The sequence below is a fragment of the Anomalospiza imberbis genome, chromosome 2, assembly GCF_031753505.1.
Source record: "Anomalospiza imberbis isolate Cuckoo-Finch-1a 21T00152 chromosome 2, ASM3175350v1, whole genome shotgun sequence".
In the NCBI taxonomy this organism is placed as follows: domain Eukaryota; kingdom Metazoa; phylum Chordata; class Aves; order Passeriformes; family Viduidae; genus Anomalospiza; species Anomalospiza imberbis.
The window spans coordinates 31,044,409-31,187,594 of NC_089682.1; the positions used below are offsets into that span (position 1 = coordinate 31,044,409).

General features: G+C 50.5%; 1 protein-coding gene across 5 annotated transcripts; it reads right to left on the reverse strand.

The window, feature by feature from the left end:
• Nucleotides 1–2,747: 2,747 nt before the first annotated feature.
• Nucleotides 2,748–114,541, reverse strand: TIAM1 (TIAM Rac1 associated GEF 1). 5 transcript variants are annotated; one of them, XM_068180402.1, is made up of 27 exons: nucleotides 114,480–114,541; nucleotides 77,319–77,497; nucleotides 71,455–72,437; nucleotides 59,690–60,137; nucleotides 57,670–57,842; nucleotides 53,717–53,941; nucleotides 52,237–52,422; nucleotides 49,176–49,322; nucleotides 46,761–46,835; nucleotides 46,144–46,314; nucleotides 40,725–40,829; nucleotides 38,626–38,707; nucleotides 34,297–34,383; nucleotides 31,565–31,789; nucleotides 25,230–25,333; nucleotides 16,594–16,773; nucleotides 16,071–16,139; nucleotides 15,719–15,844; nucleotides 13,844–13,952; nucleotides 10,893–11,072; nucleotides 10,657–10,775; nucleotides 9,809–9,917; nucleotides 9,054–9,112; nucleotides 8,194–8,296; nucleotides 7,976–8,063; nucleotides 6,991–7,163; nucleotides 2,748–5,099 (listed from the first exon to the last, which is right to left on the reverse strand). In XM_068180402.1, the coding sequence occupies exons 3-27, from the start codon at nucleotides 72,424–72,426 to the stop codon at nucleotides 4,636–4,638; spliced, it is 4,779 nt and encodes a 1,592-aa protein (XP_068036503.1). In that variant the 5' UTR covers nucleotides 72,427–72,437; nucleotides 77,319–77,497; nucleotides 114,480–114,541; the 3' UTR covers nucleotides 2,748–4,635. The 5 variants fall into 5 exon arrangements, with proteins under 5 accessions (XP_068036503.1, XP_068036505.1, XP_068036504.1 ...); XM_068180404.1 differs by lacking the exon at nucleotides 114,480–114,541 and adding an exon at nucleotides 102,437–102,596; XM_068180403.1 differs by lacking the exon at nucleotides 114,480–114,541 and adding an exon at nucleotides 81,358–81,478.
• Between the last annotated feature and the right edge of the window lie 28,645 nt (nucleotides 114,542–143,186).

Below are 143,186 nucleotides of genomic sequence, written 5' to 3' on the forward strand. Positions count from 1 at the left end.
AAGCCCTTTCCCTCCTGTAAAAGCAACACAGTTAAATGTGGGGACATGAGCCCTTCCTCATCTCTTTTTGATTTCCTTGCCTTCAGGACCAGGCAGCAGGAATCCAAGAGAGAGTTGAATCGATGTACTGTGCTTCCCAAAAAGATCTGCTCCACACTCCAGGTGTAACTGCTGTTAATGGTAGCAGGAGGATGTCTGGCAGCTAAATATTCTAAATAAAACAGCCCACAACTGAATGAAACTGCTATTTTATTTTACCGTAAATGACAGCTCTTTCTCTGCTTTTTTACAGAGGACACAGGCAAAGAAGGGTCATTTAAAAATCTCTTCATTACCAGCTGCTCGTTTTCTCATGTCTCGTGAGGGTTAGAGGGGGCAGAGGATTGGGTTTCTTATCTTTTCAAGTAACTTTCTTTTAATCTCCTTTTCCTGGAGTATTCCAGTGTATAATTCAGCTAATAGTCTGCTATTGCAGTGACCTCGAAGAGAGCTGATGCTCTCTCTCTGCTCGAGTCTTTTAATTTCATATTGGAGATCTGAAGGGCTTTTTCAGTGCCCCCCTAGAACCTGCGGCAGGGGACGGAGCAGATTCTCTTTAAGGGCATTTCTAGCCAGGCTTTTGTTCCACATCCCTGTGCCTCCTCCAGCACTGAGCTCATTCCCAGCCTCACCAGCCTGAAAGAACCACAGAGCTACTCGCCTCTCTAATGCCCCTTGAGGAGCTAATTAAAGGGGTTTAATATCTGCTGAGATGAAGAGAAGCCGAACCCATCCCTGGAAATTACTTTCCCTAATGGAATGACACTCGAGGGATGGCATGGGACGGTTCTGCAGCGCCAGCAAAGCGGGGGATGCTGCTGCCGGCTGCCCGGCGCTCACTCGCTGTCCATGGGCTTCGTTAAGAGCGGAAAGCTCTCGGATTTCCGAGGAGCCGGGCGGGATTTGCGGGGGAAGGGGGACGCCCGCCGGCCGCGGCTGGAACGGAGCGGGAGCGGCGGAGAATCCCGGATTTACCCGGGGGAGAGAGAGAGAGAGAGCGAGCACCGGCACCGAGCGGGAGCGCCCCTCCGGTGCTGGCAGTGGCCACTCCGGCCCTGGCAGTGGCCACTGCACAACACGGACCGCGCCAGCCCAGCAGGAATCAGCGGGATCACTCAGGAATCCCGGGGTGTTGTGCTGTGCTGCGGGTGTCAGCTCTGATGAGCGAGGAAAAGTCTACAGCACGTCTGGGGGGAGCACACAGGGCTGCCTGACCCTAATCCTTACACTAACCCTTACCCTAACCCCAAGCCTGTGCAGCCAAAGGAGCCTGCAGGCTCCTACGGAGGAAACTCAAGGGTAAATGATTCCTGCTGGACCAGCCCAGAAGGCAGCAGGTTTTTCTCCAGGAACTGAAGGAAAAGCTGCTGGAACCACGGCTGGGCAGTTGGGTTTAAAATGCAGCGCCAGAGGCTCCTGTGGCCTGGGCACACCAATCCAGAACTGCCTGTGTCCCTCGCTGGGGTTCCCTCCATCTCCCCAGCATTGAGGCCACGGGCAAAATGCTCTCTCCTGCCACATTCCGAGCACCCCAGGCGTTGATTCAGAGCCTGCCCTCCATCCATGGACAGCCTAGAACATCTTTCAGATTTTATTCACACCTCTCTGCAGCTTTACGGATCCGAGTTTCTGCCTCTGATCTGTTTCCTGCAACATTAATTAATTTCAAGCCCTCTTTATTTTTCAGCGTGATATTTCTAATTGTTTCCTTGAGTTTAGCTGTTTTGTTTCAGTGTTTTTCCCAGAAGCAGATCACTTGGCTGTTGGACCAGGGTGTGATGGCAGAGGGGTCACCAATTAACTGCACCCTGGCAGCTGGGGATCCGGCACAGCTCTCTGCCCCAGGGGACACCCGAGTCTGGCCTGACACAAAAACAAGGTATTGGTGCTCACCTCTCCAAACTGCACAGGGAATTGCAGGAGGAATTCTCCGTCATCCTCTGTTTCTGGCTGGTGGCAGCACAGAGCTTTAAAGCCACAGCATTCCAGCTGTGGAGCTGGCATACCCGTGTCACTTGTCACCATTCGTGTGCTGCTTTCTTCTTGAGGCCCTCACTCTGTCTTCTTCTCACCACTTCCCCGACTTGCTGAGGAGTTTGGATTAGCCTGGTAGCCTTACGAGCCAAAAACAATCCTGCTGAAGCAGCAAACATTGCATTGCTGCAAGGCATGCTGCAGGCAGTGCTGCACACACCCCACTCCATGTTTCCCTCCCATTTGTGCCATTTTTGTCATCCCCCAGAGTGCCGCCCCAGCTCCATGTGTGAGGTGCCTGTGCTCTCCCACTGCTGTGCCAACACCAACCCACAGCACACTCCCCAGGTTTGGGCCAAACCCAGCACCCCAGAGGGACAGGGACTGGCCAAGGAACTGGCCATGGAGAGACTGGGGAGCTCCTCCAATGCACCTGGAATTCTTCTGGAACTTGCTGCTTTTTCTCTCATTCTTTGAAACACTCACTTGAAGGTTCCTTGTGACCAGCCTGGAAAAGCAGCAGGAATGGCTAGTTATGGATGCCATAAGGGAAAGGGGAATTGTCCCCTCACCAAAACACCAGCAGAGCCTTACCTGAGGGCTCCTTCCCGAGCTGCACCAGCTCGGAATGCAGGACCTCCTCCCTGGTATCACCCTTCCCACCTCACAGCCCTCCTGTGCCAGGCACCACATCACATGTGCCCTCCACACACCACGCTCTGCAGTTATATATGTTTTTTTTTCCTCCAGTATTTTATTTCCGACAGGCATTTACAACGTTCCATTCATAGAACTAAAAACATAAAAATAGACCTTCTTTCAGCTTATAAAAGAAATATATAAGAACCTTTGACATAGACATGTCATGACATTATGTACAAGAGCCACGGTACCTTCCCAGTACCTGCCTTCCAGTATTTGAGTGCTGACTGCATCCTCTGGGAGCAGCCCAGGACAGCCAAACCCTCCAGCACGTGGGACACGACCGACAGGTGATGGTACAAAAACAACCATGTGATCATACAAAGGGGGTAGAAACTCTTCTAAAGCTCTTACGAAAAGAAACCAGGAGATAGCAAAAAGTTACTAGAGAAAGCTTTCATAAGTCAAGTATAGTGCACCAGAAACCAGGGGAGGGAGGGGGCGAGGGGAGGATGCCAGCTGGGACACACAGACAGTGATGGATGTTTTGGGGGGAGGAGATAATTTTTGTTATGTTTTAAAATATAGTCAGAGTGGATTTTATAAAATATAATCCTAAGGCTATTATAAAATTTCAGGTTCTCGAAGTCACTACTGATGTGTCAAACATCAATAGATACCAACAAAATGGAACAAAATTTCATATAATCTTCCTTTTTTTTTTTTTCCTATAGGTGAGACTGCAATGGGGAAAGCTATATAAATCCTAAAAAAAAAAAAAAGTGCTATTGTGTGTTTCATATTTGGAAGTCTATTTAAAAATCACGAGATTTTAGTCACATTTTTACCCTGTTTTAGATGTTTAAATAAAAGATTTTAAATGTGAAAGAAGTTTACTTGTGTAGAACTTTTTTCATCCTCTATTGCAGTGGAAAACCTTGTATAAAGGAATTAAAATACACTAGTTTCACCCACGGGAGGAGAGTGGGTGAGGTCAGTTTTTTTGGCCATGAATTCCCTGCCTCTAAGCCCAAACTCTGCCAGAGAGAAAGGAGCAAAGGGATCTGTGTCTCCAGCAAGGGCACACAGCAGATCCCTTTGCTGCACTGCAATTCAGTCATGTAATTTTATTTATTATTCTTTTTAATAGCTAACTAAACTCCAGTCTCAAACATATACAATAAACCTTTTCCTGAAGAAAGTTATACCTAAATAAGAGTTTCCAGTTCATATTTTAATATAAAACCACCATTCCTAACCCTCTGCAAAAAGCTAGCCTTGTATCCTAGACATGGAGCTACCCTAAATCTCTTGCCCCTTTGTGCCCCTGCATCTCAGGTAAAATACAAAAAAATATTTCTTCAAGTGTTAAATTTGGATCTCTTTTAAGAGAGTTTGGCATCTTTACAAGAGTATGTAAAACTAGAGCTTCCAACATTGACATTAAATTAGACCAGCCACAGACCAAGAGGACTGAACACAACATAAATCCCAAACCTTTCCTCACACGTTCCTAAAATACATGAATATTCTCTTACATTTAGAGAGGGAAAGGGAGTCAGAATACTGCGACTGTACAGGTTAAAAAGGCAGTTTCCTTGTGAAGGAGATGAGCCTACCACCGACGGCTTTCACGGCTACCAACCCCTCTGTCCTCACGCTCCTGCTGGAGCCGATTCGCTGCACAGAGCTTAAGACACCCAGAGTAATTGGTTTTCCAGTGATTATGTTCTCCCCATACTCAATTTTTGCCCCTGATTGTTTCAGAATAAATAAAATAGAGTGAAAGCCCTTGGTTAATGTAAGACAGGACCTCAAGCTCGTTTCGTTCCCGGTTTTTGAGCGTTTGACGGTTGCCTAAAGCGTGGCCGCATGGCTTCGGACCAGTCGAGCTGCCGCAACTGTGTGTGCAAGTGTGCAATCCGGGGGGTCACGGGTGGGACGGAGGGGTTCGGGGACATCTACGGCGCCGGGGCCGCTTCAGAGCTCGGTGTTGAGCTTCCTGCCGGGCACAAAATCCTCCCGCCGCACCCAGATGACTTCCTCGCCGTGGCCCTCGGCGGCACCGTTGATGGCGGGCAGGGCCGCCTGCTTCCTCAGCTGGGCCATCCTGGTGGCATGGGTGTCCCCGGGCGGGCAGGGCCGCTCGGGCCGCCGGCCGCCCGCCAGGGACGTGGCCTGCAGCCGCTCCCGCAGCTCGCGCTGCGCCCCGCGCGCCGCCTCGCAGAAGTCGTCGTCGTCGCTCAGGATGTCGGTCTCCTTGATGTCCTCCTGCTCCTCGTACTGCGCCAGGTCGAACTGCTCCTCGACCCAGCGGTCAGTGTCCCCTCCCTGCGCGGGCTCTTTCTCGGGGCTGCTGCCGTGGACGGCCTCTGAGTCAATGGTAAACCTGTTTCGGGCCAGCCGCCGCCTCCTCCTCCCCAGAGACTTGCTCGGGGCTGACACTGCACACACAAAGATAAAACCCCACAGGTGTTTTACACACGGCACAACTCCAGCCTAAAGCTAAGTCCTGTCTGGCACGGCAGGCACCAGGCGGGCAGGGCCCGGTCACTCCCCTCTCCCTGCGGCCTCGGCTCCTCGGCATGAGGCCGCTGTGCGACCGCACGAAGAGTTCCTGCTGCTCAGATCCACTGAGGCACAGATCACAGCCTCTCGATCCACCGAGGCACAGATCACAGCCTCTCGATCCACCGAGGCACAGATCACAGCCTCTGGATCCACCGAGGCACAGATCACGGCCTCTGGATCCACCGTGGCACAGATCACGGCCTCTGGATCCACCGTGGCACAAATCACGGCCTCTGGATCCACCGTGGCACAGATCACGGCCTCTGGATCCACCGAGGCACAGATCACGGCCTCTGGATCCGCCGAGGCACAGATCACGGCCTCATGGCTGCTCCTCCTGAGCGCCAGGCAGCCAGCCAGCACCAAGGGCATCTGCTCAGCTCAGCTTCTCACTCGCAGCCCCTGCTGCCAGCACACCACACAACCCAACAGCTTCACACCTTGCAGAGGGAAATCTGGGCTCAGGGCAGCTTTTCTACAGCTTTCCCAGGGGCTAGCTCAGTGCTGAAGATGCTGCGTCATTTAAAGGGAATTACGTTCCCTGTCCAGGCTCTGCTACTCGCTTCCTTACTTCCTCCCTCCTGGGCAAGGACAAAAACAATCCCCCAACCCAGAAGAGCTGTCAGAAATTCCTTCCTCAGCATCTTCCCAGCAACTGGCCCAATTAGCAAATCCCCATCCTGTGTCAGAACATCTTCCCAAGCAGGGGCAAATCCTGCAGGCACCACGGTGCTTCAGGGGCACACACAGAGCTCTGAGGTTGGAGTTTGTTCCCCTGCACTGAACAGCACGTCAGCACTGCAGGATGAATTTATCCAGCTCTGCCTTGGGCTTGAGGTCACATTTTAATGTCCCTGAGCCTCACAAGGTGCATTAAGTACAATGGCTCAGCAGTTGCAGATTTTATCTGGAGGGAGAGGTCTGTACTCCAAAGTGGGATTTTAATCCCTGCAGAATTCATCACACAAACGCCCCACAGAGCCAATCTGAAAAGAGGTCTGGCATCTCCAGCAGCACCCCGAGTGAGAAGCTGGGCTCAGCTGGTGCTGGTCTGGCCTGCCCTGGTCAGAGGAGGAACAGAAAGCCTGGCTGTCTACAGTGCTGGATCTACTGAGCAGAACAAGAAATAAACAACAGACCAGAACAAAACACGCAGCAGTGCCATGTACTTTGGGGCTGGAAGCAAATGTTTCTTCCCTCCAGCATCTAGAGTTCTTAAAATGAAAACCTGCTTTTCCCTGAAACCAACTGAAAGGGAAAGGACAAGCCATTACAAAAATAAGAGTACCAAATGTGGGAAGGAGGAGCACGTGCCCTTTAGCAGTTGAGCTGGAAAGGCTCAGGTGGAGGACACCCACAGCTGCCCCTTCAAACCAAGCTCAGGGGAGCTTTTTTTCCGTGTGCATTTTAGTTCAAAAGTGCTCAGGTTACCTCAAAATTCTGTTCATGCTTCTAAAGATCACACAGCTTCTGCTCTGTTCAGCTGACCCCCAGCTCAGAGTAAAGTGCACAGCCAATCGGTACTGCCAGGAACCCCATCTGCCTTCCATGCCAGAAGCACTGCTCTGAAGCTGAGCCTCAAGTGCAAAGCAAGGGAAATAGAGGCAATTTAAGGCTCTCAAGGAAGTGAAGCATGGAAAACCAGCAGTTTTTACATACACAGGAGAGAATGCTAATCCTAATATACAAGTGACAGACACCACCGTGTGTCCTACAATGGTGTTGGGGTTACTGGGATCTTGAAAGTCTGTAGCCCTACAGTACCTGCCCTGTTCATGGCTGGCCGTGCACCTTTTAGGGCACACAATCTTTTTCCACCAAAAGGAACATATTGCTGGGAGGAGGGCAAACTTTCAGTTTTAAGGAGCTGTCTTCTGTGTTTGTCCCGCAGGATGGAGTGCACTGCCTTCAGAAAGTCCTTCCTGTGTTCTGGAGAGCTGAAAAAGAGATGGGAATACAAAAGGCAGAGTTACCCTTTGGGAACTGCTAAAAGCTGGCTGTAAATGTGGTAAATAATGGCCAGCTCTGTGATTCAAGACAGTGCAAATCGACTGGCAGGCGCTTCCCCAGAGAAGACTCCACTGAACTCAGTATTTTCAAAGCAAAGCTAAATCCACGGTCACTGCAGTGGGCATCCAAGGAAACCAACACCCAGGTCATTAATAAAACATTCAGCCTTTCAGCCCTCTCGAGGTTTCCTTTGCCTGCAGTGCCACCCACACATGGCTGCGTCAGATACATATCCGGTGACCTGTGGTGCTCAGTCCATCTGTCCCTGCAAACACACTCCACAGCTGCACAGCTCCTGCAACTCTTCCTAGAAGTGGGAATTGGCTTGGCACCAGCTCTTGGATGCTGATGAACTTGTGTTCCAAGCTCTTACTTGAACCCTAAAAACACCATCACCACAACAATGGATGTTTATTTAAGTGCAGAGGTTGGGACCTGGTGCCATGAAAGGAACCAGATGAACACAAGACCTGCTGCAACAATCCAATGCTGCAGTTTAACTGGAAATTTGCAATAAGGCTTTTCCCATAAAGGTGCCAAGTTATCACCCATAAAGGTGATCAAGTTATATGCCTTTATTTTCAGAGGTTGTACAAAGTTCTACCTTGCAGAAGTTATGTTTTAACACCCTCTCCCCACTCTGCCTAACTGGCTGTTCCCAGATTGCCTTGAAGGAAAAACACAGGCGGGCAGGGATGCAGAGATGCAGCTGCCATTGAAAACAGGGAATCCCACTTACCTACAGCAGAGGTGAAATGTCCTTTCTGGCCTGCCCTCAGACTCAGATTTGACATGGACAATCTCACACACAGAATTGGTCTCTGCATCTAAAGGGAAACCAAGCAGAACTTCATGTCCACCTTCACGTTTAACTCCAAAGCATTTACTCCATGGCCAGTGGAGGCCCCCAGGGTACACACACTGAGACCCTTCAGATTCCAGCTAAAGGAACATTACCTGCGCTGGCCAGGGCCCGCACCTGCAGTGCTTCCAAAGGGATCATGTGGCGGAACCGGAACGGATCCCAGTCTTCATAAATTGAGGCTCTGTGTGATCCTCCCTGGAAGAATTTCAAATGCTGTCAGGAAACCAGACACCCTGGGGCAAGCAGACAGTCCTGTGCTCTGTGCTGAGGGCTCCCAGCTACAGACCTGCTGCAATCCTGGTTTTCTCACCCCAACACCTCCCTCAGGGGCCCCTCTGAGGGGGGCCTTGCTGAAATCTGGACTAAAGCAGCCCTAAGGCCCACCAGCTCTCAGCAATGCCCTCCAAAGTCACCCAACCCAGCCCTGGGTGCACACACACCCGGGAATACATCAGAGTTTTGCTTTTCTCTCTGAAGTCACCCCGTGCCAGCCATGGGTAGGGATCACTAGTTTCCCTATATCACTATAGACTGTGCCCCCGTTGTAGCACTGCCAAGCTCAGCTTTAACTTGGAATCCCAAACTCCAGTGGGATCCCTGAGCCACTCCTGATGTAGCTGAGAGCAGCCAGCTCTTGCTTGGTGGCACACAACACCCAGGGCACTGTGTGAGGTGACAGGCATTAATGAGCTCTCAGACACTCACACACACTGACCAAAGACTCTAAGCCAAGAGACACACTCACAGTGACATCTTCATCCAGCAGGGAACAGATGCGGCAAGCATGGCAACAAAGGATAAAGGAATGCTTGCTGTGCCCACCCAGCTCCTCAGACAACAGGGACCACACATGGCAGAGCACATTCCTGCTCTACGACTTTGTGGGAAGCAAAACTCCATCACAGCCCCAGACATGCCCACAGTATCACCCAAACAGTCCCTGCACACTTACGAGTTTCTTCTTCTGTTTGGAACCATCCTTGTACACAAGGACCACGGCAGTTTTGAACACTGGAGGAGAAAGTTAGAGACGAAAGCTATGGAGTCACAGAATTCCAGAATCCCAGGATGGCTGGGGTTGGAAGGGACTTCTGGAGATCAGCCAAACCAACCCCTCTACCAAGGCAGGGTCACCTGGAGCAGGTGACACAGGAATTTAGGATTTTTGGGATGTCTCCAGAGCTGGAGACTCCAGGCCCTTCCTGAGCAGCTGTTCCAGGGCTCTGCCCCCTCCATAGACAGAAGTTCTCCCTCAGGTTGAGGTGGAACTCGTTGTGTTCCAGTTCATGGCCACTGCTCCTCATCCTGTCACTGGCACCACTGAGCAGAGTGTGGCACCATCTGACAGCCCTTGGGGACATTTGTGTGGATTGATGGGACGCTTGTGTGGATTGATGGGATGTTTGTGTGGATTGACGGATCCCCTCTCAGCCTTTCCTTGCCAAGAGTGACCAGGCCCAGCTCTCACAGCCTCTCCTCAAGAGCATCCATAAGGCTTGGAATGGGTGCCCTCCATTCCCAAGCACACAAATCTTTCACCTGAGCCAGGAAAACTACCAGAGAGCACAAGTGAGCACTGCAGCAAAGAGACAAGCCCACATTTAAATTCCAGCCAGCCCTGGGGAAATGCTCAGATACTTTCAACATCTGCTAAGGCATGGCTGCCAGTCTTTAAGGCATGTGAAATAAAAGTCCTGGTATACAAACCGAACGCTGCCAGCTCAGGTTCCTTCTTCCACTTGCCCAGGGAAGCAGGAGGGTTCAGCCATATCACTGTGTTATGCAAGAGCAAGTCCCCCATGGAAAGGTCGGCGACCTGCCAACACCAACACATGCACAAAGGCAAGGGTTTTAATCAGCTCAAGGAATCTGATGTCAGTTTTCAGCTCAAGAAAACTTGCATCAAGTCTAGTCCTGAACAAAATTCCCCCCAGAAAACTTCTGGAGTATTTCATCAGCTGACTGCAAACAGATGCATGTAAACCCTTAATTAATGAGCATAAATTAGGGAAAGTTAAACCCAGAAGTCCAGCTCTTGGAAGTCAGGGTCAAAACCAGATGTTTTCTTTGCCTTTTGTTCCCCTTTGTCCATTTTTCTCCCTACCAGTTTCTTTGTATTTTTTGGAATGTTTAAGCACATATTCAGTTTGGGGTGAGGTTTAGAGACTGCATCAGGTGCAGTGGCCAAAGCAGCCCCTTCCCACAGTTGCTGTGGATCTTGACCTTGCCCAAAGGCTCCTCTTTGGACACCACACTGCTGGGAACACACTAAGAAAGCAGTTCCCAACTGTTGGTAGATGCAGCAACCAGACCTCTGTCCTTATGGTCTCCAGAGTGACAAACTGAGGGCCATCCCCAGTTCAGGGGGATGTCATCCCATCCCTTCACCCTCCCCTCAGTGAAGTCTGAATTCCATTCAGTTCAGGTCTTCAACTGAGCTGGGATTTATCTGTTTGCACCAGGATTTACTTCAGTGGCACAGCAGGAAAGGTAAATACTGGATCCAGATTAACAGGCACCAAAATAACCCTTTCCTCTCTAAAGCTGATTGTTACCTCTTTCTTCTCCCCTGTTTGTTCCGCTATGAGTTGGTCAAACACTGCTCCGTATTCTTCATGGATTTTCTGCATTTCATTAATGTGGCTGGCAACTTTGTTCATTGTTTTGATGGCCACTGGAAGAGAGACAGGGGAGGAGCAAAAAGGAGTTTTAACCCTCTGAGAGGAAGGCATGGGGGGAGGTTCAAGAGCAGAGGTGAACCAGAGGAAAGTGGGGTTGGTTAAATCCTTACCATCAAGGTGATAATGTTCTTCGCTGTCCACGTCAGTGAGAGCAAAGAGCTCCTTGAGCAGGAGGGGGTATTTGAGTATCCTCTGGATGGGTTTGATGAGGTAAGACTCCAGGGTGGAGGAGTGCTGCCGGCGCGGGTTCTGGGCATCCAGGAATGCCTTGAAAGCAGTGTCTGTCTTGGCTGCCAGATGCAAAGGAAACCATTGGATCAATGAAAAATCATGACTGCTGCCCTGAGAAAGCAACTTTTCCAGGTTTAAATTGGTTTATCCGGAGACATTTTGTGAGGCAGTGCAGATTTATTGGGCCTGCAGAATTAGATTTACACCCTCCAGGATTTGAGTCACTGACACTCTCCCCGGATGTGCTATTTAGGATTTCACAGCAGGCATCCACCTCCAGCACTTTGGGCAATTTTTAATTGCACTATCCATGACAGAATTTCCTGAGTGGGAAGGGCCCCACAAGGATCATCCAGTGCAACCCCTGGCCCTGCACAGACACCCCAAATCCCACCCTTTGCAGCCCTGGAGCGCTGTCCAAACGCTCCTGGAGCTCTGTGGGGCTGAGCCCATTCCCTGGGGAGCCTGGGCAGTGCCCAGCACCCTCTGGGGGAAAAAACCTGTCCCTGATCTCCAACCTAAACCCCTCCAGACACAGCTCCAGCCCTTTCCTGGGTCCTGTCACTGTCCCAGGGAGCAGAGCCTGGAGCTGCCTCTCAGGAGGAGCTGCAGACAGCAGTAAATACTTCTGGGCTGGCAGCTATTTTAGAGCAGCACAAACTGTTTTAATCATCTGCTCCCTTTAAGCAAAGTCCCACATTGGACATTTGTGAGAAGTCACTGGTTCTAAGCCACGGTGCACCCACAATATTGGCAAGTCTGGTTCTTGTTACCTCATTAAACCTTAAAATGCAGCACTGAGTCACAACAACCATCAGGAGCTGGTGAGAGGCAGGAGCAGAACCTGAGGCTAATGCACCAGACTTTAGGAGCACAGGCAGACTGGACACCTGATTGCCATCATCTTTTCCACCTGACTGCTATGAATTTATAAAATTGCCATTTCTTCTGTTGCTCCGTCCACTGGAGCATAAGGAGAAAAGGAAGGAGGAGATGGTATTTATAGACATACAAATTATTCAGTGCAGGAGCAATTCCACACAATTGCTTTTATTGGAAGCATGTCCCCTGCTGGGGTTGGGGTTTTTTTGCAAGCAGTCCCTGATTTCCATACAGCAACTTGAGCTTCAAATGCAAAAGCCACCTGCACCTCAGCTGAGGACACCAAGTGACACCTGAAATATACTCCCAGGCTGGTGAAGAGATTTACCTCTGGAATAGAATTCCAGGTTCTGTTTATGCCATAATTCAAGTACAACACTTTCTCATTTATAAATACAGTCAGCAACAGAAAAGAAAAGCAAAATAGCCAGATCTACCTAGTCCACAGCTTTAATATTAGGGTCCAATGAAATGCCAACAGAAAGCATGGATGTGACTAGCAACAAATCGTTTATTTATATATTCCACAAAGCTGCCAAGTATTCTTTGTAGCACAGGGAATAAAAGTTTACAAGCAGACATGAAAAAAGGAAAAATGCACAGAAGAAAACCCAAACCAACCAAGAAACAAAAAAAACCTCAAAATTTTTGACTGTCAGACACACAGATGTTGCTTGAAAACCAAGAGTTCCTCTCTCAATGGCATGGCTGCTACAACTGGAATAATTTGTTTGTTTAATGTCTCGGCCAAAAAGGAATTGCGCGAAGCACTGGTAGCTCCTTGAGATTTATACTTCCACAGGGAAAAACACCCCTGTGAGGCAAAGTGGCCCAGGAGCTAGATCACAGGGCTTTTATCTCCAACCCAGCAAGCCAAGCTCTGCTAGGAATTCTGACATGGAAACTCCTCAGGCAAACTGGAATGAAGGCAAGAGGAAGGAGAGAGGGGAGAGAGGGCTAAAATATTTTGCCAGCTTCCATAAAAAATTCTCCTAGGCTGATCCTCTCCTAGTGTTCCACCACATTGGCTGGGGCTTCCATGGGATTGCCACCAGCAAGGATTCCTGGCACAAACTCCAGGAGGATCCAGAGGTCACTACAGAGGCAGCACTCCTGGTTCCAGAGCACACAGTGAGCCATCAGCACAGAGCCAGAGCCACGATGGGATTCCCGTTCAGGAAACCTTCCCACGCCACTGGAAACAAAGCAAACGCAGCAAGGGACAATAAACAACGTGTGGGGAGAGAAAAACTGCAAACAGGGTGAGCCAGCTCTTGTAATGAGCTGCTCAGGTGTCACCCTGGGGTGGTCCCACAACACAGAGCACCCCGGGAGCCTCTCCAGACTTAACTCCCTACTCCAAAGGCTCCTGGAGAGCAGCCAGGCACCACCCCCATTCCTGCCCTCAGAGGTTTGGGGTGCAGTGACCACAGCCAACACGTGGCTGTGACAGCTTGTTGGGTTATGCTCTTTTCTGACCCAGGGATGGGGCAAATGAGAGGTATTTTAAAAAACTTTTATTCCATTTTCAGTCGCACGTGAAGGGTGAGACAATACAGATGTTATAATTCATGCCATCACAGTCAGAAACCAACTATTTCCTAATTACAATATATTATAAGCATTTCTTGGCCTATCAGCTTTTGCTACACCATGCTGTAGATGCCCTAAAATCAATCATCTAAAACTACCCCTCTTGGGTCCTACGACAATGCACCTTTCATAGTTCTATTTCTCTAAAGTATCTAGTCTTATTTACAAAGTCATCCTTTACAGCTTGTTTCTAGCTCCATTTCCCTCTCAACACTGTCCTGCTCCATGGCATTTCTAAGTCAGCATTTCTTATCTCAAAGTTTGCATACAGATACACACTATGTGAGCCTTCTATCAAGCTTGGAGAATTCTCTACAAATCCATTTCCCACAACAACTCTGAAAGGGGCTCTTACCTTTCACCAGGACTTTGGGGACTTTCGTGTGGCTGGCACAGAAGGCACTGTACAGCTTGAACCTGTCAGCGTAGTACAGGAAGGATCCACCCAGGGAGAACAACACTTTCTGGGATTAAAAGAAAAAAAAAAAGCATTAGTAAAAAGGCATTTAGTTACTTTGCCTTCAGCCAGGTCATCTGAAGCTTCCACCAAGCTCCTGGAGGACAGGACAATGCAGTTTTAGTGTGTCTGCACACCAAGACATCACTGCTGGAGTGAGCCCAGGGGAGGCACCAGGATGATCAGAGGGATGGAGCAGCTCTGCTGGGAGGAAAGGCTGAGAGAATTGGCATTGTTCAGCCTGGAAAAGAGAAGCTTTGGGGTGACCTCGCTGTGGCCTTGAAGTGCCTAAAGGGAGCCTGCAAGGAAGATGGGGAGAGACTCTTTACAAGGGGCTGGAGTGACAGGACAAGGGGCAATGGCTTCAAACTAAATGAAGAGTAGGTTTAGATGGGATTTTGGGAAGGAATTACTCCCTGTGAGGGTAGGCAGGCCCTGGCACAGGTGCCCAGAGAAGCTGTGGCTGCCCCTGGATCCCTGGCAGTGTCCAAGGCCAGGCTGGACAGGGCTTGGATTAACCTGGGACAGTGGAAGGGGTGGAACTGGGGTATCTTGCAGGTTCCTTCCACCCAAACCATTCTGTGACTCCACGATTCATCCACCACCAAACAGGCCCAGCCCTGGTGTGTGGATTCAGCCTCGGTAATCAGCCTCACTGACCTCAGCAATGGCCAGAGCCCACAGAGAGGACTGGATGTGTGACCCTCGGGGCACTGAGGAGCTGCAGGCAACACTCATCCCTCACAAACACACCAAGGGCTTCACCTGCTTGGAAATGAGCTGGTGTTCAGGGTCAAACACAATCCCAAAATGTCTTGGGAACCAGACAGCACCCGGTGAGGGGCTGAGACCACACGTGGGCAGCCTGGGGACAGTGAGTGGGAGAGGGGAAGCAAACTGCAGAACTGAAACCACAGAACCCCACATTTCATTCACACCCAGCTGCTTTCAGACAGGGCAGAACTGAAAGTGAGCTCGGTGCAGGTTTAGGGGAAGAGTTGGAAGCAGCAGCACCCAGGAGAGGGTGTTTTCTCTGGAAGGACCCTTCACTGGCACTCCTCTCCTACAGCTCAGAGCACACAGGGGCCAGAGGAACTATTATTTATTATTATTATTATTGTTATTCCTGTCCTTTACCAAGGGGAGTGGTGCTCAAAGCCAGAGTGGAATTCCCCACAGGAAAAACATTCTATCATCTCCTTGCCATGCCTCCACTACCAGTACCACTGCATTAGACACAAAACAAAAACTGTTTCCACATCTCCCTGGGTTTTAAATCAAGTTTACAGAGCTGCAGTTTACATTTCTACCTGTGAAGATGCACACCTGCTGAAAGCCAGAAGTATTTGCCACCATGGACTGGAAGTGGAAATACAGAATTCCTTGTATTGCTCTGATATGTAGCCCCAGAGAGCTTCTGAACATGAGACTTGTCAGGACAAAGATTTTATATAACTTTCCATTTCTAGCATTTCCTGACAGCTCAAGGCAAGAAATCTGGCAGAAGGGCAAGAATAGAACCAAAAAGCACATGGTTTCTAGTGCTCTATATGGCTAAATGTAGCATAAACTACAATTGCAGCAGGATGATTTTTCAGCAGCACCAGCATCAGTTGAAAGTCAATCTTAAATGGAAGCAAATGCAGGTTTTTACATGAACAGTGGAAACAGCCAGAAAAATATGATGGAGAGTGTTAAACGTTCCCTCAGAATTTAAACAATGAGGTAATGCAAATAACATGCTTTTAATACATAAAAGTAAACAATTATTACCTTAAATTGCTCGACTTTTTCAAGCTTTTCCAGGTCTGGAACCAGCCTTACTCCATCTTCCAGAGTTTTCAAGAACTCTACCTGGAATGCTACCATTTCAGTCAGATTCCCAAAGAGAACATCCAGCTAATAAAAGGAGAAAAAAAAGCAGAATGCTGAAAATATCACGTTGAGGCTAAACTGTGTTTTCTAGAACTGCAGCAATTCTCAGTCCAATTGTAAAACAATGTGATGTCAGGAAAAAACAAGCTGCAGACATTACTGAGCAGCACCTTGATGCTGCACTTAATCCGTTATTTGAAAGAAATGGAATTCAGTGAAATGAATTTCAGATAAACAAGGATCAACATACCTCATCTGGTGTGAGGAAGGTTTCTTTCTGTAGAGGTTTCAAGTATCTCTCCATCAGACAATTTAAGTCCTAAAAATTCAGAGAAAGATTCCCATGTAGGTCCCGCAGACTGCCTCTGGATATTTACTGAGGTGGCTTACCTAATCTGACGATTTTTCCTTTTTACACACAACATGAAATAGCTGGATTTCACAGCATTTAAGACAGGAAAATGAAACAATTCACACATTTCTAGTTCCAAAACAAAGACCAGATCTCAGTGAGCAGTAACTGCACAGCAGCTAAGCCATTTCAGAAGGAAAACAGCCGAACCATTTGGAAAGGCCTTATTTCCGTGCTTTAAGTGATATTTTAGGTGCAGATTGTAGAAGTGAATGCAAGTTCACTTGAGATCCAGTTCCAAGATCACCAGATTCAGATCCAGATCCAAGTTCACCGAGAGATCCAGATGTGAAGCACAGCCTGGAGCGGCAGAGAAGCAAGCAGGAGAGCTTTGCAGGGGAGCTGAGGCTGAAGCCCTCACCTTGACATAGGTGCGCTCGGTCTCCAGAAGCTCACAGATGACCTTCCTTAGCTTGTCTGCGTCCGTGAGCTGCCTCATGGTGCTCAGCTGGGGCCCTGCACAGTCCTGGGGGGGAGCACTGCAGTCAGAGGGGTTCATTTCATGCAGACTGCGACAGAAAGCTGCGACCTGCTCTGTGCTCTTTGGAGAGAAAGGAGAGGAAAGAGCAGTGGTAATATTGGAAGTAAGAACCAGAGGAACAAAGGGGCTGAGGAGGGTTTGCAGCTGAGCAGTTGCAGCTTGGGGACTTCTCAAAAGGCACCACGAGTGTCTATCCTGTCTCTCTGTGACTGGGGATAAAGAAAAAAAAAAAGGAGTTGCAGAATTCAAATTAATTGAAGTGCTGCTCAACTCCATTCCTGGTCTCAGACACACGTGAATTTTAATTAAAACAGGCTCATCCAGCACTTAAGATTGACAAACTCACAGAGAGGCACAAGAATTGGGAACCAAAAATGCCTGTGCAAACAAAACTCACACCCTAGCCCCCTGCCAGTTCCCCTGCAGCAGTGCTGTGAACAGCTCTGCTGACACAGAGGCAGAAACCACTCAGGCAGGGCTGTGGGGAAGCAGAGCCTCCCAGCTAAAGCCCCTCCAGGCTCCAAGCACAAGCTCTTTGGGCAGGCAGCTGTGTTCCCAGGCTGTGTCTGGAAATGCCCCTCGCAGGGTGAACTTCTTCCCCATAAGCGCCGTTTCCCAGAGCTGCTCCATCTCGCTGCTTCCTTCAATATTTAATCAGCTGCCTATATAAAAAGCCAGTTATCCTCACTTCACCCCCTTGTGTTAGATCATTTCCTCCCATCTTTCATTACACCAAGATCTGGGAGCAGGAATAGTCTCTGGTATCAGTGATGACAGCCCCAGACTTCCAGGATTGCCAAGGCGGCCGTGGGCTGGCTCCATCCCTCCCAGAGACCTGGAGGGAAAAGAGCTGCTCCAGGGACCACAGCTGATCTCCTGCCAGAGAACCTCAATCCAGGCTCAGTGATTTCACAGCACTGCCTCTACAGCCCCCCCCCCAGTTCAGCAATTTCTCCATGGAAAGGGTGGCTAGGCACTGGTAGGGGCTCCCAGGGAGGTTTGGAGTGCCCATCCCTGGAGGTGTCCAAGGAATTCCTGGATGTGGCACTCAGTGCTCTGGACTGGGTGACAAGGTGGGGATTGGGCACAACTTGAACTCCATGGTCTCAGAGGTGTTCTCCAACATGGGTAATTCTGTAATTCTGTGGAACAACTGACCCAAAATCAGCCTGTTCAACCAGAGAAATGCAAAGAGAGCAGAGGAGAAAAAAAAACCAACCTAACCAAAAAAAAAAAAAAAGAGAGAGAGAGAGAAAAAAAAGCACATCCTCACCCTGCAGTTTGGAGACAAAGCTCTGCCCCTGGGACATCACTTCACTCCCACCCACTGGTAATTGTGATCTCCATGTTTTTAAGCCATGCAGTCTGCTCACACAGAGCTATTTCCTCTCCATGCACCTACAATCCATGTTAGGACAAGGAAAGATTTCCACCCCTTTCCCTTAGAGGTCTCTTGGGGCTGCAAATGCTCCCTGAGGTCCCGCTGCAGAGCACATGAGCAAAGATGCTCACTACACAAAGGATCATTTTCTTCAGGACACTACTCTAAGCCAGGAACTCATTGTAACTGGCTGTCTACAAAAAAAAGCCTTTTGGACACACTTGATTCCAGGGAAAATATTTGCCTCCAATTTCTGAGGTTTAACTCAGATGTTGAAGAAAGGAAAAATATTGCAAGTTGAAGGCAGGAAGAAGCAGTGAGTTGGACCAGTCCATCTCCAACTCACTCTGCTCCTGGCACATGTCACTGAGATTTAAGATTTATTAATCTTAATCATTCAATAATTCCTGTTATTTCTCAGCAAGAAATGAGAAAGCAATGTGCTTTTAAGTATAAAGCACACCCAAACTTTTGGATTAGATCTGCATCAGATTTCAGCAGGCGTGACCTTGATCCCAACAGCCCCAAATCCACCAAGGGCAGTGGGTGAAAGCCTGGCTCCAGCACAGGTTGAAACACCTTCCCAAGCCCCCTGCTCTGCGGGAGGCACAGAGAGCTGACAGCTCAGATGTAATAAGCTGAGCCTGCAGAGACCCAGGACAGGCAGGGATGTGCTCAGCAACGTTTGGCTTTGCTAGCACTACTTGAGGCAGACGTGTCCAGTGGTGTTATGCTTTAAGATCCAAATGTACAAATAAAACCAGTTCTAATACATAAAGCACAATCTGGAATCAAATCCCAAAATAAACCAAGTGTTTGAAGCAGATCCTCCCATCCTGCGCAGGCTCCTGCAGGCAAAGATGGGTGACCCAGAAAGAGAGAGTGAAAATCCGCTCGGGGCGTGAAACACCAGCTCAGCACTGAAGTTGAAATAACTCACAGAGGCATGTGGTGTGCCCCAGCAGGAGCAGTTACACCCACATGGCAGGAAGGAAGTGTGGAGGACTTCCCAAAGCCTTATCTCCACTTGTGCACACTCAATAAACAGCTTGAGGGCTCAGCCACGGCCAGCGCCGCCCTCCCGCTGCCCTGCCCCACATCTCCGGGGGAACTGCCCACACACCACACACCCCGGACAGAGTCACAGCCACAGACTTGTTCTTGTGCTTGCCCACTGACCAAACAGCTGTGGTGTGTGAGCACACCGGAGCAGGAAGGTCTCCCAAGGTGTCTCCTCAAGGCTGGGGGCTCCTGGCCACCCCACAGCCCTGGGAAGTGATCAGGACTTGCTGAACTTTGTACTCTTAGCCAAGGGATATAAAGCGTTGGCTGTGCATATATAATCCTTCAGACATAAACCACTGACCAAGTCTGGGACTAGAGCAGATCCAGCTGCACCCACACCTCTCTGAATTTAGCAACTCAGAGGGTCCTTTCTGACCCTCATCCCTCAGTGGGGGTTGCAGTAAACAACCAAGTGAGCCTCACCATCAGGCTTTTGTTAAACCACCATCATATTGACCAGCAAACTTGGTTACCTTATCAGTCCATATCGATAGAAATATTGTTGTTTCTCTCCTAGAATTGAAATGCTTGATTCCACCTGCAACAACTGCTGTGCTTCATGCCCAAGCACAATCCTGTCCACCTGGTATTCCCTTTAAAAAATCCATTTCCAGACACAAAGCAGACACACACTGCACACGGGGGCTTCAAGGCACAGCTATTTTGGTGAAAACTCTCAAGCAGATTTCACAAAAAGCTCTCTGTCCCCTTTTTCCCAGAGAAAGTGCATAAGTAGGGACGATCTGGAAGAGAAACAGATCCTTTTATCTCCCTGCAGCAGCTCTGCCAGCAGTGACAATGACAGCACTAAACCAGGATTTCTCATGGGGAATTACGGCATCACACTTCAGGCACAATCCCGCAAGGCAATCCCTTCAAAAAGCTGGAATTGACACCGAGGGCTGCCACAACTGGAAAGTGGAGTTCACGATCATAAACCCCTCCTCGGAAAGGGGCTCAGCAGAGGAGCCGAGCTCACATCCTTCCCTCGGAGGAGGATCAAGGACAGTCACAACCACGGGGCTGCTGCCCGCAGCGGGGAGCTTTGGCTGCCCCGTAGTGTAGAGAGCCATTTCCTCCCATGTTTGCAAAGACATCCAGGGCCTGGTCATCAGGCCGCCTGCCCCTGGAGCAGCCCAGCGCACCTCTGGGCCACACACTTCAAGCAGCAGCGCCCGCCCAAACAAAGCGCATCAAACCGCATCCTTCCAGCACTGCCAGCGCCGCGGCACGGCAACCGAGAGCTCTGCAGGGCAGAGCACTGCAGCTCAGCCCGGGATTCGGAGCCTGCCGGCGAAATCCCCGAAGCGCCGTGCCGAGCCCATCCCCTCGGATCCGCTCACCAGGTACAGCATTCGGAACAGGGAGTCCCCGTCCCTGCCGGCGCTCTCGCTCCGCAGCTTTCGGCTCCCCCTCCAGAGCGCCGACATCGCCGGAGAGGCAGCGCCGCGGGGCTGTCACCGAGCCGGCACCGCGCCCCCGGTGCCGCACATCGCCGGCGGCTCCCAGCGGCTCTCCCGCTCCTCCCGGGCTGCTCCTGCTCCTCCCAGGCACCCCGGGCTGCTCCCACTCCTCCCAGGCACCCCGAGATGCTCCCGCTCCTCCCAGGCACCCCGAGATGCTCCTGCTCCTCCCAGGCACCCCGAGATGCTCCTGCTCCTCCCAGGCTCCCCAGCCTGCTCCCGCTCCTCCCAGGCACCCCGAGATGCTCCCGCTCCTCCCAGGCTCCCCAGCCTGCTCCCGCTCCTCCCAGGCTCCCCGGGCTGCTCCCTGCGGGTGTGAGCGGGGCAGGGCAGCGCCCAGCTCGCCCCTGGCAGCGCAGCCTCCCCTCCCGTGCCATCTGCTCACCGGGGTCCCGAGCTGGGCGAGGCCAGAGCCAGGCGCTGCTGGGGGAGGCAGCTCCGGCAGAGGGGCTGGAATGCGGCGAGCGAGGGCAGCCGAGGAACAGCAGGAACAGCAGGGACAGCAGGAGTATCCGTGTGCGCTGCCTGGGGCTCGGCAGAGCACGCTGGCTGCCAGCGGCACTGCTCGGGAATACCAAGCAGTGGAAGGAACACGACACCGAATGAAAGGAACTTAAAAGAGCCGGTTCTGCCGCTGGGAAACCGACCCCGCAAATCCCCCTTTTAATCCTTTCACGTCTACTGCAACACGCTGAAGGTTTGGAGACTTATGCTGGTCTCGAGTAATGCTGCAGAGAGCAGCCGACCTACTTTTCTTGGAAAAAATCCCTCCAAGTGGCACGGGCGTGCACACACAGCCCATCAGCCACACTCCCCAAGCACCACTGCTGCCAGGTAATTGGCCTTTACTGCCACAGGCGCACTTGCCTGCAAACAGAAACAGGCAGAAACCAGTGTCCTGCAGTAATTCTAACTGGTGACATTTCTTACAGCACATCCCCAATTAAATTCAAAGGACCACGACAGGAAAAGAAAATACACAAAGACTGATTTTGAGACCCAATACAGCACCTATTTTAGCCTTTGGCAACCTGCAACATCAGGAGCTCATATTCTCAGTTTTCTGGGTGCCCCCTTGGAACCTCAATACTGAAAAGGCCAAAATAATCAGGTCACCACAGGGGAAGTAACCACTGAAGAAATTACTCTGGTGTGAAATGTTTCTGATGTTCTTTTGAACAGAGGCTGACACAAACACTGACAGCCTGAAATTTGGTGCTAGATGAAAACAAGCGTGAAAAGGTGGCAGAGAGCAGGCTTTCCTCTCCTCCACTCTTCTCCCTCCCAGCTCTCTCCTCCCCTTGGCTCCTACATGAAATGGGGACAGAAAGGAAAGGCAGAAATCCACCCCAGAGCAAAAACAACTTGTAGAAAACCTCAGGCCAGGGCCAGCTGCATGGCTTAAGGAAAAGGGTTGCACCTGGAAAGCGCCTTGCTTGCCACCCTTCACGGGGATGTCATCCCAAGAGATAAGAGGTGAAATGAGATAGGGAGTGAGTCCAGAGAACAGCAGCTATCACACACCACTGACACCTCAGCCCATCTTGGAGAAGGGTTTCCAGCATTTTACCAGAACAGACACGGACACTTCATCTTCCCTTATACCACATAATGGAATCATTACTTTGGCAACAGCAACAGAGAAGAAAGCTCTGTATTATCAGGCCTTTAGGATATACAGAAAACAAGCTTCTCAGAAAAGAGAGGAATCCTCAGGGCTCCTGCTGCACCTCCAAATCCTTCAGCACCACCACAGCTTGGAGGCTTTTGCAGATTAAGAAGCAAAAGCCCCACTTCGAAGGAAACACACACCCACGTGCACACATGCTGGGCTGGGGGAAGGGACAGAGGCAGGAGGAGGAGGAGGAAGGACACATTCCAGTGCCTCCTGTGTCACACAGCTCCAAGGCACCTGCCTGGCAAAGGTAGAAGGGCCCAAGCCCAGCTTTTGGTGGGATTTCCCCCACTTACCTTCACACAAAGGCTGTGCTACGAGAGCAGATGAACGCGGGCTGTGAGCACCTCGCTCCTCTCCTCTTCCCATGCATCATTAATGTGCCCTAGGATCTCTTTGATAGCTGGAGAACCACGGAGCTTCCTGGGGAAGCTGTCCCTCTCTGCAGTGCTCCCTGGGCATGGATGGAGCCCTGCCCCAGGACTGGCACAAGACACCCCAGAGGCTACTGTGGGATCTCCAGCTCCTAGCGCTGCCTCTGTGCTGGAAGAAGGGGAGCTCGGCATTTAGCTGGGGAGCTCTGATTCTGGTAAAATGGAAACATTCCCCTGCTGACCAGCAGTGAATGGATGGGAGTGCTCCTGCCCTACTGTAGCCAAAAAGGGCAGAAAAATAAAGGAAGTCTCCCCAAGCTCCACCATCCACAGCTGGGAGCAGGACAGGATAAAGGGGAATGTGGCACGAGGACAGAGCCTTCCCCTTGCCATGTACAGAAATAACTAACCCCTGTGAAACAGCCCTGAGGACACCAGCTTAATCTTCTGGGCCATAATCCCAGGAGCATGGAAAGGTGTAGGAGTGCATGGACAGGAAAACACCTTTGTTTTCCTCCTCGCCACCTGTGGCTTCCCATGGAAAAACACACATCGCAAGAATCCTTCCCTCCCATGCACATCAGCTTTCCCAAGCACACAGAAAAGGCAAGAGATTAGGAAAGCCCTCAGCTCAGCTTTTTTTCTTCCCTGCTTCCGTACACTGGAATTTTCTATAGGCATAATAATTTGGGGGTTCCTAGAGTCAGCAAGGAAGGCACTGAGTACAGAGCAGGGACAGCAGCATCCTGAGACTGCCAAACAGAGCACCTTAGATATATTCCATAGGTACTTGTGTCCTTCATTAGTGGGAGAACATTTCAAGCTGTTTGAAACAGAAAAAAAAAAAAAAAAGCCTCACTCCCCTTCACCCCCGACAAATACAAAGACATATTTCTGTATCCCAAAAGAAAGCACTCAGTGATGTCAACATTTCATTGCCAGACAGGCAGAAGCTCCTCCCGTTGGAAACCCGGGCTCCTTAGAGTTGGGAGTTACTCCTCCAGGATGGAATATTGAGCATTAAAGCTGCTGACACCCATTTCTCAGTTTGCCTACATCTGCTGAGCTGCAGAGCTAATCGGGTAATCCTTATGCCTTGTGCAGGCAATTACAGCTCTGAGCACCCAGGGGACAAGGGGCAAAACCCCCCAGCCCGTGGCACAGCAGGAACAGAAAGCCCTGGAAAAGCCACGGAGAGCACCGACTCCCCATCAGGCACTCGCTGCTCTGCCACAGCCTCCTGGGACACAACAGACTCTGCTCAGAGCATATGAAAATCCCACGTGTTTACAGTCAGAAATCCCAAAATAGCAACAAACACCTCCACTTACCGAAGAAGAAATTTACAGTTAAAAAACCCAAACTATCAACAAATATCTGCACTTACAGGAGAAGAAATTTACAGGTACTATCAATAAACATCTCCACTTACCGAAGAAGAAATTTACAGTTTAAAATCACAAACTATCAACAAACACTTCCACTTAAAGGAGAAGAAATTTACAGGTAAAAATCCCAAACTATCAATAAACATCTCCACTTACTAAAGAAGAAATTTACAGGTAAAAATCCCAAACTATTAACAAACATCTCCACTTACTGAAGAAGAAATCTACAGTTAAAAATCCCAAACTATTAAACACGGCCACTGATCGAAGTAGTTATTTGCACTTACAAGAAAAAGTTCCTCAATAAGACCTAGAAACAAACTAACCCCCTTGCCTGGGAGCAGTTCATGTTTTCCTGTATCTGGCTTCCACTGTCTGGCTATCAAGGACACAACTCCAGGCTAGTGACACAAGGGATCAGGAAACAAGAGGCCAAGGTCTTTTCCTTCCTTTCTCTGCAGCAGAGCAGCAAGAGACCAGCCCAGAGCTCACTGCAACACAGCTTGGTTAGAACAGCAGAGAAAACATGCACGGAGGGGAAACACCAACAAACCGAGATCTAATTCTCATTAGACCACTAACTGTGGAGAGAAATAGCTGTAAGCTCTCAGCATCACCTGTATCACAAATACCTCAAAGCAATCCAGATCATCTCGCTGGATTATCAGAAGCCATCAATCATCACCTACTGTCACCACCAACCACTGTGGAACCATCCCTTAATCGATGGCAATTAGCAATCCGTTTGCACAAGCTCTTGGCTATAACTGGAGAGTTTTCCTTCAGTTTGAGGCAGATTGGCAGTGATTAGTTTGCAGTTAGAAACCTGCATGTGAGCGATGCCGTTGCTTTAAGGAAATACAGTTTAATTTACATTTGTCCTAAGCCTAGCAATCAAGAAAGAATAAGAAATTCTAATAATGCACGTGGTTTAGTGGAGCTGCCCTGGGGATGGAGGTGGTGAACCAGCCCATTTACAAACTGTGTGGGGAGCATTATCAAGGGGTACTGGAGATGTGAACCTGGGAAAAGGGCACGGATCTTGCTGAAGAGGCAGCGGGCGACGTGCCACGACCAAAGCCGCAGTTTGTTCCATGTGGGATCATCCATAAACACCTCCACAGTAAAACCAGAGTTTTCCCAGGACAGGTGAAAACTGAACCTCCTCACCTTGCTCATCTTCTCAGCCTCATCGGACGACTCCAGGTCCTGAGCTTCCGCCTCCTCCGGCGCCGCCTCGGCCGAGCTGTCAGGGTCACTGCAGAGGGAGTGCCCTGCCAGAGTGACACGGGTGTGAAAATAAGGCCACAGCTCCCCAGAATCCCCAGGAAAAGCTGCTGCAGCCGTGGAGCTCCCATGGAACACCCACACATTCCAACAAGACCTTGTGCCACAGGCACCCAAGGACCTCCGAGGAGGGCTTGCAGCACAGGTGTAAAAACAAACGGGTTACGGCCAGACATCATTTCCCTGGCAACTGCAGATTCAGAGATAAGGCTAAAATGTCCCATTGAAATCCTGACCTTTCTACCCCAGTGGTTTCACATGGAAACTGTGAGTATGCAGCTCTTGGTGCTGGCCAGCCTGCCCTGGCCCACGTGGGACCTGGTGATTCCACTGCCTGCACTTCTGGCCTGGCACACTCACTTGCTGAGGAAACAAGCCCAGTTTTAGACCTTTTAAGGAGTCAGGACCCAATGTTCAGCTGTTGTTCAGGCAAGCTTTTAGACCCTGTTATTAAAAAAAAAAATTGCATGACTGTGCAAGATTTCCCACTTTGTTATGTCCAGAGATAATCTGGAAAAGCCAGAATTCAGAAATCTGGAAATAACTTCAGAACATAGCACACTGGGATGGAGCCAAGTTGGGCACTGATGAAATGGAAAAGACATAAAAAGTAGCTCAGAGCTCAGGCCCCTCTTCTGCAAAGGGAGGGCTTACCTTGGAAGAAGATGTGCCTGAAGGGGCTGTTTGGCAACACAGAATCTATCTGAAGAAGTGTTTTTTCTGTAAGAGGTTCAGTTTTCTGAGCCTTGCCCAGATTTTATCAAATCTCACTATCAGCTTTCTGCTCTCCCTATTGATGTGTGAAAAAGAATTTTCAAGGTGTCCATTTAAAAAAACAGAGAAAATAAGTGCTATGCGACTTAATTTGTGTGGGGCAGTCTGTGTTTTTTCATTGCAATTTCCTTTCTCTTGCTGTGTGAAATGCACCTTGCAGCTGGTTCCTCACCCCAAACCAAGGTAATAATATTTGTTCATGCTACTTTTAAGCCACCCCTTTTCCTTTTCCTGTGTGCCAAAGCCCCATTTAACTAGTTTCCTGCACTTCCAGCCAGCAGACAGGAATCTTTCACAGGAGCAGACACACAGCACGTGTGCTCAGGCTGTTCCTGATGTCTTTGGCCAGCAGGGACCTGAGCAGGTTTATCTGCTGCTTGTTAAATGCAACCAGAGCAATAAAGCTGCACGTTCCTGCCTGTGAATAGCTCCCAGCTCCCGTCCCACTTCTGTCAGGATCGTTCCATCACCTGCTTTTTGCCCTGTGAACCCTTATTTAGCTCTGCCAGGAGAGTGAGCGTGCTGCTTTCCCTTCTCCTGACCACTGCCATTTGCTGCCTTCAAGGGACATGAAGGAATTAGAAGGGGAAATCCAAAAAAGCAGCAGGAAAAGAGGTCAAACCCCTGTGTATGGCCCCAGCACCCAGGGAGGTCACAGGAGCCCCTCAGCAGGGTCATACCTGTGACAGTGTGACCAATGCCCATTAAATAACTCCACTTGTGGCTACACCCAGAACAAGAGAAGGAAGTTTTCTATCACTGGAACAAACGTGCTGGGGCTTAAAGGCCTGGACAATCATGGAAATCTTCACCTCCAGCCCAACACTTGGCTATAAATTTCCAAAACTGCTGCTTCCAGTTTGCAGGGCTGGTGTAACTCAAGATTTTAATGAAAATTCCACAATGTGTGGGACCTCTCCTAAAGCCTCCTTCTTGCTGCCAGGCCATATATTTATTACTATTTATATATTTATTTCAGTGCCATGGGAATAAATATCCTGAGCCAAGCTCTGCTAGCTGCAGCACAAACCTCCAAGTGTGCACCTTGCTAACACAAAATACAAACCAGGAATCCTGCACCTCAGTGCCTAAGCTTAAAATACCCCAATATCATCTATTTGGGCAGTTTAACAGCAGCTTCCTTAATCCAAATGCTGCCAGAGAATGGCCCTGTTATGACAACAGAGAGCCTGGCTGAAGAGCTCTGTCATTAAATGCACCATTTTTGATAGGAGCTGTTAGGGAATGGTGTCTCGGATTAAATTTTCAATTAATATGGTGTTTTACCAATAAATCTGCAGTAAAACAGGGGAGTGCATCCTTTTGTCTTCCTCACAGAAGAATTCTGGTTAGCTCTGAAACACTGCCCTATGAGGAGCGTGTGCCCTGTGACGCTGGGAATGAGGGATTCATTTCCATGGGGAAATGGGGAACCAGGGATTCATTTCCATGGGGAAATGGGGAACAGCAGCCTTGCCTCCTACAGGTCCAGCCCCGGCAAGGCAGCACCGCAGCAATTTGGGGAATTCGGGATGAAAAATGAAGTCTTATCCCGAAGCCCTCCGGTGGCTGCTGCGGGAAGTGCCCAGGAATTGTTGCATCAAGAACAAGAACAGTGCTACAATAAGGCTGAAATCAGCCCTGTGAAAATAACCCTGAAGAAATTAGGGTCACTGCTGGCCTCAGGTGGTTCTGAAATCCAAATTAGTCAGCCCAAGGGGGGCTGTGATGGACGAGGATGGATAAAAACCAGGGGCTGCTCTTACAGTGCAGCAGAAGTTTGTTTCAGTTTTACAGCACAGATTTAGCCTGTGTGTTAAATGGCTGCTCTCTGAGCCACAAAATAACAAACTCCCTAAAAACTCACCTGTTCCTATCTAGCAGACTGATACACCCATTGCAAGCAGGGGGCACTTTCTTTTTCAGTCTTCATCCATTCTGCATGGTGATTTATGTGCTTGACATTATCCTCCATGCTAAAAGTCTCCAAAATCCAGGAGCAGGCAAAGCCTAAACCTCAGAGACTCTGCCCCACACTGAAAGAAGGGAGTGAATTGTGGGGAGACCACGAACAAATCTGGGTACTACTCCCATTCCCAAATCCCCTTCCAATAGCAGAACACCTTCCTGATGCTCTGGGGAGATCCAAGGCTGTGTTCCCAGCTTTCAGCTCTCATTTCCTGCACCCAGGGGAGCAGAACGGGCAGGCAGAACACTCCTCATGGGGAGGGGAGACAGACCCCACTGATCCTTTTAGGCACTAAGTAAAACCTCCAGACAGAACCAGAGCTAATCCTCCTCTGCCAAATTTATGCAGGCTGTGTCAGCAGGAGAGAACCCAGAGCCAGGAAAAGCAGTAATAGATGAAAGGAACAAAACTTGTGGCTCTGCAAAGGCACAGCTCTTTTGCAGCTCCACGGGGAAAGCATCCGTCGTGCCCAGGATGGCAGTTCTCACATCAGTCAGAACTATAAAACCCAAGGTCACCTCCAGAATCACCTGTTCAGCAAACACAGTGAAGTAACCACGGCCACAGAGCTGATTTGCAGCTCCGGTCCCAAGCTCAGCATGTGCAAGGGAGTTCCAGATGATGGAAGAGCTGTGAGAGATGTCAGATTTAACAGGAGCTCTGGCAGACACTCCAGGGAGGTCCACTACCAAAAACACAGCCCTGGCTTTGCTCCTCTACCCCTCCCACCAAGCAGCAAGGCACCAGGAAAGCTTCCTCAAAAAAAAAAGTAACACCTATCTTTCATATTTTGAAAATACACAGTACCATTTGTCTCATACGAAAAATAAGATCTACCCTTTGCTGCCTTCACAGCTGGAGGAGGATTGCTAGGGAAGAAGAGAATGCTGAGACACCAGCATGACCCTAGCCCCAGATGCTGGATTCCTGGAGAAGGGATGTGCCCACAGGTGCTGTGTGCCCGCTGGCACTGTCACCCTGCCTGGGGGGGCTGAGTGCCTCGGTCACAGACAGAACCTGTGTCCTGTAAAGAAAAATCATTCAGCAGAAATCATGGAGCTGATCTGCCTGGCCAGCCAGACTGCCTGCAATCAACACAAATAAATAGGTCAGTGGGTATTTCATACTTGGCTGCTCTCTGCAAGAAGCTGTGGAGCCAAGAACAAAAATCTAAAAGAACACCACAATATCCCAAATACAAGCACAGACCCCTTTTTAAATGTCACGTGGATTCCACTTCAGGTAACAGGAGCAGAAAATGCAAGGCTTCAGTAAAACACTGTGCTCTACACACACCTAACTGGAGGGAAATGGGTGGGGAACATCACCTGCCTCCCAGTCACACACTTGGGTGCAGAGCCCTGATTTCACTCCCACCTCGGGCTAAGCCATCCCAAAACATTTCATGTGGCAACTACAGAGGCTGCCAGGGACACCTGCACTCCTCCTGCTGGCTGAAAGAAATATTCCCCTTCTTCTGGGGAGGAATAGATCCCAGCCCAACATTCCCTGGGTTCAGAAGGAAATGTGAGTGACGGGAGAGCTCTGTGTGAACACAGAAATCTCTGCTCCCAGGGCAGACACTCGCCTCAGGGAAAAGCTGAGCTAAGAGGGCCCAGCACTCAGGGTTTCAGTGACAAATCACAGGCAAAGACAAGAGGCTTGTGAAAAGCTGCTGCTGAGCAGCAAATGGGGGCATCTTGTGGCCAGCTATGAAAATGTGCAAGACTACTACCGATTTTCCAGCATGAAAGCCTAAGTGGGAAAACTTCCGTGAAAATTTAAAGGGGAAAATTTCATGAAAATGTTGAATTTTAGCTGCCTGGGTAGGTTTAGTCCACATCTCACACGAGGTTGCTTTTAGCAGTCCCCTCAGAAGGATTTGCAGCTTTACTTGCTCCCTGCTTTCCACTTGCTCTGAATATCACACTCCCCAAAGTCAGTCTCAGCTCAGAACAGTTTTGATTGCCTAGAAACTACTTAATTCTGGCAACTCCACTGACTTTTCCTGTATTTTAAATTATTCCAAAAAACTGAAGCAAGAGGCACGACCAGTGCTCTCCTCTGCTGTCAGATCTAGAGGAGCACGTAGAAGTTCAGGAACCAAACTCGTGGCAAACAATTCCCAGCTGCTACATAATAATCTTCTGCCAGCTGGGTTCTCTGAGCAGGGCAGTGTGGTGAGCAGGAGTGCCCCTTCCCATGGCACTGTGCTCTGGGATCACCTGCATATGCCAGGCTGTAATGTCAATCCCTCTCCAGAGGTGTTTTAGAACATCCCTGTGAGTTATTTGTGCATCGCACCAAACACACAGAGCCCCTGTGCTCCTGGCTGACCCTAGAGAGGGTGAATCACAGAGCCACAGAATGTCCTGAGCTGGAAGGGCCCCACCAGGGCCATCCAGCCCAATCCTGCCCTGCACAGACACCCCAACAATCCCACCCTGAGCATCCCTGGCAGCCCAAATGCTCCTGGAGCTCTGTGGGGCTGTGGGCAGCCTGGGCAGTGCCCAGCACCCTCTAATATCCAACACAAACCTCCCTGGCACAGCTCCAGCCCTTCCCTGCCACTGTCCCAGGGAGCAGAGATCAGAGCTGCCCCTCTGGAGGAAGCTGCAGAGCCCAGTGAGATTCCCCTCGGTCTCCTCTCCTCCAGCTGAACATTCCAGGTGCCCTCAGCTGCTCCTTGTGTGGCTCCTCCAGACCCTTCACCATCCTCGTGTCCCTCCTTTGGACACTCTCACACAGCTTGAGACCTGTCTGATGTAGTGGTGCCCCAAAGAATTAAAGAGTTAAATAATGCTTTAACTCTTCCTCCCCTTGCCACACATAGGGCCATCCTGTGGGCAAATCCAGAGGAAAAAGCACCTCCCGAGCTGCCCAGAAGGGAGCACTTGGTTCTGTGACTGTCCTGGGCCCAGCCCGAGGATGTGAGGTGCCTGTGGTGGTGACACAGGTGTCACAGGCTGACAGTGGGCACAGCCATCCCCCCCCTCACTCCTGCCCTGTCCCTGCACTCACTCATGCCTGGTTGCAGCTGCCAGGAAGGAAATAAGGTGAGTGGATGCAGGCAAACAGAGAGAAGCTAAAGACAGGAAAGGTAGCACCCTGGAGACAGTCACAATGACAATAATGGCCAACAAACACAGACTCACATTACTCTGCTGTCTCCTGCTTGACCCACAGTCAGGACTTTAGTCCAGCACACCAGTTAGAGATCAGACACTGAACCTGGGACCTGTTTCTCTGAGAAGGACAAGTGAGACAGCCTGACCAAGAGCTGGCAGCCTGAAAACTTCTACACACTGCCAGCAGGCCCAGCTTTGTGCTGGTATTTTAAAGATCTTTGCTAGGGAAAAGGGCACCCTGTGACACCTCCCATCCTGCAGAGCCCCGGGAGCACCCGGCCAACCCAGGCTGACTGCCCTCCCTCCCAGCAGGGAATGATGGCTTGCTTGTGAGCTGAGCCCAGTACCTTGGCTGCCCCCGGGGAAGGGCAGGGCGCTGTCCCCGGGCTCTGGGGGGTTCTCTGGGCGCCGTGGCGGGGGCTGGCCCAGCCTCTGGGCCTCCTCTGGCTCGGGGTGGGTGCGCACGGTGAGGCACAGCGAGGGCTGCACCAGGGCGTCCTTCAGCAGCACCGAGTCCAGCTCCTCAGCAGCTCTCTGGTTGATCTCCAGAACCTCATCCCCAGCTTTCAGGCCTGTGACATGGAGGAACGGGTCAGACTGGCACAGCACCGCTCCCCACAGACGTCAAGGAGTTCATCAAGGACGGTGTTTGTGTCTAGACATAATCATTGATGACTGCAATGACACTGAGATTTGATGGACCTTGTGAGATCTGCTGTCTAGCTGCTCCTCCAGTGCCACCCTAAGAGCAGAGTCCCCAAGAAGTCCCTCCAACATGCCCCCAACAACTGATCCCCTTTTTCCTCACGGCATAGCCGCTGTGCACGCTGCACCCTACAGCACAGTGACCCTTCCTGGAGGCCATGGCAGCACATGGAGCCTCAGAAGGCAGATCTGAGCCCTCGCTTAGCTAGCCATGGCTTTCCTGCCAGCCTGATTCCAGCAGTTATTTATAGCAGCAGCGCCCCAGGGAGAAGGGGATGTGCAGGGAAGCAGCTGACTGCCCGGGATGCTGAGGACAGCGTGCAGCCCTGTCAGGTGCCATGGCAATCCTGACCTTCCCCACGGCCAGCCGGGCCCTCCCTGAGCAGCGGCAGCGAGCTGGAGCGGGGTTTAATCCCAAAGAACCCCGGGGCAGGCAGGCAGCAGCACCCAGGGAACAGCACTGCCAGAGCCCCGGCTGCTGGACCATCCCCAGCTCCACCCTTGCCTTTACAGGGGTTAACAGCTGGAATTTACAGCGGCCACAGCACAGGGGTGACCGTCCCTGCCATGTGTTGGCACCCTGAAAGCCTGGATGAACCCTCCAGGAGACAGAGTGCTGGCCCACACTGCAGGAAGAAATGTGGAAGGGAGCTTCCTTAGGAAAATGGAGATCTCCCTAAATGCACATCATTGTGCCCAGAAACTCTAGTGTGGCGTGCAGTTTCAGGGAGAATAAAATGAACTAGATAGAGCAGCCACAAAGTAAATGGACTGTAAAATCATAGCTGAAAGAAGGACAAAACAAGGCAAGTCAAGCATCTCGCATTATTTAACTTATTCTGCTTAGTGATTCTGTGGCATAATAGTAGCACACTAATAGGCCTGCAACCATACACATTGGATCTGGGGCTTCATTTACTCTTTGCAGTCTTTGTTTTAGATCGTTTGGGATAAAGCCTCATGTCTATCTCAGTGCAGTCAAGGAGCTCCCATTCCAATAAGGAATGCCTGCCTTGCTAAGGCAGGCCAACAGAAGAAACAAAAAGGATAAATCACAAAAATTACCAGGAGAAAATAAAAGTCTTCTAATTGGAGGAAAGGTTGGAAATGAAATGTGGCATCTCATCTGATGGAGGGCAGTCAAATGCAGACAAGGCATGTAAATAATGGGAGGCACAGAGAGTTTGCCTCCCTTCCTGCTGCTAGCCCAGGGAATCTTGTCCCAGTGTCCTGCTGACTGCTGTTCATACAGAAGTGCCTTTCCAGGTCAGCTCTGAGCAGCTCCACGTCCCTGAGCTGTTATCAGTGCCTGTGCCTGCACTGCAGCCCTGCAGGAGGCACTCTGTGCTCACACATCCACCCACACTGCTCTCCCAGCAGCAACCAAAAGCAAACGGCGGAAGCCCTGACGAAACCCCCACCCCCCTCTCCTAACACTCACTCTGCTCCACACAGGAACCCACAGGGTGTCATCTCCCTGTGGCAGCCTGGCACGGAGCCCCCACCAGCCTCTGGCCAGGGCTTTTGGCAGGATATCCCTCCTGTTAAACAGGGAATGCTGCAGGGCTGAGGGACAGGAAGGAGCAAGACGGGCTTTTCATGTTTAACACACACCTACGTGGGTTTCTGAAGCTGGGGTGCACCTCCAGGCTGTCCCCCATTCCCTGACCACTGATCCTTCCTTCCCGTTTCTGCCTCCACCGTGCCCCTTTGGCCACCCGTTCCCGACCACAGTGGCCAGCTCCACCAGCCCAGGTCCCAGGAACTGCCAGGGCAGTTTTCCATCAGCTGGACTGGCTCAGCAGAGTGCCAGAGTCAGCACCAGGCCCGGGGGTGCAGCAGCCTGGGGAACAGCAGCCTTTGGGCAGCTTCTGGCAAGGGCCAGCTGCTGAATAAGCTCTGCAAGGCCGTGTAAGCCCTTGCCAGGAGAACTCTGAGGGTGCTTCTGAGGGCTCTGCACACACCAATGGGTTATGAAGAGATGAGGATCTTCTCAGCCCTCATGGTCCCCATGTTCTAGTTCAGAATGTGGGTGGGTTTCAGCTGCCCAGCTCCCGGCCCTGTGCAGCAGGGGAGGCAGAGGATGGGAGTGCAGTGCCATGCTTGGCCTCAGCTTGGAATGGAATGGAGTGGCATGAAATGCCATGCTTGGCCTCAGCTTGGATAAGCTGTACTGAAGCAGACCCTGCCCTGCCTTGGCACCAGCTGGCAGCCTGCCTATCCCTGCTGGCTTCTGCCCCAGGCGCTGCCACGCTTCCTGCAAAGGCTGGCAGCAGAACCAGAGGCAGCAATCCGAGCTACGGGGAGCACTGAGACACTTCCATGGTATTTCTGTGGCAGTGACTGACCTGGGAGGGCTCTGGGGGTGTTTTACCTTTCCTGAAAGCCAGGCCCGTCTCCTTGACGCCGTTCACGTACAGCCGGCGAATCCCCTCCTCTTCCACGGAGGACAGAGAGAAACCTGGGGAGACACTCAGGAGAGGTCAGAGGTAGGCAGCCCCTTCCAGGGGTCCCAGCCACCTGCCCTGCAGCCAAGGCTGTGCTGTCCCTGCCGTGAGCAGGCGGGAATCCCTCCCCTCTCCCTCCCCTCAAACCTTTACAAACACAACAGGCAAGTTCAGCAATCCAAGTGGCTCTGATAAAAACCTGAGCTGAATTCCTGAGTGCATGTACCAATTATCTACAGACATATCTGAGGACACCACAGCTGCAAAGCCTTGGAACAGACTCCCAGTTCTCTTGCCATCAAAGGTCACTCCGGGAGGTTTTGCTGTTTGCAGACCAAAGCTGCACAGAGCCGTGGTTTGGGACAAAAGCTGGGGATCCAAGAGCCACGGCTGATGTGCCACCCCAAACTCAGGCAAAACACAACACCTCCTGCCAGAACAGTGTGCTGACCTCTGCTTTTTGAGACTCCTGGGCTGGGCATGTTTGCAAAAATGCCCCTTCCCCTTTGCAGCTGCTGCTGGCACACCCTGTCATTAGCCAAGTCTCTGGGCACACTTTTCACCCTCACCAGAGACCTGCAGAGCACTCTTGGAGTGAAGTGCTGACACAGCCTCATTCTAAACACTGCAAATGGGACTGGGAGCTTTGGGCTGGGGGATTTTCCTGCCACTTGTGGGTGACACAGTGAGATAACTACTGCAAAGGAAATACAACTGCCAAGTTAAATGCAGGTTGTTTATTTACTGTGGAGAGTTATCTAAAGAAGAACATTTGCCTTTCTAAAACTTCATTACTTCCTAAATGAGTGCAGGCAACCATTTGCTCTCTCTTTTTCTAGAGACTAGAAAAACATTTACAAACCTCTGGGGGGAGTCGTTTGTTTTGACACGGAATCAGCCACCAGCCAAGCACTGCAGATGTGCTGGGAGCCTATCCTGACTTTAGGACTCCTTTCAAGCTGATCCTTATGGCTGAGAGTTATTTTTTCATCCATGATTTAAAAATAAAATAAAAAAAAAAAGAAGAAGAAAAGGGGGGGAAGAACGTGGCAGCTCAGAAGTGAGAAGCATATGGCCTTTCATGACTTACTGAGCTACTTGGAAGCTGCATGTGAGCTACTCGGGCTGAATCAAATGAAATTTGTGAAGCTCACTCAACACACCAGCTTTGGCAGAGAGAAGAACCCTCGACTAAAAGAGCAGCTGTAAAATATAGTAGTTATTGGCTGTCATCACCACAAAGCCTACCTGGAAAATCCTGGAAAAACAGCAGAGTGTGCCCAAGGCTGCAGTTTGAGTCAGCACAAAGCACCAGTTCCCTAAGAGTCCTTTTCAACTGAAATGCTGTCTTAGGCCAAACACCACACATTAAAACCAGGCTGAGGGGCAGCTCAGGCTCTCACTGGGAGGAGATCAGCGTGCCCAAGCAGCCCCAGGCTCCATCTCTCCTACAAGGAAAGGCTGAGAAAACTGGGACTGTTCAGCCTGGGGAAGAAAAGCTTTGGGGTGACCTCACTGCAGCTTTCCTGAAGGAAGCCCACAGGAAGGATGGACAGAGACTCATGACAAGGAGTGACAGGACGAGGGGAATGCCTTCAAACTGAAAGAGAACAGGCTTAGATGGGATTTTGGGGAGCAATTCTCTGTGAGGGTGGGCAGGCCCTGGCACAGGGTGCCCAGAGCAGCTGTGGCTGCCCCTGGATCCCTGGCAATGCCCAAGGCCAGGCTGGACAGGGCTTGGAGCAGCCTGGGATATGGGAAGGTGTCCCTGCCCATGGAAGGGGGTGGGGTGGGATGAGCTTTAAGGTCCCTTCCAACCCAACCCACAGAATTCTGGGATTCTAGGATTCCTCCATGAGAAGGCCTCTGCCTCCTTCAATCCATCAGGCCTAAATGCACACGTAGTTGCTTCTTAATTCATTTTTCAGCCATAGTCATAAATCCTGCAGTTATTCCTGGCAGAAAGGGCATAAGGAGCAATTACACAGGTTGTCATCAGCTTTAAGAGATGAGAGATGGGCAGCTGGCAACAGCCTGAAAGTGGCAATGTCACACTCACAGTTAACCCCTCCACAGACAGAATGTGACCCTGCCCTGCTGTATTTCCACAGCTGTGACAGTGGCTGGATCTCCTACCACTTGCAGCAGGAGTGCCAGTGCTTTCCCTGCCATGCACTCAGGTGGGAAACACCTCACCCCATGGGTGTGCAGTCAGTGCACACATGGGGACAGCAGGAATGCACAGCTCCCATCAGGCCGGCTTCCACAGGGGCTCCACGCAAACATCGCGGGAGAGGAAGGGCATGAGTGGGAGGCAGCCACAGTGATTGCATAAGCTGCCATTCCTGCCAAAAACATTATCATCAAACTGTGCACGGACTCTGAAACACAGGTGGGAAGAGACAGGTGGTGACCCAGGCAGAGCCTTCTCTTCACTGCAAAGTTCTGACGACAGGAGAACAAAAATCTGCACCTCTGAGTGTGTGGTCTTGAACAAATCCACCTCCAGATAATCCCCTCAGCCCCCTGGCATAACCAGCTACTGCTGAACATGCCAGCACCTTCCTGATACATCCACCAGCTGGAGTGCAAGGATTCTTACTGATTTCTGCCCTCACAGCCCTGGCAAAGAGAAAAGAGTACCAGCCAAAGAGGGGAGAACATTTGTGCTCAGGTGTCAGCAAAGCATCCTGTGAGAGATCCAACACTGGCCAGACTCTCCAGGAGTTCCTCTTACTACCACAGACACACTGCTGGGAGGAGAAACACCACAGAACGCTCCCAGGTGAGCTCTCCTTGAGATGTGGTGTTGGAATGAGGTGATCTTTAAGGCCCTGTCCAGCCCAAACTGCTCCAGGGGTGTGTGATTTCAGCACACACTTGTCACTGGATGAACATGCAAGGAGACATACAGACCACAGAAATCCTTCTGCCAATTAGAGGCAAACCACATTTGGCTATTTTCCCTCAATGAGAGAAAAGTCAGCTTTTTTGGGGTGCTTCTAGCATTCCCTGCTGCAGGGTCAGAGCACTGCACAGCTATACCCCAACCTCACACACAGCTGATCTCATCTCACAGGACACCACAGTGTATTTCACTTTTTTTTTTTTCCATTTATCACTTAGAAAAAAAGAAGAAAAAGAAATAAACGGGAAATGCTATGAGAGCCCCAACTCTTGCAATGCTTTCAGGCATAAATATGAATCCTAAACCATCACTGGGCTGGTGAACATTTCTTTCTTAGGCCTTCAATATTCAAGCCCCAGTCAGTCAGCTTTGTAGCAGAGCTCAATATTCCAATGGCCTGCAGCTGTATAATAAGCAGTTTGGGGATTCAGAATTATTCTAGCCATTAAAACAGAATATTTAGATAAACAGCAAAAAGATGCAGATTGGCTTTCTGCGGGGGAGGGTGCACAGGTAACTCTAAAATACACTCCAGAATTGTAATTGCCAGGCCAAAGGGCAAACTCACCAGGCTGGAGGGCTGCAACCTGAAATACCTGAAAGCTGAGAAGTATGAATGACACAGAGGTGAGAGATTCTGCTGAAATGACACAGGGAGACCCTCCCCTACTTTCTGTTTCACACAGCTCTGCCATGGGTCAGATCTGGCTCCAAGTGTCCATGGGACGTCCTCGAGGGATGGAGCACCTTTGAGCCCTGGAGCCAGGCATCCCCCAGCCTCAGAAATGATGGGGCCAGGCAGGAACCCACCTTGGGTGCCCCTGGCAGGCGAGAAGGAGCCAAAGAGCCTCTCTGGAGCTGCCTGGCCACAGAACTCAGATGCCTCGCACCCCCAGCCACGCTCCCAAGGAGGGGGGCGAGGAGGAGGCAGCGAGGAGTGGGATGAGGAGGAAGAGTGGAGCTGCAGGGCCCTGCAGGCTGTGGGCAGCGTGGCAGCCCCAGCACAGCCCCCAGCAGGGCCCTGAAGGCTCCGTGTGAGATGTGACTGCTGGCAGAGGATGCTGCTGCCACCCACACCCTCCGTGGGTGGTGCTGGGAGCAACCACAGCAACAAGCAAACATTTATCCTCCTGCACATCCTGCAGCTCCAGGAGAGCCATGTTCAGAGCACTCCAAACAAAGCTGCCTTCCTCCAGGGCAGGTGAATGTTGCTGTGGGTGGCTCAGGAATCAGAAATGCTTTTCTCACTGTGCTCAAGAGACCTTTCAGGTACATCAGTAAACAGCAAACAAGAACCTGCTAGAACTGACTGGGGAGAAACAGCAAAACAAAGCAGGGAGTATCTCACCATAAATATCAGAGGATGCATCAGACTTCTCCATCTGAATGTGCTGGGTAATTTTCTGACAGATTTCTATTTCCTTGTACAGCTGAATAGAGGGAAAAAAAAAAACAAACACAAAAATATGTTACTGTGGGAGGACACATCAATTGTAATCATTTGGAACAGATTTTTGGTTTTTAATTACAGGCAGAAGAGAGGGACTGTGGTCATTATTTATCAAACAGTTTCTCTCCACCTGTGTGAGAGGCATTAGCAGTGTCACTCAGCTCTGCTGTTACAACACAGTTAGAGAGGAGGAAGCAGTGTTTTCCCACCCCCACCACAAAACAGAGCAAGCATCTATTTCCCTCAGCAATACCATCTTGAGTGCAGGAGAAACAGAGCTTCTGTTCCTGTTTTCCTAATTTACAGGTAGCAATTGCTTAATGTTTTATATTGTTTTAATGAAGATATTGCAGGAATTCAATTATTCAACAGCATTAAAATCACAAGGAGTGATTTTGTTTCTTAAATACATTTCTTCGTGATCAGACTATCATATTTGCTATACCTCAGCCTGACATTTCACCTTTAACACCTTGATGTTTATTTGTACCAAGGAAAGCCCCCAAGTCTTTGAAATGGTCATTAACATCCTTCCTGGGAGACCAGGACAAATTCACACCTAGGCAACAGCCCAGAAGTCCCTCCTTCCAGCTGCAAATCCCTCTGCCTTTCAGCACTGAAGTAAAAAACCAGCCCTCTGTCTTCGGAAAAAATCATAGCCCCAAGTGAACGAAAGCCCACAGGTGAATATTAATTCTGTTTAAATGCTGCTGTGAGCCTGTGAAAATGCAATTTGCAATAATTAACATTTTGAAACCCAGTGTTTGGACTGCAGTACTAAACTATTCCTCTAGAAAAGAAGAGGAACTCGTGTGGAAAAGGTTTCCCTAATAAAAATAAAATTTTCTCTCCTGCTTCTATCAGCACTGCAAAAACCAGTATTACAGAACAGTTCCAGCCCCATGGAAGTAAGTCCATGTTCTCCCCAAACAAGCCCACACAGAGAAGCAACCCTACAAAGTGTGTTGGTTTCATATCCCCACATCAGACATCATCCTGCAGCACCCATCTCTATCATTCTCTGCACAGTCCCACTGACAGAGTTTTGGGTTAATTACAGCTTTTCACAATAAACATTAAGTGATGACTCTGTCAATCCTACACCCTCTCCACACAAGACAAGTCCCCAGAGTCCTTCCAGACAACGACAGCTAAAAGCTGTCTCCTCTGAGTTTTAATTTTCCTCAACTGTATCACACTTCCCAGTCCTAGCACTCCTCTAGCACCTTCTCACTATTTTTTGTTGTTGTTGTTGTTGACAGCATTAATGGAAAATCCCAGAAGTCATTTGCTAAACGAGCATAGCTAGCTCCATAGCTAGCAAAGTTTTACTTTTTGTAAGTAAACCAGCTACCAGTGAAAAGGACTTTAAAAAGGTTTACAGTGTGCCTGTGTAAAATCACAGAGTTAAAGCATGACACTAATCTTGTTTGGTCTTTTTTTTTTTTCATGTCTCATGGCAAAATTCCTTTGAAGTCTGCTTTGGAGATGAACGAGATGAAAACAGCCAGCTGAGGCAATTAAGGAAGTATATTCTCACATATAACTCCAGACCTTTTTGACCTCAATCTTTACCTCATCATCAGGGAAAAAAACCCAAGAAATACCCAACAACTTGTGTATTTCCCCCCTCTTTAAAACTCAGTGTGCTGAGGCCTCACACCTTGTCTTTAAAACCTCCATGGGCAACACGAACAACAGGAAAAGACAACTTGGATGGAAGTTAAGTTTAAATGTACCTTAGAGTGACTTTCACACGTTGCCTGTGGCTGTCCCTCCTCTCTCCCCAGACACATCCACACAAAAATATGAGCTAAACACCAACACAGGATGAAACGTTTGGAGATCCCTTTGCTGAAGGCCAATTTGCTATGGTCTGCAAAGCACCATAATTGCAAGCTAAAAAGCCGAAGTCTGTGTGCTCCAGAAGGTCAGATAAACACTAATTAACAGCGTCCTGCCCAGTGTCATTTCATTACCCCAGTGGGCAGCATTACCAGCTCATAGATCTCCTCCTCTGGCTTTGGCACGTAGAACTGGATCTGGTTCTCCAGGAGGAACTTCAGGCGCAGGTAGTGAGCAGAGTAGTCCAGCTGGTGTGTCTGCAAGAGACAGAGAACCTTTAGACAGAAAAGCAGTCTTCCCCCCATCTCTGACCCTCACAACTGCCCCAGCAGCACCTTCCTCCACCATCTCCTGCCCTGAAACCTGAACAAACCTGGCCTTCCTGCTCTCCCCCAGGAATAAGATCCAGGTGCCCACCGAGGGCACTCTGCTGACCTGTCATTCTGCTCCCTCCCAGGCCATTCCAGGAATCAGCCTATGCTGGAACAGAAAACTCAGAGCATGCCTCTGGATAAAAGCATATCTAAGTAAATGTTCTGCTAACAGAACCAAATAGAGCAGGAGAGGTGTTTTCTGTTTGGTTTGGGTTTTTTTTAGCATCTTCATAATTTAGCACGTAAATATGATGTGGCAGATTTCAAGCAAGGTTAATGCACACAAAAAAATCTGTCTGTCCTCTAAATTCAAAGCAGCTCAGGATGCACTGGCTAGAAGAAGCCAAGAGTTGCATCCTGGATTGCATCCCAGTGGAAACAGGTCACACCATTTTAATGAATTAGTTATAATTAGCTGAGGATACAGCATTTGGTCTGGGAGATGTTAACAACCTTTTCTCAGCATGATTAATAAGGTTGATTTAAGCAGAGGTTAATGCAGTGTGTAATTAAAACACATTACAAGTATGATAAACACAAAGGATATCATCCAGAAGTTACTTTCAAAGTTCCTAAAGTAAATCTAATGAGAAACCCCAAAGTGATTCACAGATACAGGAGGTAAATTCTCCTTACTGTCACTTCTGGAATCCCACTATTAAAGGCCTTTATACCTCAGCCTTTTCATTTTACACCAGCAAATTACCAAGGTTTCTCAGGCTGTGCTGGAAACAATGGCTTATCTGAAAACTCATGCAAAAGCATCATTATTGCCTGTTTGTCCTGTTTTTTAAAGCCTGGCTTTTCCAGTTCCAGCCGTGATCCAACAGCACTGAGGTGATGAGCAATGTACCTGTGGAGAACATCCCACCCTGACCCTGCAGCAGACACACAAAGAGCAGGAAACATTTTGGAAAGCCTGGATTAGCCCAGAATTAAAAAGAAAGCTACCAATAATAAGAAGGAAAACCAAAAGAGATTTATTGCTGCACTCTGCACAGTGCTCTGTTCAAATATGTCCAACCCAAAGATCAAATTATCCTTGGATGAAATGGAGTACCTGAAATGGAGCAACCTCCATAATCCAGGCAAATTCCTAGTTAATGAAATAATGACTGAAACCTATCAAGGGTCGAAAGAAAAACAGCTGAATGTAGGAGATATCCTCGCTCCCTCACTTTTCTTTTTTGGACAGTTTCTTGCTTGCTTTTCTCACTGATTACTGCTGTTTTCAGTAGTCTTCTCTTTACAGACACACACATACAAACAACTCAGAAAGTAAAGGGAAGCAGAATTGGCATTAAAGGTTCAGAAATTACACAGAGGAGTCCTGGGTTACTTTCTGGTCAGCTTAGTTAACTGTGCCTGGACACAGAAGTGTCTTAAACAAAAACACAGAGAGGAGACCTAAACCCACTGAGTGCATCTCCCACGTCTGGGGCTGTCCAGGGAAGGGAACAGAGCTGGGGATGGGGCTGGAGCCCCAGGAGAAGCTGAGGGAGCTGGAAAGGGGCTCAGCCTGGAGAAAAGGAGGCTCAGGGGGGACCTTGTGGCTCTGCACAACTCCTGACAGGAGGGGACAGCCAGGGGAGGCGGGCTCTGCTCCTAGGGAACAGGGACAGGAAGAAGGAGAGGGAACGGCCTCAGGCTGGGCCAGGTTGGACATCAGGAGGAACTTCTCCGTGGAAAAGGGTTTTAAACAGTGGAAGGGAGGTTTGGAGTGCCCATCCCTGGAGGTGTCCAGGGAAGGCTGGTATGTGGCAATCAGTGCTCTGGGCTGGGGACAAGGTGGGCACCGGGCACAGCTGGGACTCCATGGACTCACAGGTCTTTTCCAACCTGAAGCATTCTGTGATTCTGTGAAAAAGGAGCCAGACACCCAGGCAGCCTCCTCCTCCTGCTCCCACAGGATCTCCTCCCTATGCCCAAGCTGTTGTGCTCATGCTGCACCTCAGTGTGCCTGATGGTCAGTGCCAGCTGTGCTGCCCAACCCCACGCCACTGCCCAAAGCCCAGGGCTGGCACAGAGACCCCCATCCACACCCCACCAATGTCCTTCCCTTGTGGAAGTGACCCAAGGGATGCTTTCCCGCCTGCTCATGCAGGCAGAAATCACCACATGTGATGAATTCATCTAGTCTGGGGCCTCCAGGCACTGGGCAGAGCATCATCTGAAGACAAAACTGGGTAAAACACTCATCATTTACAGCCACACAGTTCTTCCAACAAACCCCATCAGCCCAAGTGGATGCCATCAATCCAGTACACTGTGATCCCATCCAGGTCAGGAATGAGAGTCCTGACCACAGAGCAGCCCATGGGCCACCCCATTTAGCTAATTAATGTCCTACAGTTGCCCCAGGGATGTGTCTACTTCAAAATCTGACACTGGTTAAAGTGTTTCAAATAGGGCCATGATGTTCTGCTGTAGTGAAAGGGAAAGGTCCCTTGAATGTGAACACAGCCAGGCTGCCCTAAAAGCCAAACCATTAACCCACTTTTTGTTGCTGGGAGCTGCATCCATATGTGGGGAGGTGGGAGCAGAAACAGGGCAGCCTTAATGATATGAATATCCTTTCAAGACCACCCAAAATACCTTTCAGCCGTCCAAATCAGCTTCTTGGTTTATTTATTTCTCTCCTAATAACTCTGGCTAGGTCTGGACTAAATTAAGCAGCTAACCCTGTTTAAAGCACAACCCAACAGCTCAAGCGAGGTGCTCCAGAAGAAGAATTTACAGCAGGGCTGGAATTCTGACTCAAGAGTCTCCAAGTGTCACGGTGGGCTGGCACACAAGCCCAGCTCTTCACCCAGCCTGGCTCCTTCCTGGCCAAGGAGAGGGCCTGGCACGTTCTCCCAGCTTGGTGGGGGAGACCTTTGTGGCAGCACCACAGGATCGTGGCCATCCCACGGCTCCAGTGTGGCCGCAGCTCTCCCAGCAGGAAAACACCAGCCCAAAAGCAAAGTAAGCCCCCAGAGCATCAGGCTTAGCTTCTCAGAGGCTCTGAGCACAGACCCAGAGACCTTGAGGTACCTGCTTCTTGCCCCTCATGCAGGTCCCTTTGAAAAATGTAAATGGTGAGGGGAAAAAAAACCCCAAACCTTTCTTGCCTCATTTTTTATGCAGTCAAAAGACAAAATGCCATGTAGTCATCTAGGCTTGTTTTTTACTGCTATTATCTCCATATTGGGTTTTGGTGTTATTATCTCCACACTGGCTCTGCCTAAATCCGTAGACAGAGTGTGATTTCCTCCTCTGTCTTAAGACATACCATTATGCAAATGTTAGTAATGCATATACATTCGTTCACACTGAGCAGTGTCATCACAGAATCACAGGATGGTTGAGATTGGAAGGGACCAACTATTTCCTATCAGCCACAGAAAGCAATTTAATGCATATACACCGAGTTTTCCTGCCTTCCAAGTGATGTTGCTAGTTACATCTTAGGAGAGATCTTTGAGAAACCACTTTAAAAATGCGTTAAACACTCCTCCCACCAATCTTGAATCATAAAAGTGTCACAAAGCACCCTCCAAAGCCTAACTCGCTGTATAATAACAAGCAGCAATGTTAGCATAAGAACACATTTTCCACAATGACTTTAGTGCATTTAATGTTCTCCAACAGAAGAACCAAGCTCAGTTTAGCAGCACAGATTTAACCACATCTACAAACATGAGGAGGTTTATATGAAATGTAGAGCTTGAAATGTTTACTGTACCAGAACTTGACTGGTTCTCAGATGGCAGATGGCAAACTGATGTGAAATGATGTGGATCGGGTATTAAAGGGGGGAAAATGAGCTGAATGCAAGAGACAGAAGAAAGAGATTGATTATTAAATGCTACAGGAAAAAAAAGGCATCTTGACAGTGTTTTTCAGGCTGAAAGCTCTTACAGAAAGGAAAGAAACAGATAGTAGCTCTTGAAAAAACACTCACCAACCTCCCCTTCTCCTTAAACACCCCCACCCACCGCAACAAAAGCACAGAGAGAGACCAGACCCTCAGCAGGCACCTGCTGAAGCCACGGAGCTCCACCAGCTTACTCCAGCCAAGGATTCAGTCCACTGAGTTAACATAAATCCTAAAAATAAATCATTACTAATAATGTGTCATCCAGCTTCCCTGTTATGCCTCTCTCCAAAAATGTCATCTTTTGCTGAAGACAAAGCAGAACTTTCACAAGCTGCAGTGCACCTGGCAGAGAGACGAGCGCACCATACAATTACTGGAAACAAACGCTTTTCTCTCACCTTCCCTCTCTTCAGAAGCACATGCAACACCTTCTTAAAGTCCCCAAAGTTAAGCTCTCAAGAGTAATAAATGTTTTCTTTTCTCCTGCTGTTGTTGTTGTACAAAGCAGACTCACTTTTCAGAGCGGCACGTGACAGGAGTTGGGTCTCGCTCGCTCCGAAAACACACATTATGCAGCTGCCAGAGCTGAAAGCCTGTGTTTAATTTGTCAAAGTTTCCAACTCTTTAGACATGCAACTCTTTTCAATGGCCCAACGTCTCTGATACTTCATCAGGCAAAGAAATCCAGGTGGTTTTTCTTCCCCCCCCACTCCAATGTCGATAAAAGCTTTCCCCTGTCCCCTCCTGCCACCCATGCGAGGTTGGATCTGGTCCTGCACTGCAGGCAGCAAACACAGGCACCTTCTCCCATCCTGGTGCTGCTGCTCTGCCCGTGCCAGCCCGAGGGCAGGGAAGGAGGGATGGCTCCTGGAAACAGGTCCCCTGGCTCCTGGGAAGGGGTGAGGCCAGCTCACCTGCCTGGCAGAGGGGGGAAGGGGCTGTGGGAGGGATGCAGGGCTGGGGGCACCAGCGTGGCTGCACCACCGCAGTGTGGGGCACGGACAGGGGTCCCACACTCAGCTCGGTGCCACTGCAGGGACAGGGGACGGCTGGCTCTGGGAAAGGCAGCAGCAGAGGCAGAGCCAGCGTGTGAAGGCGCTTCCAGGCTCGTGCACAGCAGCCAGAGTGGGGAAGGCAAAGCCCAGCCTGCTGCCTGTGCCTGCACCCACGCCAAGTTAGCTCCAGCTGCAGGGAATTCTCTGCTGCGCTTCTGGCCTCAACACTGTGGTGTCATCTGTGTTTTTCACCTTAGATAGAACTGGAGTTCCAGTGCAGAGCAGCCCAAGCACTGGCACAGGAGGCTGCACTGATTTCCCAGCCGCCCCAGGACACGTTTACCTTGCAGATCATTTCCAGCACGTCCCGGGAGGTGTCCCCAGGCCGGATGACTGTCAGGGCAGGCTGGTTGTTGGGCAGGCAGAACCATGAGGGCGTGAAGTACTCGTGGACCCAAATATCACAGTCGGGGTTGTGCTGGTGGACGCTGCTCAGGGCCACTTCTTTCTCCCTCTAAAGAGAAAATCCATCATGACAATCCCAGCCCAACACAGCTCCCTCTTTATCAATGACTAGAGCATTATGTGCTGTACCAGAGCTCTCTTAGAGAGAAGATATTTTGCTCCTAAGCCCAGTTTGAAGGCTTGTCTGGACAGGAATCTGCAGTTTTCCCTGTGCCACCCACACAGCTACACTGCTGCAGTGTGCTTCTCCAGGGATTTCACCCTATGGCTACTGGGAATGCTAGGAATGCAGCAAAAAAATAGTAGGGATGAAAGCAGATTTGAATTAAAAATTGAAATGTGCAGTGTTTCTGGGCAAACCAATGCCAACAAGACTGTTGTGGGTACTGCAGCTCCAATGCTTCAAAATGGCAAAATAGCAAGTCTTAGTATTTATTCTGAATTTACTGGCTGCAACCGTGGGGAAAGGAGGCAGCTGGAGAGCTGGGGTTTTACCTTGCCATCCGGGACTGTGTCATCAAAGATCCCTTCAAGAGATTTCTTCACTGAATCCACTCCTTCTCCAAACACCTGAGGAACAAGAGATGGAATCTACTTTAAAACACGAAGGTGACTCCCTGTGCACAGCACGTGCCACGGGCAGAAAAGTCTAACATCCAGCACGGAATTCAAAGTGAGCCATCTCCAAACATGCTGCTTGCAGAAATGTTTCACTCTTGTAGAAATCTGGGATGGGGAAAACCTTCTTCAGGGTGGGTAAGTCACATCCAGCAGCCCCTCTAACCTCTTTTTGCTTGAGCCCGCCATCCAAAAAGAAACAACACAAGAACAAAGAGGTGTTTTCAGCAGAGAGGGGATCCCAAACACCAGGTCAGTTCACTCCAAGTGCCATTCCTTAAATACAGGGAAGTGCTGTCCTGTGTCCTCCACTCCCAGTTCCTCACTAGGACCACTCCTCCTGAGCACAAGTGTGGCTATACTGACACGGGCACACCTCTGCACCAGTCTCTGTCCGGAGCTGGGCTCTCCAAGGTTTGCAGGGCAGTGAACTGGGGGACCTCTCCAACAGTCCCTGCCTCTCTGCTGCAGATGCACTGGAGAAAAGGAAAACAGCAGCTTGATGGAAGAGAAGGCGAGGTGAAAAACAAGCTGGTGATGGGGTGGTACAGGAATATAAGAGGCCACTTCTGCTTGGAGGGCTGTCCTGACTTCCTTGGCAGAGCCAGACTAGTTTTATCTCTCTTTGTGCTGGGTTTCTCCACCAGTAAAAGTGGGAAATGAACACTTCCCCACCTCTGCCAACGCTGAGAACTCAGAAGGGCTCTGCTTCTGGCTGGCTTTGTAATGACCCAGCTGCCAAAATGTACTCAGCAAACATTCAAGCACAAGGCAGTGTAACCCTTCTCTAATGAAACAGGAGCTGGTAACCCAAGCACGAGCCAGAGAGCCAAAACCAACAGGATCCCGTGCAGGAGGAATGACCAAACAGGAATATTTCCAGCATCCACCCCACATCAGCACAGGGCTGCATCAGAAAGGCAAGCAGGGTTGGTGCTGCAGCAGAATCCAATAATGAGAACTGAAAAGCTCAGTTTTATAGCTCCACATCAGCACAGCCCTAGGATCAAGTTGCTGGGCTGTTAATTATTCCCTGGCTAAAATGAAGCAGGGACCAGGCAGGATGGGAAAAGGTCTCTGCCTTTTGGTTGCTTCCAATGGGCAACACTTTGCACAAGCAAGGGAAATGTGTTCAGGCACTGCATTTAGACACTGCTACTTTCTCAAAACTTCACATTTTTTACAACTCTCTCCACAATGACTTTCCTGTAACCTGGAACAGAATCCCTCTCCATGCCTGTGCTGTGGAGGTGTGAGGGGGGCAGAAGCAGGGGAGGCAGCATGAAGAATGCAATTATCTCCACTGAAAGGAAAAACAAAAGGGGGAAGCTCGGGGGGGGGGGGGGGGGGGGGGAGGGAAATACAGCTTTGAAAACACAGCATGGGCAGGATCCCAGCTCAGGATGAGAGATTTGGGGCAAGTAAATACAAAGCAACGGGGATGCTGCAGCATCAGCACAAGGAACTGGGAATGTGCTCATTCCAGCCAAGCCCTGGGCTTTTGCTCAACCTCTAAATATCAGGTGAACTTTCAGTGTCTCGCTCCAAACAAGCTGATCATCCTCTGCTGAACAAAACAAACACCCACTGACAGCACAAGAAATCACAGGGCACAGAACAGCGTGTGTCCCCAGCCTTTCTCCCCTCAAGATGTGAGAGAAGAGAAGGAAAGGCAGAGCCTACATTTCCTGCAATTAGATGATGTATGGCTCTCAAAAAGTGAAAGCTGTAATTAGGGATTGTTTGGAAAGAATAACAGGGAAGCACTTCCCTACCACACTGGAACATGTTTGCTAGAGGAAGATCTGGGCAGTGACTGGGTGGAAACAGCACAACTTCTGCTTTTTTATAAATCTGAAGCAAAACAGGGAGTGTCCCAAACTAAATGCAAAGCTTGTTGTCACTTTAGGAAGTTTTCACCAAACTCAGCTACATTTAAAGCATTGTGCAAACTCATAATTTTAAATTCAAAATAACCAAACAAGTCTGGATTGTTTTGGGGTTTTTCCTCTCCAAAGTTATATCTGTTTTACACTGCTGCTTCCTTGCTCCTGAAGTTAGGGAAGGCACCTCCAGGAAAAGCAGAAGGAGCAGAAATGCAGCAACAGAATTCAGCTAAAGAAAAGGGCAAATTCCAAACCTTTGGAATCTGTACCCCGATCTGCAGCTCCAGTCCCTGATTTTGGAAGGGGATGAGGAATGCCATGACTCTGTGCTAGTGACTCTTTGTGCAAGCTGCATTCTGCCTGCTAACAAACCACCCCTGCAAACAACAACACCCCAGACTCTTACCTGGTTAATGCTCGGCCTCCCCTGCTTTTTCTTCGAGGTAGTGTCCAGCCCCCAGAGAGAAGAAAACCTGCTCCTCCTCTTGCTGGCAGACCTGGACATGGCCTGTGTCCTTCTCCTCACTCCCGACTCCCCCGTGCGAGCCGCCACCTGTCAATGCCACATGGCTTCAGCATCAGAGCTGCAGCAGCCCCAGCACACAGCCCCACCAAACTGGGGGCTGGGGGGGAAAAGGCAAATCCTATGGCAACACAGGGTTCTCACTGCTGGCACAGTGAGGATGCTGCCAGGCCACTGCCTTCTCCCTGCAAATGAACTCACTTCTCCCAGCATCCAATACCAAATATTGAAATGGACAGTACACAGCACCTCCATCAGCTTTTGGCATTTAATGTGAGATATATTTTAAAGGAGCCTAATTATCATAGAGCAAAACCTCAGCACCAGTGAAGGGTTTGGGTTTTTTCTTTTATTTTTCTTGTCCTAGCATGGTCTCAAAGCTGGACATGTGAAATCTGAGATTTCCAAACTTATCTGTTGCTTCCCAAAAACTCGGTCTTCCTCTTTGCTCTTTCCTGTGGAAACACTCTGGGCATCCTGGTGCTGACTCAGAAGTGCAGCAGGGCCAGATAAAGGCTTGCAGGGAGCTCATGGCATTTAAGCCTGCACTTCCTTAAAGACAAGTGACATCTGAAGGATAGAGCAAGGCACGGGAAGAGGAAAAGTGAGCTGAAACGACCCTTCCCATCAGAGCAGTGCCAGCTGCTCTGCAAAATGCCCTGTGGCAACAAGAGCTGCTGCCTTTAGTGAGCCCAGCTATCTGGGGAGCTCTGGAGCAAATCAGAGGGACATCATTCAGAGCTGAAGTGCTCCGGCCCAGTGTCAAAGCAGATTTCCCAGACAGACAGACAGACAGACTGATCCACCCTGTCGACTGCACTTCCTGGAACACCTCAGTGCTGCATCCCCACAGCCCAGAGCAGCAGAATGGCACTGCCACACGTTTGGCAGTGCCTGCAGGAACACCCCTGTCCCCGAGGGATGCCCCCAGCTGAGGAACTGGCTGGCTGGATGCAGCACATCCCAAACCACAGCTGGCATGGACAAAGGTCTGGCTGCTGCACCAGGGAACTGTGTGAGGAATGGGGGCTCTCCCTGGGAAACGTGGGGAACTCCAGGAAAAGGAGAACTTGACCAACACAGCAAAATCTCCATTTCCACAGCCCGGACTGTGAGAGGCTCCACAGCTGTGCCTGGGACGTTTATGCAGAGCCACCTGGGGTAACTTAGCACAGCACCATTTGGGATGGAGGGGACCTTAAAGCCCATCCCATTCCCCACCCTGCCATAGGCAGGGACACCTTCTACTATCCCAGGCTGCTCCAAGGCCCGTCCATCCTGGACTCAGACACTTCTAGGGATCCAGGGGCAGCCACGGCTGCTCTGGGTAAATTCCCTTCCTGAAAATTGAGTTAGGGCTCCTAACATGAGCTTGCATTTCCCCACATTCCTGGGGGCAAAGGAGGACATGAGAGTTTGCTGAGAGGAGAAGAAAACACGTGTCTCTTCCAACACAACATTTTCCAAACATATTTTTTCCCTTGGCTCTCCAGAGACACCAGCATGAAGAGGCAGACTGTTTTTCAGGCTAACGCTCAGTGCTTTTCTCGATGCGAAAAAAAAAATAAGCATAAATGCAAATTACAGCCCGCCACTTAAAAAATATAATAAATCCACCAGCAATTAGCAGGATGATGACGCTAATCTTTTCATATAGGAAAGAATAAAAACGCCCCTGACTGAATTACAGCTCTGCATTCAATTGAAGGGTACAGCTGACATCTACAAGACAACAGTGGAACTCAGCTATTTCTGTGAACCTTCAGGAGTCCAAGCCAAAATGACAAGAACTTGATATAAATTCATTAAAACCCCACCACTTTTCAAAACATTTCCCTGTACATTTAAGAGATGGCTTGTTACAGTACTTAAATTTAAACAGCCATTATTTGCCACACCACAGGTAGCAGAGAAGAACATTTCCCCTCCTGTGTGGAGCATCAGGTGTTGATGACCAGAGACCCGGCATTGGAATAGCTGGTTGGTAGTTTCATCCATATGGAAAAAAGTCAGATATGCCCAAGAAGGTCTCAGCCAGCACATGCTGAGAGCCTCAGAAGGCTCCCACTGACTTCATGGGACATGTGGATCATGCCCAAGTCTGCGGACACTTGAGATGACCCTGCTTCTCTTAACAGGAAAATCTGTTTGTGGTGGAAATTCAAAACCACACGTCTAGGGCAAAGAAGGCTCTTCCCCAAGGCCATGGCAGCAAGCAGCTGCTCCTTCAGCCACAGCCAGGCCCCTCTGGGAGCAGCACCTCCTGCAGGCCCAGCTCTCGGAGCCCCACCGTGCCCAGCCCGCCCGTGCCCACTCACTGTCGGAGTCCAGGACATCCCTCTGGCTGCCCTGGCTGTCTCGAGACCCTGGCAGGGGTCTCGAGGACCTTGGCATGAAGTCAAAAGCATCTGTGGCTTTGATTTTAGCCTGTGGAAAAAGCTGCCAATTTTGTATGAGGAGTTACAAGTGACAAGGGTTTGAGTAGTGTGATATTTTAATTAACACAGGGTGGAAAAGTAGAATTTTGGGATTTTTAGAATGGGGTTCAAGGGGGTACAAGATGGAGGAATTTGGGCATGTCTTAGCCGCCTTCTCCTTTTTTGCTGCTCTCCATGTCTTGGTGTGGTGGTGACACTTTTCTTTTGGTTTAGGATAGGGACCCACTGTCCAACATAGATGTTAGATATTGGTGCATTGTTATAAACAGACTACATGTAACTTTTGACATAAAAGGTAATCACCACCCGAGGGGGCACGGCAGGATGTTATGGCCTCCTTGCTAGGCAGAGCTCGGCAGGACAGAGAAAGAATGTTTAGAGAAGAAGAAATAAGCAACCTTGAAAACTCAACTTCACGCATTCCAGACCTCCCCTTCGGTTGCCGGGCTAGGGGAACAAGGACTTTCACACTGCTGGGGTCTCACCAGCTGACCCTGACAACTCACCAGCGCGTGGAAGGACGACACGGAGAAGATGCCCAGGCGGCCCATGGCCACCTTGGTGGGGCGGCTGGCGAAAGCCAGCAGGCGCTTGGGGTTGGGCAGCTCCCCGCCCTGCAGGCTGGCCAGGTAACAGCGGTACCGGAACAGGTCCATCTGGAACTGCTCCAGGTTCTGCTCCCACACGAAGATCTGCGCCCGGGAGCGAGGGGAGAGAAGGGGAGAAGAGGCTGGTAAATGCCTTGAAAAAATTCCCAGTGACACACCCTTTTCACCAGCGCTCACTCAACAAACCCTGATTGCTGATTTTCCCACATTCCCCTGCCCTCCCAACTCCCCAGAGGAAGCAAATAGTAAAGGAGTTTTGATTAGATGGAAAACAACTTTTTCTACATTCCTGGCAAAAGTCTCCTCCTGGGACAACTGCTCCTTTGATACAATGCTAATTAACAGGATTAAATTTTCATTTTTCATTTTCTTTGTATTTCCAGGATTCTCTGCTCAGCAGTCCCTTAAGAGGCTTCTTTCATGCATCAAGAGCATCTGAGGAACCAGAAGAGCAAACCCCACCAAACTGCAGGCACAGGGCATCCCAAATCAGCAGCCACAGCAGCAGCTTTGCTGTGAGCAACAACAGAGCTTGAAAAAGTGCCATACACTGGGGATAATTAATCTGATCAGTAGAAGAGTGCTGTAATCAGCCCATGGAAGGACTTATTTAAATAATTCAAACAGCTTATAGGAAACAGTTTCAAAGCATCCAGACAAACTCAGTTACATAAAGAGAGAGACTGCTGTGCCCTCTCACTGTGACTGACAGCTTTGAGTGGAGCTCTTTAGCCTCTCCCTCCCCTTTCTCCCCCATTTCCCCTTCTCACAGGCTTGCAGGGGGTACAAATCCCTTTAGCTCAGCCCCAGCCACTTCCCATGCTTTGCTTTACAGGCACACTTGGCAGCCGTGGTAGGAGAGCTCCAAATGAGGGAAGCAGCAGCCATATGTTAAGTTTCCCAAAATAAGGTGCTGCTGCAGCAGCAGGAGAGACATCTGCTCGAGGCTCTCTGCTTCTGAAACCCAGCCACGCTGTCCACTTGAAGGCAGCAGGAGCGGGCCCAGGGGAACCAGGGATGCTGCCACAAGGTCAAGGCAGGCCCTTGTGACAAGCAGAAGCCAGGCATGGCTTCTTCAGCCCAGCTGCCAGCAGAAGCAGCAGCCTCTGGCACACTTAAAGCAGCAGCAGTGTTTGTCGGTGTGTGAACAACTGCTCCCCAAGGCATCCTCCAGCCATGGCCTGGCAGCCTCCTGCTGTCCAAATCTCCTGGAGGCCAGCAGAAAACAGCCCATGCTGGACCTCAGCGGAGAAATGGTGCAGCTAAGGCAGCCAGCAGCACAGCTCTCCTGCTCTCACCTGCTCCACGGAGCTCCCAACAACCTCTAAAAGGCCTTAAAGCCTCGCTAGGGACTTGTTTCACATGAGCAAGAGTTCACCTGGTCCAGTATGGTCTTCTTCTTCTTGGAGTCTGTTACGGAGGACAGCTGCATTTCACCCATTTTCTTCATCTTCTCGTCCATGTCGATCTTCTGCTCCAGCTTTTTGATCTCCGTTTTGAGCAGCTTGACCGTGTCCTCCTTGTGGTGCTGCCGCGCCACGGCGGTGGCACAGGCCGAGTGGATCGCTGTGATCCAGTTCTCCAGCTCCGTCTGGCTGCACGTCTGCAGCGGGGAAAGGGGGACAAGGAGTCAGGATCCTCCTCAACACGGACTGCAGACTAACAAACGCAATTCCAAGGAGTTTCCTTTCCCTCTGATCTCGAGATTCAAAGCCTTAAATCCGCTGACGCCTGTCGAAGCAATAACCCCCCCATCATCCCTAAGCAGGCCGTTTGTAACTCAGCACCAGGCACTTGGCTCTTGGAATTACACCTCTATCTGTGCTTTGCAGCTGGGGGTGCTTCCCTGCAAGGCCTCAGCAATTACCTCCCTGGCTCAGTGCAGTGAATTTCTAGCTTGGCATTTAACCATGGTTTCTAAACTCCAGCTCCTTAAGGCAGGGAACGCACCACTGCTGTGCTCTTCCCAGGATGGAGAGCTTTTCTGGCATGCAGAAGTTAACAATAAATGAATGGCAGAAAACGTGACCATGAGAAGTACGAGTAGATTTATGGTGGTGCACAGACAAACGAGCTTTCTGTTTCTGAAGGGCCCAAAGCAGTCTGAAGATACCCCTGTTACCATTAAAGGCAAACTCAGCCTCATTTTCACAGCTCTGGCACTGTCCCTTCCCAAGCATGGATGTGGCAGTTTGGGAAAAGGGAACATTTCTCCTTGCTGGAAGTATCCCAGGCCAGGTTGGACAGGCCTTGGAGCAACCCGGAATAGTGGAAGGTGTCCCTGCCCATGGGCAGGGCGTGGAACTGGATAATCTTTAATGTCCCTTCCTGCCCAAACCACTCCATGAGACACCAGGCTGGAGCATGGGACACCAGTACTTTTTTTCTGGAAGAGAACTATTCTGATTAGAGGCTTTTGACACACAGAGAAGAATCTTTCCAGATTCTCCAAATAAAAAGTCAATCTTCTTAGGCCTTTTACTGAACTCCATTCTGTTTTACAGGTCATGAAACAAACTTCCCAGCCAGCTCAGGGTTGCAGAGGACTTTCTGTGAGTGTAAGCCTGTGGCAATAATCACACTGGTATTTGGCTGGAAAAGCAGCAAGGTGCCAAACCACCTTGTTCTAATTAAACTTTCTGATGATGCCTGATCTATTAATAGACAGCCCAGCATGACTCCTCCATTTGCTGGAGAAGATGAGGAAGGTCATCCTCGCTGAGGTCACAACCAACAGCCAAGGATGAAGCTCAGGAGAGCTTCCCAGAGAGGCCCAGCTGGGCTTCACACTGATGCTCCCCAAACTTTTGTGGCACAAGGAGGACACGTGTCCCAGAATGACACCACTTTCCTCACTCAGGCTGTAAGCCCTAAGCAGAAACAGGATCTACTGCAGGTCTTACCTCCTCCTTCCCAATTCCCCTGCCTTCAGCTGCCACTGCACACAGGGTGTGGCTGGAACTGGCCAGGCTCTCTGCCTAGGCAGTACCACTAGCAAGCTCTCACTCCACTGCTGAGGGCACTGGGAACCCCCCTTGCTGAGGAATGGCTGCTGGAAACAAAGGAATTATTGGCCACAATGGGAGACACTTTGTCCACAGTCAGGTGGTGAAACCTCATCCCCAGCAGAGAAGAGATCAGCCCTGGACTTAGAATGAGACAGTGTGTTTGTTAATTCCCAGCAAAAGCCCGACAGCGTTTGTTATCTTATTCAACTTCAATGTATTAGCTGCACACCATTAGATTCATCTTTCTTTCTAGGGAGAGGGAGGGAAATTTGGAGTGGATTTTAGGAGCTGAAGACACCCCTGGAGATGAGCAGGGATGGGAATTGCTGCCCTTCCTGAGGGGAAGGACCATACCACCAAGCTGCAAACACCTCGTGGTGTCACAAGCTGCTGGCACACACCATGTGTGCCACGTGCCAGGATTTGTGTGGGCACAGCCAGAGCTGTCTGAGCCGTGTGGGAAGGATGGGATGTCTCTGGGTGCAGTGCAGTGGGCAGGCTCCTTACAACGTGTCCAGGATGTGTGGGATCACCACCAGCCCTATTTTCCCTTGCACAGCACAGAAACAGCCTCCTGCAGAGTTGTGTCTCTCCTTGCCAGCCCCTACTACAGCTCTATGCTGGCACAGGCAGCCACAGGCCACTGCTCTGAGGGCATCCCCTCCTTCTCCTCTGCTTCCATGGCAGAAGGGACACATCACAGAACATTTCTGGCAATAGCAATGATTAGGTTTTGCTTGAAAAGGCTCAGTTTTGCTTCCTCCCTGCACAAAATCCTATCTGTGGCATAATGACACCGGGCCCTTGGGGAACAAGCCTTGGGGTGAGTCAGGGAAGCCCACAAGAAAAATAGAGAGGGATCCTTTGCAAGGACATGGAGGGACAGGACACAGGGAATGGCTTCCCACTGCCAAAGCACAGGGAAGGAATTGTTCCCTGTGAGGGAGCTGAGGCCCTGGCACAGAGTGCCCAGAGCAGCTGTGGCTGCCCCTGGATCCCTGGCAGTGCCCAAGGCCTGGCTGGACAGGGCTGGGAGCAGCCTGGGACAATGGAAGGCCCATGGCAGAGGCTGTAACAAGATGACCTTTAAGGTGCCCTCCAAACAGGCCACTCTGTGGCTCTGTGATCCCCTCTCACTGGGAGGAAGGTCTCCAGGTGCCAAAATTCTCATCCCCTTCCCAGGGAAAACATGAAGGAAAGAGGGACAGGCCAGTACTAGAGAAGGAGCTGAGGAAAAATCCCATTGAGGTGGCAGGGAAGTTAGTCCACAAAAAAAGACAGGTTTTTTCAGTCAGACACTCAGTCCCTCCAGGAATCAGAAAGGCTTTTCTTTCTGCACCAGTTTGAGAATCCAGCCCTTTGCAAGGACAGCTGCAACGACCTACAACTAAGTGTGATTTTAGTTTTTTTTTGCTCTGGAATACAGGGGAGTGATGATGTGGGGACACATCCTACCCCAGAGTAGCTTCTGGTTTAAAAAGGCAAGAAACTCCATTGTTACTGGAAAGAGAAATAAAGGGATTCCTCCAGTGAAGAAAACTGAATCAAAAGTGGAGGAAATGCACTCACTTCAGCACGTGCTGCCAATTGCAAATAACAGAATGTCACACCCTGCTTAGTGCCAACTTGACATAGGAAAGGAGATGACAACCTAAAAATCACTCAGGGAAGCAGTGGTTATCAAATGACAGAAATCTTTTCAAGTGAAGCATGTCAACTAATCTATGGTCTTTGATGTAAAGTCCTGAGATGTTTTTTCAAATGCACCCAGTGAATGGAGACATTTCTATTTCCTGATTAAAGACCAAACCCTGCCCTTCCAGCCTCCTCCTGGGCAGCAGCAAGATGTGTGAACAAGGGGCAGCTGGATTCTGCAGCTCCTCTGGGAGAGCACCTGTAGATCCAGACATCCCCTTGCACTTCCACGTGCTCCTGCTCTTGTCAGCCCCTCGAGCCTCCCTGCAAGGCCCTCCTTTGACACAGGTCTCTTACAGAGAGTGGCACAGCCCATTTAGTGCCCAGCTGGATGTCCTGTGTGGTGACTGGCTCGGTCTGTGTGTTCTAAGCATGCTGCCCAACCAGTTTTTACAGTGATGCAAGAGCATTTCTTCATCCTTTGCTCCAGCCATCTCCACAAGGAGGGTCCAGCCAGTTATTAAAAAAGCAGATATGACACTGATCGTGTTCAGCTCATGTCCTTCCTCTAGAGCTGCCAAAGGAAAACCCCAAACCTACTGCAGCCAGCAGGATTTTCCACGGATCTCAACCAGAGCTAGATGTCCCCCTTGCTGGGAAGACAGAAAAAAACTTTGCCAAAACCAACCTGGAAGAGGAAAGCGTCGCCCAGGGAGTTGCTGAGGCAGAAGACAAAGTCCTTCTTGGGGTGCTCGGGCACAGCCTGCACGATGCTGTTCTCCACCCAGACGGCGTGCTTGGGGATGCTGTTGTGGTCAATGCCAGACCTGCCGTCCGTCTCGTAGAAGAACAACGTGCAGCCTGCAGGAGACAACAAGAAGCACGTTCAAATGCTCTGCTGGTGCTAATGCCAGGCAGGCACACAATGAGCTGTCCCTGAGCCCTGACCCCGGGCTGCTTCGTTCGTCCTGAGCTTAGTTCTCCCTAGGACTGCCAAAACAGAAAATCATGGGCAGTAAAACACATTTCCCAAGTGAGAGGCAGCATAAGAAATCACAAATTTGGGGTTGTCCATGGCCACACCACCACAGGGAAGAGGCAGGCATGAGATCCTGGTCCCCTGAGGGTGACAACCAGCTGTGAGCCAGCCCTGGGAGCAGACAGGCCCCCAGGCATGGCCCAGCCTCTGCAGCTGCTGCTGCAGCCCCTGCAAGGCAAAGACCAAGCCATTTAATTACTGGATGAAGACAGTAATTGGAATTAAGTAGCTGGGATGAGCTGGGATAAGCCTGCTGAAAGACTGATGGACCAAAAAACTTTGCTGGGGACAGCAAGCAACCTGCTCGGTGTTACAAAATAATCTTAACAATCCTCCCGGGGAAGGAAAACAAAGTCCAGAGTAAGGACGCAATTTGGGAGATTCCAAAAAGAAAAGGGTCTCCCCCTCTGCCACCTTCCTACACTATTTCCAGTTGTTTCCAGGCTGGCACATAGTTGCCGTGTCACTGGAAAGGGATGCTCTGGTACCCAGCCTCCCAGAAAACAATTTGCAGCCTAACAATGGCAGCTGTTCACTTCAAAGCCCCGGTTAAACACTGCCAGTATCAAGGCACAGCAATCCAAGGAGTTAACACTCCACTTGAGCCAAAGCACTTCAAAACAACATCACTCCCCTGCTCATCCTTCCCCTTTCTTCTCCCAGATGGCCCTTTGTTTGCCCGCTCCTCACAGCAAGACCTTCCTGCCCCCTCCCAGGAGATCGGGGCTGCCCCTCGCCTCCCTTCTCCTCTCCCACTTCCCCAGCTCCCCAGCCACCCCAAGGAAGAGCTGGCTCCGAACTTTGCTGTCGGCTTTACAACAGCGCTGCAAATTAAAAATAAACAAGTGCTCTTGGAAGAGCTCTCCGTGGGGAGGGCAGGGTCTGGCCACACTGAGCCTTCCGGGTGCCACCCCTAGAGCAGGAGACACGGCTCTGCCTCTGCTGGCTCTGGCCACAGCAGAGGAGAGGGAGGCCAGTCCCAAGCCTGTGGCTTCCCATTTCCCTGCTGATGAAGCACATGAAGATGAGTTTATGAGCGTGTGCCTAGCAGGAACTGCAACAATCCAGAGAGAAGAGGGTCTGTGGGCTGGGCAGCTGAGGAGGGAACAGGGCAGCGGGTGCCGAGGGCTGCCCACCACGGGGTGAGTGACACAGCCAGAGCCACATGCCAGCCTTGATGAGCAACCACAGCTTCCTGACCACCCTGCAAATGTGCTGCAACCCTGAGCATTTATACTCATGAAGCTCCTCTTGGGGAAGGAGAGGTACAGGAGAGAGGCAGAGTGTGGCAGAGCCCCTGCATGAACACCAGCCACTGGCACCACCAGCAGCCTCCCACCATCACGTGCCTGCAGGGGCACACGGCTACTCACTCAGCTGCCAGCAAGCCATGGACACCTTCTCCAAGGGAACACCCAGTGCCCAGGGAAACCTCCCTGGGCGGGGCCAGCAGGGCTCCAAGCAATGAACCCCAATGCTGTGCCTTGGGGTGCCCACCCCCGTGCCACCACCGAAGCACATCAGCAACCACCACGTGAAACCTCCAGAAAAAAGCAGGGCCACTTCCCCACGCCTCATGCCAAATGAAGCTCACAGCAGCTTCTCTTCCAAGTCCAGGCCCCTGGTTTGGCCACCCCACAGGACACACCCGTGCCCGCTTTCCCCGTACCTTTCAGTGACACCCAGTAGTGCTTCCACTTCCTGCGCGTGGCCGACTCCACCTTCTTGTTCTTCTTGTGCACCAGGAAGTTTTTGACGGCCAGGGCACCGGCCTTGCGCACAGTGCCCTGCGCGGCCGTCAGCAGGATGTCGGACTGCCCGGGCGAGCTGAGGGTGCCACTGCTCTGCTCGTCGCTCAGGGCCGAGCCCGCCTCCTCCAGGTGCTCGCTGTTGGCGGTGCTCATCTCCAGCTCGCGGCGGAAGTTCTCGTAGACGCCCTGGCGCAGCCCGTCGCCCGCCGAGCTGCTGCCGCTGTCGCTGCCGACGAAGGCACGGCCGGCGGGTGGCGAGTAGCTGGCCGTGGTGGCATTGGAGCGCCGCGACAGCAGCTCAGTGTCCGTGGCTGCGCCCTCGATGCCACTGTCCGTGAACTCGCTGCCCTCGCCTGCGTTGACGTCCTGCTCGGGAGAGAGACAGGGCTAAGGGGAGAGCTTGGCCAAGACCCTGCATGCCAGGGGGCACCACGGTTTTTCACGCCTCCATTTTTTCTAGCGATAGAAATCCATCATCTCTCCTCCCTAAGGTAAATGACTGGAGGAAAAGGTGGAGTGGTGACAAACAGGCAGCTGTCCCAAAGCTGTGAAGAGCTCTCCACCTTGGAGAGAAGGGTGAAGCTGCCCCATGCATTTCCCTGCAGCTTCATGGGGACAGCTGCGTTTTCAACATTTAACATCTCACAGCTCCGGGGCTGTACCTTCCCAGCTGCTGCAGGAGTCCCTGTGGGTCCATACTTTGCCTTTGGGGCATCTAAGGCAAGATTCCTTCCTTCTGGAGGCAAACAACTGGAGGAGAAGGTGGGGTGAGGCAGAGCTTCCAGCACAGGTAAGGAAAGACCAGTCACACATGCACCACTCCAGGTGGTGCCTCCACGGCCTTGGCAATTTGGAATATAAGATGCAGCATCATCTGTTTACATTAAGCCAAGTTAACAGTGCTAAAGGTTTTGCAAAAGGAGAACATATGGCAGCAAAAACTGGCAGTGTCGAGAAAAGCAGCGCCCAACCTACGCGTTTTGAGGAGAAAACATTGATATTGTGCATTCACACCTACAGCTGAAGATACATTTCAGACACTCCAAGGCCGACCTTTGAAAATTATGTAACCAAAAAGGCTCTTATTTTTTTTCCTCCTGACAGGTTAATGTGGTTGAGATTATTTCTGTTCTCATCACAAACTGTAATGATGGGCCATGTGATATTCCCCACCAAATCCCACAGACCCTTCCTGGTCGCCAAGAACTTGCAGTGCAAGGATCAGAAGAGACAAGAATACAGCCAATTTGAGCAAGACAGGAGAAAACACCACTGAATTGGGGTTTTGAAGGCTGTGACTCAGCCTTCAAAACAAGGCTAATCCCCCCAGGGGGATACCCACCACCACCTCAGTATCTACAGGCCTCTGTGGCAGATTTTAGAGGACAAACAAAGGCCAAACTCTGCAAACAGAAACAAATATTTTAGGTACTTGAGCAAAGAGGATGCAAAGAAGTGAGAAATACAGCCAAAAACAACAGGAATTTCAACCTCTACTTCTCCTGTTCTCCTGCAAGAGCAACTAGTTCTTGATTCACAAGTTAAAAAGAAAAAAAAAAAGAGAGAGAAGAGGTAGCAGAATGGAGTATTTATTTTGAGAGAAAACAAGCTTCCAGATGTTGGTTCAAGCACTAGTTTTCTTTGTATCCAAGAGCAGCTCTGTGGAAACAAAGAAACCCTCCATCAGCTCAGTGTGAAACCATCCTCCTGTGGAGCAAGGGCTGGACGGGGAGAGCTTAGGGGCAGGGCAAGGGCTGACTAACTTTTCAGGCATTAATTTGCAATGGATGGGCCCGTTCTTTATAAACACTGCTTCCCAAGGGACACTTGGAGTCCAGCTGGAAGAATAAGCACTTCCTTCCCCGCTCAGTGAGCACAGTCCTGCTGGTCCATCTGGTTATTTAATGCAGCACACAGCAACAGACAGGCTGCCCTGGCCAGGCCAGCATTGCTCTGCTCCTCCACGTGTGAAGGAGCTGAGAAGGGTTTCCTGGAAGTACAGCCCTGTCCCCACCCAGAGCAGCTTTCACAGCCGCACGTGGATACTGCTGCTCCAATGCCCTCTTTTTGGGAAGCCAATCACCTTCTCATCCCCTGCAAAGGAGGGGTATCTGGCCAGGGGAAGCAGTGCTGCTCAGAGAGCTGTGTTTACAAAGCACTGCCACAAGCAAGGTTTTGCACTGTGAAAGGATGGATGGGGCAGCCTCCTCTGCCAGCACTGCCTCCTGGGGAGCCCCGTGTGCCAGGGCTGCTCTACGCAGCTCACACGCCCAGGGCACTGCCCCTCTGCCAGCACAGCCACAGACACCTGCAAGCGGGACTGAACCCAAACCCTGCCAGCACTGGGGTCAGCATTCCCATGGAATCACTGCTTCCTGGGCCCCACTTCATCCCTAACTTCACACTGACGGACAACAGGTTTAGATGGGATATCGGGAAGGAATTGCTCCCTGTGAGGGAGCTGAGGCCCTGGCACAGGGTGTCCAGAGGAGGATCCTCCTGGATCCCTGGCAGTGTCCAAGGCCAGGCTGGACGGGGCTTAGAGCAGCCTGGGATAGTGGAAGGTGTCCCTGCCCATGGCAGGAGGTGGAACAGGATGAACTTTAAGGTCCCTTCCACCCAAACAATCCTGTGATTCCATGATTCTACACTCTACAAAAAGTACACAGTTAGCTCCAAAATCTTAGCCAATGTAACTTTTAGGAAGCACATCTCATGCTCTAATTAAAATGACTTGATTTAAGAAGACAACTACTAGAACAGACCACCATCTTGAGGGAGATAGGATTTATAAGGCTACAGCCTTTTCATATGACATTGGTGAGACATTGTTTTAACTACCTCAGTTTCCCTGTGAATAAATGGGGCTTATACTTGTAACTAGTGTATGAGCATATCAGCTTATTAAAAAAAGTAATTTACAAAAAAACCTCAAGGATGGAGAACTCAGGGTAAATATAATTGTTATAGTTGCTCATAAGGTTAAACTGTAGCACATTTTGCAAAGATCTCTACAATCTTTACCACAATGCAAGTGATAGGCTGGACTGCTCAAAAGATCTTTTCAGTGTAATGCTACAGCCCTGCTCCTAATCTCCCTCTGCTCCCTGCACTCTCTTTTGGCAGGAGGAGGGTCTGGGCAGACAGAGATGGGAGCAGTTCAGAGCCCAGAGCTGGCAGCACCGCTCTGTCCCGAGTCACCAAACGAAATGCGGCGCGGAGGAAGCCTCGTGTGCCCCGAGCCTGGCTCAGAGGAGATCAGGGCTGGGGTTAGCAGGGTTCAGGGCACTCATAGCACAGCTCTCTGTTTCGAGGTCCTGCTGCAGGGGCAGCTTGTTCCCATCCGCGGGGAGGGAAGGTCCGGGACCCTCGCAGCGCTGAGTGAACACACTCAGCTCAGGGTTCTGCACAAAGCACAGAGTTTTAATGCTCTGATCCCACACAAATCTGCTGGGGCCGAGGGGGAAACAGTCCCAGGCCAGGAACAAACCATAGCAGGGGCTGGTGAACACAGGGCTTTCATGGCTCGACTGAAGATCACCCTGTGGAGAGCAGGGAAAAAGGCACGTGCAGAGCAGGGGCCGAGGAAGGGAACTGAACGGGCTCTGGGACTGTGCCGGGGTGGGGACGTGGGAAGCAGCAGCAAAGCTTCCACTGGGATCTGGGAGCAGGGCTTCCACTGGCATCTGGCTTGAAGGAACAGCACCATTATGTCCCTGAGGTGCCATGGGGCTGTGAAAGGAGGCTCAGCACACAGTCCTGAAGGGAAAGAGGAGGGAGAGGTGGCATGCCCAGTGCCACAGAGATCAGCCCTGGAATGAGGACCACAGTGGGACTGAATGGTGCCACTGTCACCAACAAGGCCTGTGCCAGGGCAGCCCTAGGAGCATGCCAGTGCAATGAAGTGGAATGAGTTATCACAGCCCCATCAAGTGCAGAGAGCAACTGAGCTGCTGAACCAACTGGGTAAAGTGCTACTGCAAGCATTAGCTACCCACTTAAATACAGGGTTATTTCTTCACATCAACACTGGGTTTCAGGCAAAACAAGCAAAACAAGGCAGTGGGGAATAAAACTGTAATGCAAAAGCTACATCAGGCTAATGTACCTGGTGCTGTAGCTTTTGCATATGCTCACGTGGTACTCATATCTCTGCATGTCTCCTGCAGCCATATCTGTTAAATAATTTTAGATAAATTTAAAAGATAAACAGAAAAAAACTCTTTTGTTTTAGGAAAAATGTCTACATTCAGCCAGCAAAAATCAGGGCAGAAGATTTGGGACAGGTTCCAAGTGTCCCCACGTTGAACATACCTGGTACTGGCCTCTGCTGGAAGAAACCACAGAATGGGACAAGCCTTGCCCAACTCTGGTTCATGACTGGGCACACTCTGAGTGCCTGCAGGAGCTGCACTTCCCACACTTCCCACCACCAGCTCTGCCACAGACACTGTGACAGGCCTTGATGAATCACCTTCTCCTGCCCCACCAACAGCACTGATTCATGGGCACTTGGGGCTGGTTTAGTAGGAAAAATCTTACTTCCATAAATATAAACAGTTCCTCATGGTTAAAACTCCTTTCTAAATGAACCATTAAATTAAAAGTACAGCTGAGTGGGGGTTTTCCTTGGAAGGGGCTCCCTCCAATCCAATGCATATCCTTTGTTCCCTGTCCTGTTGAGCAAGAGAGCAATCAGATGCTCACACTCAGCAAGAGTGATTGCACACAACCTGTCTGCCTGCTCCTGAGGCAAGCGCCACAGAATACATTTCAAATGGGCAGCCTGATGGTTTGCATGCTTTTATCTGACTGGTGTCCCTTTGAAGCTCCTACATGGAAAAAGATTGGCCTGATAAGTGTTTTTCCTTTCTTTTCAGTACTGACTCTGCTATCATTTCATGGTCAAGGTATGGCTTGCTGCAAATCCAAATTGAATCCTTTCTCCACAGTCACGTCGAGAAGCAAAGATAAATCATAAACTGCAACTGAAACCTGAGTGGGAGAAATGGTTTGATTCCTACTTCTGTGCACTTGCTGCACTGGGGCAGCAGCTCTTGAGAAGTCTGAAAGAGTAAAAATTTTAAAAAAATTTAGAAAAAACAAAATAAACAAACCCTTCCATGTGCCATTAAAAGCTGCTCCGGGTAGTTTAATAAGCAAGCAGATTTAAGTTATGGTTCTCTGAAATCAAATTTGCCCCTGACAAAGAGGGACTAGCCCAGACCCTCAGATACTTCTCCTGGCAATAAACTTCAGCCTTATGATGAAAGGATGAATCACAGTCACAGGTGTCTGGGCAATAATCCCTGGGAAAATCTCAGGGCTAAGCTGTCACCTCAGCTCTAGGCACGAGGCTTGGCAGCAGTTTTGGTTCACTGATTCCCCGATGTTTTCCAGCCAATATGTGGGCCCTTGCAGAAAGATCATCCCTGTGCTTCCCCAAGAACCTGCCTTTCTTACCTCGGGTGCCCCAAAGGCAAATCATGGACACACAGGGACTCCTGCAGCAGTCAGGAGAGTACAGCCCTGCAGCTGTCAGACATAAAATGTGGAAATTTAAATCGTCCCCACCAGCTCCTCCCTGGCTTTTGAGGGGTGCTATATCCATAATTCCATGAAGGAGAATCCAGCCCTAATCCCCTTCCTGCAGTGTGGTCCTTGCCTGCAGCTCCTGACACCGGCACAGATCTGAGGCGAGTTCCCACTTTCCATCCCAGCAGTTCTTGGGTGCTGCAGTGTTCCCAAAAGATACACTGTTTCCCAATGCTTCTGTTCCCAAAGGATACACTGAGGAACCCCCAAATTCACCCTGCTTTCATCCCAGGACCACCCAGCTGAAGAAGTTTCTAGAGGAGCTTAGGTAACCAGGAACTAATAAAACCAGTCAAACTGTGCTCGAGTTAAACCAAGGGCAACGTGCCATCAAAATCCTCCCAGTTAAATTAAAATGAAGGGTTGGGTTACTTTTTGTTTGCTGAAGCCAAGAAGAGGCAATTCTTCCTGAGAAATGCAATAGAGAGGGTAGAAATGGGGGACAGCTGCTAGAACAGCAGCTTGAAACCCAAACACATCATCTGGGAGGAGCTCACCTGAACAAGCACCCAGCTGAAGGAAGCAGGGAAATGCCTGTCATCAGGGATGATAACCAGGCACAGCATCACACTGAAGCGCTCTGAAAAGGAACACTTCAAGGGAGCACTTCACCGGAAAGGAGCACTCCTGCAAATTGCATCCATGTAAGTGAGCACAGCCCAGCAAACAAGCAGCTGGGGCAACCTGTCTGTGATTTTTAAGTGCAAAATACTTGGAACCAAAACCATGCAGTGTGTAGAGCTTCCCAGAGAATACAACTATTGCCAATGTTGTTATATACACTTCAGATGTATAAATGACAAAGTCCTCCTGTTTAAAAAAGCATGCCTGAGTGGAGCTAGATCAAATATCAGGGCTGGTGATTTGATTTCCCTTGGCCTCCGGCCGAGAGCGAAGGAAGAAAAACAAATTAAGGTCTTTGAAAGAGTATCAAAATATTTGCCAGTGAAGACCAAAACATCAATTTTCACATGCTCCTTTCCCTGACAACACTGGGGCAGAGCTGTGTGCTCTGAAGGGAGTGACTGCTTGCTTTAAACTATCCCGACTAGGAAATACCTGATCTAATCTCCTCCATCTGGGTGACAGGGCAGGAAAGACCTCTGAGTCTGGCTCTGGAGCTCTCTGTTCCAGCCTTCCTCACTGAATCCACTTCCAGTCAGCCAGGCCAGAAACAGCTCCTTTGGTCCAGACATTCAAGGGGTCTGCTCATCCTGAGCTGCCACACCAGGACCCAAGATGCAGACTCCTGAGCAGTTTGCCCTGGTGCAAGCCTGGGCTGCCCCAAAAACGAGGGGTTTCTGTTTGCCCAGCCTGTTCCCAGCCCTTCCTTGCCCTGTGGCCGGGGGCTGAAGGCAGAGATATTTGGTTTTTCAGGGTGGTTTGCCTGGAGGCTCAGCAGGGTGACCAGTTGACCACTGCTCCTCAGTGGGATCCAGCCAAGCCAAACAGTCCCATTCCCAGCTTTTGGGGGTTGGGAACGTGGCTCAGGGTACATCTGAGACCTCGGGAACAACCTCTGTCTGAAAGGGACTGGGTGAACAGGGGCTGTAATCAGTGAGCCCCAGAGTGCAGCTGCCAAGCACTGCACCCTGTTTTTAGCTACTCACTGACCTGTGTGCCAGGAATTATCACTGAACGTTGGCAACTCTATTTCCTTCCTTGATTCCATCTGGAGTCAAACAGCTCAGATGAAAGGTCCGTGTCCATCTGATTAGGAATCCCACCTGGGTTGGAAATAGCCTGTTTTCCGGGCTACAGGCAGCATTCCTTTAGGGGAGCAGAGCTCCAGCTGCTGAAGATGCTCTGCCTGGAAAAGCCATGGCGGAGGAGGGCTGGAAGAGCAAGCTGGAAGGCCACAAGTGCTCTGCAGAGAGTGAACAGGATGCAGTGGAAGCCAGAAGCAGAAAATTATTTCAGAGAAGAGAATCCATGGGGGACAGGTCAACCCGAGAGCCTTGGATGCATTCCTCACACCGGAAGGCTCCAATCTCTAACCTGCTGGCTTTGGGCAAAATGCCCTGAGAGAAAATTCACCCCACACTCTCTCTCTTTTCCTGAGTGGTTAGTATTTGGGGAACAAGGTACTGGGCTGGATAGTGCTTCCATGGGACTGACCCAGTGTAGTCCTCTTCCATTTTGGGGTTATAGCCTCTAAGCCACAAAACGATTTTGTGGAAAAGTTTTACACAACTTAAAAGCAAGTGTCAGCTCTCTGGAGTTTAGCCATCCTACAGAACATAATGGAACACTGTAACCAGTTACAAAATTCCCTGAGATAGTAAAAAAATAATATCAACTGGAAAGATTGTCTCATTTTAGACTGGTTTCTCTGTACGTCCTGATCTAATTCCCACAAACCCCTTTGGTTTCATCTCCTGCATATTCTGCAAAAATTTTTATGGAGGAATTTTTTTTTTTAAAGGTTTGAGATCCCAAATTCCTGCAGGCTACCTAGAGAGGCCTAAAAATAGTAATAAAATTGAAAATTGGACAAAAGGGGATTTAACACGCCAAGGACATGGCCTGGGGCTGGCGCTGAAGCCAGCAGAGCTTCCAAGTGAGTCAGGCAGGAAGTTTGTTCCTTCCCCCCCACTCAGCTTCACAAGGAATATGGAATAAGGAGGTGGCTTGGAAGGGGCACAAAACCACACCTCAAGGTTTTCATCACAGAAGGGCTGGGTTGGGAGGGGCCTTAAATCCCATCTCATTCCACTCCCTGCCATGGGTAGGGACACCTTGCACAGTCCCAGGTTGCTCCAAGCCCTAGTGTCCAGCCTGGCCTTGGACACTTGCAGGGATGAAACAGCCACAGCTTGTCTGGTAAATTCCCTCCTTGAAATGTCAATTAGGGCTCATAACAGCAGGTGAGCATGGGGTACATTTGTCCCTGAACATCTACCAGGAGAAGGAGGAGGAGGAGGAGGAGGAGGAGGGAATCTCCTGCAGGCAGATGTTTAGCTGCCACGAGACACAACAGGGCCGCTAAACAAAACCTGGATCCCACAAAACAGGCTGCAGGATCCTGGGGATCTCACAACCCACAGTCAGAACAAGCTGTATCCAAGCGGTGTTTTCTCCCTTCCAGGAAAAATGGGTGCAAATGGCAGCCAATTAAGCCCTTTCCACCTACACCACATCAGCTCCAAAAGCCAAACACGATCCCAGCAGAGCTCTCTGGGAAGTCTCGCTCGGCAGAGCTGAGCCCTTAATGGCACAACGTTGGGAAGAGCAGAACTACTGCGTGGGTGCCCCAGAGCCACCCCAGGAGCACTAATCACTTGTGCATATTGAACACAATTGTCTCTCCATGGGAAAAAGCTCTCTTCAATTAGTGGAGAGTGACTCCCACCGTTCAATTTAAGGTTTAAATTTGGACAGGGAGAGATTTTCTTCCCTGTTTTTGGTGTGTTGATGGTTTTCCCTTTAATGTAAACGATGTACTTGCAAAGAGCCCATGGATAAGGCATTAGAACAAAACATGTGCAGCCATAATTCCAGCACTTTCTTTCTGGGATGCATTTTTCCAGGAGCAGTGGGTCAGCACAGCTCAAATAGTACAGCTAGTGATAAAACCTGCAGGAAATTTAACTTACAGAAACCATGATGGTGTTCATGAATGCAGCTGAGCATGCAATGGAAGGGTGGCTGGATTTGGGAACCAAGCACTAGGGCACAAGACCGTGGCTGTGGTCTCAGACTCGCCCTTCTGGCAGTGACCTCTTTAGGAACTAAACTAGTCAGGAGTCACCCACCAGTGATCATCAGGCCCTTCCAGCACTTCCAGCACCCGGGCAGCTGAGACTAAAGAAAGGCACATATCCCAGCTACAGCTTTTCAAAAAGTGGAAAAAACCCCCAAACCACTGGCAAACAAAACCCCAAATCTTGTGAGGACTGACAACAAGGATCTGAGCGAAGATTTCACTCCTGGCTAGGAGAATCCATTGGGTGACTCCATGGAGCAGTGACACCTCACTGGCCCGGAGGCCAAGAGGGAAAACTGTGACCGACACCCCATATTACACTTGGCCCTGGGTCACCTCTGTGTGGTGGCCTCATGGCCCTGAGATGTGACAATTATTGTGTGGGATTGGGATGGGGGAAGTAGTTTAAAAGGCTGGTCAAAACACATATTTATAGCAGGAAGTGTTTTCCAGCACCAGGACACACATGGCAGGCTCCAGGGCAACAGGGTCACCGAGGGTGTAAAGATAAAAGTGCTGAAAGACTGGGAGGGCAGAGGGAAACAAAACTGCCCAAAAGGTGCCCATTACCAGCTGGCATAAGCCAGCACAGTGCCAAGGAGCACAGTAAGAGCAGGGCAGTGCCACAGCCTCAGCCCCACACCTCAGCTCCCAGCACACTCCACACCAGCAGTGTCAAGGAAAGAGGAGCAAAGCGTGAGACTCTGCTGACTGGGAACTTCGTGCAGACACAGATTGGTCACTTCCCTCCCCTCACCCCAGCCAAAGCCAGCTCATCAGGCTCACCAAGAACTCCTTTCACTTTGTGTGCAAATTTGCACTTCATTTCTGCCTTTTCAAACACATAATGGCAGTCATTTCCCTAAGCTTGCTCAGGCTAGGCTGGGGCTGACACGACTTCATTTCTGACAACTATCTTATACTTACAGGATGCTGCTGGGATTAAAGACTTGGCAGGAGGAATTTTGACCTTTGCAAAGCTTTAATTTTGTTGATTTTATCCATGGTAATAATCACTGCTAAGACTCCTTACAGCCATCATCTCCCGTCTCGGGAGATCCATCTACTGAAACCAGCCCCACGAAATAATTTCCCTGGGTATGGCTCAGGCCTCACAAAATACTACTTAAATTCCAGACTTTCACTACATGCCTCAGAGGAATCTTCTGAATGCCAGCATAGGCACCAAGAAGAAAAACGAATGCTTGGCTGTTCATCACCGACTCTATTCTCTTTTTCCTTAAATACCCTCGAAAGCAGCCTGCAGGCAGCAGTTGCACCCAACAATCTTCAGGAAAGCTGTTAGGGCCAAGGCTGCCAAAACCCATCTATTTTTTTTTCTTCTTCTTCTTATTCTCTAGGTTTTTATCCTGCACTGGCACACCAAAGGCTTTTCACCTCTGAGAGCAAAGAGCTGATTTTGAAGAACAAAGCTGCTGTTGCGGGATGCTGCAGCATCTGTTTCAGCATGTCAGTTTTATATTTAGCAGCAGCCCATCTCCACAGATCAAGCATGGCCAGGGAGTCCCTGAGCAGCCCCATCCCAGCAGCTCCGACGAGTTTGGGCAGGGTTTGGAACTCCTTTCTGCCCCTCTCTACAAGTCATCTGCCACTGAACTGCCAGCAGAACTACCGCCTGCAGCCTGAGGCAGGAACTCCATCAGGCAGGACATGGAAAAGCAGGGCACCATGTAGGAAAGCCCCAGGATCACAGGGCTGGTGTCTGGAGTGCAGGAGGGGCACCTGACAGCAAAGCTTCTCTTGACTCTGCGCTGTCCCTGGCTCAGAGAAGCAGCATCTTCTCCTTACAACTCCATGCCCCAGCATCTCTCAGTTTACAGCAGGCCTGGCAGTGCCAGTGCTGTTTTGGGGAGATGCTTTGCACAGACACTAACATCAGCTAATTAGAAAAGTGAAATTTCAGCCCAGTGAGTGTTTAGCACGGAGGGGAAGCACTGACAGGTTATTTTTTTTGCCTCCAGCCATGAGTGCAGGCAGGGGGAGGGCGACAAGGCGGGGAGGGCAGAAGCGGGGACACAACTCTGCAGAGGAGTGATCAGTTTTGGCAGCTACCCTGGAAAAAAAGGACCAGTCAGCACTGCAAAACACACAGAGAAATCTTCTGCTGGCAAATGCAGATTTCCCCTTCTCAGAGGCAGTGAAGAGTGCAAAAGGTCCAAGGAGAGCTGCAGATAAAGAAGGGACAGCACAGTGATGGAATTGAGCCAGCTCTGGAGACTGGCTAGTTCAGCTCTCCCCTGGGAACAGCTCTCTGCTCGGAAAGGGGGCGTTGAAGGAAAACACAGCCTGGGAAAACCCGGAAAACCTTCATCTACAGACCCAGCCCAGCAAATGCCAAACCACAGAAGAAAACTGCCTTACCTGGGTGGTTTTCGCCCTTCTGCCTTGCATGCTGCTGCTATGGCTCATCTGAGGGTTGGAGGCCCCTTCGGAGAGGCAGTGGGACTTCCTGCAGGGGAGCGTGTTGTAGTTGCTGTAGGAGGAAGGCGCGTCCTCAGCGGTCACCGAAGCCATCTTATGGCTCCCGAGCTCCGGGATGTCGGATACCAGGTTCCGGCAGTACCCTCCAAAGGCGTTTCGGGGGCCCCCATTGGTGGCGGCACTGGGGGTTTTGGGGGAATACAAGTCACTCATGGAGTTGGCCCGCTGACAGGCGACCAGGGGCTGGGGGCTGCCGTCCGCCTCCAGGCCCTGTGCGGCCTCGGCGTCCTTCTCCTCGGCCAGGCCCAGGATCTCCTCGTTGCTGGTCAGGTGCTCCTGGCTGAGGTCGGACAGCGAGAACTCCAGGCTGTCCTCGCGCCAGATGTCGGCCGACTTGGAGCGCTTCTTCTTGAAGCCAGCCGTGTCCACGAAGGCGGTGCCGTTGGCCGCGTAGCGCAGCGCTCGCCCGTCGCCCTCAGCCAGGAAAGGCGGCTCGTCCCCGTAGAGCCGGCTCTCCTCCGAGTCGGGCATGCTGTGCACGGAGGCGGCCGTCAGCACCGTGCTGCTGTCCACACTGGGCGTCACCGACGAATCTGTGTGGTAGGACACGGGCCGCAGCCCCATGTCCACGCGCTCCACCCACATGGCGCTGCCGAAGTCCTCCAGGTTGGCCTCGGGGGCGAAGGGCTCCAGGCCGTTCTCGGCCAGCGACTGCGGGATGCTGGGGGTGCTGCTGGAGCGCGTGCTCACCTCGGAGTTGCGGTGGATGATCTTGCCCGAGGAGGCGTGGCGCGTGCGGCGCGAGGCCTTGCCAGAGAGGCGCAGCGAGCGCGATGTGTGCTTGCGGCCCAGCCCCGGCTGCTTGTCCCCGTAGAAGGCGTGCTCCACGCTCTGGCTCTCCGCGTTGCCCATGGCGTCACGGTCTGCGAGGGACACAGCGGGCACCGTTAGGAGAGGGACACCGCGATGCACCAAGAGCTGCTTTTTCATTTCCTTAATTACCGAGCCCGTCCCAAAGCCTACACCACGGATTCTCGCAGGGACTGCCCTAACTGCAGCAATAATCCCACGGATTAATTAATGACGGGAGCCAGCAGCCCTACCGGCAAACCTCGAAATACAGTTAAATCAGAATGTAGCAAACAGCCAGACAGCTCTGCTGGTGCAAACCAAGAGTGCAGAAGAGCGAAGGACTGAACCCTGGAGCTCTGGGGTGTGAACTGGAACCAGTTTAGCACCATAGTGCCATCTCAGCTCTGTGCACATTCACCTGACCCTCAGCATCAGCGTCATCATTCCAGCTGACAAACTCAAAAAATCAACAGCTCTTGTTTATCTGCAGGGAACAGATGCTGTAAAGTAGAGGGATGTACACCTTTAGCTGAGATTTCACCCTTTTTTCAGCTAGGAACTGCAAAGTGAAGCACCAAACAGCAAAGTACAAATCCACCCGTTTGGCAGAGAGCTAATGACAGGTTTGATTCTGGAACAAAAAAACTGTGCAACATTAAGCAGGTACGGAGAGTCCCCCACAAGAAAGCCATATTATGAAAAATAAATTAGCATGAGTGACTCAGACTACACAAAAATAACCTCTCCTTCCCACTCCCTCTGAAGCAGATAAGCAGATCTGAGCTCTTTGATCTGAGCTGGAACGCAGGGACGGGGCTGGTGTCCCCAGCCCCAGCCTCCTGCATTATTCAGCTGTGCACATCCCGCTGTGGAGCAGGTTTCCCATCCAGGAGGTGGGAGTGATGATCTGATTCAACCTTGGAAAACACTTTGAGGTCTGCAATCTCACTCAACAAATGTCAGAAATATTTTATCAGTAGTATTGGGTCCTTCCCCTCTGGCCTGACAGCAAGAAGAAGAAGAAGAAGAAAAGTAAATGCCAAAGTTCAAAATTAAACAGGAGATCCTGAATTACACATTACAACTATGTAGAGAAAAACAGTCCATCAGTCTTGAAAAGAAATTCCAAGACAAAACTTCTTTGTTTTGAGGCCTTTCCATAAGTTTTGGTTGAAAATAAAAAAGCTGCCCTGACAGTAAAATAATCTGGAGTTTTTAATTTCTTGGGCAATTTCCTCTCCTTTGCCAGGATGCTGGTAGGCACTGAACCAGATGCTGGCAGAATGAATGCAACCACGTGTTTTCCCTCACCATCTATATACACACAATTGCTGCTGCACAGAACTGAGTTAGCCCTGCATAAACACATGGAAAGTGAGGAACTGATGGCACTAAACAATGGGACAGCACGGCAGAACTGAACCCTGCACTGACACTTCTGACCACAGCAAGAGGACTGTGCCTCTGCTCCTCTACCCAGCAAAGCTGCTCATGGCTGAGGCTAGAAGTCTGTTCAGTGCTGGAGCAACAAACACCAAAAATACCTGGGCATTTCTGCATTGAACATAAATACAGTGGCACGTGCAGTAAACTACAGCAAGAAATGCCCTGCATCTACTGAAATGAATGGCAGAACTCCCTTTGGCTGCCATGACTTGTTTAGATAAATAGAAGCACTGAATAAAGGGCAGGTATAAATCTTAAAACAAAAAAAGAAAAAGACAGCTTTATCAATCCCTAGACAAGGGTTCATTATCTCCTAAGAGCTACAGCTCTTTGATACAGACTGAAAAACAATCAGCCAGCTTTTGCCTATAGAACATTTTAAAACACAAAACCTGCATCTTTTCTTCTGCAGTCATCTAAAAGCAGACCTCAATGCTTCCATCCTGCAGAAGAAACCCTCTCAGGGCAATGCTTTCCCTGCTTTGGTTCCTGCTGACCGCACTTCCATCCAGGGGGATTTCCACAGGCTGCACAGCCTGGCAGAGCCTGCACCATGTATCCCCAGCCTCCAGCCATCCATCCCATCTCCAGCCATCCCTTTTCACCTTAAGGAGAATAAGCGGTTTCAAAAGTCCTCTTGAAACCTGCAATGGTTCTTTACCTTCCGACCACACCAGGCAAGACTTCCCCAAGAAAAGCAACAGAACCACAAATGTGCTTGGTGAGGAAAGGAGCAGCAGCTTAGGCTGCATCCCCTGAGGAAATAACACTCTCCTGGAAGGAGGGAAGTCTTCTCTCCACAGAAGGAATGTTCAGGGAGTGATTTCACACAATGAAGTATCTGCTAGAGACTGGCAAGAAGTGTCAGACTTCAAAGTAAAGAGCTGACCTTTTTTAATTCCATGGATTGGCGCTTTGGATGAGGAGTTTGCAAATCCACAAGTGGCTGTCAGTGAGCCCATACTTCACCTCTGCACCCTGGAAAGGCCCTGCCTAATCCCACTGAATTCCTGGCTGCAAGGCTGCAGGAACGCTGCCCAGTGGCTGCAAGAGGGCTGCAGGCAGTGCAGCTGGTCCAGCTGCAGCCATGCAAGACAGTGCCATCCCCCAAGTTTGTCACCATCCCCTGGAAGAGCCCATCTCCTCCGGGAGATGCAGGACACAGCTTGGGTGGGACAGTTGACCCCACCAGGTCAAGCTGAGGGGGTTCCTCTGAAAGGGACCCCCCAGTCCTACCCTCTCACCCCATTTCTGCCTCCCTTCTGCATTGCTGGCTGAGCATTTCCACCAGTTACCCTGAGCCAAATCAAGTGCTCGTGCAGCAGAGTCCACTAAAACAGCAGAAAATAAATCTGGGGGGAAAAGAAAAAACAACAAAAAGAAAAGCTTATTAGTTAGGTTTTTCTGAGCTAACGAGTTGGCCTGGCACCTGCCAGAGGCAGCACAAGGGTGCCTGTCTAGGGACACAGTGGGCACAGGAGGGGACAATGCATCTACAGAGTGACACCTCCTCGTTTTTTGGCAGCAGGGAGCTGAGAGGTGAGCTCAGGCAGATGGGGAGAGGCAGCCCTGAGAGGGGAATTGGCACTGCTATAGACACGGCATCCTCAGCGAGCAGGAGCTGGGCAGGGGAGGGGAGCCCCAGCCTCCCCCTCCCACAGGCCACAGCAGACACCCTGGGGCAACAGCGTCTCAAACTGCTCAGCTACGACTGCCAGATGCTGCCTGTCTGTGGCTTAACTGCATTTAGCACACTCAATGACAAAAAATCTGTATCAAATTAGGAAAATGAGTAATGTTAATGGGAGCTGCACGCAAGTGCTGCTAGGACAAAGGCTCCCCTTGTTAGCTCGGCTGCCAAACGCAAAGGCCACCATTAAAGACCCATCAAGGTACCACCAAGATATGACACAGATCAAGTGTGACACATCTCCATGCTTTAGGCAGGTCTGTGGTGGTGTCAGGAATCTGCTGTGAACTACCCTGAACCTCGCAGAGATCAGCACAGGGCCACGCGCTGCTGCGAGCACAACTGGCTGGACCTTTTTCAGCAGAAAATGTTGATTCATCAGAACCCAAACTTTTTGTGGGAACAGAGGGCCTCTGACGAAATCTCTCTCTCTCTGGGAGGGAGAGGCTTGAAAAGCAAAGCAGGGAGACAGACACGTCTCCTGGAAGAGACACCAGCGCCCTGACTCAGGCGCTCGCCAAAGGCACACGCGGAAGATCCAGATTCGTATCTGCAGCCCAAGCCAGGCAAATGAGGGGTGGCAACTTCTGCCTCCACATCCCCAGAGAGGAGGCCTGACCATCCATGCTAGGAAAGGGCTCTCTGTCCCAGAAAACCTGCCCCTCCCTGGTTCAGCACAGGGAAAATATCAGAAATGTGGAGACTTCAGGAAAGTCACCTTTAAGCCAGCTTGCACATCAAGAGACGGGACAGGGGGTTGAGATACACTTTTTGAAAGCTCGAACTTCAGACTGACATCAAGACTAGGGTGCCAGCAGGGAGAAGACAAATTTTGCAGGAAAAACAGTGTTCCCTACACTGGGTATGTGGGAAAAGCAGACTGACCTCCAGCTGAACTGCTGAGGTTTTGCTGGATGACCCTTACATGAAACAGTTACACATAAATTATATCACATTCTAGATGACCACTGATGATGGCCCACTCAGAGAACATAATTTCCTTTAAAACCAGTAATTTTCCTTCCTCTTCCCCTACCCCAATATTAAATTATTTCTTAAAATAATTACAAAACCAGAATACTCATTTCAATTAAACCTATGTTAGTAACTCTTGAACCCGCAAAAGGTTGGAACACCAGATTCCAGAAGCATTATCTGAAAAATACTAAATTTCCAACCAAATTTGAAGCACCTCACAAGACAACAGATTGCCAATTTAAAATTAGATTCTAGTGGGAGGCCCTGGTGACAAATCTGTATTTTTCTCCTGAAGCGTAGCTCGAAGGCTGTGAGAACCAGAACAATGATCAAATCCACAGCGGGCAGTGAGCCTACAGAAATAAACTTCTGCTAAAATCTGCCAGCCAACTACAAAGATTTTCACTTAACTCACCAGAACCACAGAGAAAAATGTACAAGACTAATAACCAAGTGTGAACACACACATTTTATTGTAATTAAGATGTGCTTTTTCAAAAGGGCAATAGAGAGGCTGAAATTCCACAGAAAGCCTTTGAGTTTCTCAGAAACTCCAGCACTGTATTTCATTGTTTTCACATCAGAACCTCTTAACCAGCCACTTCTTTTTTGTGAGCCGCTCTCACCTGTGTTAAAGCAGGGATGGACTCCAGAAAGACCATGCAGACAACTGGAGTAAGAGGAGGAGGGAGAGAGGAAGGGATGTCACCAGGAGCTGCCTGAAAAGCCCCTGTGCTGCCAAGCCCGGGTACCCAGCACATGCAGCTCGTGCCCTTGTCCTCCCCAGCACCCCAGAGCACAGCAAAGCCCTAGAGAAACACAAGGGACGCACATGTACCTTCCGAGGCAGTCCCGGTATCCAGCGCAACCTTCCCCCAGAGAGCTGTGGCATTTAGAGGTACAGAATTGCAAATGACCCCAAAATGAGCAGTTACTGGGACTGCAGAAGCTGTCAGCACCTGCCACTCAGCGACTCCATTACTCCCGCGTCAGAGTCTATGACTACATGCCAAAAACCTGGGGAGAAAGGGGAGAAAAACAAATCAGACAAAGCAGGGTTAGCAGGGAGAGCTGTACAGGAGCATCTTCTGCCGGGGCCTGGCATCAGCACTTACCTAAGGTGCACTGGGCAGCACAGCACGGAATGCTGTGCTCAGATTCGGATGCTGAAAGCTAATGGTGGCAGAATAAATGAAAAACCCAGTCAAGTACCGCCAGCCCCAACCACAGGATGTGGAGAGTTCCTCTTCCCAACCAAAATCCCCCCAGACTTTAACATTCCCTCGCTGAGGCCGGTTTGTCTCAGCTCAGGGCCAAAACCACACCTGCATCTGAGGACGACCACCAAGAGAGGCACCTTCAAACACAGCAGGGCTGAATTTCTGGCAGCAAGGGGAACCCAACCACCCAGGAGATGCTGGAAGGCCTTGCAGGAGATTTCTCTGCACACTGTCTCATTTATGGAAAGGGCAGTTTTCCAGGCAGGGATTTCATTACTGTTTTCCAAGGGCGAATCACACATTGGGGCAGAGCATTTACATCTGGTTTTGTGAGCAAAGAAAGGGTTCTCAGGTTAATTGTGCTCACAAAGGCGCAGATACAAGAGACCAGTCTGTGCCTACCGAGACCTGAGACCAGTCCTTAGGGCAGTCCTCAAGTCAGACACTGAGCTCATGCAGACACCAAATCCCAGCCCTTTCCAGGCTTGGTACCACTGGTGAGCTCCCCTGCAAGGAGCCCAGCTCTAGTCCAGGCCTGGGAGAGGCTGAATGTGCTCCCAATCCAGTTCTCACCCAGCTCCCACTTCTCCCAGCCAAGCACCAGCACTAAAACATCACCTCAACTCTGCACACCAACATATATAACTGGGAGAGTTATAAACTTCTCCACAGGTCCCAGAGAACAAAAACCTGGGGAGGGATCATTGCTGCCTTTCATGTTCTCGGAGGTGCTTGGTGCAGAAAGTGTGATCCTCACTCTTGGCTGGATTCTCAAAAGAGATGAGAGTCACTGGCTCTTTTTAAAACTAAAAATTTTCTTTCTCTTCCTTCATGTTCCCTTCTTTGCTCCCCACCTCCCTCTCTTCCCCCAAGCTGTTGGTTGAGATCTGAAAAGCAGTTCATGAATTGCTCAGGAGCTGGCAGAAATTAATAAAATGAAGCTCATTTATATTGAAATGGACTCATTATCATGCCAGCTGCCAATAATTTCCAAGAGGGGAATCTTGCTGACAAAAAAGGTCCTACAGGCAAGAGGCTCCCCACCTGCACCCACCACACAGGGAACAACCCTGCCACGAGCATTCCTCACCTCCCAGGAAAGGGAAGGAACTGTGACCATCTCTGTTCAGATCTGCCTGCTACTGCCTCAAAAAAACCTGACCAAAAGAAGAGCAAAACAGACACAGCCCAGCATTCTGTCAGATCTTCCACCCTGACATGGCTTTTGAGAAGTTTGTAACTCAGTAAAATCTGCTCTAGGGTGACACAAACTCTGGTTACCCCCCAGAGAAACCAGCTCCAAGGCAGCCCGTTCCACACACCACCTGTGCTCCTCCAGCAAAACCCCTTCTCTCCTGGCAGTGCTTTGTTGAAAAGGGGATGTTTACACCTGGATCCTGCATTATCCAAATCCTCACGCTGCTCCAGTACATCTGAAGGGCTGGCAATGAGTACAGATGAGTACTGGGCACCACAGCTCCTCCAGAAGAGAAGGATTTATCGTTACCCATCTTCCCTGAAAAGTTTTGCTCCCATTAACTTTTACAACTCGGACATCTTTCCTAAATCAAACCGATTTATGCTTTTCAAGAAGAACATCCGTTTTTCATACTTTGACATCAATATGCACTGGAATACTCCTCAGTGTCCTGGCTCATTCCAACAGCCTAGGCTCTGCAGCAGCAGAATTTCTGGAGATCTGAAGCAGCCTCCAGCAAAGCCTTCCTTCCAGCAAGGTCTTGGAAGGGCAAAAAGTGATGCCCACGCTCCTCGTTCAGGAGGAAGGGCTGAAGCAAACACGAGCACAGCTCCATCACTTCCATTCCAGCACAGAGCCCTTTTTGGTCACGTTTGCTCCCATGGATGCTCCCATGGAGACTGGCCAAGGGAGAAGCTGACCAGTGACCCACCAGTCTGTTCTCAGGGGAGACGGACAGTTGTAAACATCAACATGTGGAACAACTGATCTAATTAAAAAAAAAAAAAAGTCAAATAAAGATTTCCAAACTTCTATACTCGAGACAGAACATCCCCTGTCAGTGCCGACTGCTCCCGCCACATCCCGACACTCAGACACGTCCCTGGTGTGTGTGAGCCAACGCCTGCACACGTCAGTGCAGCTTCCCGTCCTCTGAAGGGCTGCAGGCAGCACAGCTGTATTTACTGCACAGCCACACAACAGTGCCTCCAAAAACCAGGCCAAGGAGTTCCCACAGGGCCCATCGTGCCGCCAATCCTGGCCGGGGGAGCGCAGGAAACCTCCACGCATGGATTAAACGCAGAGCTGGGAATTAAGATTAAAGGAGCACCTTGTTATTCTTCACATCTGCTACCTGCGATTCCAGGTACAGCAAAGAGCTCTGACTTCCACATGCTCCGGCAGTTTGAAACGCCAAGAGTCTGGAGAAAAATCCAGCACACCTGTTTTCTGTTTGCTTATGGACACTTGACAGGAACATTAATGGATGTAAACTATGGAAACTGTAGCTTTCTAAAAGCCTCCTTTCCAAAGTACAACCCTTCCTTCCAGAATGAAAAAAATCAGTATGCAAATACATCCCCTTGTCCAGCAAACAGGAAAAGTTGGCGAGAAGGATGACAGCTCTCTTTCAATTCTATTTTTAATTTTTCATATTATGAGGCATTGTATTTGTCATATTTCAAATGCAATCAGTTGGTTGTTAAGTAAATCTTCATGCAGATTGGAGAGGCCCTCAGTAACTCTACCATCAAGCAGGATGCACATACAGAGACAGGAAGTAGAAGGTATTCCATACAGAAACCATTCAATATCCATCAGCAGCTTTGGGCTGGATTCCCCACCCACGATCCCAGTTCCATGCCACTGTAACTCCAGTGTTCAATCCCATCTCCTGAAATGGAGAATCAGGCCCTTGGTTTGTGACCGGAGGCCACATTTTGTTATTAATAAGTTAGTTAGCTAATGTGAATTGCTGCTGAGCTCAGCCCAGCCAATGCTGTGCCCAGAGACCAAGGTAAATGCTCTGCTGTGCTCCAGGGTTCTGCTGGCCTGACAGCTCTGGCTCTCCCCTTCCCATATCCCTGGGCTGCCCTCTGCAAAACAAAACCCACAGGAGAGGGAGCATAAAATATCCTGAGCTGGAAGGGACCCACAGGGATCAGAGCCCAGCTCCTGGCCCTGCACAGACACCCCAAGAAGCCTCCAGACCCCTTCAGCAGCCTCGTGTCCCTCCTTTGGATGCTCTTCAATAGCTTTAGATCCTTCTCAAACTGTGGTGCCCAAAGCTGCCCCCACACCTCGAGGTGAGGCTGCACCAGTGATGGATGGATGGATGGATGGATGGATGGATGGATGGATGGATGGATGGATGGATGGATGGATGGAGAAGAGACTGCTCTGTGCCCAGTTCTTTGTTCAGAAATGCCATTCAGAAATGCCCCAAGCTTCTCTTATCTTGATCTAGACACTGAACCCCAAGACCAACTTTAGAGGACTGCGGAAGCTGGTTGACTTTAAAAGCACTGAAAATAAATTACAAACGTGCTCCTCTCTGTGTTTTCTTTCTATGACATTTAAAATGCCATAGAAGCCTTTTGTTTGTGAGAAAAATTAATTTCAAACAGAGCACTGCTTGTGAGAAAAATTAATTTCAAACCAACCACGGCTTATCCTACCTGTTGAGGAGAATGGCTGCTCCTGAAGCTGGAGTCTGCCAACAGTGACCACCCAGGAAGGCCGGGGATCCATCCATCCCCAGGAATGGGCTGGTGAAGCTTCAATTGCAAAACCTCTCTGTGCTAGCACGCAACCTCCATGTCTGTCACGGCTGTGAGAACAATGCTGGTGATCCTCCAGATGAAGAGGAGGGCAAAGAAAAATAAACCCACATTCCCTTTGAGAAGAACTCCAGAAGGGGAAGGTGTGGGAAGCCCTGCTCCTCCAGCTGCAGCACCACCCCTGCGACAATTCCCAAGGGAGGGAAGAAAAGGCAAAAAGAGAGGGAGGGAGGGAGGTTTGTCGAGAGACCTTAAATCTCCACAGAGGCAACAGTCAGCCATCCCCAAATCCCAGCTAAAGGAAACAAAACCGGGAGCACAGCACTGAGAAAGCACCGTGGGGCCTTGGCAATAAATTAATGAAAGAGCAGAGAAGGTAGCCCAAGGGAAAGCCCCCTCTCCAGGGTTTCTCTATTTATAGAGGGGATGTGAATAATTGACACAGTTGTGGGTTTGTTTGTTTTTCAATCATTTTTACAACTATCTGAGCATGTTTTAACTCTTTCTCCTTCCCTTCCCTTTTATTTTTAATGGTGGGAAAATCCCCCTTTCCACCCTGGGGGGAATCTGCAAGGTTTTACATGTTTCCAGCAAAGGGCAGAGCAGGGGAAGGATTCTAATTTCGGATCATCAGACATAAGCAAATCTATGGGAAGCCACGAGGGCAACTCCCTGGAACCTGTGGGGCAGACTAAGCCCAGCCACGAGGGAACTGCAGGGAAGGAGGAGCCCACTTGGACTCCATGGAGGCTGTGAGGATTGTGTGTACATTTATATGATACTTGAAAAAGTAAAAGAATTCCCAAAATGCAGCTGAAATAAAAATAGGGTGCGGCTTGTTTATTTACCTCTAGGTTCTATGTTATTGTTATTACACTTTGCTTAAAAAGGGCTTTCTGCTTGTGCCAAATGAGCCGAGAACTGCTGATACACAGCAAGGGTGGGACACGCCAAATGCACTCAAAAGATTGAGAAGTAACAAGGAAACGTTTAGGCCAGGAGACAGAGCTCCAAATGGATCTGTGGGAGGCTCTCACTGTACAGCCAAGAAGTGGGACCTTGCCTGCACAGAAGAACCACTCAGCACCACAGGCTCCAGCAATAAAAATTGAAACCCTTGGCTTGAGTGACCGACGAGACAGGATGTGAAGGATTAAAAATGGTGTGGAAAAAAATTAAGGGCAATAATTGTGGTAGGGGGAATTGGAGAGGAAGTGCTTGGTGTATCTCCTCATTGAAGCACTGAGGTAAGTAATCTGATTTTCAAGCAATGACAAAGACCTCACACAGATAATTAAGATGGTGCCTGAGATATGAAGTATCTAATTTTAGATACCCTGACTTAAGTACTAGGGAGGGATTCCAGAGGTCTGCGGAATAACCGGTGTGAAATACAACTCAGGCAGATCAGCAGAGCTTTCCCTTTCTGGTCCCTCTCTCTGAGGGAGCGTGAGGAACCTCGCTGAGCGCCAGAGCTGTGTAAGGCTCCTCAATTAATGTTTTAGAGTCGGGAGAAAGGACCGCAAAATAACCTCCATAATAAGAAAAAAGATTGGAGCAAAGGATGTCCTTTGCAGATGACAGCATGCCTTGCGCAAGTCTTGGCACCAGGATCCGTCTGTGAGCGTGTGCTTTGAAATAAGCACCCGTCCTTCACTGAAACTGCACTGGGGTGGGATGGAGAGACCGGCAGCTGCAGCACTGCAGGGAGGGCTGGATTCCTGCTGCCAGGCTCCCCAGAGCTCCCTTCTCTCTGGGAACACAGTGCAGAAACAGCCAGCACAGCCACATCCCATGGCAAAGGGTACAGGGTGACTAAGGAGGAAAGCCCTGTCCAACCAGCAGAAAGCATGCACTGAACATCCCAACCTTCCCAAAACCACTGGTGTTTTTATTGCCTGGCACGTCACTGGCAGCACGGACAGGGTTCTCTGGTGGGGCAGGGACAAGGCAAGATGCTGACACAGCCACTCACCCAGGCCCAAAGCCAGGACTCCCCCCAGAACCCCCACCCTCCTCCTGCTCCCAGCGCTCCTGTCATGGCTGCTGGAGACCACGGGAGCAACAAAAAGCAGCCCAAGCTCCCCAAAACCCGACTGAGAATCCTGAGTGCTGTTTAAGCAGGGCCTGGAGGAGGCAGGCAAGCAGTGCCCGAGTGGCTGCCATGCTCAGCCCCTGCTGCCAGCCCCAGCAGAGCAGCTCTCCCCGGCAGGCGCTGCCATGGCACAGCCCCGTCCCTCCACAACCACGGACGCAAAGCTCGGCTGGTGGGGAGCAGCCTGGCACTGCCCAAGGTGAACGAGGCGCTCGGGTTTTATCTTGCACGTCCTGGCAGGACCTGATGGCTTGCCTTTATCTGGGCTGACCGGTTCCAGTCATGACTCGTCCATCACATCTCCTGACACGGCTCTGCCCCGGGGGAGGAACACACAACTCCGGGCCACGTGCTTGGGTGTTGCTGCTTTAATTAAGAGGGGATAGAACCCACGAGGGATGGAAATCCCAGGAGAAGACACCCTCAGGGCTCAGGGGGTGAGCCCCCGCCCTGGGAAGAGGTGGGAAGGGAGCAGAGCCGGAAAATTGATGGATCAGCAAATGCTCTGGAGAGGAAAAGCCAGAACTACCAAAAGCCAGGCTAAGGCAGCTCAGGGTGGAAAGCTGATACCCATCAGCTCTCAGTGTGGCCTCCAACTAAAACGAAGGCTTTGCCTCCTTTTCCAGGGAGCGCATGGAGGGGAGGGGCATGTGAATCACCACATCTGAGGTTATCAGGAGCAAAATCCAGAGTTTAAAATGTGCCAGTCAGCAGCTGCTTTCAATCTTCATCCCAAAATTATGTGAGAAGCAACCACAGGGATATGGGAAAGAATTTTTATATTAAAACCTGCAGATCAGGATCCTGCCTGGGACTGCAGAACAAGTGATCCCGGCAGTGATGTATCCATCTGTCTGTCAACGGGATGCAAGGCTGGAGAGCACAGCTGAGAGATAGAACCGGGAATGACACGGGAAAAAATGGGAAACAGAATTAATTTCTGCCTGCTACTTTTGATCACTCCCTGCAAGAAGATGACCCATTTTTCCAGAGGAGGAAAGGCAGAAGACACCTTTCCAGGAAACTGCTAGTGCAGCTGAAGATGACAAAAACTGGCACAGGAATTATGATCTGCAGAAGAAACTTTGCACAGAGGTTGTGCTGAGGAGAGAATTACCTCACCCAAGCCTTTTCATGTTTTCAATGCAGACACATAAAAATGAAATGTGCTGGTGACTTGTGCTGAGGATACAGAGCTGGGAAAAGTCAGAGCACAGAACAGACCTTTTGTCTCATACTGATCCCAGAGGGCCATGAGCTCCCAGTGTGACAGAAATGCCAAGGAAAGCAAATGTAAATCAAAGGATGCACCAAGCAGGACTTGCCCAGCAGAAACAGCAGTGACTGATGCTGCGGAAGACACTGACCTCATCTGGAACACCATGTGCAATCCTCATCGTGGCCAAGGTTAGCACAGACCTGACACCTTCAGCAAAGGCAAGGCCAAAGTGAAGCTTCACTCTGAGAGGAGCTCAGAACAACAAAGCTGCTGTCAAATGGAACACAAGCAGAGAGGCAGCTGAGCAGCCCCAGTGCATCCAGCTGGGGGTTCAGGGGCTGAACACTGCCCTGGACCCCTGACCAGCCTCAGTGAGACCCACAGATCACAGCTGCACGGAGGGACAGAGCTCATCTTTCTAAACTCAAGCTGTTCCTGAGCAATAGGAAAAAAACAACAACAAATCCTCCACAGTTTGGCAGCACCACAGTTGGTCCAGGTCCTCCTCTGGCTTTGCAATCTGTGGTCAATAGGAGGAGAATGTTGTTGCTGGCACACGGGAGCTGCCTGTGAGGGGTGCCAGGTGACCAGCTGCAGGGCTTGTACCTGTGAGCTCCTAACATCCTGCACAGCACACTGCCAAAACCAGCTTCAGCTTAGTCCTCCCTTGAAAATGACTCAAAAAGTAGTGCCAAAGAAGGAGCAAGGAGAGCTGTTCCAAACCCTAGTGGGAATATTTCAGCTCCAGGCTCTCGCTGCCTTTTCGTGCAGTTACTGCCAGCTACAGTCACAGAAACAAAACATTGAGCTGAAGTATGAAGAAGGGGGAATTTTTTTTTTAGACATCCTAAAATATGTGTCAGGAATGCAAACCCCTCATAAAACAACAGCTATGCCTCCTCCAAATGCCAGGTTGGTGAGGTACCAGCCACACCACCAAACAAAAGCACAGTAAATCTACCCAGCACTTTAATGAGTGGACATGGCACTCAGTGCTCTGGGCTGGTGACATCAGGCACAGGTTGGACCCCATGACCTTAAGAGGTCTTTTCCAACCTGTGACTGATACTTTCAGCAGCAGCAGCAAGTGCCATTCCATCATTTCAGCGCTTCACGTTGGCCCAGAACAGCCCTGGAAGAAAAGAACCAATTTCCTCTTTACATTTAAAGAGCAGTAGATTATTTTAGTGGCTGTGAAAGCCACTGGTGTTTTCTGTGGCACCATTCCCAGGCCAAATGAAAGCAAACCTTGCAGGAGATGCACACTCAGTCTATCTGTGCACACACTGACCTGAATCACCTTGCCTGTGCTGCAAGGGAATTACTCAGCCCACCTGAGCTCACAACAGCTCCTGAATTCACCTGAATGGCTTCTGTCCCCCAACAGAGCCACCTCCAAGCTGCAGGGACATCCAGCCTTTCCCAGCACTGGTTTTGTCTGCATGCACACACCCCCCTCTGTGTTACTGCTTAAATCAACTTTTAGTCAAAAGGGTGTTAAAAATAACATCAGGGACCAGGAATTTCCACCCTCCTGAGCCAAAGCCACCAGGAGAGGTGACTCTCCTGTGCCTCCCACTCCACCAGCAGCCACAGCCACGTCTCCTACAGACCCAGGCTAGAAGCAGTAACTATTTCTGCAGTGAGTGGATGCACCTCAGACACGAAGTGACTGCTGCCATTTTCTAGGGAAGCCCTTTAAAGAGGGGACAAAATAGAGAAGCAAAGGACACATTTACAACAGAGCTAAACAAAGACTCCATGATTCTGCACCAGCCCTTGTATCTCTTTTTGGGAGGCAATAATCTTTGTGCCAGTTCAGGGGGGTTTTACCTTGAACTTTTCTGCTCTCTACTACAGAGTCTGCCCTACAGGTGCTCTGGAGACCTCTGGATGTTCTGCCATCACAGACAGTATTGGTCTGAAAAGATCTCCTTATCACACATCACTGATGGGCTGTATATCCTTTCAAGTCACCCATGAGCAATAGCAAAATATTTCAAATGCAATTCCCTTCTTTATTTGTTTTCTCAGGTTTTTTCCACCACTTTTTAGAGCTGAGGGACCTACACGAAAAGAGGGGGGAGAGGTAAAAAACCCCGTACTTTGCACTTCATTATTTACAGTTTTCAATCAACTCCTACAAAACCTTTCTCAAGATGTTACTGCCTGCACATTAAAGGAGGAAAGACAGCTCTGTGCAGTGCAGGAATCAAAGCAGAGCCTCCACACTGGGGCCAGATCTACATTACAAATATTTGCCAGCACAGCTGTATATTCACTGCTGTGCTGGGACGTGACCTCTGACTGCGCCTGCAGAGGCCACTGGAATATGGTTACAGCAGCAAAATCATGATGTGACTTACACTAACACATCTTTCTTTAAGTCCCAAAGAAAGCCAAGCTCAAGAAAAGCTCCCCCAGCAGCAGCACAGCTTCGCTGGCCTGACACAGCAACACAAACGCTCCCAGAGGAGTTTTTCCCATGGCTCCCCGTCTGCAGGGCTGCAGCAGGGATGGGCAGAGGGGAAGGAGAAGTGTCTCCCTGCCTGCAGAGTGCTGACTGCAGCCTTTTCTTGCCCGGGGAGCTGCCAGGCCCCTGCATATCGGGCAGCTGGGAACAAGCCGCCGCACGAGCGGCGCGGCGAGCTTCCACCCGCGCAGAGCGGCTCCCGGACACCCTGCCCGCCAGCCACGCTGGCATCAGGGCAGAACTCACTCCCTGGGCTCTGCAGCAGGCCCCCGAAGGAGTCAAGAGGTTTGGAGAGTGGCACATGGAAGAAAAAAGCTCAGCCCAGCTTCTGACGTCGCAGAGGGAAATCTAGCCCTGCCTCATGCACAAAGCGGTCACAGCGAGAAGGAAAAGGCCAAAGGGAGCAAAGAACAGAGAGGGGAAATCTGAGAGAAACAAGATGTTACTTCTCTGGCTTTTCCACAAACCATTTCCTCAGGGGTCATTTTAGGAGCTTTTCTTTGACTCACAGCCCCCTCAGCAGCCGGGCCAGCTCCACTCGCCCCTCTCAGGCTGCAGGGAAGGCTCCTTCTCCTCTTCCTCCTCCTTCCCTTCTCCCTGCTGTGCCCCAGGAGACCCAGCAGAGCCAGTGACGAGGAGGGGGTGGAGAAGGAGGAGAAAGCACAGGCAGTTCTCTGCCATCTCCTAGCACCACCCCAGGTCACAATGCCCATCTCATTTTCCCATTAAAACAAAAAAGTGCCCTTCAAAAGAAACTCACAGTAAGTTCTGAAAACAACCTTGTTAACAACTTAGGTATAATTTTTTTAAATACCTGAAATTCTCCCAGCAGAGCACCCTGAAAGCAGCCAGATACTCTCCTCCCTCTGCAAAAAGTGTTCATTGCCCTCAACTGCAGGGAGCCAAAGGAAGGCAGCACAGGCTGGAGAAATCCATCCCTCCTGGTGCCATCTGTAAGGCTGCAATTAGCTACCAGTATTTCTGTAACCCTATATGGTGCTGCAAACAGAAAATCCATTAACTGGGACATTTTTGTGGGATTTCTGTCGGTTTGATTGTTCCAGAGGCTTGTATTTATAAAGGATACAAAAATCTGATGGGCTTCCTTTGTTCAGTGTTTCACAAAGATCCACCAACTTTCAGGGTTCAATTCCACTATAATTATTAGATTAGTAATTAGGTAAACAGGCAGTAAACCCCCTTTTAAAACAATAAAAATATTTGTAGAGTAGCTTAACGTTCAGAAGCAGAGCGAAGCTCCTCCAAGCACCACCTGAAATCCCACGGCAGCAATTAATATCAGGATATTGTTTAGCCTGACCATTTACCAGCACAACAGGTCACGAGGGAGGAGTAATTTAAACCAACCGTGGAATGGTTTTGAAATGAGACAAATAAACTACCACAGTGGTGGCTGGAAATGTGGTTTGAGGCCCATTTCCCCCCACCCCCATCCCCCGAGAGCTCTGCTTTACCTGAGGAGTCAGGATGACCTCACAGGACAGGGGAAAAAGGGGGCACTCAGCACAGAGCTCATTCCCTGGATGAGCTGGTGGGATGGGAAAGGGGACAACAGCAAGCACCAGGGTGAGGAGGGCACAGGGGCGTGGGTGCCACAGGGGAAGAGAAGAGCCCCCCCGAGCACCTCAGCCTTCTCCATGTCCCACCAGCCCCCACGGTACAGGGCTGTGAGCACAAGGAGCCAGGCACTGAGGTTTGGCACATCCTCCCTACGCCCAGCTGTGGGAAAGGAGAGAAGCACTCCATTATCGCTCCCCACACAGGCTCTAACATGCCTCAACTTATTCTCTGCCACTTAAAAAAACCCAAACAAGCCATGAAAAGGCATGTAAAATCACCTGGCAGGGCACCTCTCTGCTCCAGCTTGCAGGCTCTGCCCCACCACGTTCTTTTCCCAGCCCAATGTGACTTGTGAAATATTTTACACAATGGGCACCTCCAACTTTACAAGGGAAACAACTTCCCAGCCCCACTGACAGAACAGGCTGTGAGGGCTCCTGACATGGAGGAAACACGCCCTGATGTGATCTGGACACGGAGGTGAAATTGGGAAGAACAAGTGTTTGTTTCCGCAGCAGATGCAGCAAACTCTGGCCAACGAGTGCACCCCAGGCTCTGGAGGAACCCTTTCAGCACCACAAACCCCACCTGGGCGGCTGTGCCCAGCACTGCAGCACGGTGTGCAGGTGCCAGGGGGGAAAGCCCTCCCAGGAGCAGCTCAGCTGTGGGCAGGCAGAAGCTGTGCCAACGCTGCTGACTCAAACAACCGCGCCTCGCGGAGCCGCTCGCAAAAACTGCAGCTGAACCTGGGGCACGAAACAGTGACAAAAACCCAGCCCAGGAGGCAGCCAAGATCTGCAGCATGGGAATCACAGAACCATGGAATGGTTTGGTTTGGAAGGGCCCTTAAAGCTCACCCAGTGCCACCCCCTATCAGGGGCAATGACACATTCCACTATCCCGGGTGGCTCCTACCCTGTCCAGCCTGGCCTTGGACAATTCCAGGGATCCAGGGGCAGCCTCAGGGAGGGCAAAGAGACTGCAGTTCCTCCTCCCAACAAACAAAAAGGCTGGAGAACTCTACTCTGGGAAGGTTCAGTGTGAGGATGTGCCTCTGCTCCCAGGGTTAATACCCTGCTCCTCTCACAGCCCCAAATGCAAATACACAATTCTGGGGCACAGGGCCGTCGCTCTGAGTTCATGCTCCATAGTTCCATTTTAGTTTTCCTCCTTAAGGCCTGACTTCCAACTGCGTTCTGAAAAGGAAACAAGTCCTGGACTTGTTTGAACAAGTGGGCAACACCTGCTCCAAGCTTTTGGCTTTACTGCATTGTCTGGGGTTTGAGGTTTGTTCTTTAAAGCCCAACCTAACTGGCTTAGGAAAAAAAAAAAAGAAAAGCCTATAACCAGTTTCAGGAGTAAGAGAGAAAAATACTTCATTCATTCACTCCTTTGTTTTCAGGAAACTCACCCTGACATTTCTTTGCCAATACATGAGGAAAACTGCAGAAAATGCAAACACAGGCAGGATGGTGCTTCAAAGGGAGAACGTACAGCCCTGCTTTGGCTCCAGTTTCCCCTGACCCAGCCTCTCTTCTGGGATATTTCTGTATCAGAGAGCCCGTTTTACTGGAACTCTTAACAAGCAGGGAAGAGCACGGCAGCATCCCGCCTGCCAAGTGCAATTTGTCTATGCAACATTTCCAGAATCCATCTTCTTCTCTGACACAGAAACATGCTCTACACTCAGAAGGAAGATGCTGAAGTGTGCTGATGTGAGATCTGGGCAGAGCTGAGTGCAGCTGGAGTGGGAAGTGGCTCCCAGCAGAGTTCAGGGATGGTTCCATCCCAGCACTGCCATGATGGAGCTCTGCACTGTCCCCAGGGATGGTTCCATCCCAGCAATCCCATGATGGAGCTCTGCACTGTCCCCAGGGATGGTTCCATCCCAACAAATCCATGACTGGAGCTCTGCACTGTCCCCAGGGATGGTTCCATCCCAGCACTGCCATGATGGAGGCTCTGCACTGTCCCCAGGGATGGTTCCATCCCAACAAATCCATGACTGGAGCTCTGCACTGTCCCCAGGGATGGTTCCATCCCAGCACTGCCATGATGGAGGCTCTGCACTGTCCCCAGGGATGGTTCCATCCCAGCAATCCCATGATGGAGCTCTGCACTGTCCCCAGGGATGGTTCCATCCCAGCAATCCCATGATGGAGCTCTGCACTGTCCCCAGGGATGGTTCCATCCCAGCAATCCCATGATGGAGCTCTGCACTGTCCCCAGGGATGGTTCCATCCCAGCAATCCCATGATGGAGCTCTGCACTGTCCCCAGGGATGGTTCCATCCCAACAAATCCATGACTGGAGCTCTGCACTGTCCCCAGGGATGGTTCCATCCCAACAAATCCATGACTGGAGCTCTGCACTGTCCCCAGGGATGGTTCCATCCCAACAAATCCACGACTGGAGCTCTGCACTGTCCCCAGGGATGGTTCCATCCCAACAAATCCACGACTGGAGCTCTGCACTGTCCCCAGGGCCAGGCTGAGCTCCTTGCTTCCAACACCACCCCACAGGCAGCTCCACCGAACTGGCCAAGGTAGAGTTAGCCCCTGGCTGCAGCTGGGAGCAGGGAGGGATGTGAAGAAAGGGTTGTTAGTTCTCCTATTCCCAGTGACCATCCCCAGCTCGTGCTTTTCCAGAGACCTTCCAGGTGGAGATCCATGGTGACAGGAGGACAGCTCCCAGTCCAGCCTGCCAGCCAGTGACTTCAGCCTAAATTGAGCAAGGAACTGGGAATCCCACAGGAACACTGCTTGGAGGTTTTCTCTGCTTCAACACCATCCACCCACGTGAAACAGAAAAGAATTCTTTATCTGTCGGGGGTGATTTTGCCCAGTTAATTCATTAAGGAGTTTGGGGGGAATGTTTTGGAGAATGCCACATGCTGTGAGCAGATAAATAACATGTCCCACTGTACATGTTTCCTAACTTAGCCTGTATTTAAGGCAAGTAATAAATAACAGCACTGAGCATGGTTCTTAACACCAACAGAAAATTAAAAAACCAAAAGCTGTCTCATTTTGTTGATTCCTTTCCTGTGCCAGTTGTAACAGGTTGATAAATTCCCACAGAAAGGATATAATTCATAAGGACCTTGCATGCCTCTGTTGGGACACTTTTTAGGGATGTACTCAGTAAAAGATGATGCACAACAGGTTATGTACACCACAATGGGTTGGAATTTGCACACAGAGAAGAATAAATCAAAATAAACCCCATTTACTATCATGACAGCCAACTATAAAATTTAATTTAGCTGAAGGGAAACCAAATATTGACATCCTGGACTAGACTGACCATGAAGTTTGACTGATGTTACACAAAGCTAACCTGATTCAACAACAACAATTAATAAGCTGTTAGCTCCACCAGCCTTAAAATGTGAAAATTCTACCAATATTTTCCCAATCTACTCAGGTGAAGACATATATCAAAGCAAGAGTCATCCAGCTTTTTGAAAATTACAGTGCCTTTCATGAAAGAAACCAGGAGCAATGCTACCTGCCAAGTTAGTAAATAAAATTAGAACTAGAAGAGTAATAAATTCCATTCTTAATCAGAGAAAATGCCAGAAATAATTAAAAACTAATACCCCTTACGGAAGCCCAGCTGAAATATTTGCTGATTTAAAATTAAAATGCTCTTGCATTGGACTAACAAACAGTTATATTTAGAATATTTTCAACATTCTCTTACTAAAAGCAGCACAGTGACTTGCATCCGCCTCCCTGGTTCCAGAGGGAGCCACAGAACACACCGGGCTGCAGGAAGCTGAGGCACAAATGGTCATTTACCCCAAACCCCCGCTCAGTTTCTGTCAGAAACCCTGATAACCCAGCCCTGCCCACGATTCAAAAGCCTCCCACTCCCAGGGATCAAGCTCCTCACATCCATCTCCCCGCAATCCTCTGAGTGCTACTGCAGCGTCACAATGGAAGTGGAATAACAGCTATGGAGATAATCGCACGCAGCCCGGGAAGGAAGCAGCAAGCCCCTGGTGGCCCTGCCAGCCCAACCCCCGGTGAAACAGCTCGGTGCCAACAGGTGGCATTTCAGAGCCCACTCCGCTCCGTGCTGCTGAACAAAGCAGGCCCTGGGGAAGCCCATTTCATGGCATTATTCTGATGGAACAACCTGCAGTACTCACACGGGGTGGGCTCGCATCCCCTGTGCTTCCCTGCACACCGCTCATTTCCACCTATTCAACCTCCCCAGAGAACACTCAGCCCGGGTGTGGGGGATGTTTAGCGCAGAAGGGCAGGGGTATTAAATGCTGAGGAACCTTTTTTCCCCCCAAGTTTTTAAATTCCAGAGGATTCCGTTCAATTGCGAGGCAAAGATTTCAGCGTGCAGCATCCCGGCTGCCTGACAGCTTCAGTGGTGAAGCTTAACCAAAATCTGTGTCTGAGAGAGAAGGTGCTGGATTAGGGCTCTGCTCCTCAACCCAATTCCAGGGATTCACAGGCAAGAGCCTGAAACCTCCCTGCGTCTCAAAGCCCCTTTTACAGCCTGAGAAGCTCCTTTCCTGTATCACTGAAAGAAAGCCAGAATAAATCACAGAATGGTTTGGGACTTTCAAGATCATCCCTCCAGCCAGGTGAGGTGCCCGTGCAGGCGACGTGGCGGTGACAAATATCTCCTTAGACAGCAGGGGCTGTGCTCAGCACTGTGCCACTTCATCAGAGTGCCACTAAGCTCAAACTCAGTTTGCTCCACAGAAAAGGCCTCTAAAATCAAGTGAAAGGAGTCACATGCACCTCCAGAATTTGGCTGCTACACAGACTTTGTGGGACCCACTCAATTACTTTGGGATAATGTTGCCATAAATTGTAGGTCAGGCATAGTGGAATATGAATCCCTGGCCTCTGGCATTCCTCCACTAGGTTTAAAAAGAGAGGTTGAACAAAGATAATCCTCTTATTGCTCTGTCAATTTTACTAGCAGAGATTCTAAGTGTGAAATTTTGTCCAGCTTGAGCAATAAAATAAGATTTCCATTTCCAGGTTCCTGAGAGCTGAGGCTGGGAGACTCACTGAGCTCCAGCAGTTTGAGAACTCGGGGCTTTTGAAAGCCCTTTGAGTGAGGAGCTGAGAAAGAGCCTGGAGAGGCCTCCACACAAATGGATTGAATTTCTGAGACCTCGGGAGGATTCTGCTCCGAACCTCATGGCAACACGTGGTGGTGCCGTCTGCTGCCAGCACGCTTGTGAGAAGCAGGAGCTGCCAGGGAGGCGTCAAGTCTGTCCCTTCTGTCCCCAGCTCTGAGCTACGTGGGGACGTGACTCACATCTCACTGCAGGCTGAGCCAGGCAAGACATTTCATTGCCATTTAGACCATGAATCAGGAGCTCTGCGAGCAATGCAACGCCTGCGAGGCTTTATCTCCCTGTATTCGAAACCAGATCTTATTTTTAAGAAGAATTTGATAAAAGGGTAATTTTATAGACCTGCTGAAGATGTTCTGGCCCTTGATTCCTTCTCAGCAGTATTACATGCTGCCATGACCTCGAACCACAGATCCACAGAATATCCTGAACTGGAAAGGACCCACAGGAATCGAGTCCATCTCCTGATGCTGCACAGGACACTCCAACAATTCCATCACATTCCTGAGAAACACCTGGCCTCTCCTGGATGTGTTTTACTTTTTCCATGAATAATTGAGGCCCAAAGCAGGTGACAGAAAAGTCAGTGGAAGCAACAGGTAGGCAGAGATTTTGAAAAACTGCTGCTGCTCCCTTAAGTGACTCATTTTGGGGTTCAACGAGCAAAAAGTGCATTAAAATTTCAAAGGATTCCTGTACAAAAATAGCTCTGCACAGCTGGAGTGGCTTCAAGTGAGATGCACACTCTGATGAGCAGGTTCAAGATTGCTCTGAAAGAGCTAAGTATCTGCAATCTTGTGTGAGTGCCAGGTGAGCTGTGCTCCTCCTGAAGCTGCTGAGGGAACGTGGGCTGGGCAGCCATTTCAAAGACAGGATGATCAAACCAAACCTTGGGATAAGCACAGCACAGCCTGAGCAGGTTCTGGGGACCAGCAGGACAAGCCCCTCGACCTGGGAAACCCTGGAGCTCGCACTAGGACCCCGTCTCAGTGCAAGGGAGAATGTGCTCACAGGGACGGCAGGTCTATGTCCTAGAAATGAGGCTTGCTGGACCCCAGATTAACTCCAAAGGCACCCCCTCAGACTTCTTGTTCCCCTTGTGGGCAACAGCTCTCGGCAAAATGCACCGGAAACGTGCAGACTTCAGGGAAGGCTCAGGCTGGAAGAATTTCTTCATGGAAAGGGTGATTAAGCATTGGCAGGGCGTGCCCAGGGAGGTCTGGAATTCCCATCCCTGAAGGTGCCCAAGGACTGCCTGGATGTGGCACTCAGTGCTCTGGGCTGGTGACAAGGTGGGCACTGGGCACAGCTCCAACCTGATGATCTCCGAGTTCTTTTCCAGCCTCAGTGATCCTGGGATTCTGTGATTCTGAGCCTCAGGAAAGCCCCCATGGGATACCACGGCAACTCCTGCCCCAATGCTGGAGCCCCACACGAGCAGGGAGCCAGCTCTGCCTCCAGCCAAAAGCACCCACAGGAAAAGCCTGGAATGCCAGACTGCTCGTGCTGTCCCTACAGCCCTGCACAGCTTGGTCTGCAGGGGTTATTTTCCTCTTAATAGATTGATTTGCAATTTTGCCTGCCTAACCATGTGCTGTCCAGGAGCTGTGGGTCTTACCGAGTTCCTTCAAAGACTTCAGACTTTTTTGCCCTGCACATTTGTCCTCAGCACCAAACAAACATTTGCTACAGCACTTTTCGCCGAGGCTCTGCACTGCTGAATTATGCAAAAAGAGCACATTCCACAGACACACTTCCTACAGTTTGCAGGATGTATCTGTGCTTTACACACAGGAGAGCCATGTCGTCTGCAGGAGTCTTCCTTGTGGGACATCATCCACCTTGGGAGCTGTTCAGGGGCCCTGCTGGATTCATCCTGCAGTAGCACCCCAGAGCTCTGGTGTGGGCTGAAACCATAGTTTCACAGTCACATGAGGATATGTGATCCTGGGTCCAGGGGCTCACGCAAAGCTGGAGCTGTTTTTCCTGTCATCACAGACTTGGGACTGGCAATTATTTCATTTCCATCTATCTGGTGCTGACGGGGGAATCACCATCATGCCTCAGGCAGCAGAACAGCCCCAGCTCCCATTTCCCATGGCACCTAATAGAATCACAGAACCATGGAATATCCTGGGCTGGAAGGGACTCACAGGGATCACCCAGTCCAACTCCTGGCCCTGCACAGACACCCCAACAATCCCACCCTGTCCCTGAGATCCTTGTCCAAAGGCTCCTGGAGCTCTGGCAGCCTCGGGGACGTGCCCGTTCCCTGGGGAGCCTGGGCAGTGCCCAGCACCCTCTGGGGAAGAAACTTTCCCTAAATCCAACCTAAACCTGCCCTGGCACAGCTGTTCCCTGGGTCCTGCCACTGGCCACCAGAACAGAGATCAGTGCTAGCCAACAGTGGAGCCAGGTTTTTGGCAGGCACTAAGTGGGTCAGCCTCCTGTTCTCCAGCAGCACTAACCAATGCATACCTGATGAGATCCCAGCCCCTGCAGCAGATTCAGAGAGACCAGGCCCTCTGTCTGACCTCCATCCTGGCCAAATCTTTACCCTGCTCAGTGCCAGCCTCTCTGTGCTCCCTACCCAAACCTCTGCCTGGAAAAAGAGTTCCCAAGGAGGACAGCTGTAAGGTACTGGGAAACACGAGGTTTCTCCCTTGGCTGTGAAGCCCCATGAGGCTGCCAGCACACCTTCCTTGCAAAGCCTCTATTTCCAAATAACCCAGCCCCTTTTCCCCAAAGATGCAGCTCCATCAGGCCGAGCCCTGCAGGTGGATCTACTCTCAAAGCCACAGTCCCAAAAGAGCCTTGGTTTCTCTCTGTCTTGCTTGCCCAGAAGCACAAACCAAGGGCACTGCGATTTCCTCATGGCCCCAGACAGTCCCTGCCTATTCCCTGCATTGCTTCACCACGTTTGGAAATACAGACTCAGCTCTTGGAGCACCTCCACAGATGTGCAACTTTGCCCTTGCCTTGCCTCAGCCCCTGCTGCACCAAGGCTGGAGGGCACATTTCAGGAGAGAGGCACTGCCTGAGCCAGGTGGGAATGGACAGCCCATGACCAGGGGCTCCCAGGGATATTCCCAGGCTCTCACTCTTCATGGAGCTCTGGACATTTGTATGAATTCCCCAACTTCAGGTGCCTCGAAACAAGTGACTGCATCTTACTCCTCCTCAAAAATCCCTTATTTCTTTTAAATTCCCTTTTAAAAAACTCTCCATAAACTCCAAACTTAAAGGTACACTCAGGTAACCATGTCAAGCATAAAGACCTGTTTGAAGCAGTAAACAGGAACTGAAATGTCATGGATTCATTCAGATGCCTCCAGGAATGACAGCTCGAAGGAACACATCACACAGTATGACTTTCCAAATTTTTAAAAACCAGGCTGGAAAATTACAGTGATTTATCACTCCACAACAAAGTACACACACACACACAAAAGCACTTCCCAGAAAAAGATTACCAAGCAATCATCCAGATGTTATTAAAGCATTAAGATTAATTTGAAAAAAAAAAATCAGCAAGGAACTGACTCCCACTGTTTTTTTATTTTTCTAAATTTTATCCTGCAACTTCCAAGGGAACAGAGCTCTGGACTGTGCCTCAAGTCTCACTGGCTGTGTGTGTTTCTGGCGCCTCTGCTGCCCACCTCACACCTCTTAAAGCAGCACTCTCTAACTCACCATGGGGGATCATGAGAGTCAACAAAAACACAACTTTCCTCCCACTTCAGAGAAAAAAAACCCCACCAGATTTTCATTGTTGCAAAGGAAGAAAGAAAAGGCTCTTTGTTACTGCTAAAAAAAGCACATCAGTCATTTTTCACCAGAACAACCTGTGGCATGTGTTACACATCACCAGCAGCGAGAGGCATGGGATGCCTGATCAGGGCTCTCAGCCACTGCTTTAATTCCTGCACAGACATCACCCAGCCATCACACACACCTCCAGAAACCTGGAGCACTCCAGTTCCTGCCCAGGGGCCTCTCTCCCGGGATCCCCCCACCAGCAGAGGGGGGAAACCCTGGCAAAGGAAAGGAGCAGCCGGTGCCCAGCTGGGGAAAGCTGGCAGGATCAGGCACAGCCTCGGGGCTGGGTCTCCCAGGCTGTGTCAGTGTTCCTGAGCTAGGGGAGTCCCCATCCCTGGAGGTGGCCGAGGGAACACCTGGATGTGGCACGCAGGGCTCTGGGCTGGTGACAAGGTGGGCATCAGGACCAGCTTGGACTGGTTGACCCCAAAGATCTTTTCCAACCTAAAAGATTCTGTGAGGTGGCTGCACCCAGCAGCTTCCCAGCTCCCTTCCCGGGTGGCCTTGCGCAATGGGGAGTCTTTGTCTCTGTTTCAGTGTCTGAGGGCCTGGGGCAGCTCTAAATACACCCTCCCCACCCAGGCTACTGCAAATGAACAGCAAAGCAATTCCCAGCTGGGACAGCAGAAGTTCTCCCTGTTAGGGGCACTGGACTGGGGGCACAGAGGGCTGTGTGCTCACCTGGGAAAGCCAGGACACCGGGGTTTCTGAGTGTTACAGCAATAAATGAAGCCAATCTGCTGTGAGGGTATTTCAGTACTGCCACTGGGCAGTGTAAGGGGTGGAGGGAGATCCTGGCATCTCCCAGAACCAGGGGAAGAAGGTATTCGTGCAAAACCTACATACTTCCCTTCTTCTGTCCAACTTCTGCTATTTCAGAGACCCCAAAACCACTTTCTGGCTTTGGACAAAATGCTACAGGAAAGGTCTGGCAACTTCCCCAGCTCCTGCAGCTGCAGCGCTGCCTTGCTGGTGCCCTGCACTGCCCAACTTCAGGGAGCTTCATCTTTGGAGGGGTCACCCTTGGTGCCCAACAGCTCCAGCACGAGCTCAAAGGGACATTTCCCTACACACACAGGAAAAACAGCTCTTTCATAAAGACACTGCTATTCCAGAGCTGGTTCTGCACTTATTATCCAGTATCACATCCCCTCAACAAGTGGCTCCTTCTTCTGCACCTCATAGGAAAAACTGAGCCCATCAGCTTCCAAATTGTTTGGAAGGGAAAACAGAAATAGAAATGCACAGCAGCTTTCAGAAGAAAATAACTGTATCTTCAGAAGTAAACACAACTGCTCCCAAGCCTGTGGCACCCCTCTTGCCCTTGCACCCACAGAAGTCACCCCATTGTGACTTCCACATGGCTGATTTTTGGGCAATGTCCCTGGCTGCAGACACTCGCGCCCTTCCAGCAGGATGTACGTGTGCAGGGTGATTTGTGGTCAGCCCCAGAGCTGCTGCTCCCTCCCTGTAACTCAGGGGCACCTCTGGCAATGTGAGGTGACGCAATTTACCCCGGACCAGTCTTCCTGAAGTGGCAACATGGCACATTTTCCATGCTCCTCCTAACAACAGGCACACAGCTCCTGCAGCCCAGCCAATGCTTGGCCACTGGTTAAACTCTGTTAACATCTCCAGGAGCCTGAGCTCCTAACTACCCCTAGAACCATAGAATCACACAGTTGTTATGGCTGGAAAAGACCTCTGAGACCATCGAGTCCCACCATGGGACATCTGTCTAGACACTCCTAGAAAGTGCCAGAGTTGAACCACTGCTGGTTTCCCAATCTCCAGCCTGCCAGCCCAGAGCTCACTGCTGGGAAGACCAAAGGCAGAAAGCAGAGTGGGAACTGCTGTGGGTGCTGGAAGTAACGAGACCACGGAGATTCCTGAGGCAAACCAGGAGCAGAGATCTCCCTGGGCTCAGCCGGCAGGTCCTGCCTGATGGGCACCCCCTTCCCCTGCCCAGATCATTCCTCTGCTTGGCTTTGTGAGGGCCTTTCAAGCTGCCTGTAAACATCACATCCCAACTCTCATGGAAAGCCTAATTGGAAGCCTCAAGAAGCAATTACACTAAAAGCACTCTGCAGTGAATCAAGTGCCTGTCTGGCAGCCACGGTGCCGGCTCACGGGGCCGTGCCTCTGGGACACGGGCACGCAGAAAGGCTTCACACGTGGAACAACACCACAGCTTCCTTCCCCTGGAAGGAAGGAGGGGCTGGCAGCTCTCACAAACGCTCCCCCTTCCTCAAGTCCTGTGCCTGCATCCCACCGGGAACACAAACACGCTGCCGGGAGCGAGTCTGCTGAACCAGGGAAAAGGATGTCCGTGTCTGTTTCCAGCTCACTTAGAATTTGAGATGTCACAACCAATAAAAACTACACTCTGGTTCTAGAAACCCCTAACTCTTTTGTGACCTATGCCTTGTGAGGCGCAATAAAAACATAAACGTCGACGTGGTAACTTCCCCCTTCGCCCCCTGCCTCTGCACTGCTTGTGGCACAGCTGGGCTAATCCCATTTCCACTGCTCTGCATTCTGACCTCCTTAAACAACCCCGTGTGAGGACGTTAAAACACTCTGATCTATAAATAATGTATTCCCCTCATCCAGCAATGGATTACTGGGCCATAAAACTCCCTGGAACGCTCTGCACAGTCGCCAGTTTAACAAAATAATACCCAGGAAGACACATCAGTAGTGTCTCATCCTCCTTCTTGATGAATCCTCGCAAAGGTTCCATGCCACCGTTACTTTTGCACTGGATTTTTCTTAACAATTAATTATTTAGAAGCTGGTATTTTATTCTAGCGGCCTTTTTTTTTTGCCCCCCATCAAAGACCCTTTAATTTTTTGAGCTAATAACCCTCACAGCTGAGAGAAGACCAGCGCTGGGGAACTCATCAGGGCCAAAGGGAAGCAGTGAGGTCTCGCTGCTTGACGCACACAGTGAGGTCACAGTTTAGACCCAAGCCAACCTGTTGGGAGCTCCCATTGCTGCCCCCTCATCCTCCCGCCCCAGCTTTGGGCAGGAGGATTCCCAGGCATTCCCTGCAGCAGTGCAGGTCACTGATCCTGCAGGGAAGTGGCTGTGTTTTCCTGGGGGTTCGTTTCCAAACAGCCATTACCTACAAGTCAAACCACAGCATGTAACTTCATTAGAGACAAACGAATCTGCTCTAAACACGGATGCCTAATAGACTCACTGCCACTGCAAAATCAATGCTTCTTCTCAGCACCAATTCCAGCAGGAGTCCTGCCGCTGATTTCCCAGAGCAAAAGCATTAAGCTCTAGAAAACGCTTCAATGATGCAAATTTGCTGTTTGGCAGATCTTTTTCTGTCAGGCATTTTGGAAAAATAAAGCATTTCTGCCTCAAAACAAGTTAGAAACCAGACAGGCACCCTTTAAAGAGCAAGTTCCCCAGGAAGCAGAACCAGGCCCGCCACATTTGGGCACCTGATCCCTCAGCTCCGTGTGCCGTGCTGAGCACAGCAATTTTCCACACCTTTTCCATAATGCACGGATCACTTTAAACTCTGAAAAGATGGGGGAAAACAGGCAAGCCAGTGACACCCACCAAACCTGCTTGCTTCGTTCCACAGCACTGATCACGTGTGGAAATGTAAATCCCTCCTGCAGTATTAAAACACCATCCAAGAACTAACAGCCAGCTCAGCAGTAGGGCTCTGGTATATGCAACAAAACTATAAAAGCGTGTTTCCAGCAGCTCCGGAGCGACTTAATTCCCAGGAAAAGGTATGCTTTACCCTTTGCCTCTGCCCCGGAGGATTACTCACAGCCGATGGGTTGCACAGCTCTGAGTCAACCCTGCCTGTGGGAAGCAGGAGCCATCCCCGAGCCTGCCACAGCAGCCCTGGGGACAGCAGGTCGGGCTGGGGAGCCGGGACAGGACGGGAGCCCGTCCCCCAGAGCGCAGGGCCAGCGCACAGCGCTGCCGCTCAGCCCCGGCGCTTCGTCACAGCGATTGCAGAGGCACGGCTCTGTGCTCGCATTTCCTGTCACCAACCCAAGAGTTAGGCAATTTAGATTCGGAGATAGCGCCCGGGATATTAAATCACCTGATAAGCCATCGCTGGAGGAACCAGGAGGAAAATGAGCAGCTCGACGGGGACGAGGTTCCCCCAGTCCCGGCTGCGCAGCGTTCCCAAATCTTTGGGATGTGTGAGCCCCCCCAAGGCAGCGTTCCCCCCTCAGGGAGCAACACCTCTCCCCACCTCGCAGAGACACCCGACAGAGCTGGAGTCAAGTTGAAACCTTTCACGGGGCTCATTTTCAACAATTAAAGAGCATGGCAACCTGTAATTATGGAAAATAAAGCCAGACAGCTGGAGAAGGGAACATCTCTAGTCAGTAACACGATACCACATTTTCTCTCATAGGGAATTCAGCTGTGAACTCCCCAGCTCCCATTCAATCAGCTCGGTGTCTGGGCGAGCAAACAGCACCTGACAACCCAACTAAACACAACTCACAGAAAGCAACACCTCTATCCACACCGGGGAAAGACGGGAACTGGGAGAGGAAAGCCCTCCTGAACACCCAGCGTCAGACAGCCCGACGGTGCTACACCCCCAACTCGTTTCCCCGGCTCCATGCGAGCCCCAGCACTCCAGCAGGCAGAGCTCCTGCCGCCCGCAGGAGCCCGGCGCTTACCGCCCATCATCAGCAGCACAAACATCTTCTCTTGCGCTTCCCGAGCCCCGGCTGCCGCTAGCAGAAAGGAGGAAGCGCCAGCATTTCATTCCCCTTCTGCTCCGGAGTGGGTGTAACTTGCGAAGTTTCACGCTGAGATGAGACGGGTCAGCTGGGTGTGTTTGAAGGTTTGGGGTTTTGCCATCCCTCCCTTCCTCCCTCCCTCCGTCTCTTCCTCCCTCCCTCTCCTGATTAATTCCTCCCGTCACAGGCTTCAGACGAGCTGCCACTCAACCCCGCTGGCTCCTGAAATCTGAATTCCTAAGGACATCCCTCCGGGGTGACTTTAACTCACCAGCGCTGCGAGAGGAGCCAAGAACTAAATCCCCAGCGAGGCCGGAGAGGCGGCTGGCTCCCGCATCCCGAGTGCACCAGCTCCACAGCCCTCGGGATTCTGCCGTGTTCGCAGGCAGCAGCTCACCAGCAAGACAGAAAATAAAACATTCTGCCCCAGCCTGTGCCTTTTGCCTCTGCCCTTGACTCCCCCACGACCCCGAGGGTTTCTCCGGGTCTGTATCAGATGATGCTTCTGGAGGGGACTCGTTAAAAACACACCAGCAGCTGCTCCCAGTGAGCTGCTCACAGGTGCAGAAGGGTTTCCAGGATTGGGAACTGCAGGGAATTAGAAATTACATAGATCTGGTTTTACTTAATTCCTACTTCCACATAACTATCTCTGGATTAGGATTTGAGCAGCAGCATCCTCCAGACCAGGGCTGGCTAATGGTTGCTATAAATAAGAAATACCAACACAAAACCCAACCCATCTGTGTTTATCCCCCACCTTGCCTCTGCACCACGTATACGGGACAAGAAAAACAGGTATGAAACTGCTCTGAAAAAAAAGCAGACAACACGGTAAATATTCTTTACAAGCAGAAATCAAATTAATTAACAAATTAACATTTACAACTCTGAACGATGCTTCACCACATACGGACTATTGAGCAATGCCCCTACCCTTGCAATCCAGCAGTGACCACAAGCTGGGAAAAGGACAGAACCACGAGGGAAAGAACAAAATAAAATGGCAAAAGGTACATGCCCAGCTCTGACCCAGGGCTGGACACGCTGCTGTGGCACTGAAAGGATTTGCCAGCTGGAGTGAGGCTCTGGGGTTCCACACGCCTGGGTGCTGCGGGTGCAGAGTAAGGGAGGAGATGATTCTATTTTGGGGCAGGGACCAGATATCAGAGAAGCAATTTGACATGGCACAGCCATCCTTTACAGCCCCTGTGACCAGGAACAGGAGCGAGCAGTGAGTCTGACCCACTTCAAACAGCACCTTGGCTTTAATTTCTCATCTCAGATATTTCCGACAGATCCACCCACGTCCAGCACGAAGTCCCCCGTGACCACAGGCACACCCCAGAAGCACCACAGTGCTCCACCACGGCTGCAGCAAATGGCTGAAGGAGGGATAGGAACAAACACTGTTTGGTCAGGGGAGCACTCAACAATCCCCAACATTATGGTGAATTTAAACCCTGAACGAGCAAACCAGCAGCTCCCGTTGCAGCACAAACAAACGGGAGAGCAGCTCTCAGCGCTGGGAACTTGCAAACCCCGAGCAGACTAGCAGGTTTGGCGAGCCACCAGTGACTCACAGAGCCACGGGGGCTGCTGCTGCCTGCCTTCGGGTCCACTAGGGCTCGGCCACCTGGAACAGGGCAGAGCTCCCACACCGCCCAGCCGGGATCGCTGCAGTCGGAGCGGGATCGTTCTCATCAGAGCGGGATCGCTGTGGGGCGGACACGGCCTGTACCCACACACAGGTGTGCACACGCCAGCTCCCACAGACACTGCAAGCACGTTGCCACACTCCAGAGGAGGGACAGGTGCTTACTGCCACAGATCAGCAGCGATTCTCACATTCGGAGGGCAAAAGGCAGCACTGCCCTTCTGCTGCCAGTGCCATCTGCATCCTGCCACAGCAGCGTGGGACATCTCTTCCTGCTACCCAGAGCAAACTCTGGGCACAGCCAGAACTCCCAGGAAAACACGAGCTGCTGTAAGAGCAGCTTGCAGAAAGCTTCAGACATTGGTGTAACCACTGGTGGGTTTTAAATCACAGAATCATTTTGTTGGAAAAGACCTCCAAGGCCATCAAATCCAACCTGTGCCTGATGCCTATGTTATGACCAGCCCAGAGCACTGAGTGCCACATCCAGGAATTCCTTGGACACCTCCAGGGATGGGCACTCCAAACCTCCCTGGGCAGATCCAAGGCCTAACCACGTGTTCCATGGAGAAATTCCTCCTGGTGTCCAGCCTGACCCTCCCCTGGCCCAGCCTGAGGCCGTTCCCTCTCCTCCTGTCTCTGCTCCCTGGAGCACAGTCCGACCCTGCCCCCCCCCGTCCCCCTGCCTGTCCCCTCCTGTCAGGGAGTCGTGCATAGCCAGAAGGTTCAGTGCAGATCTGCAAAAGAAAAGCAGTGACTTCCCCTTCAGTCATGACCCAGAGCAGTGGAGCAAAAACCGGCGAGCCATAAACAGCAATCCTAACGAATGGAGAGAGATCCATGGAGGGAGAGGCAAGGGATGCCTCCTCCTGTGCCGTGCAGGATCCGACCCACCCTGCTCCTGAGAAATGAGGTGCTTCCTCCAGGGAAGCGTGGCTGGGTGAGCAGCCCGGGATGGTGGGAGCAGTGCAGGGAAGGTGTGGAGCAGGAGTCTCGCCCGGCGGCCAGTGCCTCGGCGGGCAGTGCCAGGGAGAACAGGCACTTCCAGGCCTGGTGCTGGCTCCTGGCCCCGCTGACGCACTGGGATACTCCCTTTTGATGTGGGCTTCCTCTGAGGGCCCGAGCCAGCTTGTGTAAACAGCTGTGCTCCCCTGTGCCAGCCAGGAACCACCAAAACCTGTTCAGAGACAGCCCGGCATGCTCTGCCTGACACGGCACACAGACAGCCAGGCCAGCTCCGAGGGGGATGGCTGCAGGGAATGGCACCTCCAGCAGCTTCAAGTAGCAGCCATGAGCTCAGCCCTGTAGCAGGGCACAAAATGACCCTCCCCTCCTCAGCTGAGTAATGGTACCACTGGGAAAAGTCTCTTTTCCTTCCATCCTTCTGTCGGGATGAATCCCACCGGTCTGGAGAAGACTTAGGTCAGACCTCAATGGGGGATGCAGCTCCTCCTGAGGGGCAGCTCTGATCTCTGCTCCCTATGACAGGGACAGGACCCAGGGAACAGCTGTGTCAGGGGAGAGTTAGGCTGGATATCAGGAAAAGGTTCTTCCACTGCCCAGGCTCCCCAGGGCATGGGCACAGCCCCGAGGCTGCCAGAGCTCCAAGAGCCTTCAGACAGCGCTGCAGGGATGCCTAGGCTGGGACTGTTGGGGTGTCTGTGCAGGGCCAGGAGTGGGACTGGACGATCCTTGTTGGGCCCTTCCAACTCAAGACATTCTGTGATTCTGTGAACCTTCCAGGGAATATCGAGCTGAGACATGGAGATCCCACCACAGAGCCCAGAGGAGAAAGGTCCCCCAACACAGCACTTCTCTGTGGTGAAAGGAAGAGACACAACCCACACCTGTATCCTGCATAAAGGTGTGTTTATCAACCCTAATTAACATCCTGGGCCTCTCACACCCTGGCACACCTGCTAATTAGCACGCATGAGTTAATATCATTTTAACAATGGATTAGCACTTGGGGCAGGAAAAAGGGAGTCACTTCAGCACAGTGACTCACCCTGAGCACAGCAGGAAGGTGAGATACGAGGAGCATCTGCTGTGCTCACACAGGGCTCTGCAGACCGTATCTCCTTAACTAAGGCTTACTTTACAAAGCCGAGGTGCTTCAAAAATTCATGATTGTATCTGGCTTCTTTTTCACCTGCACACACAGGTGGCCTTGGAGGAGCTTCTGTCTCCACCATCCAGACGACCAGAGCCACTCGGGTCCTTCTGCGAGTCACAGTGGAGTTCCTGAGGTGATCATCACCCACTGTGATCAAGCATCTTTCAGGACACGACCTGGGGCCTGCCAGCCACTAATCACCCATCAGGAACATCCCCAGGGCAACACTGAGGAGCTGATGTCCAGGCCAGTTTTGGTGCCTCTCCGAACATCCCACAAGCACAGATGATCCTGGTGGTACTCGCGGGCACCGGGCACACGTCACTGGGACACTGGTGCCCTTTTCCAGGGAATCCTGGAAAAACTGCAGCTCTACACACATAACCTGACCTTCAAAGTTCCCTGTAGATGATGTGGCCAAGCCATGCACTGGCTTTCACCCTGGAATCCCACTCTTTGTGCCTGTGTAGCCACCTGGCAGGAGCAAAGGGTTGTCTCTGTGTAGCAGGGGACAGTTTGACTCGAGCCATCTTGTATTCAGTCATAAACTGAAGAAGAAAGTTGATTTAGCTTGCATTTTTTTTTTTTTGAAACCACAGCTTTCAAACTGGTTATCTGTGAAGCAGCACCTCACAAGAGGGCACTGATGGAAAACCATCACACCACCATCAGAATCGCTTCTACCCCCTCAAATTGATGTTTAACACTGCCTGCCTTCACTTTGTCCAACAAAAATCTGCAAACCAACCCCTGGCAATTACAGAACATTAACGCCATGAAAAATTATACTGGGTTGAATGTATCCACACTCCCTGCTATCAGAAAGATTTTCTCAGCCTCATGTTTCTATTTGGGATTAGGAAGGCAGTTGTGAAAGGCAAGTATTGTTCAGTCACAGATAGTTCCCTTTCAGCCTCTACAGAAGTCAGGTAATGAATTACAGGAGGTTTTTTTCCCTTTGGAGAAGTCAGCAGATATATCAGCTCCTGGGAAAGCTGATCCCTGTTGTTTGGCTACAAGGGGAGCTGAAAAAGGCTCCTAATGAGCTCCAGGGAGTGGATGGTGGCAGCGAGCCAGCACCTTTGCCTGTAAAACCAAGACAAGTGACAAGAGGCAGGAACCACCTCTGGCCCAAGCACAAGTTAAAATTTAAGGTTTGCATTTCGTGGCGCTGCTTGTGGCTGGCAGCTCTCACAGAAACGTGGGCACTCTGCTTGCAGACACCCTAAGAACCTCCTGAGCTGGAAGGGACCCACAAGGGCCATCCAGCCCTGCACAGACACCCTCCAATCCCACCCTGTGCATCCCTGGGAGTGTTATCCAAAGGCTCCTGGAGCTCTGGCAGCCTCGGGGCTGTCTCCTCACGGGCAAAGGCAGGGCTGCTGCTCTGCCCTGGCCCTGTGCAGGTGTGTGCAGGTACAACACACCCCTCTGTGTATGCAGGATCAGCTCCTAGAGAAATCCCTTCTCCCTCTCCTGCACTGGGGCAGTTCTTCGGGACACACACGCTGGCCCAAAGCCACCGCGAGCTCTGCGCTGCCCAGCACCAGGGGGTTTTTTTGGGGTGCCCAACCCCACCTGGTGGGCCCCCCTGAGGGGACAGGGCTGTGGCTGTCACATGCCACTGCAATCAAGCCCCGGGGCAGCAGCACCACCCAGCACAGAACGGCCGCGCCGTGCAAGGACCAGCCAGAGCTTAACAGAACAGGGACTGCTTCCTTTTTCCATGGGAATGCTCAAGGAGGAACATTTTATTCAAGACCTCTAATGCAAACACCTCCTCTCTTTTTTTTAACTATGCAGTAGCTGCTGTCATTTTCATGCTGCGTTCTGACACACTTCCACCACATCCCTGCCAATAGTTTTAATTTCATTGGAAAAATCAGCTCTGAGCGAGAGTGACAAGCTGCACGCTGGTGACGAGGCTGTCAAGTGATGGATAATGTAGGTTTACTTTATCTGTCAAAACTTTTCAACGCTAAAAATAGGTATCACAAGCTTCTGGACTCACTGCACAGAAGCATTAAACACACAGGATATTGACACTCTCAGAAACGCCCTAAGCCCCTCACAGCTGAGTAAAACCAGCAATGTGTGATGGACAGCAAAGGTCTCCGAGTTTTACTTATTTGGAGAAGAGGAAAACAACACACTACAGGATGAAAGCTCATATCCACACTGGTCAAAGCAAAGACAAGATGCTGCACACACACCTTGAAACAGAACAGCACAATATGGGATGCAAACCTGGGCAACAACAGACAGAAAGAAAGAGAAAAACTGAGAGAAAATCTTGTGCCCTGTTATCCCAGCTCTTGGTCCAGGCCCCACAGAAAGGGAGGGCAGAGATCGTCCCATGGCAGCTCCTTCTGTCCTGCCCATCCCTCACCTGGCCCTGCCCAGCAAGAAAGGGCACAGAGCTGTGAGGCTGGGAAGGATGGGAAAGCAGGAAAGAGCAAGGGGTTTTGCCAGAGGGATGAGATTTCCATGGAAGGGGTGAGTCCTCCCCAAGCAGTGGCCCATCGATGGACACCAGCCCAGCAGCAGCTCACCAAAGGGGTCAGTGGTTTTTGGGTCAGATGGGATAGGAGGAGGGGGATAAAGAGGCACCATTTACAAACTAAATCCAGCTTTTTTTATTCCCTCTGAGGCACTGGGATGACAAGCACAGGCAGGGCTGTCCCTACATTAGGCCAATATTTATGGCAGAAAGAAAATGAAGTGTCATAAGGAATTACTAATTAGATGTTATCATAACCCTGTGTATAACTGAAGCAGCACTCTGATGTGTTTTGTAAATAATTAGCAAATTAACTTTCACAATGCTCTGCAAGGTAAGTACTATCCCCATCTCCTGCACAGCCCTGATGGAATAAAAAATACAGTTTGGGAAGATTGTTCCCTTGCCCTGGACAACTGCAGAGCTGCCCAAACACAGGGAGGGGACATCAGAGAGGAAGGGAGAAAAGGAGGCTCAGGGGGGACCTTGTGGCTCTGCACAACTCCCTGACAGGAGGGGACAGCCAGGCTGTGCCCCCAGGAACAGGGACAGGAGGAGAGGGAATGGCCTCAGTCTGGGCCAGGGGAGGATCAGGTTGGAAGCACTGTCAGGGGCTGCCCAGGGAGGTATGGAGTGCCCATCCCTGGAGGTGTCCAAGGAATTCCTGGACATGGCACTCAGTGCTCTGGGCTGGGGACAAGGTGGGCATTGGGCACAGCTGGGACTCCATGGGCTCAGAGGTGTTTTCCAACCTAAATGATTCTGTGATTCCATGATTCCTCATGTGCAGGAGGCAGGAACTGAGAGGGGAAATGCTCTCCACTCCCAGCAGACCCAAAGGAAACAACTGTGAGCAACTGCTCCTTCCCTGTCCATCCAACCCTACCTTCCACCTGAGCAGGAGGGCTGCCACAAGTGTCCTTGCTCCCTCCTTCTCCCACACAGAGGTTCCTAAGGAGCAGGGACCAGAGCAGCACCTCAGCCACCCGCCCACACCCTCCTGGTGTCACTGCCACCTTCCCCCGCCGTGTGGGGCTGGCTGGCACATCCAAACCCGAGTCACTCCCTCAGCAGCTCCCTGCCAAGTGGTGGGAGCAGGGAAGTGAGGGGAGGGAGCAGAGGAAGAGGGCAGGAGCACCAACGCTGCTGTGACTTCGTGCCGGATGCACGCTGAGAAAGAGGCAGACCCGCGTCTATTTTAGATGTGCTGCATAAAAATAAAAGATGCTGGTTGACTGCACATGTTCTCATTTTTAGAAAACAAGCTCCAATTTATTTCTTCTATTACAGCCAGATGGTTTAAAAAAAATAAAACAAAAAATAAAACAAAAAAAAAAAACCACCACATCTCCCCTCAATGTCACCTCAATGAAAAGAAGCCCTGGCCTGGTTTCAACCTCCCTGGACCAGAGCACGGCACAGGAGCCACACTGTTAACACCTCTCTCAGGGGGCCCTGACCCCACTCACAGCCTGACCCAAAGCCCTCCACGGGGGGCAGAGATCTGGACCTCAGGTCCTGCCCAGAGGGCCACCAGCACTGAGTGTCACAGGCTGACTCAGGGTTATAAACATTACAGCAGGCACACAGGGCTGGCACAACTGGACTGACCACACGTCTCTGCTCTGTGTCTCGCTGCCTCCCCTGCTCCTCCTTTCCTATTGACTTGTTCTAAGCTGCCTTGAGGGGTCTTTTTTCCTTTTAAAACTCCCATCAAGTTATTTAATTGAAAGAGCAACACAAGTTTCTATGAAAGTAAATGCTGATTTTCAACTTTCCCTATTTATCCTCTCCTCATTCAAAGCCATGCCACACCATCCCATATAATTCCATTTCCCTAGATCTGTTTGCCACTGCTGTGGTGCTCAGGAGGAACAAACCTTTCATTTCAAAGCACAGTCTGTAGACATCTGTGGCCTCTGTCAGGCACCCTCAGTGGTGCACCCAATATTTCAGTGGGACACAGGGCAGAGCAGTTGGCATACACCAAGATCTCCACCATGAAGACACTCCTGGCAAAAAGGGAGGTGGGGTCAGGTTCTCAGGAGAGGTTGTGCCTGCTCCATCCTTGGGAGGTTTTCAAGCCCTGCCTGGAGAGGAGCCTGGTTTGGTTCCAGAGCTGATCCTGCTTTGGGAGGACCCCACACATCCCTTTCCACCTGACTGACACAGTGATCCCAAGCTCAGGGGAACAGTCCAAACAATTCCCAAACACCCAGGACCACGCATGCCCGGCAGAAAGGACATAAGGCAGAGATCTCCACACCAAGGGGAGATGAGCACTGCCTTGAAACCTCCTCACAGTTCATGGAATGGCAGGAGCTGAGAAGCACGACCAGGGAACACCTTTAAACAATGACTCTTCTCCATGGCCAGCAGGGCAAGGAGAGGAGAGTAGAACAAGTGCAAAGAAAAGCATGGAGCAGCTGGAGGCATCTTCTCTGAACTGCAGTCAGAAGTCTTTGGCTATCTTTTGGTACCAGCACATTTAAAAGAAAATAAAGAGCCTCTTAAATCTTGTTCCAAACTACTTTTTGGAGGAAGGCCACAGCTTATTATGGACACAGCAGGCAAAGAATACCTGATTTGTGGTACTGCAACACCTGCCCTGCTCTGTGAGCCCATTCCTGAATGTCTGCACAGCAGCAGCAACCCTGACAGACAACAGCCAGAGCCATGGGCTACACGCTCACCTCTGCAAGGTTCTTTAGGGTCTCACCTGGGCCTCCAGCTTCTAGTGCCACTGCTCTGTGAGCATGCCTGCTTACTTGTACAAATGTGAGGCTGAAGGCTCAGAGAGCCATCACTGCTCTGAGTGATCCCTAAGACTGAGAGTTCATACACAGATTAACTTCTTAAGCAAGCTCAAGGGCAGAGACCTGGTCCCTGTTACTGGCAAAACCCTTGCATTCTGAAAATCATAATAGTCCCAGAACTGCTGATTAAAAAAAAAAAAAAAAAAAAAGTACAAATGAGGAAAAGTCCTGCCTGTTCCTCCTACTTCTTATGAGGCTTTTCAGTATTTGTCTGTTGCTTGAAGGCTAAAGCCTGATTTAGGATTAAACACAACATTTGGGAGGTGGACTCCAATGCTGCCTGCTGTCACTGTTCCAACTCTAAGAAGCTCGGAGAGATATCAGGGCAGATCCTGCTCCGTGTAAGTCTGTGTGACCAAAGCTGTTTTCCCTTTATTCTATTCCCCACAGACACGCACACAACCGCGATCCATACACAGGGAGGGGATGGGTAGTGCTGGAGAGGCATCAAGGTTGCAATAAATAGGCAGGGAGAACAAAAACATGCTGCAGAGAAACAAACCAACTCAGTTTAACGGCTGCACTGATTGCCCAAAAGCAGAAGTGAGCTGAAGCACGTCAAGAAGCGAAATGGCTTTGATAACTGTGGCCCACTTCCCCCAGTGCAGCCACACTGGGGCAGGGGAGGGAACTCCCAAACATAAATAACCACGTTCTGCATTTTGGGGCCCTGCAGAAGCCGCCTGAGCTCCCCCGAGCTGAGGCCAGGTCAGCACACAGGGCATGAGCATCCATCTCCCCTCCCATTTCAGTAACACACCAAGCTCAGAGCATCCTGCATCAGTCCTGGAGAGACCCCTGAGGAAGCAGAATAAGCACAGAAAAGCTCAGGAGGTCTCCTGCAGCTCCCCATTGGGGGATCCCACAGCACGGATGAGCCAGAGCCTCTCCAGGAGGAGGAGCCTCCTCTTCCTCCCTCTCCCCCCTGGTCCTTACAGCAGGTGTCCCCTGGGACATCAGCTTGCAGGACACAAGTCGAGAAGCTCTAAAAGCCACGGCAAAGCAGCACAGCCCCACAGCTGGCAAGGAAAGGTTAAACCAAGGGTTTACTATTACTGGGCTTTGGAGTGAAGTGTTCTGATGACACTACTGGGACTACAAGAGAGCCAAACAGGCTTCCTCCCCAGACCTCTCCAAAAACAACCACATCAGGGCTGTCACATCCTGCATCCTCTTCCAGCAACCTGGCTCCCAAAACACAGCTGGCCAAAACACCACAGTTTTATTTTCTGACTGTTTTGGCTCCCTGAACTTGCTCACTGTGCACTGAGCAAGGCCCCGGTGCTGCTGCAAGGAGGGGAGAGAGAACACATGGCCCTGATTAAAAGGCCAGCTCAGGCTCAGAACCACATCTCCACCACTGGGCAGGGAAGCACAGGAGGGAATTGGGGCTGAAGTAGGGTGAACCAGGTGCACAACACATGGGTTACACTCTGGATCAGTACCTTGGGCTGATCCACAACCACTGGCCCCTGCAGGTGTTTCAAGCTAGAAGTGCTCAAGACTTGCTCTTACAAAACCTACACAAGCACAAAACCATCACAAATGGTATGTCCCTCCCAAAACTGAGAAAAAAAAAAAAACAAACAAAGGACTAACTTTGCCATGGAAGAAGCACCAGGCTTCAGGACAGCAGCCCCTCTGGCACGAGTCAGTATTGATACAACAGAGTGGGAGAGAAAGGAAGAGAAGTGGAAACCTCTCCCATCTTTCTCTTATTTTGCCTTAAATGCACTGTAGTTTATGTCCTCAATAAAAGCCTTTGCATATCTTTCCAACTTAAATGTGGATTGGAACCTCGGGATTACTGCCCGGCAGAATTAACGTATTAGACATAAAAACCATAACATTTCATTATCCATTGTAAACCACATGTGCTTTCCCCCTGGGGAGACTGGAAATATCACCCTGTTTCACTATCATTTTCTGTTAACTGGCTGCCCTGCCACATGTTCACACACTGGCACGCTCACTTGGATGATATAGCAGCCCTCTGGTTTCATTCCTCTTTCTTTATGATGCTGACATTTTTTTAAAAAAATGTCTTTTTCTGTTCTGTTTTTGTCTCTGTGAAGGCACCGCACTACAAAACCACTGGTCTGGAAAAAAAAAACTTACCCTGGAACAAAAAAACCACTCATATTTGTCTAGCTGGAAACATACCATAGCCTGATGTCTGGAGCAAGGGTAGAAGGCAACACAGAGGCAAGAAAACCCCAAACACAACAGGCAAGAAGACTCAGACTCATTTATGGGCACATTGGGGTCTGCGGTCAATAGTGAGGCACTGAGGGACAGAATCTCCTCTCTCTGCTGTTTAAACTCCCTGTATTCCTCCCTCTCACTGTTAGGCTGGCTGCAAATTCCAAGATCTGCACAGGCCACAGATTTTGCCTGTCTCTCTGAAAGGTCAGAACCGAGGAGCAGCACAAACCCCCCCCCCCCAGGACAAATGGGCCAGCTGGCAGCAATTTGGAGTGAACACACAGAGGAAGTGTGGGGAGGAGCAGGGGCCAGAGGGGAGCCTTTAAGAAGCCTGGGTCACCCTTGTATTGCAACTTGGAGGCTGCCGCAGGGAATCTTTTTATTTAATCAGTTTTGTATCTTTGCAAAGATTAGTGAGCAACTGCCCCGATTTAGTGCTGCCATGTTTCTGTAAACATTCCTGGACTGGCTTGCTTGGCTACAACATGCAGCGGCTGACACGGTCTCTCATATAAACATTGCACTCTGCATCTCCAAGAAGCCTGAACATTTTTATTCCCAAGAGACCACTGGTCATGCTCTGCCCCAGGACAGAGAGGGGAAGAGGAGGTGAGCAGAGCAGGAGGAGGGTGGGCAGGAGCTGCAAACACACACACCTTCACCAAACCCACCCCAGGCTTACTCACATGAGGCTGTCACAGCAGTCAACAGGCCCAAAGGGAAACATTGGTGTCCCACGTAGCTCCTGGAATGAAAAAGGAAGATTAAAAGGTCGCTTTGGATTTGAAGCATCCACGCACACAGAGCTGCTGTTCTGCTGCCTGACCCCCTGAAACACACCTCGGCCAAACTCCAGCAGCCAGGCTTTTATCACTGACACCACCTCGACCTATTAGTGCAGGGGGTGGGAATAATTCAAATCCAAATTGCTTCTCACTGTTTGCTGCATTTGCCAGAGCCACAAAAGCCAATTAAGGCGGTTTCCCTTGGCTCTGCGGCCGGTCAGCTCCAGACACTGAGGGCTGCAGGCAGCATTTCCTTGCTCTAAAGCATCTCTTTCCACAGGCCTTGGGTTCAGCTAGCTGTACCACTGCTGTTGAGCTGGAGGTTTACAGGAACCTTGGCTCCCAGTCGAATGCTCTCAGCATTCAGGGTTAGCGTGGATCTCACAAACAAACACCTGGAAGCACTGGCAGAGGTCTCAGGTAGCAAAACAGAATGTATTTAAACAGAAATCCCTAGAATGCCTGCACAACGAAAGCAGTAAAAGGTCACTTATCCCCAGCAAATATCATCCCCACACGCTGCTGAGAGATTGGAAACATGAGTGCATTGATAACTCCCATCCAGCAGAGATTTCCTGTGGCTCTTCTCCCTGACCAGTGCTTCCCATCACCTCGAGACACAGATTTGAGGGAGGCAGAGCTTGCTGATGGCTCCTTATGGAAAATTCTTGTTCTGCCACACCAGGGAAGTGGGAAGAACAGGGCATGCCATGGCAAAGCCACCACAAGACACTGAGCCCTCCAAAGCCCTCGCAGCTCCGAGGGCTGGGGATGATGTAACAGCATCAGACATCTGCCAAAGAAATCAGCCAGCTCCATCGTGCCTTGCTCCAAACCCGCACAGCAATTTCCATTCCAGAGCAGGAACCTGTACCGGGGTTTAATACCCTCTCCAATACATCCCTTTCCACAAAGAAAATCTGTGCCCACTGCTCCAGGAACACACATAATCCTTGCAAGCAGATGTCAGCCCCCAAAGCTGAGAAAATGACTTTGTTCTTGGGGGTGAGGGAATTTAAAATGCAAGAAGTTGGAATGTCCAGATGAGTTTGGTAACTTGAAGCCCGTGAGGAAACACCTGCTCTCTGAACAGCCACGGCTGTTTTATCCACCCATAATTCCATGGGAATGGCCTTTTGCTCGTTGACAATCCAGCAGCCATGGCCAGAGAGCTGGGAAAGAGAGGAGGGAGCTGCCAGGAGCCAGCAGCCCCATCCCACAGCACTGCCCCACACAGCAGCTCTCACACAAGATCCACCAAATCCAACATGAGTTCCTCCACCCAAACCCCCTGGAGGGACACCACAGCAGGGATTGGGGTCACAGCCACACCTCCCCTCTGCCAGCAAATAGCAACATTTCCCAGGTTTTTACAGCAGGTAAAGTACGGCTCCGGGATCTCACAGGGGAGAAGAGGCACAGCCAGAGAAAAGGGATTTTCATCAAAAACTCAACAACAATTGGATGTAGTCATTACCCAAGAGATCTTCTTGGTAGAGTCCCACAGAATGAAGCCCTGGATGGACGAAGGGCCCGTGAAACCTGGTTAATACTCAACGATCACCTCCTCCAAGCAGGAAGGCAGGTAAGAATTCCAGGAGACGTCCTGGAAAAACTGAAACACAAAAAGGAGGCTTACAGAGGGTGAAAGCAGAGACAGGAAGGCTAGGAAAGAGATTGTGCCAGCAGCCAGGTTGGACAGGGCTTGGTGCTAGTGTGTGGAAGGTGTCCCTGCCTGTGGCAGGGGGCTGGAATGGGATGGGATTTAAGGTGCAGCTAAACACAGGGTGTCCTACACACCTTGTGGAGCCAGGAGGGCTTGGCACCAGAGGGACTGTGTCTGTAGGGAGATCAGGACAGGCAGTAGCAGATTAGTAACACTTCTGGGAAATTTTATCCTGGGAAGGATATGGAGCTAAGCCTGGAAGTCTTAATTCCTGCTGGCCTGAGTCCTAATGACGGGAGAGAGAGCTGTCGCTGTGCCACGATTAAATCTGAGCTGATTCCCGGGGCTGGGCCAGACACTTCCTCTTCCCAGCACCCCTGGAGGGGTGTGGAGAGCCCCGAGGAGAGGCTGTGCATCAGAGCTGGGCTCAGGATGCAGCAGCTCCACAGAGCCTCCACCACCACCTGTGCTCAGCACAGACGGGCTCTGCCAATGCCAGTGGCTGCCATGGGTGCGCAAAAAATCCTCCTCCCAGCCCAAAAAATCCTTCTCCCAGCCCCTGTCCCATCACAAACGTCTGCCCCCAAGCAACTCCCTGGGACATGAGGCACTTCCCTCCCTTGCCTGGCTGGGGCTGAAGAGCACAAGCGATGGACACACGGCTCACGAGCAAGTCCCCAGGAGAAGCAGATGCCAGGCTCCCCAAACAGAGAGCAACAAATATCTTTGCCCATCCTCGAGTCCCTCTTGGGACAAAACCAGGGTGAGGGCAGGCCACTGCCACCAGCAGTGCCAGGAGTCACCCCTGCTGCGGGTGAGGCAGGAGCTGTCCTGTAATTAACACTGCATCAGAGCCCTCACAGGGAAAGGGACCAAGCCCAGATTAGGCAGACAAGCTCGGCTCTGACAGCCCCTAAGCTTAGCTTAAAGATGTATTGCAATAATATGTGTTTAACTCAGCGCTCGGGATGTGCAGAGTTTTTAATGCATCTCTTGAAAGGTGAGCAGAAAAACAAATGAAAGTGTTGCTAAAAAAACCCGTTTTCCCATATAAAGTAATGGAAGTTCAGCTCGAAGATCTACAAAGTGTTTTTCTTTAGTGTAAGAAAAGCCTGTGATACCCGACTACCCTCAGGTCAGAGCACTGATGTTTTCTCCCCCCAGGAGCTCCAGCCTTCTCAAGGATCTGTTTTGTCTTATCTACAAAAGCCCTTTCTTCCCTTTTGCTGTTCTGGAAGCTCGCAGGGAAACCCCAGCATCCCCAACAACTGCTGTAAATCCCCAGTTCTCTTCCTGATTTAAGCATGGCTACAAGAGCCCGGTATCATCAGCCAGCATTTATCCTGGAAAACATGTAACTCCAATTCCACAATCCTATTACATGTGCTCCCAGCATTTCTACAGCAGAGATTTAGCTCTTAGCTCTCCATTGCTTTATCTCTTTCTGCGTTTGCCGGGGCAGAAATCAGCTCGGGCTATAAAGGGGTCATTTCCAAATGCTTCTCCTGTCTTTGCTGCAAATCTGGGGAAAAAAAGCTCACATAGCTGCTGTGCACTCTCCCAGGAGTGGGGAAGCCCTGTCCTCCCCAAGGATCACGGTGGTTTCAGAGGTCTGACCACCTGGAGGGCAAAGAGCCCATCCAGAGCAGAGATGGCAAAACATGAAATCAAATCCCAAAGGGATCCCCCAAACTCCACATGCCCCTGGCCCTCCCTGTGCCCTACTATATCTCCCTACTTTTGTCAGCAAACTGAGCCACCACAGAGCCATCCCTGTGTCTCAGCAACACACCCACCTCTTGCATAAAAAAATAAAACAAATTAGAACCAAACCACAGGAGCACTGTTCCCACAGGCCTCTGTGCACAGATACGTGTGCAGCTCCTGAATCACCATCTCCTCCATCTAACACTGACACCCAGTTTTAAGGCTGTTTTCCCATCCACCTGCCTGCTACCTCTTCCCCGTGGTACCTGCCCTGTGCTCTTGCCCAACACCTGTCTCTTACCTCACATCACACCTCCAACACGTTCTTGTCAACTCATGGTTTAGTCACTGTTAGCAAGTCCAAACCCCAGCTGGCTTTGCCAGCGAGACACTTCTATCTCCATGAGAACATCAGCCCGGCCTCCTGGATCCCTGCTCCCACAAAGGCTGGGACAGCCCAGGGAGCAGGCAGTGCTCTCCAGAAACGACTCTCAGGGCAGCAGTGGCACTTCCAGAGGCTTTGGGCTCCTCCTGGAGCAGCTCCACTCGAGGAGCACCGACTGGGATGGACGTGGAGAGGAAAGGAAGGATTAAGACAAATGGCTGTGCAGACGTGTCAGAAAAATCAAGCTGCCCAAACTCACAGCAACTCAGTTCTGGAGCATTAAAAATTCATAAAAAAAATTAAAATCACCCTGATACTGGAGGATGCAATTTTCTTTTCTTTCCTGGAAAACACGCCAAGGGAAACAAACAGAGAGGAGGTCACAGGCAGCCCCGCTAAAGCTGCTCACAAGGGTTTATCCTCTTTTCCCTCTAAGGCCAATTGCTGCTTTGACTTCCAAGGGGAACAGCCCACCTCACCTTGGGAGCAGCCCCACAGGAGCCATTGCCAGTAACATTCACGGTTTCACTCACAACATGGCCCTACAGGGAAATAAATCCCTACAATATGCCTGGGAATGATGCCAGCTCTTTCCTCTGCAAAAGATCTTCTCCCCACCCTGCAGCACCCTGAACTCCTCTGGCTGTGCTGTTTGGCTATGCCCCCACGGTCAGAGCCCGAGGTGGGGCTGCTGCAGCCCCTCACCCCTGACCCACCACTTCCAACATCCCTTCCTCCTCCTCCCTCTTCCATGTGGCCCTTTCCCAGCAGCCAACAAGCCCAGCCTTTGTCCTCCCCTCCAGGCACCTCTGATCCCTGTGCCCTCTCCCCACCCTGCTCCCCACTGCATTGTGGAATCCAAGCACTGCAAAGTTGAGGAACATGTAAGAGTTCCTGGAGGGAAAAAACTTACAAAATAGCCCTTGAGTGTGTGCTGAGTGGGTTTCTTGCAGACAGAGCGTGCACCTGGCTGCAGACACCACTGACTGTGGACACTCCTCACCTCACCCGTCACCCAGCTCACCCACACCACCTGCCTTTGCTCACAGAGAGCCTGGGCTCTGCCTTTGGTTTCTGCTCTGCACCAACCCCACAGCAGAAGAAAGCCTTGCAGCAATGTCTCCTGGCTCAGCAGGCTCCCCTGCCCTCAGTGCTCTGGAACTGGCTTCCACAGGCACCTCCGGAGGAGCCCCTCTGCCGCAGGTGCAGATCAGACAGATCAAAGAGGGAAACCTGCCCTCTGCCTTCACTTCGGCTTTGCCTTCAAATCAGCCTCTCCGATGTGCTGCTTCCCTCTCACTGCTGCTCCTTTTGCCCCCTGCTCCTGTCCACAGCTCTGGCCTTCGATTACACCATCAGCTCCATCACCAGGAATATTTCATCAGTGCCTACCCCATCTTTGCACCTGCTCCTCCCAGACACTTTTCCTGTCCAGGTGATGGCTTTCTTTGTGGCAGGGCTGCAAGACCCGAGCTGCTCCAGGGCTGACACATCCCCTGGGGCAAAGCCCCGCTATGGGAGCAGCACAGCAGCACGCAGGAAGGTGGCAATCTGCACCAGATCTCTGTTTATACCCACACACACACACAAGAACGCTGCTAAGTGCTTTTTGAGAGGGAGGTGGGACCGGAGAGCTCCTCTAACCTACACAATCCTACCATTCTGTCAGTTTCTTGTAAACAAAATAATCCAGGCTGGAGCTGGAAGCGGCTGCTCACTTGACAGCACAGCAGAGAGGTCTCGCAGCTCGTGTCCCCTCTGCTGCGGCATTTCCCTTCTCAAATCCATCACAACTCAGACAGGACGTCAAAGGTCTCTTCCTAGTGCCCTACCTCTGCAAATCCTCCCGTAAGGAAGGAGATAATTGCACCTGCTTAAGGCTCCGGGATGTCACCGCAGTGTAACATGCAATTATTGCAGCACCTGGAAGGATTTGCTAGAGAAAGCACCAGTGCAAGTCCCCTCTGCTCAAAAAACACTTCATGCTTTTCCCTTTGCCCAGTGCTTTCTGACAGGGAAGGGGGGGCTGATTTCAGGAGGTAGGCTATTGCAATTGAAGCTTTAATTTTATTTTTATTTTATTAAGCCTGTTCCCAGCCCAAAGGTGCCCATGGCTTCCAGTGGCATTTTCCAGAGGAGCAATTCTGCCCCTGGAAAGTGAGGAGCTCTCAGCTAGCACCACTAAGAGGGAGATGATGCTCAGTTTGACAATGAGACTGTCAGTGGGCTTTGAAATGTCACTCCCACACCTCGCAGATGCAGTTGGCTCATCACTTGTTTCACAGCAATGTACTGGAGCTCCTTTTGTAACTGATACAAAATGTTTCACCAGGCTGGAGCTTTCATTTGGAGAAAAAGAGCTCTCCTTCCCTTCCCATTGAAAGGCATTTTAATTAATTGTCTTGAACATATTTAAACTGTTCCATCCTTTCTAAAGACACTTTTCCAGGAACAAACCATGTCCTTAAGTAAAACCCATATGGCATCAAGCTGAACTAAAAAAGCCCCAAAACACCACAAAAAAACCAAACTGATATTTCAAGAAGGTGGATCTTCCACCTACCATCATTCTTGTCCCTGACTTTGCCAGACCTTATATCTGTGAATAACTCTGGAAGGATAACCAGGACAAATGTTTGTATGATGGCAGCTTGACAGTGTAACTTGTTTTGAAACAAGCATGTAAGATAAATCACAACTGGAATGACAGGAAAAAAACCAAGTGAGACGAGACACCAAAAACCCGTGGGAGAGAGATAACACAAGTTCCATGGAGATCTGGTATCTAATCTTACAGTGAGCCCATCATTTCAGTACCAAAAATAATCCATTAGATGAGCTTTCCTTTTCAGCATCGATTTTCAAGCCATACAAAAATTGTCCCAAAAAGCCTTAAGCACCAATCACTGCAATCTTCACGTCCTCTCTATCCCTTCACATTTCTTGCTCCTCTCTGGCCAAATGCAGGTGGAAAAGGAAAGAAGCCATACAAAGCAGCCCAACTTCACTCCATCCTCAATCCTGGGTATATGAAAATGTGGATGTAGAAAGCAAAATTTATCCCTGAGGTAATATTTCACTCAGAAATAAAGCTTCCATTTTCATCCTGTGGCAACTCAACGTCCCCTCCTTGCCAGCCCTGACCTGGAGCTGTGTGGAAATTGGACTGGGCTGTGACATTTTCCAAGGGCCCAGATCTATACACCCATGTGCTGCTCTTCATCAGCTAATCACACCAGATTTGCCTCCTAGGGCTGGAGCAACACTGTTTGCTCTCTGATCAATCACACAAAGTTTGAAAGTGAACTCTGTTAGGTGGGTTATTTGTCTCAAAACTAAGGCAATGGTCACTTCATCGCTGGCAATAAAACCAGCTTGTCCTCAGAACTCATCACAGCTCTGTAAATTGCTCTTCTGCTTCCACAGGAATTTTCTTGTTGGAGAAAACTGGCCATGTAAAAATATTCCCAATACATAAAGTCTAAATCAGCCCATGGATTGGTTGCTGGTACTTGGTTGGAGAAAGGAAGACAAGCACACCCCACACCAAATCCTGGGCTGTTGTGCTCCTCCATTACACAAACACTTGGCAGGCTCCCACTGTAAAACTTATGCACTAAAATTAGCTCTCACAATTGCAATCAATTGCAACAATCAAGCATAAGTAATTCCAGGGAAAGGAAAAGAAAAAAAAAAAAAAAAAAAAGAGGTGAGCATGGCAAACAGTGCCAGAGCACTGCAGTGGTTCCTCCATGGGTCCATCCTTGTGTCCAGCAGTTTTCCTGCCTGTTGTCTGCAGGGCTGCAAATACAGCACTGTTCCCCTCCTGTGTGAGGCACTGGCACACACAGCCATGGGACAGAACCAGAGCACAGCTTTGTGCAGGGTTTGTTTTTCCCTCCTTGAAACAACAACTGGTGAAACTTGTAAAATGTTACATTGTTTGGAAGGGAAGGCAGAAAACGTATATAAACTTCTGGCAGCCAAACACATATGGCAGGAATATGCTGGAGAGCACAGAATGCTCCAGAGAACACAAGGAATTACGAGCCCTCCCTGGGTAATTGAGTGTAAATATTACGGCTGATGGTCTCTTCTCTCCCACATACAAATAAATATCTGTGCCCCCACCTTCATGTGGGCTGTGCTCTGTCTCCTTACACCAACAATCTATATAACTTCTGGCCCCTGAGAACCTACATCTTGCATGTCATCACACATTAAAACTCAATTACCTGCCACTGTTTCCATTCCCTTCTGGGCTTTGGGCTGGATTTCTATTTCAAGCAGGTCGCAGCTGTATTACAAAGGAGCAGAGACAGATAAACAAGCAGATGGTGTTAGAGACACATTCTTGTGTTGCAAGGAGTGCAAGAAGCTGGCGTGGTACAGCCTGATCCAACCAGCAAAGCCCTTGGTAGCACAGAAATGTCTCCCTTCCTCAGCTCCCAACAGCAGATGCTCTTCTGACCCACACTTATCCCACCAAAGACAAAACCAAGCATAAATTCATCATTCTTCCTATCACCTAAAAGCTATTTGAAACCCAAGCACACTGAGAACATTTGGGATTATTTAATATTTTATAAGATGGCATTTGCACTTCCAATGCAACTGCAAATGATAAAAGATATGCACAAAATGTAGGAGTGAAATCAAGTAATCTAAAATTCCTCGTTGTGAGTTTGCATCAAGAGCAAAAAACATTTAGAGAAAGATTTTTAATATATATATATATATGAGCTACCTGGGATAGTTTTAAATACAGCACAAAAATGGAGATGGCTAGAGGAAAGGATCTGGAGGAAAATGAAGCTGATAATCAGGAATGGAACAACACACCAACACAGTGCAGAACACCCTCCAAAAGCAATGGAAAGATCCTCTTTGCAGAAAAGCTTTGCCTCAGCAGAAGATGACCACTGAACAATTCCCTGTAAATCTCACAGTGCCATGGAAATGCAGCGACATCCCAAACACAGGAATCTTCTTAGACTGGAGAGACAGGGAAAAGAAAAACAGCCACACTCCAAAAGAGTCTTAAAACCCTATCACAAAAATTGACCATCACAAAACCAAACAGCAGCAGCGAGCTGTGCAGCCATGCTCCCAGAAAGGAGAGCCCTCCTGGAGTGCCTGCCCTGCTCCTCGGGAGGCATCTGTGATGCCAGCCTGCTCCAGGGCCACCAGCAGGAATCCAGCAGGAATTCCAGCCCTGGCACAGCCAGGCTGGCACCACACATGTGCCCAGGCAAGTGACAGCTCAGGTGACAGGCACAAACACACTCACACACATGGATACATGGGAGGGACACTCGGGATGCAAAGGCATTTCCCTCTCCTGCACAGAATCCATCCAGCCCTGGTTCCCTCTGTCCCATGCCAGCCCCAGAAACACAGCTGTGGCCTCGGAGTGCCCTGGGAGCCCCCAGAGCCACGTCCTGAGCTCCAGAGAGGCTCTGCCACCCCGGGAGCAGCTATTTTTGGAGATCTCTCTGGTTGCTAGGGCAAACTCCCAGCAATGAGCACCATCCTCCAGGCAGGGTCTTGTGTGCCAGTCAGGAGAGGGGGAAGCAACTGAGAGAAGGGATGACTAAGCAGGGGAACGTGAGAAACCAAACAAAAGGCCAGCCTGGGGAGAAAAACATGGCCGTGGCTCCCAACAGGGCTCAGCTGAACTCCTACATGGAACCAGCCTGGCTGCATCGAGCCAACAGAGCCCTGATAGCCTCAGAGACATTTCCAAAGGCTGTGCAAGGCCTCCTGCTGCCCTCAGGCAGGATGAACTTCATCCCAACACCAGCCCCAAGCCAGAGCATGTGTCCATACAGCTCTCCTGGACTGCTGTTCCTACTGCTTTACACCAGGGAGTCAGCCAGGCAGACAGAGAGGAAGCACTTGGCCCTCAACTGCACACCAAGACTCCTGCAAAATTAGGAAATTGCTCCAGATGCTCAAAATCCCACAAATAACTGATGGATCAGGTTTCTAGGAGCTGTAGGCATGGACAGCTTCTCATTTTCAAAATTACTGGAGCCTTGGTTTACACCAGCCTCTTACACATCTGGATAGTCTTATGTAGTTTACAAAAGACCAGGACAGCTTTCTATTCATTTCTATCTCTTATTTTGAGCTTTCAGCTAAAAAAACATCTTTAGAAAGTTAACAGGGCAGAGGTGGTAAAGAGAGGACAAAGTTGGGAGGAGGTATAAACTCTGTTCCCTTTTTTCCACAGTGAAGAAACTCATACAATAATCTCACTTAGGCTTCTAAATAACTCAGTTTTGAAAAATGGGCTTTAAACAGCACTGAAACCTAAGACCATAAAGAGAAAAACATATGTGCACATGGACTTAAGAAAGCAAACAGCTTTTCAAAACAGAACTCCTCTGACACACTCCTAAAGAAATTGTTTTTTATTTAAACCATCACCAGCTGAAGGGCAAGAGAAGGACTCCAGCACATGTCAGCAAGAACTCCCACTCCACACAGGCAAAAACACTGGCACAAAAGTAAACTAATTGCTCTCTAAGCTTCTAAGATGCCATTAAAAATTACTATATATATATATATATATATATATATATATATATATCCATGTGATACTTGTACAGGAACACATCCACTCATCACAATTTAGGGCTTTTTTAAAATAACTTCAGGAGAGAATTTGGCCATAGGACAACACCCTTGTATAGAAAGGACTAAAGAGGAAGACATGCTCCAATCCACGTGAAATCCCCCAGAGTCAGGAGACCCAGCCTTGGCAACAGAGATCCTCGGAGGTCTCTTCCAACCCTGATGTTTGTGTGATTCCCTTCTCCACTTGCTGTTAGAGGCAATACAGGTTAATAAATGTTGGGAAGGAGCGTGCCTATAGTGTGACTAAGATGCTCAGAAGTGGTTAGAAGTGTCCTGGAGCACCAGGAAGCTCGTGGGGAGGACACAGAATTCAGTTAGGGGAGGAGGATGGAAGGGACCAGGAGGTCTGGGATATTTTGGGTGAGATACACACACGGGCTCACCCCTGAGAAGCCTCTGAGTTTTAAAGGTGCTTTAACCTGCCTCAGGTCTATATAAACAGAGATGACAGAAACAACTGCCTGGAGCAGCCTGGGAAGAGGAATTCTGCTCTCAGCTTTCACCGTGCAGCTCTGTGCTGGAGAGGAGGGAGGAGAGGGAAAAGGGAAGCAGAAGATCCACGCTGGACAGGAGCAGGCCTGTTTCCTTTGTATTCTGGGTCACCGGGACCATTCAGCCCTTAGCAGCAGCCACTGCCCCGTGCCAGGCAGCACATGTGAGTGGCACCAGCCTCTCCAAGCTGCACAAGGGACCTGCTCCAGCGCTCTGGGGACACAGCCTGCCACTGCCACTCGGGGAGGCGCGGAGGGACAGCGTGGCTAGTGGCAGCCCTGGAGCCCTGCACGTGTGGCACTGAGGAGAAGCCCAGCGCCCAAGGGCTGCCCCAGAAGCCTGGCTCACCCCGCTCAGACGCTGTGTGCCTCTGGAAGAGCGCTGGAGTTGAGGCAAAGGTCAGCCTGAGCTGCTGCACTCCCGCTTCCAACCCTCCTCCCCGGGCTGCACAGCTTCTAGATTAATCTGGCTCTTTGGGCTTGTGGGCTTTTATTGCGATTCTCAGGGCAAAGCCTGGCTTTGTGAGGGCTTTTTGCAGCTCCACTCATCCCAGCCCGCTCCCTGAAGCGGCTCCTAACAAGCCAAGGAAGGGAATGTGCTTAGCCTCCTCCTCATCCCCCGCTCCCTGGAACACTTTAATCAGGAACAGCCCTGCTTCGTGGGATTGTGCTCCACGGGTCACACCAGGGGGTCAGCCTGCACCAATCCCCCCTCCACAAACCCTGACCTCCCGACTTGAGGATGCCAGAGGGCAAGAAATCCTGCTTCTGTGCAACGAGGCATTGTTAAAGAGAAAATTCCTCCTTTTTTTTTTTTTTCTACATCCTTTACAAGTCTGGGAGAATTGGGGTTGTTCAGCCTGCAGAAGAGAAGGCTTTGGGGTGACCTAATTGCAGCCCTTCAGGACCTGAAGGAGCTACAGGAAAGATGTAGAGAGACTGTTTAAAAGGGTGACAGGAGAAGGGGGAATGGCTTCCCACTGCCAGAGAGCAGGGTTAGATGGGATACTGGGAAGGAATTCCTCCCTGTGAGGGCCCTGGGTGCCCAGAGCAGCTGTGGCTGCCCCTGGATCCCTGAAGTGTCCAAGACTAGGTTGGATGGGGCTTGGAGCACCCTGGGACAATGGAAGTGTCCCTGCCCATGGCAGGGGGTAGCACTGGATGGGCTTTAAGGCCCCTTCCCACCCAAAGCATTCTGTGATCTGTGTGTTTATTGCCTCCCAGCAGAAACCATCCAATGCCCACCAAAATCAGGCAGGAATTTACTGACCCCACTCAGACACTGGTGGGAACTGCTGCAGTGCCATCCTCCAGAGCCCCAGTCACACAGCACGGACAGGCAACGCCATCCACCCTCCTTGCACCTCTTCTTCCCCTCCAAAACAGAAGGGTCAGGGTTATGCAGCATCTCCAGCACTGTTTCCTGCACAGTCCCAGTGCCAGAGGTAGGGACCAGCAGCCCTTAGAGGGCCAGACTGTCAGGAGACACCTCTGCCTCACCAAAGTACATGAGCAGGCCCAAGGACATGCACCTGAATGGGCACGGGGCAGTGCCAGCCACAGGAAAATCCCAAATCCTCCATGGCAGGGCAAGCCCAGCACCAGCCCAGGACTCAGGGACACACTGGAGAAACCCCCTCCTTGCAGATGGTCCTTGGAAATATGGTGTGGCCAGGCTCCAGGCATCCAAACCACGAGGTCTGCTTCACACCTGCCGTTTTCTGGGGGTTTTTTTTAGTGGCTTGGTTTTTTTAAACTGCTGCTGGATCCATGTGACAAATTTTAAGCATGTGAGACTTGAATCCTCATGACTAAAGAAGCAGAGAAAAGGGGGGGGGACGTGTGGTGGGACACACATGATGCCACAACACACACCCACACATTTAAACTATAAAAACCTAAGAGGAAGGATAGCACAGGAGTTCTGTTCCAGAAGTAGCAAAGCCTTAATTTTTTCTTTCTTGAAAACACCTCAGTCACTGAAGAAAGAAAAAAATAAAAGAGAAAAATGGACTGATGCTCTGACATGTCATTTGTACTCACCTTGGCAAGATCTCTCGTTTTCCAGAGGTCTAACAGCTCCCAGGTGAACACAGCAGCTCCAGAGGGACGGAGTTTGACAGCACCGTCCACAGAGATCCCTGGAAAACAGAGGGGTCGAGTTTTCCCTCGGGGCAGTCCCACTGAGAACAATTTTGACTTTCAGGGTTCCTCCACTTGGCATCTGGGTGGCAGAAGGGTGTGGAGAGGAGTCCCGGTGGGACACAGGAGGATCCTCTTGCACGGAGAGCACACAGGGCTCACGGCTCTGCTCGGCCAGGAAGGACAGCTTGCCATGGGAACTGCAAGGAGCTGCTTTCTTTGAGGCACAGAGCCCAAGTCTCACTGAGAGCTGCCCACAGGCAAACATCTGAGCTGCACTCAAGCCTTTCCACTCCCATGTGCTCCCCAGAAGAGGCCAGTCCCACTCAGAGGCTGCAGCAGCTTCCAACAAAGACATTGGGAATTGTTCCTCCCTCCAGCTAGAGCCAGGTGAAATGAAGGAATGCACCCACCACTGAAGGGCTTGGAGGGAGATTCCCCAAGGGACCACGAGGCTCAGCAGGCTGCCAGCCCACATCAGCTGCAGAGCCCCTGGGACCAGTCCCAGTCCTGCAGAGCCCGCGGTGAGCGGAGTGACCCAGTAATCCAATTAGGCTGTCTGGAGACATAAACCCAAAGGAAAGGAAAAGGAAGGGAAGAGGAGCAGGGAAAAAACTCTGCCTAAAGCAGAGTGTATCCTCCTTACTGCAGCTCAAGCAGGAGTTCAGCTGGGAGCCAGTGCCTGGGAGAGCTCAGCCTGGAGCCCCAGCACCAAGCACAGGAGCTGCCCAAAGCTGCACGGAGCCCAGGCATGAGCAGACAGCCCTTCCTAACCAGCCTGCCCAGGAAAGGTGACTCCAGCCTGCTCCAGCTGCTGCCCTGGCTTCTGTCACACGGCACTCAGCCACTGCCAGGTATTCTGAGCAGGGCAGTATCCGGAAACCACGTGGCTGCAATGGGACATGGGGAGGGACTGGATGATCCTCACGAGTCCCTCCCAACTCCAGATATTCCATGATTCTGTGGTCATTCCTTCTGAACACAGCTGGGTGGCCAAGGCTGCTCCTGGGAGCCCTCCCTCGGGGTGCCTGTTCCCTTCTGCCCATCCCACCAGGTGCCCAACTCCAAAGAATATCCAACCCATGGATGCCGCACATCAAACATAAACGTGAACAAGTCCAGGAGAAAGCACCCACTCAGCTTTAAAGGTCAGAGCCCCCAGGAAGAAAAGGGAAGTGCAATTTGGGAAAAACCCTACCATGGCAAAAAGGGGATTTCTGGGTAAAACAAGTGTTTAACTAACTGCCAGCGGTTTCCACGTGCCTGAGAAATGAGCATGGCCAAAGTGCTAAAAACATGTTTTAGGAAACTTTCTGGCTGGACTCTGGCTTCTGCTGAGACAGGAGCTCATGACAGACTCAAACCCAGAGAAGGAGACTGCAGCCATCAATGGGTTTGTGGGTGTAAAAGCTCAAAAGCACAAAACCATCACCTCAGCTCCCATGCTGGAAGCCCAGGCAGCATCATCTGGGAGTTGGGAAAACAACAAAATTAAAGAAAAAAGCCTTATAAATGCCACTGCTCTGGAAAATTAGAATTCTTAACAGGAAAACAAACATAAGGCTTGTTGTAGCTGATGATAACTATCAGCATGCCAGGGGTTTCATGGTTTCTCCATTATTATAACAAAAGCATCTTGCCTGAACTACAGGAGTTAAAAATGCAGAACATCCTGACTTCCCAGAGATAATTCTGCAAACAAGGAGTGACAAGGATGCACTTCCACCACTGATTTCTTTCATGAATAACTCTATCAGCGCTTTCACTCCGCAGGGAGATCCAGATGTTTTATCAAGATAGATTTACACTCCAAGATCCAGGTTTGAAAGCATGACAGGCTGAGGAGCTGGGCATCAATCTCTTGCTTGGAAAACTCCTTCTCCTGAGAATTACCCAAAGGGATCCTTTTCTCTCTATCCTGTGACACAAATGAAGAGGAGGCACCACTGAAGCCTCTGCTGGACTACCAACCCCTGTATAAGCATGGCCAGCAGCTGCACAGGCCCAGGGAGCCACCAAATGCTCAGCAAACACAACATTTTTGTAGCCTCTCCACGGACAATTAGCAACAGAGCCAGAAATGTCAAAACCCGACTCTTAATTACCAAAGTCGGCACTTAATGACTCCAATTACAATTTCCACTGATTTCTGAAAATTGGATTCTCCACCACAGTTGCAGTGTTTAAGTGAGTTTCTTACCTCATTCGTGGTAATTATACTCTGACAAACTAATTTAAAATATAGAAGATATTCTTAAAATACTACTTAAAAATGGTGAGGATTTAAGAACAAAACATTTCTTAAGGCTCCCCCTTTTCACATTTTTTTAATCACATTCCTTTCAGGGCCCAGGAATGCAGAGGGTTAAAAGATGAGAGATACAAAGGGCAGTATTTCAAAATGCCACCAGAAGGATGTTTTACAAGTAGGAAACAGTTTTATTTCTGTGATAGAAACTCACTGTCTTATCCCCCCATATCACAGAAATGGACTTCTTTTATCCCAAATCCCGACAGAAGCTGCTCTTCTCAGGCTCACCATCAGCAGAGCCACAGAGGAGCCCAGCAAGAAGGAGAATCATCAGGAAGGGATAAACCCATGTCTGGGGCACAACTAACAGCTCTGTCCCACCCCTGCAGGCTGACACCTAGCACCAAACCTGCCCTGGGCTGAGTCTGGCTTCTGCAGGATGCAGCTGCACCCACCTGGGGAGGCCTCCCCTGTACTGGGAAATTGTTTTCAGGCTCCTGCTCAAAATCAGTAAAAGAAATGGGAAATCACAGGAGAGTCCATTTCAAAGAACTAAGCCACAACAGAAAGAAAACAGTGAAATGTGGTATTTTAGGGCTTGTACGATACAGAGAGCAGCAATTTCTCCAGAGCCTGCCTTTTCCATGCATTTTTCTCCTGGAAAAAAGGAAGGAAAAACAACTAACATCCCCCAACCCCCTTGCCAACCTCCAGAGTCAGAGATCCACAGCACAGAGCCCGGAGCTGCAGCAGCCTGGCTGGAGCCATGGGAGCTGTCAGGCGTCCACAGGAGCCGTGGCAAAGCCGAGGTGGCTGTGCCAGACAACACCACCACAGGAGTGAGCTCCAGCACCTGGACAAAGTCATCCTGATCCCTGCAGGAGCCAGCAAGTACACAGCAAAAGCCACCTGAGGGGAAGGTGCAAACAGGGTTTCAGTCTCTGAGGGATCACAGCTGCCCCAAAGACGTGCTGACACCTCTAGAGGGATGCTGGGGTGCCTCACAGGGTCACAAAGCCCCCAGCAGCTCAGCACAGCTGGGCAGGAGCACAGAGCAAACCTGCTGCATGTGTTCACTGGGCACAGAGTTAAATCAGGATGCACAGGGACAGAGTAAGTCCCTGGCACAGCTGCTCCTTGCAGAGATACCTTTTCATTCTGCTCGCTTCTGCTTTATTCTCGTTCTTGTCTTTCACAGATATCCAACTCAGCAGTGGTTGTAGGATTTTATGTTCACACATGGTTTAAAGAGGTGGCTGTTTAATGTTCCCTATATGTAAATAACTACATGCTGCTGCAGTCCCTGCTGAGCAAGTGAAGGAATGATTAGATTATAAATCTCCAGCACAGAAACATGTCAGGTTGGTTTTTATCTACAAACACATTAGAGCTTACATTGGGTTACATTTGCTATCTTCCCTTTTACCCACAAATTCACATTGCTTTTAATGAGCATATAAAGCAACCAGCAACTTTTTTTCTCCCATTTTTTTGGGAAATAAAAAAATCCCAAAAAGCAGGAGCCCTGGGAGCAGCCAGGGTCCCGTAGCCATCCCTCTGCCTGAGGCAGGGCTTCACCACCACAGTGCAAAGCTGAATCCAGGATATCAGTTCCAGGGGTTGTGTTGTGGGTGCCTGGGAACCCCATGGCAGAGTGGGGGGCAGCATCCTGTCCCCTGGAGCGTGTCCAGGGAAGGGAACGGAGCTGGGAAGGGAATGGAGCACCAGGAGGGGCAGAAGGAGCTGGGAAGGGGCTCAGCCCAGAGAAAAGGAGGCTCACGGGGGACCTTGTGGCTCTGCACAGCTCCTGACAGGAGGGGACAGCCGGGGGGGGTCGGGCTCTGCTCCCAGGGAACAGGGACAGGAGGAGAGGGAACGGCCTCAGGCTGGGCCAGGGGAGCTCAGGGTGGACACCAGCAGGAATTTCCCCATGGAAAGGGTGGCGAGGGATTGGCTGGGGCTGCCCAGGGAGGTTTGAAGTGCCCATCCTTGGAGGTGGCACTCAGTGCTCTGGGCTGGTGACAAGGGGGCACGGGGCACACCTCGGACTCGATGGCCTCAGAGGGCTTTTCCAGCCTCAATGAGTCTGTGATTCCACCTGGGGAAAGGCCCCATGGGATAGCATGGCAACTCCTGCCCCCCAGGAGCAGGAGTCACTGCACAGGCAGCCAGCTTCACCTTGAACCAAAACCAGCCATGGGAAAATCATGGAATCACAGAATGCAATCACAGCATGGAAGAGACCTTTGAGCCCAGCCAGCTCCAGCCCCTGCCTGGGCACGGACACCTCCCAGCAGCCCAGGTGGCTCAGCAGTGCAGCACAGCATGGCAGGAGCCAGGAAGGCAAACACCTGCACTTCAAATGACTCTGCTTTGCCTGTAGTTGTGGCATAACCCCAGCGCTGCTGCTGGAAACCAAAACACATTTTTCAGTGTAATTTATCATCTGTTTCACATGGCTGACAGTATTCATTTCAAATCAAAGCTCCCAGGCCAAGCACATTAAAACCATTTCTGTTTTTCAGAAGTGAACGCCATGAGGGCCAGGAGTAACATTAACATACCCACTCACATTTCCAGCCTGCCCGGTATCAGAAACCAGCATGGAGAGAATCATCTTTTGAACTTTCCATGGTGGAAAAACACTTTAAATAAAGAGGAGATACATAAATCCTTGCTCAACTGGTCTCCCTTCCTTCTGAGCCACGACAGACCATAGGAAACACCCCTGATGCTCCCAGGCCGTGTAGAGCAAGGAAAACAAGGCAGAAAGCTCTCCCTGGATCCCAGGAAGACATCCCACAGCCACAGGTAAATAGGAGACCACCATCACAGGCAGCCCCAGGCAGCCCCTGCTGCACCCACAAAGGCACCAAAGTCACTCAAGTGCCACCACAAAGGTGCCAGGGCTCCCCCTGCAAGCAGCTGCCTGGGTGAGGGGTGTAGAAATCCATCCCTGGTGGCAAACAAACGAGCAAAAGCAGGGAAAGGCTCAGAAGGCAGAAATGAAGATGCTAATGAAGAAGGCAGGAGGAAGGAAAAAAAACCCCTTTGGCCTGTGGAAGCAGGCAGGAGATAGCCTGAAACTGGGTATTAATTCAATTTATACAAATGCAGTCCAAGCTATCAAGTTTGGGCATAGCCTCTCTGTAGTGAGGAGACATTGGAGTGACTGCAAGAGCTACAGCATCCAAAAACTGCTGCAGATCAACACTGCAGAGCCAGGATGGAAGGAACCCCAGAGCTGCTCAGGGTTGCCTTTTCCTACCCCACACTGTCCTGATACACTAACGAGGAGTCCTTGCCCAAACCCAGCCCCTGTACCCGATTTCTGCTGACCTAAAGCTATCCTGCAGCAGATGATGGATATTGCCTACCCCAGCAGCCTCTCCTGCCTGGCATTGCTCTGCATATTAATGATCCCTAATGACACCTAAAAACCTCTGCAAAGTCTCACTTATGGATTTTACCACTTAGGCTGAAGCCATAAAGAGCCAACAATGGCAGAGTGTGTTTAATGACCAAAAGCAAGCAAGGAAAGCATTCATTAAGACATCATCTGACTCCTGTGGAAAGGGGCATTAATATGATTTTTCTCCTGGACCGGTGGTGGGAGGTGAAGAAGGTGATGAGTAATATCAGTGTGAAAGGCATCTTTAAAATATGCATTATTTCAGTTGGCAGGGAATAAGTCTGTTCAGTGGAAGCAGGGGAGGGGGGAAAATTGTCAGGGGAGTGAAGGAAGAGAGCTGCCTGTCCATGACATTGTCAGTTTTGGACAGTGATGGAGATTAGTCCTCAGCAATATAAATCACCTTCAGCCAGGGCTCCTGAGTGCACTGCTTCCCGTGACTGCTGAGGAGGCACTGTCAGCTGATCCTCACCTCCCAGATCAGGATGATGACTTGGGGGGGTAAGGCTGAAAAGAGGGGTTAATTAAACAAAGAGGCAAATAGGCAAGAGACTTGAGGAATTGATTAGACAATGAAAGTAAATGACTTGGCAAAACAACCCCAATATCACATCCAACAGATGCAGTGCTGCTCTAGTGATTGATATTCTCACTGGATGTTCCTGCAGCAATGGGGAGTGCTGGGACATTTATTGGGGTAAATGAAATCACACCCCCGACACCTCCTTTTCTACTCTGTGCAAGGAGAAAAATCTGCCAGGGACCTCTTCATCCAGAAATCAAAGCATCCCCAAGGACTCAGGAAAATAATCACTTTGCCAAGGAAGACTCAGAAGAATATATTCATCAAGCTTCCATGGCATTTGTCATTTGATTGCCTGGAGGAACATCAACATCCACACAGGTGACCAGAACCAGAACCCCAGTGTCCTTCTTCCTTCTTCATTTCTGCTCTACAGCCAGACTCTGTATTTTCCACACTCCTGTGCAGATCTATTTCTGTTTGTGAAGTCACATGGCATGGGGAAGGCCCAGAGCCTTGGGAAAAAACACATGTCAAACACAGACCATGCCTATGTTACTCATCCAGAGGTTATTTAACGCTTTTTTGGTAAGGTATCAGTAAAGAAAAGAGACTTCAGTCTGCTTTCAAGCCTTGTTGTGTTCATGAGGCCAGGACTACAGCTGGTATAAATTTCCTTCCCACCACCATCAATCCCAGGTCGGAGCGCTGAGACATCCCAGCCATCGAGCAGCGCCGGCGCAGGCTGGGCTGCCCTGCATTCTTAACCTTGATTAGACATCACTGTTAATCACTGACCCATTCTCCAGCCGCCCTCGTTGCTAAGCGACCCCTTTTTGCTCCAGATCCTTCTTCAAGCTGGTTAAGAAATGGCCAAAAGTCAACAGAGTGAGGATTGAGACTAATGGGGACGGATCTTGTCTGAAGCGAGGGAGACTCAGCCACGCCTGGACCCATGGTGTAAAAACCACTCAGTAATGACACCCTGGGACCTGTGACAGCCCCTCAGAGCAGCCCTGAGGTTCACACACCTCCCAGGCTCCTAATGGGAATGTAATTACCCTTCCTAGCAGGAGGGCAGGGACTTCTGAGACCAGTGATTAAAAATAATCAAGCAGAATTCATCAGGTGCGGGTAGAAATTGTCCAGCCCATGTTTCTGCATCCCTGTCACCCCTCGGCCCTCCCTTCCCAGCTCCCCCATGCCCTTCCAGCTCCCAGCTGTGCCCAAATTCCTTCTGCTGCTCCCTTCAACAGCCTGCGGCTCTTGTGCCCACCAGGATCCTTTGGATTTGCAGGAAGAGACCTCAGAACTCCAGGACTTTTACCTTTCTGGCCAACTAAGTGGAGTGCAACATCCACAGTCCTCCCTGGGCCATCTACCTCTGCTTTTCCCTCTCTTTTTCCTGTCTTTAGGAACATTCTAAGCAAGGGCAGCACTTGCTGTGTTATATAATCTCAAGGCAATCACCTTCTGCATCACCATGTCATGCACAGCCACTGTGTGGTATCATGATTAGCTACAGAAACACCGTTTCTATCCTGTAGAAACCAGAGGCTAAAATGCTGCAGATTCACACAGAAGCAGGACTGAGCAACCACATGAACTGTTAAGGGAGAACTGAAAAAATTTCAGCATTGGCAAGGAAAAGGAAAACGCCACGGTTCTGTTTTCTCTGCCTTTTCTTCTTTTAAATACAACCTCGTAGTGTGGGTTCTGGGCACAGCTGGAGTTTCTGGTGTAACCAGTGTAAATCAGACCTTTGAGATCAGCTTCCCAAAGCAGCTGAGCACTGCACTAGGAGGCTGTGGCCATGTGGCCATGTGCCAGAATGGGAACTCCAGTGGCTGAACATGTTCTTGTTTGCATGAACTGTTGTCAGTTCAATAAATTGATGCAAACATGCTTTTTGGGGTGGCTTGTTTTTTTTTTTTTTGTTTTTTTTTTGTTTTTTTTTTTTTTTTTTTTTTTTTTGTTGGTTGGTTGGTTTTGTTTTGTTTTCTTTAAACCTTCAAGAAAACTTTAGCACAATCCAACATGCCCAAGACTAAGCTGGACAGGGCTTGGAACAACCTGGGCTAGTGGAAGCTGCTCCTGCCCAAGGCAGCAGGGTGGAACCAGATGATCTTTAAGACCCCTTCCATCCCAAACCAGTGTGTGATTCTCTGATTCCATAAAGCACTGGGGTACATCACCCAGACTGCAAAGGCTTCCACTTGTGCCCCTCTTTTCCAGTCACAAATCATCTCCTCACCAAAGATAAGCCCAGGCTACAGCACAAATGTTTTATGAGTACCAGGCATGGCTTAAAGCACAATTTTGTACACAGGGGGAGAAAGATCTGGACAGCAGGATGATAGCCAAGGACAACAAAGAAACAAAATGCAGAGAAGTAAGGACCAAGAGGCTGCTACAAAATTATTAGCTTGGAAAAAAAATTATTAAGCAGGAATAAGTCACCCAAAACCAGAGGGGCATGTGAGTAACCTGAGCACTTGTGTTTGGATATTTTTTGATAGTGTGTTATAAAGGAATGGAAACCTTAGCCCGGTTCAGCTTTGCTGCTGCTCCCCGGGCCGGGTGGGTTTAGGGCACTTGGTGGGAATAAAACCAAGAGTTGTGCAGCACAAAACTCTATCACTGCCCTGTCAGTCGCTGCAGGCAACACGATCCCATCACCTCCTGCTGACCCGGAGAAGTTGTTTCACCAAAAATCCTGGAGCTGCTGACGGCAATCTGCCCTCCAGACAGGCCTTGCGCAACACCAACCCCGTTCCAAACCCAGCAGGACTGGGATCCCAGACAAACCCCAGCCCAGGAGGCAGACACAGAACCAGGCTGTGGGGAGGCTGCTGGGATTGCTGTGTTTGCACCGGTGCTGCAGAGGAAGGGCTGGAGACAGCCCAGAGCAGGAAACTCTGCCAAGCCAAACCGCTGGGAGCAGGAGCGCTCGCTGCTCGCTCCCGAGCAAAGCTTCCAGGAAAAGAAAACAAACCCCTTTTGGGCTGAGGAGTGCCTGAGTACAAAAGCCGAGCCTCAGAAGGATGAGTGGGGAGAGCAGGACCGTGCAGTGTGTCTGCACCCAGACAAACATCAGCGGATGGACAGCAGAAGTCCTTTTGTCTCAGGGATGCACACGAGACAGAAGGGGCAGCGCTGGCACAGCCACTCTTCTGCTGAATCCCTTCTGCTGAAGAGGCCTCCCGTTCCCAAAAAGCCATTAATCCACCACCCTTCAGCTCTAAAATTCATACAAATGATTTTATTCATAATTAATTAAGGTCTGCAAATGTGGAAATTAAATTACCATTTACAGTGCAGAAGGAGATAGCACAGGAAAAGCTGGATGGCAGCGACAGCTCTGCACGGATCAGGAGGACATGGGGGATGGGGGCTCTCTGGCAGGCACCGTTGAGGAACCATACAGTGAAATCTGTGTTAGCTCAAAACACAGATTCCAGCATCTTTAAAAGGCTGCTCAGGCCCGGTTGCAAGAGACCTTTATGTCTTAGGTTCCAAATTAACCCCAAAACTCAGGTGCCCCTCAGCTCAGCTGTCAATAATTCCAGGACTTGGCATTAGGAGCACATTTTCAGGACAGCGAAAATTGTCACTCGCTCCTCTGCTGGCAAACAAGCTGTCAGGAGAACAAAGGAGCTGCTCTGTGTATGCAACCTCACCTTTCCACTCAGATCAGGCTGCTAGGGAAGGAAGAAAGAACACACAGGAGAACAGATGGGCCCACACTGAACAGGAGGCAGAACTCACTCGAGGGGCCGGGGAGAGAACGGGATGAGCAAACTGCAGCTCAACACCACCCCTGAGCTCAAGCCGTGCCACCATGGCGGGGGCCTGCTGTCACAACCCACAGCCACCAAGGTTTGCTCCCTAATACACAAGGCAAAGATTGTGAAAAGGAATTTTGCTTCTCCTTTCAGTGGAATTGGTGGTGGGAGTGATTCCATGGTAGTTTCAGAGTCAACTCCTCTCCATCCCTGATAGCCCAGGGATGCACTCAGTAGCAGAATCCAATACAAGAGCTGGGATCTTTTCCCTTTATAGCCAGATCTTGGTTTGCCCAGTTGCCAAGGGACTTTTAGGGTGAGGAGATGGTGAGAAGATGGTGTGTACACAGTTACTCAAAGGGACCAGGAAACAGATGTGTCCCACACATCCCCATGGTCAGCAGGGTGGGCAGATTGCAGGAAGGGTAATGGCCATGTCGAAATTCAGCAAAGAAGAAAAGGCTCACGTATGTGACCTTTCTGGTCCTGAGCAGCCAAAAATAACGATGCACCAAGCGCAGGGAAGTTTCAGGGTAAGATTCCCCCCAAAAATCCTTAGAGAAGTCAGTGAGGGCTGAGCGGGTGCCTGTGCCAAGCTCTCCTCACAGAAGAAACGGGGAGGCTCCTTGTAGCACCCCACAGGAGCCTCTCGGGATCAGTCCTCGCTTGGCAAAGCAAACCCACCATGCCAAGGAACAGCACAGGCATGTTTGGTGCTGGAAAAGCAGGCTCTGGAGAGATTGAGAATGTGGATAGCAGGAACAAGAAGAACTGCTCCGTCTGGTCCCTCCTCCTCGCGCGCCCGTGGCCACGAACCCGCTGTCTGTGTGACTCCAGCCACCTGGCGAGTCCCTGCTGCCGCTGACACACCAGGGATGTGGGATTCCGTCAGGGATCCACGTTTCCCAGGCCCGTGTGATTCATGCCTTCAGCTCCACAGAAGCCCAGGTCAGTTCCTGAGGGGTGGCTGCCCCACGAGCACAGTCAGAGGTGAGCACTTCCAGAGTGGCTGCAGGCATGCTCAGAGACACAACAGAGCACCCCAAGAAATGCAGCTCCCGTGGAACAGGCAGGGGAAACCCAGGGTTTGCTCCCTGCAGTATATCCAGCAGACAGAATGCACACACAGTTCCATCCTCCCTTCCAGCTCAGGCTATTCCAGCCCCACAGAGGCCAAGGCTTTACAAGTCAATCCAAGTCCTGCATTTCCACACCATGAGTGCAGAAGTTCAGCAGTTGCCCCAAGTGCAGTTGGTATTTCAGTGCCATACCCAGGGGAGACCATCTCTGTGTCTCTGCATTTCCAGCAAGCTTACTGATCACAGTGGAGCTGAACAAAACTCTTGCATTTCAGTTGGAATCAATGACAATTTTAAAGATTCAGCTCAAACTGAGCCCAGGGGAGGGCAACAAAGCTGGTAGAGGGTCCAGAGGGTTAAGTCTGAGGAGGAGAGGCTGAGGGAACTGGAAAGGGGCTCAGCCCAGAGAAAAGGAGGCTCAGGGGGGACCTTGTGGCTCTGCACAGCTCCTGACAGGAGGGGACAGCCAGGCTCTGCTCCCAGGGAACACGGACAGGAGGACAGTAAACGACCTCAGGCTGGGCCAAGGGAGCTCAGGGTGGACACCAGCAGGAACTTCCCCATGGAAAGGGTGGCGAGGCCTTGGAACTGCCCAGGGATGTTTGGAGTGCCCATCCCTGGAGGTGTCCAAGGAATTCCTGGAGGTGGCACTCAGTGCTCTGGGCTGGTGACAAGGTGGGCATCGGGCACAGGTTGGACTGGATGATCCTGGAGGTCCTTCCCAACATGAATGATTCCATGATTCAGTGATGCCAGCACCAAGTCAGTCCAAAGTAACGAGAGGTGGGTGAGAAGTGAGCTGAGGTGCACCTCACAACTCTCACTGCACAGAACCATCCCCCCCACACTGAGGGGAGCCAAAGGCCCCTCCAAAGGCAGCTCTGCTATGATTTGCAGGAAAACCTCTTCCTGAACACCTCAAGAGTTACACCTCTTCCCAGGAGAAAGACATTTCCAGAAAGGAGATGCTTCCACACTCTTTTGCAAAGCACTGTTTTGTCAAGCCTGGCTTAAATCAGACCCCACTCCTGCGGAACACAGGCTCACCTCCCGTTCCCATGCCACAAACCTAACTGGGCTGCAGCCTCCCAGCACTGCCACACCATCCCTGGCACCCCGTAAGCCTTTGGGAAGCGTGAGCAGGGAGCACCGTGCCCAACTCCTGGATTTTGTGTGCACATTTGCTGTTCCACTTAATAGCAGATAATCCCAAGCACGTGGGCACCGTGGGCTCAGAGCCCCCCGAGCTCCCTGCAGGGTCTGAAGGCTGCCGTCCTCATTCCTGCCCCCAGCACTGGGTCAGGCTCTCCACAAGGAAAAGCCACCAGTGTTCTGACAGCCCAAATCCCAGACACTCCCCAGCAGCACCAACACAAAGTCTGGAGCACGGCAGGCAGGAAAACAGCAATTTCCTCATCAGAACAGCTTCCATTCACAGCAGGACCCAAACCAGCAGAAACACCTCCTGCAAACCCCTCCTCACCGAAGTGAGAGCGCCTCACACATCATAAATACCACTCCTGAGCTGGGCATCAAGGGCTTTGCTTCCTAATGAGTCTTTTCAAACCAGAGCAGACAATGACCACAAAACAATTACAAAGAATAATACTGGAAAATGCCCATTAGGAAGAGTAAATGAAAAAAGCTTCAAAAGAGAAAAAAAACTTTGACAAAGACACTCCTCTTTTTCACCCAGCTACAGACAGTACTAATTTAAGGGAAAACATTTGGCTGAAAAACATAGAACCATAGAACAGAATTTGCTTTAATTATGTGACTGACTTCCCACACAAACAAATCCAAACTATGGAAAACACTTTTAAAATGGCATGAGTTGAGCCAAAAAGGAGAATATGCCACAGTAATTAATGTTTCTTTGCAATCTCTACAAGGTAGTCACCGTTTGGTTTTGCCTAGGGGAAATAAACACTGCTGCAAAGTGACATAAAACACCGCTCCAGAGTAAAATCTGTCTCTGCCTCGTCCCGGTTTCTCCCTTTTAAAATCCACACGTGCACATGAGCTGAGAGAAGTGGGTGAGCTCCTGAAGGCACTTTCTGGACTGGGCACTCCCTCCCCATCCCTGGCTCCCTGTGGGGAGTGGAAATCACTGTCACCCCACTTCAGGAAACTGTCTTCAAGTACACAAACTTCTTATTTCAGCTCCATTTCTACCCAGCTGAAGCATCCCAAGCTGCCTGGGGTTATCAGCATAAACATCAAAGGTGCCCCAGTCACAGCCATGCCAGGATGAATTGCTAACCCAGCGATGATCACCAGGATCCCAGGGAACTGCACACACAGGAAAAAAGAAAAATGAGATAGATATACAGATAGTTAAGAAGAAAGCACACCAGGCAATTAAAAAGAAAAGAAGAATATAAAATTCCTTCACATCAGAGGCGAAATCATCATCCAGGCTATTGCACTCCATTAATTTTTTAGCAGTGCTACCCATTCAAGGCAAATATCAGAGAATTTATACTTCAAGTCTTTTGAAGCAAACCTTCTTCCAGAAGAAGGAGAAGCGACCTGATAGCAATCCATTTGCAGTGAGGAAAAAAGGGATTCCCTCTCACACACAGCAAAGTCAGCAGCAAAACTGCCCCATTACTGCAGGCTGGTTTCAGCAGTACATCGGATTGGAAAGGGGCTCAGAAGCCAAGGCTTAAAACAAGCCAGTAAAGGCAAACACTTTTGCAGTGAAGGGCTCAGAGGCAGTGGGGTTTTTGGGAGCTTTGACATATTTATTTATGTTTTTCCTCCCCAGTTTGTGACATCGTCATAGCAAAAGCTCAATCTAAACCCCAAAGGGGAAAATACCCATTTATTATATTTTTATATACTGCTTAAAAGGCAGGAGGAGAGTTTTGGACCCTCCCTCAGGCAGCAGCCCCAGAGCCAGGCTGCTTTCCCAAGGAAGAAGTCAAAAGCTTCTCTTGTCAGAGGGATGCTCACACAAGCCCACCTTGCTCTAATTTGGGGTTAGTCCTGATCTCCTTGCCTGTGGAGGAGGAATTTAACAATGAGAAGGACAGCTTTCTCTGTAGCCCAGCAAAGGCTTGACTTGAAACACAGCCAAAATTCCCCCAGCATCTAAACCACTTCCAATGGGAGCTCCCATAGCCAAGAAAGGGAGAGCAACAGCAATTCTGCAGAGTCACAAGAGGCACAAAGCAGAGCAACAAGCTCCCACCAAAGACTTGTCCTGCTATTTCAGCAGGAAAGAAAAAGAGAAAAAAAAAAAAAAAAGCAGACTTCTGCTTAAAATATATTTTGGATGTTACATAAGGAATGTTTTAAAAACTAAAACCCTTTTAATTCTTTGTTAAAAGGAAACATCCTGAAGGAAGGCCCCAGGAAGAAATAAAAATAAACTCCTGCCACAGTTGCACAGCACTGACTCAAGACCCCTCTGCTGAATGCACACAAGGAGTCTTCAGGCAGGGCTTCCCCTGCACTTCCGAGTGTTCAGCTCCTCTGCTCTTAACACTGGATCAAATAAATAAATCAAATTGAATACTGTATGCATGAGTAACTCCTGACTTCAAATATTTATGCAGGACTATTCTCATGGCCCCTGATGTGGGTCATCCTCAGTGCCAAGCCAGGCAGATCCAGCAGTGAGGATGAGCAGCAGGAATGTTCTTTGCCACCTGGGATCACTCGGAGGTGCTGCTGGCTCTCAGCTACCAGGAGGAAAAGAAGGATCCATCCCCACAGTCACAGGATGAGCACAGCCAAACAGCCAGCCAGGAGGGATGGGGGTCCTGGGGGGCATCGGGAACAGCATTCCCAGCAGGTCAGGGAGGGATCCTGCCTCTGCTCAGCCCAGGATGAGCCACGTCCCCAGGCAGTGCCCAGCCCTGAGCAGAGCCCAGAGAGGTGTGGAGTCTCCCTCCCTGGGGATACCCCATGCCCCTCTGGACATGCTCCTGTGCCCTGAGCTCTGGGATGGCCCTGCTGGAGCAGGGAGGTGGCACCAGTGACCCACTGCGGTCCTTTCCAGCCTGACCCATCCTGGATTCTGTGATTTTGGGAAGGGGTCAGTCTGACTGCAGGTTTGAAAGAGAAGTCTGGTCCCAAATGTTATCCTGCACTGAGGTATCCACACAAGTTAGATCAGCACAATTAAAACGAGACAGAACAATCCTATTACAGCTAGGCTGGCCAGTTTCTAACACAGACACGCTTAAGTACATACTTAATTAGTTATTTTAAGGAAGCTCAGTAGTCTCTTTCTAGGACCAGCTTTCCAGAACTCAAGGGATCACCAGCAGCAATTTTGAAAGACGAGGAAAAAAATCCAAACCCATTTCCTTCTGTGGCAGAAGCCCCATGGAGACCAGGGCACAGGGACACCCTGCTCCCCTCGCCAGCCCTGGGACTGTGCAAACCCACATCACAGGGCTGCCTTGAGGCCCCTGTGCCCTAGCTGGGGCCGAGTGCCACACCTGGAGCAGCAGCCACACTCCAGGGACCAGGAGAAGTCCCACTCACTGTGGCAGATAACAGAAGTCCCAGT

Coding starts and splice junctions, on each gene's coding strand:
- TIAM1 (XM_068180402.1), bottom strand. CDS start 72,426: ATGGGCAACGCGGAGAGCCAGAGCGTGGAGCACGCCTTCTACGGGGAC. Junction 31,790..34,296: donor GGGCCTGGCTTTCAGGAAAG/GTAAAACACCCC, acceptor TCCATGTCACAG/GCCTGAAAGCTGGGGATGAG. Junction 7,164..7,975: donor ACATTTCACCTCTGCTGTAG/GTAAGTGGGATT, acceptor TCTCTTTTTCAG/CTCTCCAGAACACAGGAAGG.